This window comes from Canis lupus, unplaced genomic scaffold (genome assembly GCF_048164855.1).
Source record: "Canis lupus baileyi unplaced genomic scaffold, mCanLup2.hap1 Scaffold_102, whole genome shotgun sequence".
NCBI lineage: Eukaryota > Metazoa > Chordata > Mammalia > Carnivora > Canidae > Canis > Canis lupus.
Genome location: NW_027326479.1, coordinates 4,150 through 146,397, shown reverse-complemented (window position 1 = coordinate 146,397; position 142,248 = coordinate 4,150). Strand labels below are relative to the sequence as shown.

The window sequence follows — 142,248 nt, the reverse complement described above, 5'->3', positions numbered from 1 at the left end:
TGGTGGCCTGGTCTGCCCCGGGGTCTCCTGGGTTCCAGCTTCTATCTCAGGCCCTCTACTCCTGCCAGCCAGCCCTGCCCAGGAGCTGGCACAGCCCCTTCCTTGAGGGTAGCGTCCAGGAGAAGAGAAGAAGCAGGACATGTTTAAGCTGCCATGTTTCCAGAATTCCTAGAGCCAGAGCTGCGTCATAAAGGAGAGAAATTACTACCAGGGGTAGGGGAGAGCTGGAAGGGCCTGTCTTTCTGGATAAGAAACAGTGAACACCTTGGAGTAGTAACACTGAGAATCCAGAAGAGTAAACAAGTTTAAGGGAGGTTTTCTCCCCTTTTTATTATGAAAAATTTTTTAAAGATTTTATAATTTATTCATGAGAGACACACAGAGAGAGGCAGAGGGAGAAGCAAGCTCCCTATAGGGAGCCTGATGCGGGACTCGATCCCAGGACCCCAGGATCATGACCTGAGCCAAAGGCAGGTACTCAACCACTGAACCACCCAGGTGTCCCTATTATGAAGATTTTCAAACATGCAAAGAAGTGAAAAGAATATTATAATTAATATAATTATACCTATTACTTAGATTTAACAATTCTTGTCAAGTTAGTTCTCTCTCTTTTTTCTTTTTGCTGAGAAATAATAAATTCCAGAATTTATCCTATCTCATCCCTTAAAAACTCAGCCTGTATGTCTTTTTTTAACAAGATTTTTATTTATTTATTTATTATTTATTTATTTATTTGAGAGATGTTGAGTGAGTGAGAGAGAGAACATGAGCAAGGGGAAAGAGACAGAAGGAGAAGTAGGCTCCCTGCTGAGCAGGGAGCCCTATGCGCCCCAGGGATTCCAGGATCATGACCTGGGCCAAAGGCAGACGCTTAACCAACTGAGCTTCTGAGGTGCCCCAGCCTGTTATGTCTTAAAAATGTTTTTTTCCATAACCTCAATACTATACCCATTATTATATCTAACAAAATTAATATTAGTTCCTTCATATCAGCTAAGATCCAGGCCATAGTCAAATGTCCCTCATTGTCCTAAAACAAATCTCTCACAGTCAGTTTGTTTGAACCAGAATCAGCTCAAGGATCATGCATCTCATTTGTCTCTTAAATCTCTCTTGCTGTTTCCCTCCCTCTTCTCCTGCCTGGACAGGGACCAGAGTGGTTGCCCCATAGGACATCTATTCTAGATTTGAATTTCTGCTTCCTTGTGGTGGGGTTCCCATGTTCCCCTAGCCCCTGTGTTACCTGGAGACTGATATGTCCGAAAGGCTTAGGCTGGTCCCCAGCCTCGGGGACTCTAGATCTCTGCTTGAACAACCAAGATGGGGCACCTGGGTGGTTCAGTGGTTGAGCGGCTGCCTTTTGCTTGGGTCATGATCCCAGGGTCCTGGGATCAAGTCCCACATTGGGCTCCCTGCAGGGAGCCTGCTTCTCCCTCTGTCTGTGTCTCTGCCTCTCTCTCTGTCTCTCGTGAATAAATAAAATCTTAAAAAAAAAAAGAAGAAAACAAAAACAAGATGATGCCAAGATGGGAAGGAGGAGGGGAGGAAGGTGAACTTGGTTTCTGGGATATGCAGCTTGTAGGGTGTACCAAGGACCCCCAGGACTCCACTCAGGTTTTTGCTCCTGGAGATGGTCTTGCAGGTAGTTAAGCTAACAGATCCGGCTGGGCTTCCCCGGGACAGGAGAGTGAGAAGCAAATGGGAGACCCAGTATCAAGGAGTTAAGTGGAGGAAGAGGAGCATGGCTCACAGCCCAGGAGGCACCAGAGGGTGAGGAGGGAGAGGCCTGTAAGGACTAAGTCCTGAGGAGAGTCAGACCCTCCAAGGACCGCTGCTGTCATCAAAGGAGTTGTAGGACCCCCGGGCAGTGGGCTGGACGTCAGAAGCAGGACGGCAGACACACACACACACACACCTTCAACAGGTGGGCTCCGGAAAGGAGGCAGGATGAGCTGGGTCCAGGAGCACACATTTTCTTTTTAAGATGGAGAGACCTGGAATTTGTTGCCACGCCAAAGGGCCTGCAGCCATCAAGTGGGAGGGTTAGTGAGAGGTTTGTGGAGAGGCAGCTTCTGAGCAAGAGGCAGTGGGATCCTCAGGGGCCCATATTCGGGAGGCCCTCTTGGACGGGGGAACCTGGTCCCTCCAGTGGGGAAGTGAGGAGGTGCGGTGGGTACAGGTGCAGACACATTTGGAGGGACAGGCCCCTGTCACATCTCTCTCCCTCGGTTGGCTCACGATGACAGCCTTTGCCAGCCAGCAGTTTCCTTGACAGACGGTTTCTGATTCCTCCTGGGCGTCAGCCAGCCTTGTCCAGAGCACAGAGCATGTGAGTGGCAAAGGGGCTCCACCCCCCACCCCACCTACCCTGAGGAGCAGGCCGAGCACACAGTCCCATGAGGTCACCAAGAGGCTGAGGGCAGAGTCCAGAGCCGAGGGCACTCAATCGAAACCCAGAACCAAAAAAACGGAAGTGTCACCCCGCTTTCTTTCCCACGTCCCTGAGTGTAGAGTGTAGGGTGTAGGATCCCGGGGGCGGCTTGACGCCTCCACAGAGGCCAGCCCTGGGAGCGGGGAGAGCATGACAGCACCATTCTATGCATAAAGAAACAGAGGCGCAGAGATTCAAGGGGCTGCCCGGGGAGAAGCTAGGGCACCAGCGACACAAGAAGCCATTTCTCTGAATCCTGCGTCATTCTCCCCGCCCCCCTTTAATCAAATGATGATGCCTCTGCTCTAAGCCCCACAGAGGAACCTGACCTCGGGCTACTGTGTTCGTCTTCGCAGGCTACAGGCCGAGCAGTAAGGTTACACTGAGCCTCACCTGGGCTTTAGTACAAAACGAGGGGTCTGAGCCCCGGCCCAAACCTGTTACACCAGACTCTGGGGACAGCTCCAGGCGTGGTTCCCTCCGTTCTGAGGGGACCCCCAGTTCCCCCACTGCACATCAGTGGACTTGTGGCTCAGGGCTGGGGGTGGGTACAGTGAGGCCCGGACTCCGTCCTGGAGATGGCGTGCTCAGGGAAGGGAAGGACGCCAGCTCTGGGCACCCTGCAAGGCTCCCTGAGGCAAAGATCACAACCCACCCTCCACTCTCCCTCCGCTCAGCTCTGGAGGCACTGAAGTCAGCAAAGGAGGTCCCGACCCCGCGGCAGCCCCCCTGAGCCAGTGTCTGGGCTCCAGTCACTGGTTTGCAGGCATTTCTTTTGCCTCTGGCTTCAGAGAGCTGATAGGATTTTTCTGGTTGCCACAAGCCTCCTGTGAGGGTTTTGGGGAGAAGGGGTGAGGACAGAGCAGCCGGCTTGTTCTGTCCCCTCCTCCACCGTGTGCCTCTAGAGGGCCAGGCCAGGCGTGAAGATGCGGTTGAGGGAGGAGGACACCACTGGGGAGCTGCTGTGGTCACGCCTCCTCTTGCTGAGGGGAAGCCTAGACTGGAAGCCTGAGGAACCAAGCTCCTTGACCAAGAAGAGCAGGCCAGAGCTGTGTGGGTTTGGCTCAGCCCCTGGGGTGGGGGGCCAGAGCCCCCTGGGAAGACCCCAGGCCTGGGGGGCCCAGCTTCTTACAGAGGAGGAACAGCACGTGGGCTGCCTTTTCGGTGGTCCCAGTCTCCTGTCCTGTCACTCTTGGTTCCTGCCACAGGAAGACCCTGCTCCCTAGTTCTCCAGCGGGGCAGTGCTGAGGGCTCAGGTCCCCACACCCATGTCCTCTCTCTCCTTCCCCAGCTCCTGCCTGCTGCCAGCTCAGAGTTTCCGGCCTTTCCCATCTTCTGGGCCTGGCTCCATCTCTCCTGGTGACCTATTTTGCGTGTGGCCCATGTCCCCCAGGGCGGGGGCAGTGGGATGTGTCATGTGTGTGACAAGTGGGAGGACCCCAGGCCTCTCTGCCCTCAGTGTTCCAGGCTTCTGAGTCCCACCTGGGATGGGAGGGGAGCAATACAGGAGCTTGGAGGGCAGAGTAGGGCATGAATCCCTGGCTTGTTCTGGATGCGGTCTGCCCAAAGGGCCCACACTCCAAATCTACACCACGCCTGGCTCTCCTTGGGTGTCCCTGTCCTGGGCCCACAGTGGGTGCAGGGAAGGAGTGGTCTGGGGGGGCATGGGCAGGGGAGGAAGTAAGACCAGGGCTGGGGACAGGAGGGTTACTGGAATGGAAGAGCAGGAGACAATGGGTCTGGGATCCCGGTGGAAGGTGGGGTCAGAGCCTGAAACAGGAGAGAGACCAGGCCCAGGGGAAGCTCTTGGTTGTGGGGTTGTGGAGAGGCTAGTCCCTGTCCCCTTCTCCGGGTCCTTAGAGAGTGGGGACGCAGGCATACTTGTGCACGTATTAGACACCCAGGCGAGGGTGCATGCGTGCATCTTGGAGAGCGAACCGGGAGGGGACAGGCTCAGGCAGTCAGGCGAGTGGACTGTGGTGTGGTCAGAATCCCTCCTGTCCTCTGTGAGGCTGCAGAACTCCAGACACTGACTCCGTCTGATGCCACAGCTGCCCAGACCCCTTCCTCTTTGACACGTTGCCCCCCCGCCCCGGCACCCCACACACTAGCTTCCTCTTCCCCATCGCCCTGGGCACTGGGGGAGTTGAGGGCCACTCCGTGTCCTGTCTACGCCAGCCTGGGGCCCCAGCACCCAACTGCCCCCTCTGCCCTCTCCCAGCTGTCTGGCCTCCCCTCCCCCAACCTCGGTTTGGCACCATCCTGCTCCCTGGCTGTATCTGCCCTGGGATTCAGACCTTGCCGGTGACCAGAGTATGGAGTAGGAAGGCCGGCGCTTCCCTGGACACATAGAAACACCCCCGACCTAAGACCCCCCCCACTTCACCCCCCCCACCCCCCCCCCACAGCAGGCAGCCTCTGTCTCAGGCAGCACTTCCACAGCCCTGACAGGAAATGGGCTGGAGGCTCAGCCTCCCGCCACCTCAAAGCCACTTCTTGTTTCCTTGTTGCCTTGTGCCAGCCCTGGGGTTGTGCCCCTTGGCTCCACCCCTAAAGCCTGCCCAGGGCTTCGTCCCAGCAGCTCTGAGGGGACAGGATGGTGGACATGATTGCCAGGCTGACCAGGAGGCGGAGTCAGGCCCTGCGGGGACAGGTAGGGGGCCGTGGCATTTGGGGGCAAGCTCAGCCTCTGGTGGGGACGGCCGAGGGCCTCGGGATCAAGGTGCCACTAGTGGGCCTCTGTTCTCTGGCCCTCTCAGGAGTGGCTGAGCGGAGCTTCGGAGCAGGACATCTCTCAGACTTCGGGGACTCCTCCCTGCTTTCCTCTTCCCTTTGCCAAGGCCTTCGCCTGCCTGGGAGGGGCTGCAGGGGGACCCTGAGAGATGGTGATCAGCGCAGGGGCAGAGGCAGGCCTGCCACCTGCTTGTGGGCAAGGGGAGGGCTGCGGGGCTGGGCAGCTGGGCGTGGTGAGAGCCAGAGCCCCTCTTGCCGCTGAGGTAGGAGACCACTTCCCCTTTCCTACTGTTGTCCCCCGTGTCTCTGTTGTGATTGGGATCTGGGCCCCGAGAGCTGTTGGTGCCTAGTCAGGGCCCCACTGATGGGCTGTCACTGGGTGTTGCCTGGACCTCCAGGAGTCGTGGGCAGGGTGGCAGACCCTGCTCTAACCTGCACGAGCTTCCCCTTGAAGGCCAGAGGGCACAGGGGGACTGGCCCTGCCTGGCTTCCAGTCTGATCCTGGCTTTATCCTAGCACTGGAGGGGCTCTACAGGGAGAAAGTTCTAGAGTTTGAAGGGGCCTCAGGGCCGCTGCGTGTGGTCCAGCTCCCACCACAGGGCTGTAGCATCACTGACAGGGGGTTGGACTTTGCCTGCTCCCGTCCAGTGAAAGCCCCTTCCTACCTCCTGAAGCAGCCTGTGTCTCTGGGGCAGCCCCTCCCAGGGGCCCTGCCCTGCCCCCATTTGGCCTCTGGTCTGCAGCCTGGAGCCCCACAGTGCGATTCTGCATCTTCTCTTCCTCTGACAGCCCCCTCATGCTGAGAGCCTAAACATCCAGCTCCTAGGTCTCACCTCTGTACCCACTAGGGCTACTTCGTGTGAGATCCCCATCACCCTGGCCAGCCTGGGACTCCCCATGGACTCACAGCCAAGACTAGCAGCCTGCAGGTGGAAATCCCCGCTCCATAGAGCCTGGCTCCTTCCTCAGCTCATCTATGCCCCACATGACCTCCCAGCCCCTGTCCCAAGGAGGGGAAGGCGCCTGCCTCAGCAGGTCCAGCTGGGGCAGGTGGGAGATGTGTCTGGTCACCCACCTTCCTCTGTCCACTGCCTCCATCCTGGTCTCCCAAAGAGACTCCTGTGCTGAACCCCCACTCCCAGGAAGTCCTTGTCCAAAGCTAACTTGAGTCTCCTGTGGTGTCAGGTGTGTTTGTTTGTTGTTTGCTGCTGAAATGTGGCTTGGAATTGGCTTTTGTACTCAAGCAATAAGTACTTTTGGTGGATTGGATGTGTGCTTCAGGGCATTGGGCCAGCAGCTAGAGGGCAACTGGGGTCAAGTACATCATCCTGGGTCCCCTGCTCAAAAACAAAACCCCGCCTTTGGGGTCAGAGGAGGTAGGCAGATGAGTGGACAACCCAAGGCGGAATGCTGCCGGCCCGAACAGAGGGATGAACAGCATGTCCGTGCGCCAGACGTCTCTCCTGAGGGAGAAGGCCTCTCCCGGAGGCTTGGAGCAGAGCACCAGCAGAGGAGCAGGATCTGGGTAGGCAGGTATGAGAGCAGAGAGTTCCAGGCTGAAGGACCCACTGGAGCAAAGGTGCAGAGATAGGAGGTGGCTTTGTGTTTGCGGGAGGGTCCATGGGCCGGTGTGGCTGGAATATGGGATGGCTGCGGTGGACAGAGAGAAAGGAGAAGTGGGGTGGGGGGTTCTGTCTCAGCCACACAAGCGCTTGCAGGGTGAGGGAGAGGAGTGAGGATCTGGTGTATCCAGCTCCTCCTGTTCCCTCCATGCCTGGGACCTGCCCCTGATGATCTAAAACTCTACCACTGCTTTTCTGACACTTTGTCTCCTGCTAGCAGTAACTACCACGGACAACGTGCTGTGCTGTGCATTTCACTTCTCACCCTGCTCATCTCCCTCCCTGCTCCCTGACCATTTACACAGGCTGCCCAGTAGGGATGTGGGTCCCTTTGTTCACTGCTGCGTTCCCCAGTGCCTAGAACAGTGCGTGCACCGGACAGGTGAATCTTTGTGGGACAAACGAGTGTGTTTTTAGGCGCCTTCCTAAGGCCCAGGGAGATGCCACCTTGACATGACCGGCTTCCCCTCTTGGGAAGTTTACAGCTTAGTGAAGGCATCACAGGCAGTTCTGTGATTAAAAAAGGCGGGGCGGGGGGGAGGGTGATTGTACAAAATTTTGAGAAAAGTTTAAAGAATAAATAAATAAATAAATACCCCATCCCTATAACTATACTGCCCAGAGGAGATAACTATCTCTGTTAGCATTTTGGAGGGTTTCTAAAAACACAGATTTGAAACTATATACTTGCTCCCCATGTCGAAGTCTGCATTTCCCCCGTAGCATTAGATCGTCCTAGAAACAGTCTTAATCTTCTGGTGCTCTTCTGCTGCCTGGGGTTTAAGAGTGTCCTTATCTATCCCTCTGGCCAGCTGAGGGTGCTAGGCGATGGTGGGCACACCAGAGGAATCTCAAGAAAGGTCTTGAACCTGACACCTGAGCTGAGTCCTGAAGAAGGAATTGGAGTGGGCCAGGTGAAAAAAAGGGTGGGGATGGGCCTAGGCACTCTGAAGGATCCAGGCCCATAAAAGATATACAGCAGGGAGGGTGGAGCCTCCAGCAGCCCCAGGCTACTAGAGCATAAAGTTCAAGGCAGGGGGCCAGGAATGGCAGGAAATAAAGTAGACAGAGAGGCGACAGGCCCCTCCGGTGCCCTGTTAAAGGCGTAGACTTTGCCCCGCAGGCCGCAAGGAGCAGTGGGGTGTTGAGCATGACCAGAGGTATGTTGTGTGTGGCCGGACCCTCCAGCCCACCTCGCTTTCCTTTGGAGGGCACGAGGGGCTCCTCTTTCCTAGCTCCTCCTTCCTTCCTCCCATCTGGCTTGCCTCTCTCCCTTCTCTGCAGTTGATCCTGAGGTCTGCAAAAACCACATTCAGGAAGTTTCAGTCCCAGATCAGAGGTGGTACGGATTCCAGTCCCAGAGATTTCAGGGACAGGAAGGAAGGAGGGGTGGGGGCTGTAGAGTGCAGCAGGGCCCTGCCCCTCTGTGACCTGAATGGGGAGGAAAAGGAATGGGGCCCAGGCCATTTCTCTATTCCTGCCCAACCTCTGATTGGCCCCCTGGAGTGCACAGTGAGTGCGCAGCTGGGAGAACTCAAGATATCGATATTTTATTATTGTTAATAAATAATGTAAGTGCCCTACGCATCTGGGACATTTCATATTTGACAATGCCCCTTCACGAATATTTCCTCATTCTCTCTTCACTACAATTTCCGGAGCGGGCAGGGCAGACATTGTGCAGCGGCGGGACTGAAGCAGGGGGTACTCCAACTTGCCCAAGGTCGCCCAGGTGGGAAGTGGCTGGGTCGGGACTGGGTGACCCCGGAGCTGCCCTGACGGTCACGCCTCCTTCCTGCTCCCACAGGTGGACGACCCCCCGGAGCCCGTGTACGAGAACGTCGAGAGGCAGCCCCTGCCCACGTCACCCGGCACCGCCTCGGTCCCCCGCCCCCCCGCATGGGAGACGCACAGGGACGCGGGCAGCGGGCGCCGCTACTACTACAACCCAGACACGGGCGTGACCACCTGGGAGTCGCCCTTCGAGGCCTCTGAGGGCGCCGCCAGCCCAGCCACCTCTCCGGCCTCGGTGGGCAGCCGCGAGAGCCTCGAGACAGACTGGGGCCAGTATTGGGATGAGGAGAGCCGCAGGGTGTTCTTCTACAACCCGCTGACGGGCGAGGCCGTCTGGGAGGACGAGCCGGAGGACGAGCTGGAGGACGAGCCCGAGGACGAGCCCGAGGACGAGCCCGAGGACGCGCTGGAGGACATGCAGCCAGGCCTGAGCCCACTGGACCCCGGGGAGCGCAGGGTGAGGGGGCGGGGCCTGGCCCGGGTGGGCGGAGTGACTGAGGCTTCAGGCCCCGCCTCCTGCCCCGCCCCGGGAATGAGGGTGAGGGGCGGGGCCTGGCCGGGGGGGGCGGGGTGACTGAGGCCTCGGACCCCGCCTCCTGCCCCCGCCCCCCGGGAATGAGGTTCAGGCGCGGGGCGGGGGGAGGGGGGGAAGGGGTGCGGGGGGGTGCGGGGTGACTCAGGCCTCAGGCCCCGCCTCCTGCACCCCGCAGTCCCCTGGACTGCTATAGAGGGGCGTGGCCTGGTATGAAAGGGCGGGGCCCAGGGTCCCTACTGGCTCGGAGAGCGTCTGACTCTGTCTCCTGCTCCTTGCAGCCCCCTACCCCTGAAACGGACTACCCCGAGTCGCTGACCAGTTACCCCGAGGAGGACTACTCCCCCGTGGGCTCTTTGAGTGAGCCTCTGCCCTCCCTGACCCACTTGTGTTCTGTGCACCGGCTGTTCATATTAACTGTGTCCCTCACACTGGCTACGAGACATGCACCATTTCCACACGCAGTCACATTTGACAAGTGAAGAGGGTGTGGCAGCGGCAAAGTGACTTGTTCGGGGTCCTGTGGGCCACCTGACTGCCTCACAGGCTCCTCTCACAGCACAGCACAGCCTCGGGAGGGCCACCTCAGCTCTTTCAGCTACCCCCCCCCCCCCGCACCCCTCCACACCCCATCATGTGCTCACAGGCAGAGCAAAAGAAACTAAGGCAAATGGGTTCTGTCGGGGCCTGGGGAGATGCTGGAGGCAGACAGGAAACCTGCCCAGCTCTTCTGCTCTGCCGGGTGGGCAAGTAGCAGGAGCCCCCAGCTCTCAGCATCTCTGCTGTCAGGCTACCTGCCCGGTGCCCACCTTACCCTCGGGAGCTGGGAGAGGCCTACAGGGCTGGAAGAAGGAAGGAGCAGCTATGCCTTTTCTCTCCTCAGGCACAAACCCCTTCAGTTTCTGGGTTTTGGCCCACCTGCCCCACAAACTGTTGGTCTGTTCAACAAACAATAATAGCTAATATTTATTGACATTTGCACCCTGCCAAGCATTTCACTTGGATCATCTCATTTGTTTCTCACAGCCAATATTTATTATCTGCTCTTCTGTGCCAGGCTCAGTGCTCTGGGGTAGGGGTACTGCGAGTGCAGCCTCACTGGTAGAGCCTACGGTTGGTGGTAGGCCCAAGCCCACCGCAAATGCCAGCAGGGCCGGGACAAGAGTACAAATGGAAGCCTCACACCATGCATTGCAATACTGTAAAGTTACAAATCAAGTTATAACTGTTAAATAAAATATGTTCTATTCTCCTACTCTGACAAATATACTTTCATAATGACCTAGAAGACTAAACTTCTTTGATTCTTCTGAATCCTATATGTGGGTAGGTTGGCATAAGATCTGGCTCTGCTGTCAGCCTGCCCCCTGTGGCTGGCCACCCTCAGAGCTATCCTGGCCCAAGGGAGGTCCACATGCACATATGTGGACAGTCCCGTCCACTAGCACAAACTGCCACACCCCCTGCCACTTGCTGCCCCGTGGCCACCCCACATGATCCATCCTTAAGGGAAGGGGCCTGGGGCCATTGGAGCAGGGAATTCTGGGGTCTTGCATGTTACGGGTATGGTCCAAAGGGAAGGGCCCAGGCTCCAAGGAGCCTGTGGGGAGAGGCAGACAGAGAAGGTCAAGAGTAGAGCCTTCTAAAGCGGGGACTCACAGCAGGGCAAGGAGCCCTCACACCCTCCAAACGCTACGAAAAAGCACAGGGTGCTCTGAAGGTATGCCACTCGGAGGTCACTGTTCCTCAGGAACCTGAGATGCTTCTGCGGAAGCCCCATTTGAGCCCAGCACTAAAGAATGAAGAGGAGTCCTCAAGGTGAGGAACTAAGAGAAGGGTATCTAGTCAGAGGGAACAGCATGTTCAAAGGCTCTGCGGCAGGAAGGCTCGAGGAGAGAACAAAATCTGAAAAGAACCCACACAAGCAGTGAGCGTGGGTGTGAGGTGAGGCCAGAGAGGCTGGCAGGGGACAGGGTGTGCGGGGCCTTGTGGGCCACGGTGAATGGGGACCTGTGGCAGGACAGCTGGCAGGAGGACCCTTGGGAAGGGAGGTCTTGGGAAGTGTCAGCTCCCCCGTCTGATCCTCGCCCCACCCCAGGCTTCTGACCCTGCCAACGCCTCGGTCAGCAAACAATGCAGCAGCAGCCAAAGAAGTCCCAGAATCATCATGATTTGTCACCAGTTTCAGAAATCAGCCACTGCCAATGAGGAAACACTGCAAGAGATGATGTCATAACTCACCGGAAGTCACAGGGCAGATGGGTGGCAGAGCATGCCCAGAGCTTCATTTGCAGTCAGGGCCACCGGAAGTGTGGGCTCAGCCATAGATCAAGACCGAGCGCAGTGCTCAAGGAGCGCCGTTGGTGCTCACTGACTATGTTCGGAACAAATTGGCTTTTGTGTGGAAACACAAAGATGTAAAAATAGCATCTGCCCTCGTGAAGCACCAGCTGGTTGGGGAATAGACCTAAAAATAAATGCCGCAGCTGATAAGGGCTGTCGCAGAGGGCCCTGTCCCCAAGCCTGCCCCCTCTCAGCAGATGCTCCAGACCCTCCTGCAGCCTGGCATCTGCCCCTAAAGCCACCGTAGCAAAGGTCACCAGTGCCCGCCTGGTCGTGAAGTCTGGCGGACATTCCCAAACCTCACGCAAGTGGACACGTGACTCTTGTCCTGCCGTGACACGCTCTTCCTTTGCCTGTAGCATCATGGGTCTTCGCCCACCCTGTAAATGGTGATGCCCTCTGGGTGGCGGCCTCAGCCTGTTGCCCTTTCCCCTCCACCCTCCCTAAGGGCCCTCACCCATTCCATCCTGGGGACCCAGGCATCAGGACTACGCATGGGTCACCTAAATCTCTTACCAGCCAGGACCACTCTCCTGAGTTCCAGGTGCAAGTGGCCTCCAGCTTACAGGACATCTCTGCCTGGATGGCTGCCAGACACCCTGAGTGCAACCTGCCCACAATACCCTGAAACCAGCCTATCTCCCTGTTCCCAGGCACAGAGGTTTACCAGAGTCTCCTTCCCCCTCCCCCATAGCCAGGCAGCCACCATCCTTTCCTAACTATTCCCTGATCTGCCTCCCATCCCCCTCAGTCTCTCACCTGGGTGACACGGTGGCCTCTGAATGGGCTCCTCTCTTTCCCTTTTCATCCTCCACCCAGCAGCCATCTGACTGTAGCTTCCAAGGCCATTCCAGCCCGTCTCCCACCTCTCTGCACACCAGCTGTGCCCCTGCCTATAGCTCCCAGCCACGCTGTCCCCGCCTCAATGCCCAGGGCTGCCATTCACCCTGCCTTCCTCCCTTTCACCTGCTGACTTCTCCTCCCCCTCTTCCCCCACCCTCCTGCTCCCCCTCTTCCTCCTCCTCCCCCCACTCCTCCTCCTCCTCCTCCTCCTCCTCCTCCTCCTCCTCCTCCTCGCTGCTCTCAGCTCACCACCACCCCCCCAGCTCTCAGCACACTGGCCTCCCCGCACTATAAGTGTGCTTCTACCTCCAGCTCTTCCTCACAAGGCTGTAGGCCAGCACATCTTCACCGTTCTCTTTACAGCCAAGTAAACCCCATCGTATGGAGACACACATTTCTCTCTTCATTCATTCATTGATGAACATTTGGCTTATTCCTATTTTTTTACTATTATGCATAATGTTGCTGTGACTATTTATGTACGAGGTTTTATGTGGACACACTGTCCCAGCTTCCAACACAAAATGCCATAGACTGGGCACCCTAAACAACAGAAGTCATTTCTCACAGTCCTGGGGCTGGAAGTCCCAGATCAGGCCACCAGCGTGGTGGGGCTCTGGTGCAGGCTGTCTTCCTGGCCTGCAGACAGGCTGCCTTCTGGCTGAAAGAGAGAGCTCATCTCTTCCTCTTCTTTTTTTTTTTTTTTTTTTAAGACTTATTTATTTTAGAAAGAGCGTGCATTGAGCGAGGGGGGAGGAGCAGAGGGAGACTCTCCAGCAGACTCCCCGCTGAGCAGGGAGCCCATCTCAGACCACCATCCCAGGACCCTGAGCCGAAACCAAGACTCTGACGCCTGACTGTCTCTTCTATAAGGACAGGAATCCCATCCTTGTGGGCCCTACCTCCCAGGGTCACCACATTGGAGTTAGGGCTTCAACATATGAATCTGGGAGACCACAAACATTCAGCCCATCCACATATGTTTTAATCCCCTGGGGTACATTCCTGCTAGTGGAATTGCTGGGTCAGACGGTCACTCTGTGCTTAAATTCGTGATGAACTGCCGAACTAGAGTCTTCTATGGTGGCCACACCATTTTACATTCTCATCAGCCACGCGTGTTTCTGTTCTCTCCCGTTTTCCGCAACCACTGTTTCAGGGATTCATTCTCCTCAAACCTCCGGCCCTGCCTGCCTCTCCCTCTCCCTCTCCCACTCCCTCTTATCCTCCTGATGACCTCACCTCTACCTCACAGAAATAATGGAAACCCTCAGCATCCCACCAGCCAAGATCGCAGCTCCCCCACCACATCCTCCCTTGCTTCCCTGCCCCTGGTACCTCAGAGCAGACATCTCTGCTAATCTTTTCCCATTTCTGGAAAGTATCTGCCACCATGGCCACCTTTCTCTCCTCCTCACTGAACTGCTGTCTCAGGCAGAACTCCCCAGGAAGTAGAGAGAAGCATGTGGGAAGTTCATGGAGGGAGTGCTCTCAGGACCACACCTGGTGTGGCAGTGGGGGGGTGGGGGGCGCAGGATCCAGCTGAGGGGAACTGACCCAAATGCAGGCCCATCTCAGGCCTCTACTGAGCCCACGGGTAGCTCTAGAGCTGGGCTAGCCTCAGCGTTGTCCCACACTGTGGCTAGGGGGGCAGACCTTTAAACTGCCTTTATCATCCAGAGACCTCCTTGGAGGGCTAGGGGAGAGCCCTTGAATTTGGGCAAAAAGACTCTCTTCAGCCCAAGGCATGTCCTAGAGAGCCCCTCAGATGGGACCTGTTAGGGAAAATAAGTGCCCAGGGCACCCACTACAGCATCCAGCGAGCTCTGTCCTCTCCTTATTCCTTGACCCACACACACCATCAGACTCCTGAATTTCCCTCAAAACTCACCCATGACCCCACATCGATAACTGCTGGACATATTAGTTGTCCCCTCAGGAGCACCCCATCTGACCACCCCCTCCTTGGAAACATCCTCTTCCTCTTGGCTTGCGCACCACCACGTTCTCCTGGTGGTCCTCCCACTCCAGCCACAGCTTCTCATTCTCTTCCTCCCAGCTGGAAAGGTCAGTGTCCTTGGGCCCAGCCACCCCTCGCTCTCTGTACTCCCTCCCTGGGTGATACTATCCACACCCAGGGCATCGGTGACTCACTCATGGGTAGCACCAGGCCTAGCTGCTCCTAGAAGCTTCAGGCCGCTGTGTCTGCCTGACAACCTGACACCTGCCTGGGATGGTCCTCAGGCTGGATTCATGATCTTCCCCGAACCTAGCCCTTCCTGTCCCAGGAAATGGCTGCGTTATCCTCCAAGCTGGGTAAGTCAGAAACCTGGGAGTAAGGCCCTCTCCCTCTCTGTCCCCCTCTCTCCACCCTCCACACTGGATCTATGCCTACATCCTGTCCATTCTACCTCTCACTTCCACCCACATCTCTCCAACTAGGGCCCACTCATCTCAGAGGCTCACATCTCCTGCCTGGACCCCTGCAGTACCTCCCAGCCCCTCCCCTCCCCACATCCTCTTTCCCCCCTCACCCCACCCACACTCATTTAAAAATACAAACCTTGGGCAGCCCCGGTGGCTCAGCGGTTTAGCACTGCCTTCAGCCCAGGGCGTGATTCTGGAGACCCAGGATTGAGTCCCACAGTCCCACAGTCCCACAGTCCCACAGTCCCACGTTGGGCTCCCTGCATGGAGCCTGCTTCTCCCTCTGCCTGTGTCTCTGCCTGTCTGCCTGTGTGTGTGTGTGTGTGTGTGTGCGCGTCTCATGAATAAATAAATAAAATCTTTAAAAAAATACAAATCTTAATAAATAAATAAATAAATAATTTTTAAATGAAAGGATAAATAAAAATACAAACCTGATTATATTATCACCTCGCTTAAAAAGCATTTGGCTCATCTTAGGAAAAGACCACGAGTTTTAACATGGCCTCCAGGCCTCTGCCTGTTTTGTCCCCTGTGTTCTTCTCAGCTTCCCCTTCATGGAGCCGTACTGCTTAGTGGTTAGCTCTGGAGCCAAACTATCTGGATTCAAATCTAAGTCCACAAAACCCCTGGTAGATGCTTCTGAATAATTGACTTATTCCTCTGTGTCCCTGTCTTCTCATCTGGAAAACGGGGATGCCGGCAGCAGTAACAACCTCATAGCACAATTGTAAAGATTACAGGAGGGACTACTTTTGAGGTTCTGAGAATGAGTCTCCCAGAATAAACACTCAGTAAACACTTGCTTTGCCTGCGTCTTACTTGCTTTCCTGGTTTCTGCACTGCAACTACACTAACCTCCCATTAGTTTCTGAAGTGTTTCATGATCCCTCCTGCCCCAGGACCTTTGCATGTGCTGTACCCACTCTGCAGTTCTCTTCTTCCCTTTGCTTTAGTCATCTTATTGCATTTTGCTCAGGTAACCTTTCCTCAGACATCTCTTCTGAATACCCAGTTAGGTCAGCTTCCTGTGTTATACATTGAGACCCACATGCTTCTCTTATCTTAGCTTATCATTTTACAACCACAGACCCTGATTATGTATTGCTGTCTGCCCTCTGTGATACTATAAACCTCAGTTTCATTTTTCTATGCTCACCTTTGTAAGCCTAGCAGCTGACAAAGTGCCCAGTACCAGACAAGTGTTCAATAAATAATTGTTGATGAGGCACTATGTAAAAAGGCAGACAGTCAGAGTTCAAACCCTAGCTCTGCCATTTTCTATCAAGTGATCTTGGGCAAGTTGTTCGTCTCAGTGGACTTATCTGTAAAGTTAAGGCATTCATGGCTTACCTCAGAGACTTCTTATGATTATAAAATGAGATGTGTGCAATAAACATAGCCCAGAAGCCGGTACAGGAAACACTTGTGAAGTACTGCTAGTCTTCATTCCTCAGGCCTGAGGGTGGTCCTGGGTCCTGGGGTAAGCCAGCCTCGGTGGTGAGGCCAGTGGAAGCCATAAGCAGAAGTGTTCTGAGTGCCTCCAGGTGCAGCCAGAAGACCTGGTAGGCAGGACAGCACATGGCACTGGGCCCCTTTTGTTTCCCAGAGGTCCAGAGCAGTGTTTCTTCATGACTTCAGCCTGAGTCTCAGCAGAGCCAAGGGAAGGGTCCTTTGTCCATTTTGGGGCCGCAGCATCAGAAGGAGGAGGAGGAGGAGCTGGAGGAAGAGGAGGAAGAAGAAGAAGAAAGAAGAAGGAGAAGGAGAAGGAGAAAGAAAGAGAAGGAGAAGAAGGAGGAGGAGGAGGAGGAGGAAGAGGTGGAGGAGGAGGAGACAGCGCCCCCCCTCTGGCCAGTACAGGAGGGGACCCACTGGGACAAGTGCAGCCCTACCCGGTAGAATTAGAATCCTGGCTCTAAGGCCCAGCCTCAGTATCTTCTAAGACGGGACATTCTTCTGTCGCCAGCCTCAGAGGAAGGCTTGGTTCATTCAAAGAGTTGACAGATTTCCTTTCAGGGACTTTATCCTCCACGGGTCACTGGCTGCCCCTGAGTAAATGAGCCAGGTGGATGATAAGGCCAGGAACTCTTCTTCTTCTTCTCATAAACTTTTTATTTTGAAAGAATTACTGACTCACAAGAAGTTACACAAATAGCACAGACAGGTCTCTTGTGCCCATCGCCTCGCTTCCCCCAGTGGTGGCAACTCAGTAACTGTAGCCTATGGAAACCAGGAAAGTGATTAGCACCGAACGATTAATCATGGGATTAGCACCATAAGATTTCATCATTTCTTATGTGCACTCCTTTTGTTGTATGTCTTTGTGTATAACTCCAGACATCTTATCACATGTGAAGATTCATATAACCACCACCACAAGATCTCAAATTGCTCCATCACCTTAAAAGATATCCCTCACACTGCCCCTTCTGAGCCACACCCCTCCCTCCCCTTCCCTAATGCCTGACAGCCCTGTCAGCTCTCAATCTCTATAATTATGTCATTTCAAGAACGCTATATAGATGGAATCATAAATTATGCAATCTTTCGAGATTGGCTTTTTGGGCTTGGTGTAATGCCTTTGAGATCCATTCAAGTCCTCCTGGGTATCAATAGTTCATGGCTTGTTATTGCTAAGTAGTATATTTAAAGAGGTCTCCCAGCTGCCGGTGGAAGACGGAGGGAGGAAGACCAGTTAGGAAGCTGCTGGAGTCCAGGTAAATATCGCAAGTCAGACTTCCATCCCTGCGGGGCTCCCCGCCTCTGGAACTAGCCCTAGATGTGTCCGAGCCGGATTGGGGAGGCATTGGGGTTGTTGGAGCGCAATTGACAATAGGGGGCGCCAGAGGTCTTCTGTCCAAAGGGTGATTCTCCGCAGGGACCGCCAGGGAGGGTTGCCGGGCACTTTGGGCCGCTTGCTGTGCGTGCTAACCACAGAACTCTGGAGTCTTGCTCCCCTCCGGACCCCAGCCCCAAGCTTCAGGGCTGCCCTGAGCTCCAAGACTGGGGGAAGAGGCCGATGAGGTGCAGTGAAGGAGCTGCCGAGGGAGAGTCTCTGGCCCTCAGCCTGCCCAAGGCTGCCCATCACAGCGTGGCTCTGAGCTCAGGGCACTGGGCTGGGCCTTGGGCACCCCCGTCCTAACCACCTTTCCCCACCCAGGACAATTGCTCTGTCCTCCCAGAGAACTCTCCCAGAACCCCGGAACAGGTGCTAATCCCCCTGTCCCCATACTCTGTCTCTCTCTTGCATACGGCCCTGCCAGCTGCCTCCCGCCATTCGCCATTCCCTGGCCCCCCAACACCAAGCTGATCCAGGGCTGGGCTGCACAAAGCCCGCTTTGTGAAACACAGAATGGGCAGTTACTGTGTGTGGCACCTGCTGGCCCGGGGCCCCGGGAAGAGAAACAGCACTCCCAGGGACTCTGGCCCCGATGGCAGAACAGTGCCGAGGTGCAGGCACAGTCTTCAAAACCTGCACTGGCCCACTGCCTTCTGAATTCTACCCACTTTTCATGATCTGAGCCCGGTCCCAGGCTCCTTGTCCTCTGGCTGCTCCATCCCTCACGTGCTGGCGGATGCCTGGATGCCCGGACACCCCACAGCTCCCCACCTCTGCGCCCTTGCTCAAGACAGTCCCTGCTCCTGCCCGGCTCTGTGTCGGTTCTCCACCTCTGTGCCCACTCCTCCAGGAAGTCTTCCCGGTGTCTAATAGCCAGTAGGTTCCAAAAGTGTGAATTCCCAGCCTCTGGGTGCCCACAACCCATGTCATGCGTACTTCGGTGACAGAATCTTCCGCGAGCAGCCTTGCCTAATAATTCATCCTTAACACACCTGTGTCCCCCAGAGACTTCTCGTTCATCTCTGAATCCTGTGAGCCTGGCACTCAGAAGCCAAGTCAAGTCTGATTGAATAAATGAGTGAATGTATCAGTTGATAGATCTTTGAAACCCTCTCTTTATGATCTGCTTCCAATCTTTTCTTCCTCTAATCGCTCCTGGGCCGCTGTTTTTGTGAGTGTTCTTTCCTCCCTGAATCTAAATGGGTGGCATTCCACTCTCTCCCCTGCCACTCTATTCCTCTCCCTAGGCAAACTCACCATGTCCCCGACAGGCCCCAAGGCCACCCTGTGGCCCAAAGCCCCACGCCCCTTGCATAACTTGCTTGTCCTTATCTGTCTTCCCCACTGTCTTTCCCAGGAAAGATAAGCTCCATCAGAGTAGGAATCTTGTCTGATTGATGGCTATGACCTCTGACAACTGTGCATGCTCAGTATTTGTGGAATGAATGAATGGGAAACTCTCTGAGGTCCTGGAACCCTTCTTTTCTTTCTTTCTTTCTTTCTTTCTTTCTTTCTTTCTTTCTTTCTTTCTTTCTTTCTTTCTTTCTTTCTTTCTTTCTTTCTTTTCTTTTCTTTTTTTTAATGTTTTATTTTTAAGATTTTATTTATTTATTCATGAGAGACACAGAGAGAGAGAGGCAGAGACACAGGGAGAAGCAGGCCCAAAACAGAAAGCCTGATGTGGGACTCCATCCCTGCACTCCAGGACCATGCCCTAGGCCGAAGGCAGGTGCTAAACCGCTGAGCCACCGAGGCATCCTTTTTTTTCTTTTTTATAAGATTTTTTAAATTTTTTTTTAAAAAGGTTTTATTTATTTATTCATGAGAGACACAGGTAGAGAGAGAAGCAGGCTCCATGCAGGGAGCCCAATGTGGGACTCAATCCCGGGACTCCAGGATCACACCCGGAGCCAAAGGCAGATGCTCAACCACTGAGCCACCCAGGCATCTCACTAGGACCCTTCAAATGCAACATATCTCAGATTGGTTTCAACTCCTCCCATCCCACAATTTGTTTCTCCAGTCTTTGTTACCTTTTTCCTCCCAATCCTCCAACTTAGAAATCCGAGTCACACAGACATCTTTTCCTCTCTTAACACATCCATCAGACACTATGTTGCTCAGATTCTCTCTCCTGTCTTTCCAATCCTCACACCCACCCCAGTGCTTAGTACTTACACCTGGACCTCCTCAACTGCTCCTAACTTGGGCTCTTACCTCTACTTTTACTTTTATATGCGTTGCCACCTGAACAATTTTTCTAACACATCCATCTCACTATGTCAACCCTTACTGAAGGTCCTTTTTGCATTCTTATCCCCTACTGTTGTGTTTCCCAAAGTGTAGACCTCACACAATAGGTGGCAGATGGCATAACTACAGAAGGTTCAAGGACAAAAGGTACTGAAGGGTGATCATTAATATGGAGTTGCAGAATGAGGTAGCTATTTCTTTTTGTTTTTTTTTTTTGTTTTTTTTTTTTTTTTTGCTATTTCTTTTTTAATTCTTTCTGACCTTAGTGTCTTTAACACTTCTTTTTTGACTTGCTAATCACTTACCAGGGATCAGGACTCTAGCCATGCTGCTAGCAGATATTAATGACATTGTCTTATTTTTATTTTACATATTTTATAGTCGCCTACTATCTATGACATGTAGTTCTGGTTTTTTTTTAGTTATGCTAATATTGGTCCATAAAATACTTTATTTGGGAAAATATATTGCAAACCATATGTCCATCAAAAGGCTAACATCCAGAATATATAAAGAACTCTTCCTTAGCAAAAAGAAAAAATAGGGCACCTGGGAGGTTCAGTTGGTTAAGCGTCTGACTCTTGATTTTTGGCTCAGGTCATGATCTCAGCTCAGGTCATGATCTCAGGGTCTTGAGACCGAGTCCATGCCAGGCAGGAAGCCTGCTGAAGATTCTCTCTCTCCTTCTCCCTCTATCCTCCTTCTCTAAAAAAAGAAAAGCAAAGAAAAGAAAAGAAAAGAAAAATCAGTAGAAATTAAAAATCAAATAAAAAAATGAGCAAAGGGGGCACCTGGGTGGCTCTGTGGTTGAGCATCTGCCTTTGGCTCAGGTAGTGACTCTGGGGTCCTGGCACTGAGTCCCACATCAGGCTCCCCACAAGAAGCCTGCTTCTCCCTCTGTTATGTCTCTGCCTCTCTCTCTCAGTCTCCCATGAATAAATAAATAAAATCTTTAAAAAAAAAGAGAGAAAAATGAGCAAAGACTTAAATACTTCATAAAAAGAGGATTTATAAGTGGCTAATAAACAGATGAAAAGCTCAACCACATTAGTCATGAGAAAAATGTGAATTAAAACTACAATTTGATATCCCCATTCAACCACTAGGACTCAAATGAAAAAGACTTCCAGTATCAAATGTTGGCAAGGATGTGGAAGAATTGGAACTCTGATTCACTGGTAGTAGGCTGTAAACTGTAAGTACTTTGGGACGCTGGCCAGATCTATTGAAGCAGAGCATACCCATACTACTCTCTGACCCAAGAGCTCAACCCTTGAGTTATAATTCCATTAGAAATGAGTGCAAACGTTCACCAAGAGTCATGTACAAGAATCTTCATAGCAGTTCTATTCATAACAGTCCCCAAGCTGAAAACAATCTATATGTCAGCAGCAGAGTGGATTAATACATTCTGGTACATGCAAATAATGGCACACTGTATAGAAGTGAGAATGAATAAATTAAACTATACAAATGTTGAGCCACACACACAAAAAAAGAACAGTATTTATGGTTTCATTTATATGAAGTTCAAAAGTAAACAAAACTAATCTCTGCCATTACAACCGGGAGAGTGGTTGTCAGTGGGTTTGTGTCTGGGAGGAGGCATGAGGCTGGCTGCTAAGGGCCTCGGAATATTCTGGTTTTGACTTGGGTGAAAAATTACTGATTTTAACAAGAGTGAAAATTAATGGATCTGTGTACTTCCTCATAGGTATTTTATATATCAAGAAAAATCATTTAAATTTTTTAAAATTAAAACGTTTAAAGGCAAGCATTAACAAAGTAAAAACCATGATAGTTCTCTTGGAGATGGAGTGCAAATGGCAAGCATTTGGGAGGCTCTGCCTTCTAGAATCAAGTCCAGCTGGCCACCCTTGGCTCCTCAGATCCTATATCATGTTATGGGGCAGTTCCATATGGTGGTTAGGAGCACATATTTGGGGATCTGATGAATCTGAGTTTGAACCTGAGCTCTGCTGCTGTCTTTGGGATTTGAAACAAGTTATGTAACCTCTCTAAGCACCAGCACCTTCATCTACAAAAATCACCTTAGAGGGTGATGGGCTTGATCAATGGAATGAAGTGGTCCAGCACTGGGCACACAAGGAGGACTTGATAAATGGAACCACATCCAACTGTCCACTGCACCCCTGAACAAGCCCTGCTCTTTCATACCAAGTGTCTGTGCATGCTCTTCCCTCTTCTAGAATGCCCTTCCACCTCATGATCACACTGTCCATCCTTTGATGCCCAGCTTAAACACCTCCTCCTTTGTGATACTCCGCTCCACATGAGATTAACCCTGCCCCCTCTTCACCATCCCACTCATGAGCACATATAGTTTATATGGTTTGCTATTTCTGGCAACTGGCTATACAAGAGGGTGTAGATACATACTTGTTACATGAAAAAATGAACAGCTCTTGGGGCACCTGGGTGGCTCAGTTGGTTAAGCATCTGCCTTTGGCACAGGTCATGATCCCAGGGTCCTGGAATCAAGCCCCACGTCGGGCTCCCTGTTCAGCAGGGAGTCTGCTTCTCCCACTCTCCTGCTTATGCTTGCTCTCTCTCTCTCTTTTTCTCTTTCTCTCCAATAAATAAATAAAATCTTTTAGAAAAATAAATTTTAAAAAATGAACAGCTCTTGAAATGGTTCTAATTTCTATTCTGGTTCCTTTTGCATGCTCACAAGAGTATCAACCATGTAGCCCTGCATTAGGGACCTCAACCACCTCTATGGAGAACTGGCACCACGAGATGTGTTGTGGGTGAGTGGTTATCACCATGACGTCAGCCTCAAAGGTTAGGGATGTCCCCAAATCATCCCAGTTCCCTTTACCACCCTATATGGATAGGTCACTCATGACATTGCCTCTAACTGCTACTTAACCTCTTGGTGGCCTAACAGGTTCCCCACGCCAGGCACTTGCCGTGTGAGATAGTCACACTTAGTTTTAAACTATTATAAGTTTTTAGCCAGGTAGTTGGGAAAGTGGGACAACTTGGTCAGACGTGGCCTCAGATGTGACCAAGGCCGTGGTTCCTTGGTGGTTTAGTAAATCGGGACATATCCCTTAGTAAGACAAGTCCTACAGAACCCCATTTGAAACCTATACAGCCGTCTAAGATGTGGCACCAACTCACATGCCTCTTCACCCCACCGTCCTGCCCTCCACAGTCTCCTAAGCACACAGGCACTCATGCGACAAGGCGGCTCTGCCTCATTATGGCCCTCAGCAGGGACACCTCAACTTTTCAGCCCCTGGAATGCAACCCAAAAGTACAATTACAACTAAGAGCCATGCCAGTCAGGCTAATAGATGGAAAAGACATGAATCTAGGTCCTCCTGTCTTGTAAGTAGAGACAGATCCCCAGGGAAATTCACAGTATATGGTGGGGCCTATAGTGGGGGAAGGGCACTGGAGGAGGGACACAGGGGGAGGGGCACAGGGTGGTCAGAGAAGAGGCACCAGATTTGGGGAGGAGAGATTAGAGAAGGCCTTCTGGAAGAAAGTGAATGTTTTGATTACTGATCTGTGTAAGCTTCAGGAAGGCAGAGACATCATGCTTGTCCTCAGCTGTTCCCATGGTCTGAATGTCTGTGAAAGTATCAGGTAATTGCTGAACACCTCTGTGAGGGATCAGTGGAAGCTGGCCCTTCGGGAGGTATCCTACCCTACCTAGGAAGGAGGTGCTTTGTGACCCAAGGGCTGGAGGCAGACCAGCAGGACTTGGGAGGGAATGTGATACATCTGGGGTTGAGCCAGAGAGGAACTGGTGAGGGGCAAAGTGGGCAGGGCAGGCAGGGCAGCAAAGCCTTCCCCCTGCTTCTCTAATGAGCAATACCCACTCCTGGCACTTTGTCGGCACTTCTTTCACACCCTAAATCCTGCCTCGTGGCATATGAGTTCATTTATTAGCACTTACTAGGCACCTACTACATGCCGAGAGTGGTGCTGGAGTGGAACACCTACCATGTGCAGCGCAGGCCAGTTTCCAGAGTGATTTTCCTACCACATATCACGAGTCATCTTCACATATTGAGCACTTAGTATGTGCCAGGGGCTGGAACATAAAGCAGGCAGGACCCACGAGACCCCCCTCTCAGGGTGTGTGGAAGGATAAACTCAAATCCACAAGGTGGCCTTAGATTATGATAAATTCTGTGAAAGAGATGACCAACACGGGGATGGACAGGGAGTGACATGGAGTGACTTGGTGGGGCTGCCCTGGATGTGTGGTCAAGGAAGGCCCTCCAAGAAGGTGACATCTGGGAAGTCACCAGCCATGGAAAGAGCATGGCAAGCTGTGAGCACAACAGGTACAAAGGTACTAGGGTGGGACAGTGCCTGGGGCATTGGGAAGCAGAAGAAGGTGCTCTGGATAGCTAGACGACTGGAAAGCTCCATGGGGGTAAAACAGGGAGTGGAAAGGATGGAGGGAGAAGAGGAAGCCAGCAGCCAGATTATGAAAAAGGCTTGTAGACATTTGGATTCATTCTACAATGAGATGTGAACGCATTCAAAGGGTTTGGGGAAGCGAGCTGATGCATTCTGATGGAGGGCTTTTTTTTTTAAGATATTATTTATTCATTAATGAGAGACAGAGAGAGAGAGAGAGAGGCAGAGACACAGGCAGAGAGAGAAGCAGGCTCCATGCAGAGAGCCTGACATGGGCCTCAATCCCAGGTCTCCAGGATCAGGCCCTGGGCCGCTGAGCCACCCTGGGTGCCCCCGATGGAGGTTTTCAATGAAATCACAGGCCGAGCTGGAGGCAGCAATGGTGGAAGACCTTCACTGGCTTAAGATCTACATGGGAGGGGCTCCTGGGCAACTCAATGGTTGAGCATTTGCCATTGGCTCAGGTCATGATCCTGGGGTCCTGGGATCAATTCCCACATCAGGCTCCCCTCCGGAAGCCTGCTTCTCCCTCTGCCTATGTCTCCGCCTCTTTCTGTGTCTCTCATGAATAAATAAATAAAATCTTAAAAAAAAAAAAAAGATCTACAAGGGAGGCAAGACTGTCAGAACCATCTGCAAAAAGCCTTGGTTTCTCTTCCAAACCTGTTTCAGCCCATCTTTCCCATCTCAGAAAACAAACGGGCACCACCACACACCCTCCTGTTCCAGCCAAAAATCTCTAAGTCCACCTTATCCTTTCTCTACCCCACCAACACCCAACCAGTTCTGTCCCTGTCTGCACCAGGAAAATGGAGCAGTTTCCAGGCGCGGCAGAGGGCCCATCCGAGGGAAGGTGTGCCCAGGCAGACTGTTGGGGGGGGTCTCAGGCACCTCCCTTGTCTCCGTGCAGGTGGGGAGAAAGCAGAGAGCTGGCTTCCGCCACCGTTAGGCTCTGTCAGGCAAAAATGACAAGGGAGGGGCAGGGAACAAGAGTCAGGTTTTTTGCAATAATCAAAGTGGTAGACCTTGGACCTCAAGGCAAGGGCAGGGTGATGGCCGCTGAGTGAATGGGAGAGTCCCTGGGTGGGGGGTTATAGAAGGAGCCTACTGAGAGGAGGTGAGCTGGAAGGATAAGAGGCGTGGGCAGGGTGGAAATCCAGGGATGGTACTGTTAGCACCGAGGACAGGTCTAGGCTGTGACTGTGGGAGTGGGCAGCTGGGCAGAATGGAGAAAGTCGTTTCTGGAGGTGAGGAGGTTGGGGTACTGACGGGGCATGGTGTGAGTGCTAGAGTCACAGGGGAGGAGGCTGGGGTGGAAGGCAGGCAGTGAGCACCCCCAGAATGCAGGGGAGTGGGGGGGAGGTGGTGGATGCTGGCACCTGCCGGCAGGGGCCTGGGAGATTGCCGGTTCATCGTGCATATTCAAATGATCCAGGGGCTTGAGGGAGGAAGGGGGACAAGGAATGGTTTCTAAGACAGATAGGAAAACCAGAAGGATGCCCACCTCTACCTCCCAGCCCGGAGCTGCCTCCTCTTGGGGGATGCTGGGAAGTCTTCCCCAGGGCCAGGAAGTGGAGGGGATACCCTGGAACCCCAGGGTCCCCAGAAAGGGCTGCAAAGCGCTCGAGAGAGAGGCCTGGACAGGGAGGTGGGCCAAGCTGACATTTGGCACACCTCTCAACTAACAGAGGTAGAAGAAAGAGCCAGCTGGGCAGCAAGGTGACAGGAAGAGAAGGATGTGGAAACCGTGCATTGCGGTAGCAGAGGGCACTGTGGAGGGAGGAAGGGTCCCCAGCAGGGCAGAAGTTAACTAGCTTGGAACAGGGGTTAAAACGAGCTTTTCTAGAACTGCAGAACAATCTCCCCAAGCCCCCTCCCTCCTTACCCCACTCTTGGGGGAGGGAGTCCCCTCCCAGCCAGGCCGGAGGCTGCACAGACTCAGATGCAAGTACCTGAAGGGCCCAGAGAGGGCAGGCCCCCTGTCTCCCCACCCCTGCTCCTTTACAGATAACCTCTGTGGGCAGCAGAGGGGCACTGCCTAACAGCGCAGGTGCAGAAATGCTCCTCAACCACGAGGAGGGTCGGTGGGGAGCCTGGGTCACTAGATTAGCCATCAGGCACCCCTGCAGTCTCCCCGCTGTGTTTGCTGGGGAGAAAGCAGGTGCCTCCCAGAGGGCCATGACTACCTTATCCCTGTGTGCAGGTGGGACCTGGTTAACAGTACTGCCACCTTCCTCCCGACACGCTCCCATGGAGCTCCAGCTTGGGGAGGAAACAGAGAAGATACTGGCCTTGTGGCCCACCATTTTGGTTGTTACAGAACAGTAATCCTTACAGTGTCACAGATTGAAGCTCTGGTGTTTCCAGTCAAAATCTGAAGAATGGGAAGGTATAGGACAATCTCAGGGGAAGCTCTGACCAACTCAATCCCCTCACTGTCCGTTCCCCAGCGCTCACTGGGCAGGAGTGGGGCTAGACCCTGGGATACAAGGGGCGAGGCCCGGTCCTCAAACTGTGGGATTTCCCAGACTGACAAGTGATCAGTGTGCCAGAGCCAGTGTTGGGGAACACAAGGTGGGAGGGGGGTGGCTATGGGAACTCCAAGGAGGTGCCCCTTCTGCTTGGAGGCCCAGAAGCCCAAATATGCTCATAGGCTGGGAATCTTCATGGAGCCTGGGCCAAGGGCCAGCAGGAAGCCTGGATTTATCTTCCTGGTCTGAAGAGACTCAACCTGTGACAGCCAATAATGCTGACAATCCCCATAATCCCCACTTGAGCTTCAGCAACATACTCGGCATGAGCGCTACTCCACCCTCTCTAGTCACCACCAATGCCTCTGATGGATAGGCCTCATCCATGGGGCATTTCACAGAGAAGCAAGCAGTGCTTAGTCTACAGTTGGTCTGATCTCACAGTAACAGACACACAATCCATCCATTTACTTCCCTCGTGAGTGTTTACTGAGCACCTACTATGTGCCAGACACTGTTGTAAGTACTGGAGATGTAGTAGAATTCAACACAGATAAACCCCTATAAGCTCCTGCCTTCATGAAGTTCCTACTCTACTGGAAGCTAAGTAACAAAGAAATAAAGGAAACATAGATTAGAGAGTGGGTGTGCTTTAACAGGCCAGATCATTGGTTCCTTCTAACCCGATGACCCTGAGAACACTCTGCCCACGCTGGAGCCCATAGGAAGGGAGGGTGCTGACTCAAGAGGTGGGGGCAGCCCCCAGAGCCAAAGCCTCTCATTATTATGAGCTCAGATTTTGGGGGGGGGGCCTCTGGCCCTCCAAACCCATCCATCTCCGAAGATCATAATAACATTGAGTTTCTGGGCCTGCAAGCCACATAGGGCCAGTCAAGCTTCCACTCCTCAGCGGGCCCTGATTGAGGAGCTTCCAGCATCCTGGCAGGCACCCCCGGCTCATCCCTTTCTAAGTGCAGCTCCCCCCACTGTCTATAGCTGATGCTCATTGGCAGCACAGACCTTGGCCGGGACTGTTGGCACCTACGTGCAGCCTTCCTTACAATATGGTAGACTTTGTACCATTCACATGGCAGCTCAGAGCTCCAATGATGAATGTCCCTGGAGAACTTGAAGGAAGCTGAAGTGTCCACCCGACCTCGCCTGGGAAGCCCTATCACAGCACTTCTATCTTGCCCTACTGTCACCATACTCTCTCTAAGGCTGGCTCAGCTTCAAAAAGAGAAGACACAGACCCCAGTTCTCAATGGGTGCAGTGCCAAAGAATTTGTGGACGTGTTTTTTTTTTTTAAGATTTTATTTATTTATGCATGAGAGACAGAGAGAGGGAGGCAGAGACACAGGTAGAGGGAAGAGAAATAGGCTCTATGCCTAGAGCCCAACACAAGACCCGATCCCGGGACTCTGAGATCACGCCCAGCTCCAAAGGCAGACGCTCAACCGCTGAGCCACCCAGGCATCCCTGTGGACATGTTTTAGAACTGCCACACATGGCTAGGAGTGGTGGCACCAGGTGAACTTGGGCTGTCTGATGGCAGTCTCCACATTAGGCCACAGGACTTCATGTGATCCCAGACCACTGGGAAAGAGAAGCAAGGGTCCTCACTAAGGCAGTGGATGTGGGCATAGAGAGGAGACAAAGGGGACACTATCCAGGTGGAAACTCTGTCCTGTCTGTCATGGACATCTCTAGTGTGGACACACAGAGGACTGGGGACCACTGGGCTGGATGGGGGTGTGTATGTTCACAGAGCCACTTCTGGGTGGCAGAGGTGGGGGTGGGGGGCTGAATCGGTGCCTAGCACCGGGGAGAAGGGAGGAGGGCCCTGCCCTCGGTGAGCCTGGACAGGTCACCAGCCAAACTTCTCAGAGTTTTCAAGAGGAGCTGGTGAGAGCGCATTAGAGATATCAGATCCCTGCCCAGAGTGTAGCCACCACGGTGAGATTTGGGAAGTGAAACTTTTTCAAGGCCAAATTTCTCGTTTGTTGTTTGAGGTTGGCTTTCAGCGGCCACCCTGCTCCGAGCTGCTGACAGAGGCCTGGAGCCTGAACTGCCCAGAAACTTGCCTGGGGGATGTGGGAGAAGGGCAGACCGTTGGCTCCCAGGTGACCCCTCCTTGGGGATTCCCAGTGGGGAGAAGGTTGGTGAACGCCATGGGGGCTGCGGCCCAGAGGGGGCAGGGCAGGGACTCTGGCCTGGGAGTCAGCCTGGGTATTGGTGGCAGCTCCACCAGGAAAGAGCTGTGTGACATTCAGAAGGCACTTTCCTCTCAAGAGCTTAGTTTCCTCATCCACCAAATGTCAAGACAGTTGATCTTTAAAGGTGCTCCCCTCCACTGACATCACGAGTTCACATGCCCTCTCCAGAGACACCAGTTCACCCCAAACCCCTTCTCTTAGCCCCCACCCAGAGCCTGCTAACTGGACAAACACACAGGAGATGTTCCTAAAGATGAGGTCTTGGATTCAGCCTAGATCCACCTCGATCTCAGGCAGAGTTTCTCCCAAGCTGGACCTGACCCCCTCCTACCTCACCCCATTCCCAGGGAGGATGAGGAGAGTGTGGATGGCCTGGGGGCGGGGATCAGCACTGCTGTAGAAAGCACTGTGCACATTGACTCTCCTTCCCAGGGATCAGGAGCACCTGTCCCAGCATCTCTCCGTGTCCCCTAGCACGTGTCCAGCCACCCACCAGGCAGGAAACAGGGCAGGAGTGGGAGGGGAAAGATGGAAAAGTCTCAGGCTTGGGTGCCCACCCAGCTTGTCCTTAGAGCTCAGATGTCTCCTAGGGGCTTGTCACAATGCTTATTAATCACATGGGGTAATTCATGCTTAATATGCATTCTCCTTGTCACACTGGAAGCTCCATGAGGTAGGGACTCGTTCTGATTCACTGCTTTATCCCCAAAGCTTGGAACTATGATTTGCATGTAGGAGATGCCCAATAAATAACTGTTAAGTTATTTAAGTGAATGAATGAATGAATGAATGAATGAATGAATACTTTCAAAGTGCTTTTAATCTACTGTGGAAAGACGAGGCACATACAAATACTATGATAAAAAGCTTTTTTTGTCATTCAACATTTATTATTAGTATACCAGCTAACCACGGTGCCTGGGTGGCTCAGTTAAGCGGACAACTCTTAGTTTCGGCTCAGGTCACGATCTCAAGATCCTGGGAATCAAGCCCCAGGTCAGGCTCTGTGCTCAGCGTGGAGGGAGTGTGCTTCAGATTCTCTCTACCTCTTCCTCCAGCTCATGCATGCACATTCTCTCTCTCTCTCTCTCAAATAAATAAATCTTTTTTTAAAATACCAGCTAACAAAAAAATAAAAATAAAAAAAAAAAACCAGCTAACATACACCAGGGACTAACTAACTCTGTGCCAGACTAAAGTTGCCAGATTTGGCAAATAATTTAAATATAAGACACCCAGTTAAATTAGAATTTCAAGTAAATAAATAATTTTTCTTAGCATAGGTAAGTCCCATGTAATCTGGGTGTCTTGCATTTTATCCAAACCAGGTCACATTCTCTAATTCTCACACCAACCCTGCGGGACATTATTACTAACATGCCCCTTTACAGATGAGGAAACAGGCACAAGAGGGATAAGTAACCTGTCAGAGCTCACACTGCTGCCAAGTGGCCAAGTCAAGGCTAGATCCTGAGCACCTGGAGCTTCGGGTCAGTCTGCTAATCACCACCTTCTCTTGTATCCCAACAAATGTCCATAAGTGGTAGGCATGGGTCTGGGCTCTGAGACCCCAGAGGGAAAGATCAGCTCTGGCTGGCGGGGGGGGGGGGGGGGGGGGGGCGGGGGGGGGGGGAAGATCCAGAAAAGCTTCCCAGAGGAGGGACAGGAAAGGAGGCGGGACACAAAGTGGACAGAGTCCTGGGGGAGGCAAGTCAGAGAAGAGAGAGCAACTCAGACTCCAACTGCCAGCCCATTCTCAGCTGTGCCCCAGCTCTCTGAGCCTTGACTCTGGTGCTCCATAAAATGGGCACAGCACAGACCCACAGTGTCTCATCTAAACTCCTGGAAGTTGGGACGCCTGGGTGGCTCAGCAGTTGAGCATCTGCCTTAGGCTCAGAGCCTGATCCTGGAGTCCCAGAATCGAGTCCCACATAGGGCTCCCTGCATGGAGCTGCTTCTCCCTCTGCTTCTCTCTGTGTGTGTATGTGTGTGTCTCATGAATAAATAAAATAAAATAAAATAAAATCTTTTTTAGGGGTCCCTGGGTGGCTCAGCAGTTTAGTGCCTGCCTTTGGCCCAGGGCGTGATCCTGGAGTCCTGGGATTGAATCCCACATCAGGCTTCCTGTATGGGGCTTGCTTCTCCCTCTGCTTCTCTGTGTGTGTGTGTGTGTCTCTCATGAATAAATAAATAAAAATCCTTTAAAAAAATAAATAAAATAAAATCTTTTTTTAAAAATTAAAAAAATAAACATAAACTTCTGGAAGTCCAATGGGTTTTGGAATCTGGATTTTTTCTGGTTTTATTTTTAATATTTTATTTATTTATTCATGAGAGACACAGAGAGGCAGGGGGAGAAGAAGTAGGCTCCCCACGGGGAACCCGATGTGGGGACTCGATTCCAGGACCCCGGGATCACGACCTGAGCCAAAGGCAGATAGATGCTCAACCACTGAGCCACCCAGGTGCCCCATTCTCTGGTTTTAGAAAGGAAAATCAGTGCATCGATTGTATATTATGTAGCTCCTCCAGGGGACCTGGGACAGCATCTTGTACTCAGGTGCATTTCCGCAGTAAAATCTGTAAGCACCACGTTCTGTGGGATAAATAAGGACTGCAACCTAGTCACATGTCCTTTCGGGTCAGGTTTTGCCATCCTGTAAATCTGGCTTTCAGGCATTTCGGGATTCTTGAACTGGGGACAAGGGAGAAGAAGGCACCCATCCTCTCCAGGGCCGGTGGGTCGTCCCCCTCCCCTCCCGCCACCCCACCCCCACCGCCCTGCAGAAAGGGCGCTGGTCCCCAGGCTTCCCCTGCGCTCCTTCCCGAGCCGCCTACGAGGGGCCGGGAGGAGCCCGGCGCTGGCTGGTGCGCGCGGAGGCGGCTCCAGAGTTTCCAAATAGGAAAAGCGGCTGCGGGCCCGGGACGCGGCGGGGCGTTCCCCGGCTGCCTGCGCCCTGAGTCACCCGGTAGGCAGCAGGCGGCGCAGGAATGCGGCGGGGGCCCGGCGCCCCGGGGGCGGGGGGTTGCGCGGCGAGGGCACAGCAGCGCTCAGCCTCCGGGGACTAAGCGACACCCGCCCTGCGGACCCCTGGGGTACGCGCGCTGCCCTGCGCTGCAGAGAGGACGCGCCCCCACCCGCCCCGCTCGGCCCTCCCCGCCAGCGCTCCTCCTCGAAGGGCGCCCTTGCTCTCTGGGCCTCCGAAGGAGATGTGGGGAGAAATAGTACAACTTCCTAGTCTCTTTCTTTGTATTTCATCCTTTAAAAATTTTCTTTCAAACATGTAGTATATTCACATATTCTAGGTATTCACATATTCTAAGTATCTTTCTCACCTGAGAAAGGTAGATACCAGGGTCTCCAAGAAAGATTTGTACACCCATCTGGGTAGAAGCATTATTCTCAGTATCCAAAAGGTGAAAGCACAGGGGTCCATGGAGAAATGAAAGAATAAACAAAATGTGGTATATATAAAATGCGGTGGAATATTATTCAACCTTAAAAAGGAAGAAAATTAAAAAAAAAAAAAAGGAAGCAAATTCTGACACCTGCTGCAGGATGGATGAACCTCGAGGACATTATGCTCAGTGAGAGTATTCGGTGACATAGAGGCAGATGTTGGAGGATTCCACTTCTAGAAAGTGACTAGAGTGGGGACACTGGTGTTTAGTGGGCACAGAGCTCTGGCTTGGAAAGGTGGGTGACTCCTAGAGGGGGAGAGCGGGAGGACTACACAGCAGTGTGAATGTGCAGGATGTCGCTGAGCGGGATACCTCAGAAGGGTTAAGATGGTAAACTTCAAGCTATATGTGTTTTACTACAAATTTTTTTCAGAAAAGAAGAAGAATGTAAAGGTGCAAAAGTCAGTCCTCTACCTCCTGTCCAGCAGCCATGCAGTTCCTTACCCCAAGCCCCCTAATGTCACCATCAGTTTTGTGTATCCTTCCAGAGAGAAGCTATACATATACAAGCAAGTCCATCTGACATGCATCCTATAAATGTGTAAGTATAAACATGAATACAACATATCTATGCACACTTTTTCTTTTTTAAAAAGTGTAGACAGCAGCATACTCACACTTTACCTTTTCCACTTTCTATACAGATGAACTTCCTCATTTTGCTTTTTTTTTTTTTTTAATGGCTAAAAAAAAAAAATTGGCTATGGGGTGCCTGGGTGGTTAAGCCTTGAAGTCTGCTTGGGATTCTCTCCCTCTGCCTCTCTCCGCTGCACACACACTCTCTAACTACATACATACATACATACATACATACAATCTTTTTATTTTTTTAAAGACTGTATGTATTTATTTGAGAGAGAGAGAATGAGCAGTAGAGGGGCAGAGTGAGAACAGGCTCCCCACTGAGCAGGGAGACAGATGTGGGAATTGATTCCAGGACTCCAGGATCATGACCTGAGCCAAAGGCAGATGCTTAACCAACTGAGCCATCCAGGTGCCCCAAAGACAATCTTTTTTTAAAAAATGGCTTCACTGTGCTCACTTTAGGAGCACATATACTAAAAACAGCTTTGCCGATAGAATTTGCACAAAACTCACCCACTGTAAGTATACTGTACAATGATTTTTAGTAAACTTACAGAATTGTGCAGTTTTGAGTATAATCGATTTTCAAATACTTCCATCATCCCTAAAGTTCCTTTGGGTCCTTTAAAGTTTAATCCTCACCCCCACCCCTCACCCCACTAACCATCGAGCTGCTTCCTCTCACTATGGCTTGCCTTCTCTGGAAATTTCATATGGTCATTTGTGTCTGGTTTCTTTTACTAAACATCACGTCTTTGAGATTTATCCATGTGGTAGCATGTTTAATGAGTTTACTCCTGAGTAGTATTCCATTGTATGGGTATTTCACATTTTGTTTATCCACTCACAAACTGATGGATATTAGGATGTTCACAGGTTTTTTGTTGTTGTTTTTTTTTTTAAGGATTTTATTTATCTATTCATGAGAGACACACAGAGAGAGGCAGAGACCAAGCAGGGGGAGAAGCAGCCTCCATGCAGGGAGCCTGACGTAGGACTCGATTCCAGGACTCCAGGATCACACTCTGGGCTGAAGGCAGGGGCTAAACTGTGAGGCCACCTAGGGATCCCCTGTTCACAGGTTTTTATAATGTGAATGATGCTGCTATGAGCACTCGCAGACAAGTCTTTGTGGTGCCCATGTTTTAATTCCTCTTGGGTGGATAGATACCTAGAAGCATTGCTGCGACACGTGATCAGTTTTTGTTTAACTTTTTAAAAAACTATGAAACTGCTTTCCAAAGCAGTGGCACCTATTTACATTCTCCCCAGTGGTGGATGACCATTCTAAATTGCCCACATCCTCGACAGCACTTGTTATGATCTTTTTGATTCTAGAGGGTGTGAAGGGGTATCGCATGTGGTTTTAATTTGCATTTCCCTGATAAAAATGAAACGGAGCATATTTGTGTGCTTATTGACCATTTGTATATCTTCTCCAATAAAATGTCTACTCAATCTTTTGTCCATTTTTTAAAAAAGATTTATTTATTTATTTATTTATTCGAGAGAGAGAGAAAAACGCATAGACACAGGCAGAGGAAGAAGCAGGCTCCATGCTGGGAGCCTGACACGGGACTCGATCCCAGGACTCCAGGATCACATCCTGGGCCAAAGGCAGGCGCTGAACCGCTGAGCCACCCAGGGACCCCTCTTTTGTCCATTTTTAACTTCAGTTGTCCTCTTATTGTTGAGTTACAAGACTTCATTCCTTTTTTAAAAAAGATTATTTATCTATTTATTCATGAGAGACAGAGATAGAGAGACAGAGATATAGGCAGAGGGAGAAGCAGGCTCCCTGCGTGGAGCCCAATGTGGGACTCTACCCCAGGACTCCAGGATCATGCCCTGAGCCAAAGGCAGGCACTCAACCACTGAGCCACCCAGGTGTCCCAGATTTTATTCTTTTTTATTTTTATTTTATTAGTTTTTAATTTTTTTTAAAATTTATGATAGTCACACAGAGGAGAGAGAGAGAGAGAGAGAGGCAGAGACACAGGCAGAGGGAGAAGCAGGCCCCATGCACTGGGAGCCTGACATGGGATTCGATCCCAGGTCTCCAGGATCGCGCCCTGGGCCAAAGGCAGGCGCTAAACCACTACGCCACCCAGGGATCCCAGATTTTATTCTTTTTTATAGCTCAGTTGTGTTCCGTTGTATGGATGAGGCATAATTCGTTTGTTTCTTATTGAAATCTCTTTAAAATTGTCATTTTATGTGTAATTTTATAAAAATATATATAATTTCACAGTGAGCATACTATATTAGTGTAATAGTATATGTTCCTGACATAAATAAGTAAATAAATACATTTGGGGGGATATAGCCTAAAATTATTTTCCTGAAAGGGTATCAGTAAAGTTTGGAGAGCCCTGGCCTGAGCCTTGATCCTCCTGCCGGCTGGCCTCACCTCATCCTTCAGGCCTGTTCCAGCCATCCTGAGCTTGCTTTGGATGCCCTCGGCCCCTGCACCCTGTCCTGGCCTCCCTTGGCCTGCGTCTGCCCAGCGACATGGCTTCACGCGCAGTCTAAGCTCAGTTGCTCCGAGGGACCAGACTCTGCTGGTCATTTCCTCTCCCCCTGGTTGGTTGGTTGGTTGGTTGGTTCCTTCATCTTCTTCATTTTGACCATCATCATCGCCACCATTTATTGCAGATGTACCTTATGCCCGGATCAAACATTTCATCCTCCGACCAAGCTCGTGAGGTGGAGCTTCTTTGTGGCATCTTGCTGAAGAGGAAGCAGAGGCTCAGGTGGGCTACATGTCTTGTCCTTAAGGGTTGGCAATGGAATTCAAGCACAGGTTGACTAACTCCAAAGCTCATACCTGTGGCTGGTCCATGACCCTACCCTGGAGGGATTTCCTCTGATTCTTGGCAGACATCTCGGAGTTATCTCTGATGAGGGCAGTGTCAGGGGAGGACCTGAGAAATGAGAACTGAGGGTAACCTGCTCATCCCAGGCCAGGGCAGCTGCGGAGCAGGTACTATTTGGGGCAGGACAGGGGTAAGGTAGGAGAGCCTGAGGTCCCCAGAGCGTGGGCACCTCTGCCCTCTTCCCACCCCAGCCTCAGGCTCAGCTCACAGGGTGGGAGAGAGGAGGTGAAGCCCAGAGTATGGGGGATGTAAGAGGTACTCGGGCTTTCTGAACTTTGTGAGGAAAAAGCTAAGCTCTATAATCACACTTGGTGCTTTCACTTTCCCTGTTTCTCAGTGAGCTTTTCTTTTTTTTTTTTTTTTAAGGTTTTATTTATTTATTCATGAGAGACAGAGAGAGAGAGAGAGAGAGGCAGAGACACAGGCAGAGGGAGAAGCAGGCCCCATGCAGGGAGCCCGAGGTGGGACACGATCCCAGGACTCCAAGGATCATGCCCTGGGTCAAAGGCAGGCGCCAAACTGCTGAGCCACCCAGGGATCCCCTCAGTGAGCTTTTCTATTGGAAAACTCTAGCCTTGTCTGAGCTGAACCAAAGGAGAAGGGATCTGTGGGCACCCAAGGGGATGGGGAAGGACAAGGGGTCAGGCCCCCTCTGACAAACAGTATCAGCTCTCAGGAGCTCACATCTGATGACTCCATCATTGGTTCCAGAAACATGCATGAATGCCTCCCTGGTGTTCAATCCATACCCCTTGACCTGGCATTCAAGCCTTTCCCTCTTTCAGCTTCAGCCTTTGCTCCTCTCTATGCTAACCCTCTGCCCAGAATCTTCTTTCTTCTCCAACTCCCCAGATCTAACATTCAAATGGCAGTCATCCTTCAAGGCCCAACCCAGATGCATCCTCTTCCATGAAGCCTTCCTTGATCCCCTTAACTAAAAATGATATCTCCAGGACACTTGGGTGGCTCAGTGATTGAGCATCTGCCTTCGGCTCAGGGTGTGATCCGGGAATCTGGAGATCATATCCCATATCAGGCTCCCTGCGGGGAGCCTGCTTCTCCATCTACCTGTCTCTGCCTCTCTCTGTGTGTCTCTCATGAATAAATAAATAAAATCTTTAAAAAAATAAAAATAAAAGAGACATCTCCTTCCTCTGAACTCCCACAGCCCCTGGTTCATACCTTTCAGAGGGCACATTTCATTGTTCTGTCAACAGTAGGCACTGTTACCCCACTCCTCATTCATCTTCCTTCAGATCATAGCACCCCAATCTTCCCCTAGATTTGGCATGTGATCCAGAAGAAGCTGACTGCACCCAAGTATCCAGAGAGGGGCCTATGACCCAGGCCTAGCAGCCAAAGCATCACATGTTCTCTTCAACACCCCCATCCCCATCCCCAACAGAGATTGGTTCAGGATCAGGCCTGGGACCCAGAGTCAGTTAAATCAGGGTTTTCCTGGTATGACCAGGAGATGGACCCATCTTTTCAGGTGAGACTGACAAACACAGAATATAGTCCTAGGAGAATGAAGCCAAAACAAAGAAAAGCAGAGCCAGGCAGATTGCATACAAGGCCTTGGAGTCAGCCGAGTCTGAAGCTGGATTTTTTTTTAGACATGGGGACAAAATACTCTTTTTTTGAGTTGGTTCAGTTTGATTAACTCAAAGCATGGACTTAAGGTAACAGAGAAGTTAGGGGGCTAACAAAAAGATAAAGATGTCAGCTTTGATAAACTTACTTTGAATTCTGCAATCAGAACATCTAAAGAGTCCATGTTAATTTTGGCACACACACACATCACACACATTATTTCAAAAAATAGTGTTTAAAAAGAAGATAGTATTTCAGGGGCACCTGGGTGGCTCAGTGGGTTGAACATCTGACTCTTGGTTTTGGCTCAGGTCCTGATCTCATGGGTCGTGTGATCAAGCCCTATATCAGGCTCCACGCTGAGCAGGAATCTTCTTGGGAAATTCTCTCCCTTTGCCCCTCCTCCTGCTTGCTCACTCTCGCTCTCTCCAAAATAAATAAATCTTTTATATTTTTTTAATTTTTTTAAAGATTTTTTTTAAGTTCTTTTTTTTTTTAAGATTTTATTTATTTATTCATGAGAGAGAGAGAGAGAGAGAGAGAAGAGACAGACACAGGCCAGAGGGAGAAGCAGGCTCCATGCAGGGAGCCTGACGTGGGACTCCATCCTGGGTCTTCAAGATCAGGTCCCGGGCTGAAGGCGGCGCTAAACCGCTGAGCCACTAGGACTGCCCCATAAATAAATCTTTTAAAAAATTAGCATTCCAGAAAATTACATTTGAATCTGAATCACTTTCAGAAGTGAGAAGCACACAACCTTTTCTATCTAGACATCCAGTTACTTATAACTAAAAAATCCCTGACTGTTATACTCCCCTGTGTTGTGATTTTTCCATAGCTAATGTCCTATTTGAGCCTATGGGATAGAAGTTCCTGGAAGGCAGGGCCACAGCCTCTTGGCTTTGTGCTCCCCCAGCACCCATACAGGGTCCTCCCCACAGAGACACTCGGAGATGAGCGTTTGAGAACTGTCTGGATGAGGAGTGAACACTCTCACTGTCCTGGCCCAGGCAGGAGCCAGCCCAGGGTCCTGAGACCCCCTCCTTCTCCCCAGGCCTGACCTGATAATGGGCAGCCCTACCCTGGGCTTCCTGCCTGCCACTCCCAGCCCATGGCTCCAGAGTCAGTGGGGGCCAGAAAGTGGTGATTGCCCAGATTGCAAGAGCTCTGCATCCACAGGGATACATCTAAAAGACAATATGAGGCTCAGAGACTTCCAGGCACTCTGGCCAGCATCTGGAGAGGAGCCAGTGGCATCTGGGCCTTAGTGTTTGGAAGCTTTGGGAGGGTGCGGTGTGTGGACACAGAGAAGCTGTGCCAAAAATGAGCAGCTTGGGAAAGAAGCAATAGGGAAAAGCCTAATGCCGTGTGGAAGAGGAAGCAGAGCAGGAGGCCAGACCCCAGGGGTCTCTGCTATGTGGGGGCTCAGAGAGACCTTCAGTACTCTCCCATCTGTTTCTGGTGGCTTGTCTTGGGGCAGTCCCCTCAGCCCCATGCTTACTCTGGGACTCTCATAACAACATGTCTGGTGTTCTCTGTTCTCAGTAGCCAAGTGGGTACAACAGTGATGTGTCTGGAATTCTGTTCTGGTATATTAGTCAGAAACAGCCATAGTGAGCTGCAGTAAAAAATTAATCTCTCAAAAAAAATTAATCTCTCAATCTCAGGGCTCTAGCACAACAGAGATGTGTCTCACTCACACAAGTCAGACAACTCTCCAGGTCAGCTGTCCTTTGTACAATGGCCTGCTGATCCAAGCTGCATCCTTCTAGGGGCTCCTCCCTTTCAAGCCATGGCCCCTATATTCACCACTAACAGGAAAAGAACAGGAGGGTCCAACATTTAAATGCTTTGGTCCAGAAATGACATATGTCCCTTCCATTCACAACCCACCGATCAGAGTTAGTCACATGACCACAAGGAAGGCAAGGAAGTGTGGAGGAGCACATGGCTAATCAGTGAGTACTGGGTGCCTCTGCCACACCGGGTGTCCCAGGGAATAGGGATACAGAGGCACAAGGAATTAGCCAACTTTGAAGTTGAATAATTAGGTTCAAACCCAGCCTCCATCAATAGTTAGCTCTGTGACCTTGGGAAAGTTCATTTCTCTGAGACTTACTTTTCTCATCTGTAGAACAGGGATCAAATAAAAGTCCCTACCTCATTAGACTGTTAAGAAGATTAATCAGATAGTGCTCATAAAAAGTGCTTAGCAATCCCTGGTACGTGGTAAGCACTAACAAATACAGGCTATTTAATTAGCCTCAATTTGCTTAGAAAAAGCTGAAGATGCTCAATATATGATTGAGGAGACTAGCTAAGACACCAGCAAAGCAGGGGACATCTGGTCCAAAACTGGCCATGCCCTAAGCCCAGAGCACCCTTGTCTCCTTCCCTCCCTTCTAGAAGGATCTATATGGACCTGCAGTGTGCGAGAGTTCTGTCCTCTTTCCCAAGGCACCTGTGTCTGAAGCCTTGGTGTTAGTTGTGAGGAGAAAGCCTTGGTCCTCAGTTGAGAGAATTTCAAACATTGTGAGCAGATGAGGAAGGGGGAGATCTGCTCCCAAATGTTGCTCCTGCTCCTGTTTTATGGCAAAAAGGGTGCTCAGAGAATGGAAGACCTCAGTGTGGATACTAAGATCCCTGAAAAGCTTCTTGGAAGCTGATTTAGCTTCTTGGAGTCAGATTTAGGCAAAGTGTCTAGAAGGAGGTGCAGGGGGTGGCTGAGTGAGGTGGAAAGCAACTTCTGAGACAGAGGAAAATCATGAGACATCCACACTTGGGAAGGGGTTTGTCAAATCCAAACAGCCCTCTACAGTTTATAGAACAAGCTCTCAAGGCTGGTTAAAACTCAGCAGGGCTCAGTGGCAGGGGCAGCAAAATCCAAATTCTTCTTTCCAGTGTCAAGTTGTCCCTGGGAAAGAGCTGCGGAGCCAGGAGCCACATTTTTCCAGGCTCCCTGTGTCGAACTGTGGCCCCACAATAGGTCCTTGCCAATGGAAAGTGAGCAAAAGTAAATAAAGGGTGTCACCTCTGTGCCAAGGCTTTCGCCAAGTGGTTATGCCTTCTGCAGGGTTTCCTTCCCCTCCTCCTAGATGGGTGCCAAGGATGACAGCTAGACCAGGGGATGGTAGGGCTTCAAAAATGCAAAAAGCCCGGTCTCTAAATTGTCTCTAAATCACTGCATTGGAGGAAAGCCACCCACAATCCCAGAACTACTGCTCAGAACTGGTATATTAGTAAGACGGAAGCAATGTATTTGGGGGTTTCATTGTTACAGAACTGACATTGTCTCAAAGCACGGTGGGTACACCTTTCCTGGAAGGGGCTTGAGGGGCATTGTGGAGAATACAGAGGGGTGACAGCCCCCTTTGGCACTGCCACTGCCCCCCAACATTCCTTTTGCCTAGCAACAGGGCTATCCCTGTGACTTCCTCCCCTCCCTCCTCTCACCCACCCTTCCTAATGGATGGGGGACAGAACCCAGGATGGGTGGAGCTTTGGTTTGTTCAGTTTCTGCTTCTTGAGAATCTTTCCTTAGAGCATGACGTGGAAGTTTTGGCCTTTGTGAGAGGTGTGGGCAGTTGCCTCTGTAACTGGGTGGGGTGACATGAAGAAATGGGGCTGGAGAAACCTTGAGGGTGGCAGTAGGTAGGGGAGAGCAGACAGCCAGCCCAGGAGTGTGGTGGTGATAGTTTGAGCCCAGTAAATCCTAGGTGCTTCTGCTTCCATGTCTTCCCTACAGGCTGAGCCAGCTGAGGACCAGAGGCCACCACAGCCTCTCATACAGAGGACAGAATGTACCACAGAGGGCCATGCTCCTCCCAGGCCAGGGTGGCAGCAGCGCCCCCTAGAGGGCTGGTTGGATTGAGGCAGCTCAGAAAGTTGGGGAAGGGAGAACAAGAACACTTTCCCAAGACCCCAGTTTTGGCACTGGCCTGCCCTTCCTCTCCTAAGAGGAAGTTGAGGAAGGCCTTCCCTTCTTGGGAACAGGAGAGGGAAAGGAAGCTGGCCTTCCATGCTTTATCGTGCATCTGACCTCCCTCCGGTCACATCAACGTGTTTGTCACTCCCTCAGCCCTTCTGCAGTTGCCTGCAAACAATGGCACCTCCCCCATCTCCATGTCCCAACATCTAGGACCTCCTGAAAGTCTGTCCTTCCTGTTACTGTTCTGGCTTCCAGCTCTGTTGCAATACTAGAAAATGAAATTTGAAAAATTTCATTTAACAACAGCATGAAAAAAAAAACAAAAAACAAACATGAAATACTTGGGAATAAGTTTCACAAAAGATGCATAAGACCTGTGCACTACAGGGTGGGGGGATGGGGTAACTGGTGACAGGCCTTAAGGAGAGCACGTGATGAGATGAGCACTGGATGTTATACTATATATAAGTTGGCAAATTGAATTTAAATAAAATATATTTTTAAAAACTGACATAAACTGGGAAAATAAAAAAATTTTAAAAAACCTATGCACTACAAAATATTGCTGAAAGAAATTTGAAATTCAAGAAGACCTAAGGAAATGGAGAAATATGTTCATGGATTGGCAAAACTCAGTATCAAGTATCAATATTGAGATGTCTATTCTCTCCAAAATGATCTACAGATGCAACCCAATTTCAATTATAATTCCAGCAGAGCAGATTCTTTTGTAGAAATTCACATGTTGACTCAAAAATTTTTATGGAAATGCAGAGGATCTGGAATATTCAAAGCTTCTTGAAAAAGAAGAAAATTAGAGAATTTACCCTACCTGACTTCATGATTTATTATAATGCTATAGTAATCGAGGCATTGTGGTATTATCACAATGACAAACAAATGGATCAATGGAATAGAAGAGAGAACCCAGAAATAGACCAACAATTAAACTAGTCATTTGATTTTTTTATACAATCACCAAAGCTTTTCAATGGAAAGGGGAAAGTTTTTTCAACAAATAGTGGTAGAACCAGCTATCCACATGGAAAAAAAAAAAACTTCGGGACACCTGGGTGGCTCAGAGGTTTGGCGCCTGTCTTCTGCCCAGGGCATGATCCTGGAGTCCCAGGATCAAGTCCCACATCAGGCTCCCTGCATGGAGCCTGCTTCTTCCTCTGCCTGTGTCTCTGCCTCTCTCTGTATGTCTCTCATGAATAAATGAAATCTAAGAAAGAAAGAAAGAAAGAAAGAAAGAAAGAAAGAAAGAAAGAAAGAAAGAAAGAAACATCAACTTCTCCTTCACATCATTCACAAAATAATGATAGACCTCAACCAAAAACTAAAATCATAAAGCTTTTGAAAGAAGATATAGGAGAATATCTTTAAGACTTAGCAGTAAACAAAGATATCTTAAAATAGACTACAAAAAATAACTATATTTAAAAGATTGATACATTTTTCTTCATCAAAATAGAAAAACCTTCTGCTCAGGACTCCTGGGTGGCTCTGCGGTTGAGCATCTGCCTTTGGCTCAGGGTGTGATCCCAGGATCCATGATCGAGTCCCAGATTGGGCTTCCTGCAAGAAGCCTGCTTCTCCCTCTGCCTATGTCTCTGCCTCTCCCTCTCTGTGTCTCTCATGAATAAATATATAAATATTTTTTAAAAAGAAAATAAAAACCTTCTGCTCATCAAAATACACCATTAAGAAAATTATAGCAAGCCTCAGGCTAGAAGAAAATATTTGCAAAATATATCTGACAAAGGACGTGTATACAGAATATATAAAGAACCCCTACAACTCTGTAATAAAAAGATAGAGAACCCAATTCTTAAAATAGACAAAAGATTTGAATAAGACTTCACAAAGGAAATATACAGATGACCAAGAAGCACAGGAAAAAGTGCTTAACATTATTAGTCATTAGGAAAATGAAGAATAAAATCACAATGAGACACCAACATACACCTACCAAAATAGCAAAAATTAAAGACTGACAGCATCAAATGTTGGCACTGGAGTAATCAGAGCTCTCACACATTCCTGGAAGGAATGTAAAATGGTTCAACCACCTTGGATAAAGATCTGGTAGTTTCTTAAAACACAAACCATCTCAACAATTCTACTTCTAGGTATTCACCTAAAAGAAATGAAAGCATGTCCAAAAATATATATATATATATATGACCACAAGAATGTTCATTGCTAGAAACAGTTCTGATGACTATAAAATAAGAATAAATACTTTATTTTGGTATAATCATATAAGGGGATTTACTTAGCAATGAGAAGAATGAACTACCTATACATGCAATATTATGAATGAATCTCCCATTGGGCTAAAAGAACCTAGACACACAAGAGTACATATAATGCAATTTGACTTATACAAAGTCCTAGAATAGGCAAAACTAATCTCTGGTGAAAAAAATGAGAATAATGGTTACCTGGGTAGGGAGAGGAAGAGATTGGGAAGAAGCATAGGGGATTTTCTGGGGTGATGATGACATACTGTGCCTTGATAGGGATTGGAGTTACTACACAGCTGTGGGCATTTGTCCAAATTCACTCATCCTTGAGATTCGGGTATAATTAAGACCTGTGCATTTCTTGGATATAAATTTTACCTAAAAAGAGATAAACAAATACTGAACTCTCATTAATTATGTTCATCCTAAAGTGTTTCTGGGTAAAAGATACTGATGTCCACAACTTTCTTTGAAATGATTCAAAAAAGTTAAAGGATGGAAGGGTGGGTGGGTGGGTAGGTGGAGAGAGATGTATGGATACAAGATTCAGCAAACAGAGCAAAGTGTTAAACGTAGAATCTAATTGGTATATGAGCACGCACATAAAAATCTTTCAAATCTTCTGTATGTTTAACATTTTTCTTAATAAAATGTTTTTGGAGAAAAGAGCAAAACAAATTGTTTCCTGCTGTATCCTCAGGACCTAGAACAGTGTCAGAGCATGCAGTAGGTGCTCAATAAATGCTTATAGAAAGAAAGAAGAAAAGGCGAGGAGATAATGTCAAATAGGATACAAGAGCAATTCCTCAGGAGTACCCTCACTTTCCCACTTCCCCTTTTGTACCAAGTTCTCTTTTTCTTTATGACAGTTGGAAGAGTGTCACTATTCCTCTCCAAGACCATTGGCTCCATATGCTCCAGGTACCATCTCCTCCCAACTTATCAAGAACTGGACTCCTGAGAAATCCTACCCTTTCTACCACCAGCAATTCGTCCTCTGAATCAGGTCATTTGAAACTCCTCCTTGACTCCATGTGCACATCCAACTTCTGTGCCATTTTTTTGGTCCAGTGGTTCTGTTGATATGCTGTATTACGTTCATTGATTTTTGGATGGTAAACCAACCTCACATGTCTGGGATAAATCCCACTTGATCATGGTATCTAATCCTTCTGATATGTTGCTGGGTTTGATTTGCTAGTGTGTTGTGGAGGATTTTTATATCTCTAGTCATTATTTTTATTGATCTCTATTTTTTTCTTCTTGTACTGAATTTTGCTTGGTTTTGTTATCAGGGTAACAATGGCCCCATAGAACGAGTTGGGAAGTGTGTAGTTTCTTTCTGACTAATCTTTTGCTCAAGTTTATCTCTTGATCTTTACAACACTCTGAGAAAAAGCCAAGGCCAAGGAAGGTTTAGCTGGGGTTCTCGACTTGAGCACACAACACAATTAACTGGGAACTTGTTCAAAGCAGATTCTTGGGTTTGGGCTCCAGAGATTCTGACTCAGAAAGTCTGCAGCAAGGCTGGGGATTCTGTATTGGCAACAAGCACCCCCGAGAGATTCTGGGATGAGTGCCCTCTCGTTTCATTTTAAGAAACATTGACACAGCTAAGTAGCCACAGAGGATGGGCTAGAAAAGTAATGTTTCTTCATCCAGGAGTCTCAGAGCCTTCAGTGTGTTCCAGGGCTAAGGGGGAAGCTAGCTAGAGTATGAACTATCCCACAAACTTTTTTTTTTTTTTAAGATTTTATTTATTTGAGAGAGAGAGCATGAGCAGGGAGAGGGGTGGAGTAAAAGGGAGAAGCAGACTCCTCACTGAGCAGGGAGCCCAATACAACATGGAACTTGATCCTAGGATCTCAGGATCATGACCTGAGCAAAGGGCAGACGCTTAACTGACTGAACCACCCAGGTGTCCCTCCCAAACTTATTTGTCCACAAAATCTTTTTGTTTTAGAGGAGCACCTCACAGGATTTGGGAAACACTGCTCCCAACATTATTCAAATGTCCCTCTGAGCTCTCCTGGGGCCTTGTTCTAAGCACTCACTTTAGCCTGCTCTTTGGCTTGTATTTGCATAGCCATCAGTCAGAGGTCTGTTCAGGCAGGCCTCCATTAGGGTTACATGAGTTAGGGATTTGCCTCAATAACAATGTTTCAGGAGGTACCAACAAACTCAATCATCAAGATGTGTTACTATTTGGCAGCTAGGTCAACCAGCTGGCCCATCAGGCAGCCAGTGGATTACTAGAGGGTATAATAATAGTGCAGCAAGGGTAGAGTGACCACTGCAAGTGGGTCAGGATTCAGGGTCTGCCCAGGTGGGGTCCAGCCCTAGGGCAGCAGGACAGTCAAGCCAGACCCATTGTCTGTCTCCCCATGGACTGTGAACACCCCCCCCCCCAGTAGAGGGAAGTCTTCCTCACCTCTGAACCCCCAGTCTGAATCCACAGTGCCCAGAACACAGAAGTGTTCAACTCCCTCACACAGAGAACACAGGGTTAATGCCAAGTTCAATTACCTTCCAACCCCTACTTGAGTGTCTAACTCAGCACTAGGCACAAGGAGACGCAGCCAAAGCGTACTTTGAGGTGATTGAGTGGATTGCATCTAGAAAGCTTCCCTAGTATCTGAGCAGCCTTTGTGGTGATGCCTTGCTTTGGGGGGATGAGAGGGCTGGATGCCAGAGAATTTCTGGAAAAAGTCTGTCTTTTCCCAAATACCCTTCCTCTCTGTGTCCAACAGAGCTTGACCTCAAATGTGCAAGTTCTACTATTCAGAAAAAGTTGGGCTCGGGCCTGACTGGGCTGGTACTAGATGTTTGTGATTTGTGTAATCATTGTGGCCTGGTTGGGCTCTGTAGCTGAGAGGCCCTCAGACCTGAGCTTGGGAAAAAAAAAATCTGAATGCCAAAAGCAGTTGCCCTGGGACACTTTGCTGGGCCCGCCCTTCAGGCTGGTTCCAGGACGTTCCCCTGGCTCAACTTTACTCATTCCTATGTGTCATTAGAAGGGCTTTCTACATCTCCCGTCTCTTCCTTAGAATTTCTATTTCTTTCTTCCAAGAACTATAAACTCTCATCAATTAATTTGATGACGACAGGAACAATAATAGGGTTCTGTTTAAAAAGACTGGTGTAGAAAAGTTCCACATTGCCCTGCTCAAGAGAGGAAACATTTTCACTCTTAGGCAACATCCAGCTGCAGATAAGCCTCCAGCTGATTATAGAAGATGCTCTTCTATGCAATAAAAAGCTGATCCCCCCATGACCTCTACTTGTCAACACCTCATAAGTTCACTTTGAGTTGCTTCATAGCCTCAAAATTACAATGTCTTCTGGGAATTAAGCTTTATCATAATGCGATTGTGCTAAACAAACTTCAGCAAGCGGGGCAATTTGGAGGCCGGGTAATCTGCATAGACACACAGGTTTTAGGATGCCAGGAAAGCTGGTTCTTAGGGATTGTGGAATTGGCCCTAGGTCTAGGCTGCCGGCTCTCAAATGAATGTCATTTCACGGAGCAGGGAACTGGACTTTAGGTCCATATTTACACAGTAGCAAAGCTTAGGATGTTGGTCTCCAAATACCAGATCCTATCTCCCTTTTCCTTCCCACTCCCAGGACCCAACACGTCTGCTCTAATCCCCTCCCTGCTAGGAAGGCAGAAAAGAATCTGACAGTTGATAGCAGAACCCCAGCGAGTAGGAAAGAGATTCAGTCTGATTTCCCTCCTTAATTAGTCATCTGCATTTTAAGCCATTTATCCCATTTGTGCTGTGGAAGTTTCTGTGCCCTGTCAAATGAATTTCAGGCACATAGGAAGGTAGTGGTAGGAAGTGGACAGAGGACCGTGAAGTCACACCTTGGGCAGGGCCAAAGTTCTCACCCTTGGCCACATGGTGGAATCACTTGCGGTCATTTTTTTTTTCTTTTAAGATTTTATTTATTTGAGAGAGAGAGGGAAAGAGAGAGAGCACATGCACAAACGGGGGGGAGGGGCAGAGGGAGAAGGCAAGCAGACCCCGCACTGGGCAGTGAGCCCAAAGCAGCTGGACCATGAGGGGCTCCTTCCTGGGATCCTGGAGGCAGACATTTAACCAACACTCCACCTGGGGTCATTTTATAAGTCCTAATGTCTGGGACACCAGGGTGGCTCAGCGCTTGGGCATCTGCCTTCGGCTCAGGGCGCAATCCTGGGCTCCCTGCATGGAGCTGCTTCTCCCTCTGCCTGTGTCTCTGCCTCTCTGTGCATGTGTGTTTCTCATGAATAAATAAATAAAATCTTTAAAAAGTAAAAAGTCCTAATGTCCAGGTCACACTCCAAATCAATTACCTTAGACTCTCCAAGACTGAGCTCCAGCATCAGGATTTTTTTTTAACTCCCCTTTGATTCCAACGTACAGCCAAGTGTGTGAACCAAAGCAGTATAAACCATTCTAAATCAGATGATGCCAATGTAAGGGGGGAACAGCTGCAGTTGTGATGAATGTCCATCCTTAATGGAAACAAAGCAGTATGATCTTGTACAGGGGGTCCAGGGCCCTCACCTTTTCCCATCCCTGTCACCACAGTGAATCTTTATCTCTGCAGCTTGCTTCTGCCTGGCCAGGTATTCTACAGCGTGCTTTCTGGGCATGGCCTCATCTCCCCACAGCTGCCCAGCAAGCCAGGTGCAATTATTGTGTACACTTTAAAGATGACAAAGCTGAGACTTGCTCTGATGGAAAAGGAATGCAGATCTGTGTGACTCCAAAGCCTCTCTTCCAGGAAATATTTTTGAAGTCATTATTGTATGGATTAATACTGTATGCTTAAATATAATAAAGGCTTCAACAAATATTTCCTGGGTGTCTCTTGTGGGCTGGGGGTAGAGTGGGGAGCAGGACAGGGTGAGGCCCGGCCCTCAGAGAATTTGCAACCCAGTGGGCCAGATGGACTCTATTTGAAGACTCCACTCCAACAGTCACACTTGGAAACAGGTCATTTCCAGAGACAGAGTGAAGGAAGCCAACAGGCAGCTGGCGTTGGGAGCAACAGAGGAGGGGCTGCTTCCCCTAGGGGCCAGAGTTGCGGGAAGTAAGGAAGTGGGTCCTGAGAAGGAGCCAGGCTGGTTCCAGTGGGCAAGGGGCAGGGGCCTCCCCCATCTCCTGGGAGACCCAGAGGAAGTCCCTTGAGGGTTTCAGGCAGAACAGTGACAGGATTAGCTTTGGATCATTAAGAGACAACCACCAAGGAAGTGGGCACATTCTGCTTCTCAGTACCTATTAGCTGGATGCCCCATCCTCCCTCACCACCCCACCCACCCGGCAAAGGAGGGCCCACAGAGCCCACGGGTAACGGGCTGAGGAGCACATTTGTCAGTTAGCCTCAGCTCAGATTCTCAGGAAATACCGAAATAACAAGAGACCAGAGTGACCTAACTCAGCCAGAGAAGCTGGGAGGTTTTAATCAGAAACATCAGAGAAATTAGAACCTTAACATGAACAATCCTCGCCAGCTGGAAGTTCAGTTCAGTTCTTGCCTTCAAGGTCTTTGAAAAAGAATTCTCTGTACACAATACACTGGTCAGTTTTTGTGCTTAAATAATATTCGTGGGCTGGGACTCCAACCAGGGCTGAAATCTTTACTGAAATTACACACGAACACCAGCTGATTTTCACCACACTTCTATTTGGGACATTTTGGGTATTTAAAGATAGTAAATTGTTTTCCAATAAAAAGTTAAAAATTAAAGATGAGCCTACACTCTGATATAAAATAGTAGGTGTTCCCTTAAGCCACATTCTTGCCTGGATTCTGTACCCAGTAGGTGCATAATCCATGTTGCCTAAACAGTGGGGCCCCCTTGGGGCAACCCCTGGGCCAGACACTTCTCATAAGATCACCTCATAAGAGCATCCAGAGGCAGATGTCCCAATTTTCCCATTCTACAGAGGGGGAAACAGGTTCTATTTCCAGGCTGAGCCAGGTATTCCCATCTGATTGCTGAGCAATCATCCCAGTGCTTTAGGGCCATGTTGGGGGAGATATGGTTTCTCCAGGACAGGAAAGTGCTAGGAGCTTCCCCTTTATCCTTTAGACCTAGGGTCCATAATACTTTTAGGGGCCCAGGAAAATGTTTTTGTTGTAATTTCTTTTTATTTATTTATTTATTTATTATTTATTTATTTATTTTATTTATTTATTTTATTTTTTTTAAGATTTTATTTATTTATTCATGATAGTCACACAGAGAGAGAGACAGAGAGGCAGAGAGAGAAGCAGGCTCCATGCAGGGAGCCCGACGTGGGATTTGATCCCGGGTCTCCAGGATCGCGCCCCGGGCCAAAGGCAGGCGCCAAACCGCTGCGCCACCCAGGGATCCCTGTAATTTCTTTTAAAACTACAAGACAAATGATTAAAATGATCATGAAAACTTAATCGTGAATCCAAGCCTGAGTCATATTCATCTTTATACAATATAGTTGTAGAATGTTTTTTATAGAAGAGGGGGCCCATGAAGGCAAAAGTCACATGTGACCCCAGTGCCCCGTAGTTCTGTCCCCACATGGGAGAAGAGGGCCAAGAGCTCCTTCTCCTGGCTCCCTACCTCCCCATGTCCTGTTGGCCCCTGGGGAACTCAGCAAGGCCTGGCCAGAGCCCAGCCTATCTGTAGAGGCCCTGCGCCACACTGGCTTGGCCTGCAGAGCCCCTACCCCACACCCTGTCCTGTGACCAGCCTCCAGAGCCCCCCAGCGTCCTCGTGGCCCAGGGCTGAGGAAGGGTGTGTTCTGATTCCTGGCAGAGCCCAGCTTCCTGTTTTTCTCCAAGTGAACGAGGTCAGGCTGCTGCTGGACAGGGACGTGGGGACTAGTTATAGGCCAATAGATCCCAACCGCGTTGATGGGCTCGGTGGGTGAGGGAGGCGGGGGACAGCAGGCCCGTCCCACTGGGCGCTCAGACGGCCTCTCTTTTTGACACCTCTGCAGACCCCCAGAGATCTCCACAAGGCTTCCTTATCTTCTCTGATCTCCTGGGCTTCAATCTGCTCATCTATGAAACAGACAGGGAGGTTACGCAGTGCCTGCCCACCCACTAAGAGGATCCAAGTCAGGCTGACATGGGAGCGGAAATAGCTTTGTCAACTGCCAAGAGCTCATCAGCCATCAGCGCAGTAGGGCTGGTGAGGAGGTGCCACCTTCACAGCATCCATTTATCACTCACTCCCTTGTCCTGTGAGGGGCTCTACCCCCATATAACTTCATCTTCACCTTGACATGGAGGATGGACCCACATTCCTATTTTATGACTGAGGAAAATGAGGCTAACTTCCTCCCCTCTAGTCCCAGGGGTGGGAAGTGACCCATGTCAAGCTGTGCCCACACCACAGCCCTCTCCCTCCTTGAAGCTGGTGTGGGCGACTCCAACTCAGAACTGGGGAATCCAGCTTCCCTCTGGTTGGTGGAGGGTATGGCCTTGACCAAGGGGACTGAGGAATTACTGGGTGGGGAAGATAAGATGCTTCAGTAGCCGGTGCCCCACAGACACCAGACAGATGCCAGGGGTTTATGTAAAGAGCCTGCCCGCAGCCTCCCAGCACCACCATCCATTCGACACTGTTCACTGAGTGTTGGCTTGCTGCCGGTACATGCCCTTCTCCAGTGCCCTTGTAGGACTCCTGCACCTTCCCCCGTCTAGGGGGTGGAGCCAGCTCTCCCACCTCTGCCATAGGCTTTGGGAGGGTTTTATAACCTGTGTTTGCCCCAGTTCCCTCTCCTGGAAAATGGGACTGATCATAGTACTGACTTCACAGGGCTATTGTTCAGATTGAAGCACTCATGCATTAATTCATAGCAATTGTCATGATCAGCACCCTCTCACACTTCTTTCTTTTCAACCCCTCTTGCTTCCCAGACCTCACTTCTCTCTTCCACTTGCCCTGCCCACTACCCTCTTGGCTTCATCCCTCCCTCATCCTTACCAGGCCCTTTCCTGACTTTGGGAAAGGCATCCAGGAAAAGGAGACACTGCCAGGAGGAGTCCACAAAACTACGGCCAAGGTAGGATCTAAGTGGAGAATCCAGCCACGTGAGAGAGCAGGGTTCTAAGCTGCCAAGGGCCTCCTCTCCCACCAAGGCTTCTTGGGTCCAGGAGGAAGGGCCATTCATGGGGTCAGCCAAGGGGGCATTCATGATGCACACTCTCCGCCAGCACCTAAAGGTCCAGAAGTCCAAAACAGAGGACAAGAGGCAGCTGAGTCGCAACAGAAGCTGGCTTTTCATTTGCGTGACTTTGAGCATGAATAAGAAATGGCAGGGGACAGGGAGTCTCATCTAGGCAAAAGCAAGCCCAGGGCAGCCTGCCCATTAGCTCAAATACTTGTGGGATGCAGAAGAATAAAATAAGAGGTTAGTGCCTGATGCATGGGTAGCAACTTATGAAATATTTGCCAAACGGATAAATGACTCCATGTGGGAGTGGAGGCAAGGTGTGTTGGAGAAAGGAGTCAAAGGGAGGTGGAGCCCGGAAACGGCACCAAAGGCCACATCCACCATGCTGAATGCAGACCAAGATGGCAGCTCACAGGTAACACCAACAGCTACCCCAGAGGAGCACTTCATGTGTGCCCCAACAGTTCCGTTGTCATTACCATTGTTTTACAGACAAGGAAACTGAAACATAGAGAAATCAAGACACTGGCCTGAGGTTTATAAACCCAGACACTCCGGCCTCAGGGAGGCCTCCTCAGGCAGGCCTCTCCTGCCTCTCAGTTTATTCTTAAGAGGAATATCCTCAACTTTCAGGTCATATGTTGATTCTTCAAATCAAATGTCATGTTTTGGGCTTCTCTAAGGTTTTTTTGAGTTCATGTGCTCTGTTGAGGCTCCCTCAGTGGTCTTCTGACTCATTTTCTTCGCATTGCCACCTGTTTCTCCAGCAGCTCCATGCTGTTGGACATCTTGGTTCAAAATCAAAACAACATCAGCAATTAGGAGAGAGGATGTGGTGGTTTGCACTAGGGTGGAGGTGGTGAAGATGGAGAAAGTGAACAGTTGGCTCTGTTTGGGAGACAACTTCCAATAGTTTGGATGTGGGAGTGAGAACAATAATTATACTCACCTCATCGCAAATTAAATGATATGATGATCCTGCAGGGAGTGACATAATGCACGTGAAATGATATAATGCACACCAAAGGCACCAACTGTCCTCTAAAGCAGAGGAAACGGGTGAGGGAAGGGAAGAGAGCTGATGATAAAGAGGTTGCAGACTGAACAAGCCCTCAGCTTCATGCCACCCTGCACTGATACAGGGTTCCAGCTGAAGGCCCCAGTAGATGCTCCCACCATGGGCACCCCAGACAGCCTATTGCCTGGACATGTTTGTCATCAGTGCCCCTGTGGCAGGTGCTGTGAGGCACCATCCAAATCCCAAGTTGTTGGGAAAGCTGCCAGATGATGCCTTCAGCTGTCAGCCCTCTTTAGGGACCGCCTTGCCCAAGGCCACACCTCCTTCCAGAGGCAGGAGGTATAAAAGCCAGACCACATACCCTAACTGGAGCTGATGCTGAAGGGGCCATCTGAGGTCTGAACCCCCTGTGGAGTTGGCCAAAGTCTTCACTGATAATATGGTACTTCTCCCTCTGCCTAGTCTGACTTGGGTACCTTCCTTTCCATAGGTGTTGACCCCAAAGCACCTCTAATAAACTTTCTGCACTTGAATCTGTATCTCAGAATCTGTCTCCCAAAGAATTCAACCTGTAACAATCATCTTTACTCTCAACGGTGTTCCAGTTGGGATACTAAATTATACAATCACTCTAGCTCTGTGAGACCTATCAGGTCCCAGCACTTGTCACAGCTCATTGTCAATATTTATTTAGTGACACTGGGCAGTCTTCCTGAGATGGGTCATGTGTGGGTCTTATTCATTCCCAGTCATGCAGCTCAGGGCTTGTCATGGCAGGTGTTCAGTAGATATTTGATGAATGGATGAATGGACCACACTATATGAGCATTTAGAGAGCAATGCAGCCAGTGGGGTCATGGGAGGGGAGGGTTCTCTAAATCTTTGAAGGAAAAGTAGCAGCAAGACATGTGTACCCCTCCCACCCTCACCCATCCCAACCAACTGCTTTTGCATTTAGCTCCTCCCAATGACATTTCATCCTGACTATGGTTTTCAGGATTTTTGTGTTTGTGGTTTCACTCATCCCTTCACTCCCTCCTTCATTCATTCGTTTAATACCTAAGTACCTACTGAGCAATCCCTGTGTGTCAGGCCCAGTTCAGAGCACTGGAATACAGAGGTGAGTATAACCCCACCCTCCGTCCTCTGGAAGCTCACAAGTTAGAGCGAGGAACAGTTATGTAAACAACCGTGATGTAGTGTGAGGATGCATTGCACACCAAGGCTACCCTCAATTTTTATTTTAGCGAGACTTCACTTGCACTAATGTTGGGTGGAGGGAGGAAATGGATCCTTGGGTTTGTCTGCACCCTCAGAGGTGGCTCTGATCCCAATTGTACCTTTTCCTAAGAACCCACACCCACACTCCAACCTCACTGCTGCTCCCACTCCCTCCTCCTCCCTCTCCAACCAAAATCCATCTGTCCTGTGGCTCAGGCCAGGCTCACAGTGCCTTTCAAGATGACAAGTACTGAATCATAAACGTGGCGGTGGAGTCAGCTATTCCTTCCTGGATAAGGGTCGGTTTTAAAGCAAGCCTTCTAGAGATAACAGCCTGTTGGTTGCCTGCTCCAGACCAGGTGGGCAGAGAGCTTGTCCTGGGTGGAAAGGGAACCCAAGCTGTAGACTTGCTTGGCGTCTTGCACAGCAGACAGGAAGCCACCCACCTTCATGGGTGAAGTTCTCAGGAGCCCCAGGTGGGCCTCTGGAGGAAACCTGGAGCCAGTCTGCGGAGTTGGCAGTGCCCAGGAGAGCTGTCAGGCCACGCTACCTCCCCACCCACCCTCTAGCTTCCCATTCCCATCTCCTGTTAGTCAGAGGGGCCGCGGGAAGCTCACACACAAAGCAGAATTCCAGGAACACCAGGCTAGGCAGACTCCTGGCTGTTTTCTCAGTTCCTTTTTGCTTCTTAAAGGTCTCCCCTGTGGGAGCTCGGCCGCATGACCTTCCAGGCAGAATCCTGGTTGATTGCCTCTGCGCTGCGTCCCCCTCCCCCCACAATTACACTTCTCAGCGGCTTCTGAGAATCCTAGAAGGTCACTGCTGGAAAGGACCGTTATAGATAGTGAAAGAGGAAGCTGAATGGCTCCAGCCCAGAGAGATGGCCTCCATCTAACTGTCCCACCTGCCAGACTGCATCTCCTCAGGGTCCCCAGCCTCCGGAAGTGCAGCCATTAACCAGGCGCCAGTGGTGCGGGGCATGGGAACCAGACAATCTCACTCTTGGGTGACTGACCCTTCTCAGAGGTGATGAAATAAAAAGGTTTAACTGTTCTAGAAAAGGGTATGTGTGTGTGCTGGGGTGCTGACAACATACAAAACCCAGGCTATGATCAGAAAAGGTAGAGAGCTCTTCCAACTCACCCCCAGCGTCACAGTGGGAGGGGGAGAGATGCTGAATTTTCTAGAAGGATGAAGACCACCTGGAGGGACTGCTCAACTGAGTGTCTATGAGTGCCAAGTGATGGGAAGATTGAGTAAGAAGTGACTCCAGGCATGTTGTTGTTTCTCATTTTCCAAGTTCCCAGATGCATTTTCATTGCCTCTAGTTCTGCTTCCCCCCACACCTCTCTTCATTAACCCTGTCCTTTCTTATCTCCCCCACAGAGGTTCCCTGCCACAGGGCCTTGAGGTACAGCCCACCCTCAGACCACAGCTGACAACCACTGGTAGAGAGTTACTACCACCTACTTGGCATCAAGGGCACATTTGTGAAATGCGCCATTGTTTACATTTGCAACCACGGAGCTAATGAACTAATTGCATCTTGAGCTAACAAGCTTGTGGGTGATTGCAGACCCACTAGTGGTTGTGGAATTGTTCAGAAGGTTCTGGCTTTGAAAGCTCTTCAAAGGCCGACCTGGGGGGAAAAAAGCTTCCTTGGGTTTGGTTACTTCATCATAGTATATTTTAAGAGATTTATTGAGCAAGTCTTAACCAGATTATGAATATCTAAGTGTAGGGCATGAGCACCCCTGGCAGAGTCGTCTCCAAATACCTCCGGAGCCAGCAATGACAAAGAAGCCTTGGGCATCTGGGGAATTCAAATGAAAGAGATTTTCTGAGGGAATGCAAATTCCTAACAGTTCATTAAAACACGTGCATGCGCACGCACAAACATGCACACACGGACAACCATAGGCAAACCTTTGTGCCCAGGAATTCAGTGAAATCAAAGCAAATAATAAATGATAAATAAAGTGCCTAGGAAGAAATATGGAAGCAAGACCATTTTGATACCAAAGATGATGAGGATACAAAAATAAACATCAACTACAGTATAAAGAGCCTCATCTTGGAGCACCTAGGTGGCTCAATGGTTGAGCATCTGCCTTTGACTCAAGTTATGATCCTGGAATCCTGGGATGGAGTCCCACCCCCCACCTTGGGCTCCCAGCAGGGAGCCTGCTTTTCCCTCTGCCTATGTCTTGCCTCTCTCTCTGTATCTCTCATGAATAAATAAATAAATCTTAAAAAAAAAAAAAAGAGCCTCAGCTCTCTGTGTTTTGTTTACATTAGTGATTTATTCACATGGGTCATTTGAATATCACCTTCATGGGCTTTCTTTTTCCCACCTCCGAATTCCACCTCTGTTATTATTCATTTAACATTCTTCTCTAAACTGACTCATTTTCCTTTTTAAGCTTAGATTATTTTGAAAGTAGCATGATTATCCTTGATACTTTGAAAGGAACCTTCATCTTTGACTGTAGATGAAAAATCAGTATCATTTGCTATGTAAAATAAATCCAATAAAAACCAAATACTTGAAATGCCTGGGTGGCTGGGATCAAGTCCCACATCATGCTCTGTGCAGGGAGCCTGCGTCTCCCTCTGCCTGTCTCTACCTCTCTCTGTATCTCTCATAAATAAATAAAATCTTTAAACAAACAAACAACAAACAAAAAATACTGTTAATAAGCTCTACCTAGGTCTGTGGCCTGCCAAAAACTCTAATCCTTAGACCAATACTCTGTCTCGAAAAGATGAGCCAGTGTTAGAAAAAGGTGTTAAAGACACATTGGCACCAAAGGAGACTTTCTTCTTGACTTAATTAGAAGGATTGACAGAAAGTATGACGCACTACTTCAGACTTAATCCTCTGTCTATTCTCCACTATAGGATGGCAGCTCCATGATGCAAGGACTGGGGTCTTTGTGTTCACTGATCTACCCTGCCTGGTGCCTAGAGCTGGCCTGGTATAGAGTGTGTGGTTAGTAAATATTCGTTCAACGCATGGATTAATTAATACACAAAATGACATAGGTACAAGGCAACAATTCTTGTCACATGGAATGGTTGGAAACAGGTAAGTCCATCAACAGGGGACCAAGTAAATTACATACTAGCCAATTGTATGTGTAGCCATACTACACAATGGTATAGGATGCGGTCTTTAAAAAGAACTAGGCAGCTCTTTATGTCTTACGTGGAACTCCCTGAAATGTAAAGTGAAATAAGCAAGGAACAGAGCAGTCATGTATAGCATGCTTCCATTAATTTATTTAAAAGAGGGCAGCCTGGGTGGCTCAGCGGTTTGGCGCTGCCTTCAGCCCAGGGTGTGATCCTGGAGACCCAGGATCGAGTCCCACGTCAGGCTCCCTGTATGGAGCCTGTTTCTCCCTCTCCTTGTGTCTCTGCCTCTCTCTCTCTCTCTGTGTCTCTCATGAATAAATACATAAAATCTTAAAAAAAAAAAGTTACTTAACCTATTTAAAAAAAATTTTTTTTAAAGAGGCTACATGGGGGCACCCAGGTGGCTCAGTCCAGTTGAACATCCAACTCTTGATTTTGGCTCGGATCATGACCTCAGGGTCGTGGGATTGAGCCCCACATCGGGCTCCCAGCTCAGGGCAGTGTCTGCTTCTCCCTCTCCCTCTACTCCTCCCCCTGGTTGCTCTCTCTTTCAAATAAATGAAATCTGTTAAAAAATAAAATAAAAAAGGCTATATGAATCTATGTGTTTGTAGATGCACAAAACATGTCTGGGAAAATGCACAAGAAACTGGTTGTTTCAAAAAAGGAAGACTTGTAGCCAGAGATGAGAGAAGCATACTCTTCTGAAATTGGGACAAAGCGCACACATCCACATCAACTATTCAAGGAATAGACTAAAAAAAAAAAAAAGGAAAAAAAAAGAAGAATTGGAAAGAAAACAACTTTCTCAGCATGACATCAGTGTTACTTAGGGCTCTGGCCCACCACGCAGGGTCCAGTGCACCACTGGCAGACGGAGTGCCTCACTTGGGGAAGCCATGGATTATAGGACAGCTCCATTAGGATGGCACAGATTTGTGAAAGCGCTCTCATCTCCACAGCTGACATCTGCTCTAATCTCTGAATCTTAACTCTGGGCTTTCCCTCCACCTCATCTGAGCATCTTTTATCTTAATGGAGTAAAATATGATTGGCCCATTAGCAGCAGAATCACATAGTCCTTGACTGAGATTTCTGGCATTCTCTCTGTCTCTAGCCCATTAAATTACTTATCTCCTCCCATAGCTTTTACCAGGAGAGGTTCCCTTTCTCAGAAAATAGGAGTGGCACTCTCGACTAACCTGGATTACAGACCCATCTTCTGTACCATTTCCATGTGTTACACAATCCCTCATAAGCACAAGCTGATTACATATGAAGGTTTATGACACTGTGATTTCATTCTCGGGCCATTTTTCATGATTGGAAACTCTCAAGATGGTGACATTTTACAAATCTCAGCATACAAGTCAGTATTGCATGTAATAGAAACTCAATTGCAGTGGCTTCACCAGGTAACAGGCAGCCGGAGGACAGCAGTCCTAGGAGGTGGGCAGTCCCTGGTTGTACCATGGTTCCATGAGGCCATCAGGGACTCAGCCCATCTCCCTTTCCACTCTGCCAACCAAGAATGAAGTTTTCATTTTTATGGTCAAGCACCGGCTGCTAGATCTACTGATAGTGGGTCCACATTCCAAACAGAAGAAGTATAATGAGCCGAAAGACAAAAGGGCATGTGCCAGCTGGATTGGCCCTTGTTAGCAAGTTTTCCCAGAAGCCCTACCCAGAGACTTGTGTGCACATCTTACTGGCCAGAATTGTGTCACATGGTCACCCTAGCTGCAAGGGAGCCTTTAAAACTGAGCAGGTCTATTACTATGGGCAAAAATAGAATTCCAATCTTCTTCTTTTTTTTTTTTTTTTTTAAGATTTCGTGTATTTATTTCTTTAGAGACAGACAGACCATGCACACAAGCTACGGAGAGGGACAGAGGGAGAGGGAAAGAAAGAATCTCAGACTCTGCACTCAGCACAAAGCTGGGTGTGGAGCTCAATCCCAGGACAGAGCTCGCTGGATGCTGTAGTGGGTGCCCTGGGCACTTATTTTCCCTAACAGGTCCCATCTGAGGGGCTCTCTAGGACATGCCTTGGGCTGAAGAGAGTCTTTTTGCCCAAATTCAAGGGCTCTCCCCTAGCCCTCCAAGGAGGTCTCTGGATGATAAAGGCAGTTTAAAGGTCTGCCCCCCTAGCCACAGTGTGGGACAACGCTGAGGCTAGCCCAGCTCTAGAGCTACCCGTGGGCTCAGTAGAGGCCTGAGATGGGCCTGCATTTGGGTCAGTTCCCCTCAGCTGGATCCTGCGCCCCCCACCCCCCCACTGCCACACCAGGTGTGGTCCTGAGAGCACTCCCTCCATGAACTTCCCACATGCTTCTCTCTACTTCCTGGGGAGTTCTGCCTGAGACAGCAGTTCAGTGAGGAGGAGAGAAAGGTGGCCATGGTGGCAGATACTTTCCAGAAATGGGAAAAGATTAGCAGAGATGTCTGCTCTGAGGTACCAGGGGCAGGGAAGCAAGGGAGGATGTGGTGGGGGAGCTGCGATCTTGGCTGGTGGGATGCTGAGGGTTTCCATTATTTCTGTGAGGTAGAGGTGAGGTCATCAGGAGGATAAGAGGGAGTGGGAGAGGGAGAGGGAGAGGCAGGCAGGGCCGGAGGTTTGAGGAGAATGAATCCCTGAAACAGTGGTTGCGGAAAACGGGAGAGAACAGAAACACGCGTGGCTGATGAGAATGTAAAATGGTGTGGCCACCATAGAAGACTCTAGTTCGGCAGTTCATCACGAATTTAAGCACAGAGTGACCGTCTGACCCAGCAATTCCACTAGCAGGAATGTACCCCAGGGGATTAAAACATATGTGGATGGGCTGAATGTTTGTGGTCTCCCAGATTCATATGTTGAAGCCCTAACTCCAATGTGGTGACCCTGGGAGGTAGGGCCCACAAGGATGGGATTCCTGTCCTTATAGAAGAGACAGTCAGGCGTCAGAGTCTTGGTTTCGGCTCAGGGTCCTGGGATGGTGGTCTGAGATGGGCTCCCTGCTCAGCGGGGAGTCTGCTGGAGAGTCTCCCTCTGCTCCTCCCCCCTCGCTCAATGCACGCTCTTTCTAAAATAAATAAGTCTTAAAAAAAAAAAAAAAAAAAGAAGAGGAAGAGATGAGCTCTCTCTTTCAGCCAGAAGGCAGCCTGTCTGCAGGCCAGGAAGACAGCCTGCACCAGAGCCCCACCACGCTGGTGGCCTGATCTGGGACTTCCAGCCCCAGGACTGTGAGAAATGACTTCTGTTGTTTAGGGTGCCCAGTCTATGGCATTTTGTGTTGGAAGCTGGGACAGTGTGTCCACATAAAACCTCGTACATAAATAGTCACAGCAACATTATGCATAATAGTAAAAAAATAGGAATAAGCCAAATGTTCATCAATGAATGAATGAAGAGAGAAATGTGTGTCTCCATACGATGGGGTTTACTTGGCTGTAAAGAGAACGGTGAAGATGTGCTGGCCTACAGCCTTGTGAGGAAGAGCTGGAGGTAGAAGCACACTTATAGTGCGGGGAGGCCAGTGTGCTGAGAGCTGGGGGGGTGGTGGTGAGCTGAGAGCAGCGAGGAGGAGGAGGAGGAGGAGGAGGAGGAGGAGGAGGAGGAGGAGTGGGGGGAGGAGGAGGAAGAGGGGGAGCAGGAGGGTGGGGGAAGAGGGGGAGGAGAAGTCAGCAGGTGAAAGGGAGGAAGGCAGGGTGAATGGCAGCCCTGGGCATTGAGGCGGGGACAGCGTGGCTGGGAGCTATAGGCAGGGGCACAGCTGGTGTGCAGAGAGGTGGGAGACGGGCTGGAATGGCCTTGGAAGCTACAGTCAGATGGCTGCTGGGTGGAGGATGAAAAGGGAAAGAGAGGAGCCCATTCAGAGGCCACCGTGTCACCCAGGTGAGAGACTGAGGGGGATGGGAGGCAGATCAGGGAATAGTTAGGAAAGGATGGTGGCTGCCTGGCTATGGGGGAGGGGGAAGGAGACTCTGGTAAACCTCTGTGCCTGGGAACAGGGAGATAGGCTGGTTTCAGGGTATTGTGGGCAGGTTGCACTCAGGGTGTCTGGCAGCCATCCAGGCAGAGATGTCCTGTAAGCTGGAGGCCACTTGCACCTGGAACTCAGGAGAGTGGTCCTGGCTGGTAAGAGATTTAGGTGACCCATGCGTAGTCCTGATGCCTGGGTCCCCAGGATGGAATGGGTGAGGGCCCTTAGGGAGGGTGGAGGGGAAAGGGCAACAGGCTGAGGCCGCCACCCAGAGGGCATCACCATTTACAGGGTGGGCGAAGACCCATGATGCTACAGGCAAAGGAAGAGCGTGTCACGGCAGGACAAGAGTCACGTGTCCACTTGCGTGAGGTTTGGGAATGTCCGCCAGACTTCACGACCAGGCGGGCACTGGTGACCTTTGCTACGGTGGCTTTAGGGGCAGATGCCAGGCTGCAGGAGGGTCTGGAGCATCTGCTGAGAGGGGGCAGGCTTGGGGACAGGGCCCTCTGCGACAGCCCTTATCAGCTGCGGCATTTATTTTTAGGTCTATTCCCCAACCAGCTGGTGCTTCACGAGGGCAGATGCTATTTTTACATCTTTGTGTTTCCACACAAAAGCCAATTTGTTCCGAACATAGTCAGTGAGCACCAACGGCGCTCCTTGAGCACTGCGCTCGGTCTTGATCTATGGCTGAGCCCACACTTCCGGTGGCCCTGACTGCAAATGAAGCTCTGGGCATGCTCTGCCACCCATCTGCCCTGTGACTTCCGGTGAGTTATGACATCATCTCTTGCAGTGTTTCCTCATTGGCAGTGGCTGATTTCTGAAACTGGTGACAAATCATGATGATTCTGGGACTTCTTTGGCTGCTGCTGCATTGTTTGCTGACCGAGGCGTTGGCAGGGTCAGAAGCCTGGGGTGGGGCGAGGATCAGACGGGGGAGCTGACACTTCCCAAGACCTCCCTTCCCAAGGGTCCTCCTGCCAGCTGTCCTGCCACAGGTCCCCATTCACCGTGGCCCACAAGGCCCCGCACACCCTGTCCCCTGCCAGCCTCTCTGGCCTCACCTCACACCCACGCTCACTGCTTGTGTGGGTTCTTTTCAGATTTTGTTCTCTCCTCGAGCCTTCCTGCCGCAGAGCCTTTGAACATGCTGTTCCCTCTGACTAGATACCCTTCTCTTAGTTCCTCACCTTGAGGACTCCTCTTCATTCTTTAGTGCTGGGCTCAAATGGGGCTTCCGCAGAAGCATCTCAGGTTCCTGAGGAACAGTGACCTCCGAGTGGCATACCTTCAGAGCACCCTGTGCTTTTTCGTAGCGTTTGGAGGGTGTGAGGGCTCCTTGCCCTGCTGTGAGTCCCCGCTTTAGAAGGCTCTACTCTTGACCTTCTCTGTCTGCCTCTCCCCACAGGCTCCTTGGAGCCTGGGCCCTTCCCTTTGGACCATACCCGTAACATGCAAGACCCCAGAATTCCCTGCTCCAATGGCCCCAGGCCCCTTCCCTTAAGGATGGATCATGTGGGGTGGCCACGGGGCAGCAAGTGGCAGGGGGTGTGGCAGTTTGTGCTAGTGGACGGGACTGTCCACATATGTGCATGTGGACCTCCCTTGGGCCAGGATAGCTCTGAGGGTGGCCAGCCACAGGGGGCAGGCTGACAGCAGAGCCAGATCTTATGCCAACCTACCCACATATAGGATTCAGAAGAATCAAAGAAGTTTAGTCTTCTAGGTCATTATGAAAGTATATTTGTCAGAGTAGGAGAATAGAACATATTTTATTTAACAGTTATAACTTGATTTGTAACTTTACAGTATTGCAATGCATGGTGTGAGGCTTCCATTTGTACTCTTGTCCCGGCCCTGCTGGCATTTGCGGTGGGCTTGGGCCTACCACCAACCGTAGGCTCTACCAGTGAGGCTGCACTCGCAGTACCCCTACCCCAGAGCACTGAGCCTGGCACAGAAGAGCAGATAATAAATATTGGCTGTGAGAAACAAATGAGATGATCCAAGTGAAATGCTTGGCAGGGTGCAAATGTCAATAAATATTAGCTATTATTGTTTGTTGAACAGACCAACAGTTTGTGGGGCAGGTGGGCCAAAACCCAGAAACTGAAGGGGTTTGTGCCTGAGGAGAGAAAAGGCATAGCTGCTCCTTCCTTCTTCCAGCCCTGTAGGCCTCTCCCAGCTCCCGAGGGTAAGGTGGGCACCGGGCAGGTAGCCTGACAGCAGAGATGCTGAGAGCTGGGGGCTCCTGCTACTTGCCCACCCGGCAGAGCAGAAGAGCTGGGCAGGTTTCCTGTCTGCCTCCAGCATCTCCCCAGGCCCCGACAGAACCCATTTGCCTTAGTTTCTTTTGCTCTGCCTGTGAGCACATGATGGGGTGTGGAGGGGTGCGGGGGGGGGGGGGTAGCTGAAAGAGCTGAGGTGGCCCTCCCGAGGCTGTGCTGTGCTGTGAGAGGAGCCTGTGAGGCAGTCAGGTGGCCCACAGGACCCCGAACAAGTCACTTTGCCGCTGCCACACCCTCTTCACTTGTCAAATGTGACTGCGTGTGGAAATGGTGCATGTCTCGTAGCCAGTGTGAGGGACACAGTTAATATGAACAGCCGGTGCACAGAACACAAGTGGGTCAGGGAGGGCAGAGGCTCACTCAAAGAGCCCACGGGGGAGTAGTCCTCCTCGGGGTAACTGGTCAGCGACTCGGGGTAGTCCGTTTCAGGGGTAGGGGGCTGCAAGGAGCAGGAGACAGAGTCAGACGCTCTCCGAGCCAGTAGGGACCCTGGGCCCCGCCCTTTCATACCAGGCCACGCCCCTCTATAGCAGTCCAGGGGACTGCGGGGTGCAGGAGGCGGGGCCTGAGGCCTGAGTCACCCCGCACCCCCCCGCACCCCTTCCCCCCCTCCCCCCGCCCCGCGCCTGAACCTCATTCCCGGGGGGCGGGGGCAGGAGGCGGGGTCCGAGGCCTCAGTCACCCCGCCCCCCCCGGCCAGGCCCCGCCCCTCACCCTCATTCCCGGGGCGGGGCAGGAGGCGGGGCCTGAAGCCTCAGTCACTCCGCCCACCCGGGCCAGGCCCCGCCCCCTCACCCTGCGCTCCCCGGGGTCCAGTGGGCTCAGGCCTGGCTGCATGTCCTCCAGCGCGTCCTCGGGCTCGTCCTCGGGCTCGTCCTCGGGCTCGTCCTCCAGCTCGTCCTCCGGCTCGTCCTCCCAGACGGCCTCGCCCGTCAGCGGGTTGTAGAAGAACACCCTGCGGCTCTCCTCATCCCAATACTGGCCCCAGTCTGTCTCGAGGCTCTCGCGGCTGCCCACCGAGGCCGGAGAGGTGGCTGGGCTGGCGGCGCCCTCAGAGGCCTCGAAGGGCGACTCCCAGGTGGTCACGCCCGTGTCTGGGTTGTAGTAGTAGCGGCGCCCGCTGCCCGCGTCCCTGTGCGTCTCCCATGCGGGGGGGCGGGGGACCGAGGCGGTGCCGGGTGACGTGGGCAGGGGCTGCCTCTCGACGTTCTCGTACACGGGCTCCGGGGGGTCGTCCACCTGTGGGAGCAGGAAGGAGGCGTGACCGTCAGGGCAGCTCCGGGGTCACCCAGTCCCGACCCAGCCACTTCCCACCTGGGCGACCTTGGGCAAGTTGGAGTACCCCCTGCTTCAGTCCCGCCGCTGCACAATGTCTGCCCTGCCCGCTCCGGAAATTGTAGTGAAGAGAGAATGAGGAAATATTCGTGAAGGGGCATTGTCAAATATGAAATGTCCCAGATGCGTAGGGCACTTACATTATTTATTAACAATAATAAAATATCGATATCTTGAGTTCTCCCAGCTGCGCACTCACTGTGCACTCCAGGGGGCCAATCAGAGGTTGGGCAGGAATAGAGAAATGGCCTGGGCCCCATTCCTTTTCCTCCCCATTCAGGTCACAGAGGGGCAGGGCCCTGCTGCACTCTACAGCCCCCACCCCTCCTTCCTTCCTGTCCCTGAAATCTCTGGGACTGGAATCCGTACCACCTCTGATCTGGGACTGAAACTTCCTGAATGTGGTTTTTGCAGACCTCAGGATCAACTGCAGAGAAGGGAGAGAGGCAAGCCAGATGGGAGGAAGGAAGGAGGAGCTAGGAAAGAGGAGCCCCTCGTGCCCTCCAAAGGAAAGCGAGGTGGGCTGGAGGGTCCGGCCACACACAACATACCTCTGGTCATGCTCAACACCCCACTGCTCCTTGCGGCCTGCGGGGCAAAGTCTACGCCTTTAACAGGGCACCGGAGGGGCCTGTCGCCTCTCTGTCTACTTTATTTCCTGCCATTCCTGGCCCCCTGCCTTGAACTTTATGCTCTAGTAGCCTGGGGCTGCTGGAGGCTCCACCCTCCCTGCTGTATATCTTTTATGGGCCTGGATCCTTCAGAGTGCCTAGGCCCATCCCCACCCTTTTTTTCACCTGGCCCACTCCAATTCCTTCTTCAGGACTCAGCTCAGGTGTCAGGTTCAAGACCTTTCTTGAGATTCCTCTGGTGTGCCCACCATCGCCTAGCACCCTCAGCTGGCCAGAGGGATAGATAAGGACACTCTTAAACCCCAGGCAGCAGAAGAGCACCAGAAGATTAAGACTGTTTCTAGGACGATCTAATGCTACGGGGGAAATGCAGACTTCGACATGGGGAGCAAGTATATAGTTTCAAATCTGTGTTTTTAGAAACCCTCCAAAATGCTAACAGAGATAGTTATCTCCTCTGGGCAGTATAGTTATAGGGATGGGGTATTTATTTATTTATTTATTCTTTAAACTTTTCTCAAAATTTTGTACAATCACCCTCCCCCCCGCCCCGCCTTTTTTAATCACAGAACTGCCTGTGATGCCTTCACTAAGCTGTAAACTTCCCAAGAGGGGAAGCCGGTCATGTCAAGGTGGCATCTCCCTGGGCCTTAGGAAGGCGCCTAAAAACACACTCGTTTGTCCCACAAAGATTCACCTGTCCGGTGCACGCACTGTTCTAGGCACTGGGGAACGCAGCAGTGAACAAAGGGACCCACATCCCTACTGGGCAGCCTGTGTAAATGGTCAGGGAGCAGGGAGGGAGATGAGCAGGGTGAGAAGTGAAATGCACAGCACAGCACGTTGTCCGTGGTAGTTACTGCTAGCAGGAGACAAAGTGTCAGAAAAGCAGTGGTAGAGTTTTAGATCATCAGGGGCAGGTCCCAGGCATGGAGGGAACAGGAGGAGCTGGATACACCAGATCCTCACTCCTCTCCCTCACCCTGCAAGCGCTTGTGTGGCTGAGACAGAACCCCCCACCCCACTTCTCCTTTCTCTCTGTCCACCGCAGCCATCCCATATTCCAGCCACACCGGCCCATGGACCCTCCCGCAAACACAAAGCCACCTCCTATCTCTGCACCTTTGCTCCAGTGGGTCCTTCAGCCTGGAACTCTCTGCTCTCATACCTGCCTACCCAGATCCTGCTCCTCTGCTGGTGCTCTGCTCCAAGCCTCCGGGAGAGGCCTTCTCCCTCAGGAGAGACGTCTGGCGCACGGACATGCTGTTCATCCCTCTGTTCGGGCCGGCAGCATTCCGCCTTGGGTTGTCCACTCATCTGCCTACCTCCTCTGACCCCAAAGGCGGGGTTTTGTTTTTGAGCAGGGGACCCAGGATGATGTACTTGACCCCAGTTGCCCTCTAGCTGCTGGCCCAATGCCCTGAAGCACACATCCAATCCACCAAAAGTACTTATTGCTTGAGTACAAAAGCCAATTCCAAGCCACATTTCAGCAGCAAACAACAAACAAACACACCTGACACCACAGGAGACTCAAGTTAGCTTTGGACAAGGACTTCCTGGGAGTGGGGGTTCAGCACAGGAGTCTCTTTGGGAGACCAGGATGGAGGCAGTGGACAGAGGAAGGTGGGTGACCAGACACATCTCCCACCTGCCCCAGCTGGACCTGCTGAGGCAGGCGCCTTCCCCTCCTTGGGACAGGGGCTGGGAGGTCATGTGGGGCATAGATGAGCTGAGGAAGGAGCCAGGCTCTATGGAGCGGGGATTTCCACCTGCAGGCTGCTAGTCTTGGCTGTGAGTCCATGGGGAGTCCCAGGCTGGCCAGGGTGATGGGGATCTCACACGAAGTAGCCCTAGTGGGTACAGAGGTGAGACCTAGGAGCTGGATGTTTAGGCTCTCAGCATGAGGGGGCTGTCAGAGGAAGAGAAGATGCAGAATCGCACTGTGGGGCTCCAGGCTGCAGACCAGAGGCCAAATGGGGGCAGGGCAGGGCCCCTGGGAGGGGCTGCCCCAGAGACACAGGCTGCTTCAGGAGGTAGGAAGGGGCTTTCACTGGACGGGAGCAGGCAAAGTCCAACCCCCTGTCAGTGATGCTACAGCCCTGTGGTGGGAGCTGGACCACACGCAGCGGCCCTGAGGCCCCTTCAAACTCTAGAACTTTCTCCCTGTAGAGCCCCTCCAGTGCTAGGATAAAGCCAGGATCAGACTGGAAGCCAGGCAGGGCCAGTCCCCCTGTGCCCTCTGGCCTTCAAGGGGAAGCTCGTGCAGGTTAGAGCAGGGTCTGCCACCCTGCCCACGACTCCTGGAGGTCCAGGCAACACCCAGTGACAGCCCATCAGTGGGGCCCTGACTAGGCACCAACAGCTCTCGGGGCCCAGATCCCAATCACAACAGAGACACGGGGGACAACAGTAGGAAAGGGGAAGTGGTCTCCTACCTCAGCGGCAAGAGGGGCTCTGGCTCTCACCACGCCCAGCTGCCCAGCCCCGCAGCCCTCCCCTTGCCCACAAGCAGGTGGCAGGCCTGCCTCTGCCCCTGCGCTGATCACCATCTCTCAGGGTCCCCCTGCAGCCCCTCCCAGGCAGGCGAAGGCCTTGGCAAAGGGAAGAGGAAAGCAGGGAGGAGTCCCCGAAGTCTGAGAGATGTCCTGCTCCGAAGCTCCGCTCAGCCACTCCTGAGAGGGCCAGAGAACAGAGGCCCACTAGTGGCACCTTGATCCCGAGGCCCTCGGCCGTCCCCACCAGAGGCTGAGCTTGCCCCCAAATGCCACGGCCCCCTACCTGTCCCCGCAGGGCCTGACTCCGCCTCCTGGTCAGCCTGGCAATCATGTCCACCATCCTGTCCCCTCAGAGCTGCTGGGACGAAGCCCTGGGCAGGCTTTAGGGGTGGAGCCAAGGGGCACAACCCCAGGGCTGGCACAAGGCAACAAGGAAACAAGAAGTGGCTTTGAGGTGGCGGGAGGCTGAGCCTCCAGCCCATTTCCTGTCAGGGCTGTGGAAGTGCTGCCTGAGACAGAGGCTGCCTGCTGTGGGGGGGGGGTGGGGGGGGTGAAGTGGGGGGGGTCTTAGGTCGGGGGTGTTTCTATGTGTCCAGGGAAGCGCCGGCCTTCCTACTCCATACTCTGGTCACCGGCAAGGTCTGAATCCCAGGGCAGATACAGCCAGGGAGCAGGATGGTGCCAAACCGAGGTTGGGGGAGGGGAGGCCAGACAGCTGGGAGAGGGCAGAGGGGGCAGTTGGGTGCTGGGGCCCCAGGCTGGCGTAGACAGGACACGGAGTGGCCCTCAACTCCCCCAGTGCCCAGGGCGATGGGGAAGAGGAAGCTAGTGTGTGGGGTGCCGGGGCGGGGGGGCAACGTGTCAAAGAGGAAGGGGTCTGGGCAGCTGTGGCATCAGACGGAGTCAGTGTCTGGAGTTCTGCAGCCTCACAGAGGACAGGAGGGATTCTGACCACACCACAGTCCACTCGCCTGACTGCCTGAGCCTGTCCCCTCCCGGTTCGCTCTCCAAGATGCACGCATGCACCCTCGCCTGGGTGTCTAATACGTGCACAAGTATGCCTGCGTCCCCACTCTCTAAGGACCCGGAGAAGGGGACAGGGACTAGCCTCTCCACAACCCCACAACCAAGAGCTTCCCCTGGGCCTGGTCTCTCTCCTGTTTCAGGCTCTGACCCCACCTTCCACCGGGATCCCAGACCCATTGTCTCCTGCTCTTCCATTCCAGTAACCCTCCTGTCCCCAGCCCTGGTCTTACTTCCTCCCCTGCCCATGCCCCCCCAGACCACTCCTTCCCTGCACCCACTGTGGGCCCAGGACAGGGACACCCAAGGAGAGCCAGGCGTGGTGTAGATTTGGAGTGTGGGCCCTTTGGGCAGACCGCATCCAGAACAAGCCAGGGATTCATGCCCTACTCTGCCCTCCAAGCTCCTGTATTGCTCCCCTCCCATCCCAGGTGGGACTCAGAAGCCTGGAACACTGAGGGCAGAGAGGCCTGGGGTCCTCCCACTTGTCACACACATGACACATCCCACTGCCCCCGCCCTGGGGGACATGGGCCACACGCAAAATAGGTCACCAGGAGAGATGGAGCCAGGCCCAGAAGATGGGAAAGGCCGGAAACTCTGAGCTGGCAGCAGGCAGGAGCTGGGGAAGGAGAGAGAGGACATGGGTGTGGGGACCTGAGCCCTCAGCACTGCCCCGCTGGAGAACTAGGGAGCAGGGTCTTCCTGTGGCAGGAACCAAGAGTGACAGGACAGGAGACTGGGACCACCGAAAAGGCAGCCCACGTGCTGTTCCTCCTCTGTAAGAAGCTGGGCCCCCCAGGCCTGGGGTCTTCCCAGGGGGCTCTGGCCCCCCACCCCAGGGGCTGAGCCAAACCCACACAGCTCTGGCCTGCTCTTCTTGGTCAAGGAGCTTGGTTCCTCAGGCTTCCAGTCTAGGCTTCCCCTCAGCAAGAGGAGGCGTGACCACAGCAGCTCCCCAGTGGTGTCCTCCTCCCTCAACCGCATCTTCACGCCTGGCCTGGCCCTCTAGAGGCACACGGTGGAGGAGGGGACAGAACAAGCCGGCTGCTCTGTCCTCACCCCTTCTCCCCAAAACCCTCACAGGAGGCTTGTGGCAACCAGAAAAATCCTATCAGCTCTCTGAAGCCAGAGGCAAAAGAAATGCCTGCAAACCAGTGACTGGAGCCCAGACACTGGCTCAGGGGGGCTGCCGCGGGGTCGGGACCTCCTTTGCTGACTTCAGTGCCTCCAGAGCTGAGCGGAGGGAGAGTGGAGGGTGGGTTGTGATCTTTGCCTCAGGGAGCCTTGCAGGGTGCCCAGAGCTGGCGTCCTTCCCTTCCCTGAGCACGCCATCTCCAGGACGGAGTCCGGGCCTCACTGTACCCACCCCCAGCCCTGAGCCACAAGTCCACTGATGTGCAGTGGGGGAACTGGGGGTCCCCTCAGAACGGAGGGAACCACGCCTGGAGCTGTCCCCAGAGTCTGGTGTAACAGGTTTGGGCCGGGGCTCAGACCCCTCGTTTTGTACTAAAGCCCAGGTGAGGCTCAGTGTAACCTTACTGCTCGGCCTGTAGCCTGCGAAGACGAACACAGTAGCCCGAGGTCAGGTTCCTCTGTGGGGCTTAGAGCAGAGGCATCATCATTTGATTAAAGGGGGGCGGGGAGAATGACGCAGGATTCAGAGAAATGGCTTCTTGTGTCGCTGGTGCCCTAGCTTCTCCCCGGGCAGCCCCTTGAATCTCTGCGCCTCTGTTTCTTTATGCATAGAATGGTGCTGTCATGCTCTCCCCGCTCCCAGGGCTGGCCTCTGTGGAGGCGTCAAGCCGCCCCCGGGATCCTACACCCTACACTCTACACTCAGGGACGTGGGAAAGAAAGCGGGGTGACACTTCCGTTTTTTTGGTTCTGGGTTTCGATTGAGTGCCCTCGGCTCTGGACTCTGCCCTCAGCCTCTTGGTGACCTCATGGGACTGTGTGCTCGGCCTGCTCCTCAGGGTAGGTGGGGTGGGGGGTGGAGCCCCTTTGCCACTCACATGCTCTGTGCTCTGGACAAGGCTGGCTGACGCCCAGGAGGAATCAGAAACCGTCTGTCAAGGAAACTGCTGGCTGGCAAAGGCTGTCATCGTGAGCCAACCGAGGGAGAGAGATGTGACAGGGGCCTGTCCCTCCAAATGTGTCTGCACCTGTACCCACCGCACCTCCTCACTTCCCCACTGGAGGGACCAGGTTCCCCCGTCCAAGAGGGCCTCCCGAATATGGGCCCCTGAGGATCCCACTGCCTCTTGCTCAGAAGCTGCCTCTCCACAAACCTCTCACTAACCCTCCCACTTGATGGCTGCAGGCCCTTTGGCGTGGCAACAAATTCCAGGTCTCTCCATCTTAAAAAGAAAATGTGTGCTCCTGGACCCAGCTCATCCTGCCTCCTTTCCGGAGCCCACCTGTTGAAGGTGTGTGTGTGTGTGTGTCTGCCGTCCTGCTTCTGACGTCCAGCCCACTGCCCGGGGGTCCTACAACTCCTTTGATGACAGCAGCGGTCCTTGGAGGGTCTGACTCTCCTCAGGACTTAGTCCTTACAGGCCTCTCCCTCCTCACCCTCTGGTGCCTCCTGGGCTGTGAGCCATGCTCCTCTTCCTCCACTTAACTCCTTGATACTGGGTCTCCCATTTGCTTCTCACTCTCCTGTCCCGGGGAAGCCCAGCCGGATCTGTTAGCTTAACTACCTGCAAGACCATCTCCAGGAGCAAAAACCTGAGTGGAGTCCTGGGGGTCCTTGGTACACCCTACAAGCTGCATATCCCAGAAACCAAGTTCACCTTCCTCCCCTCCTCCTTCCCATCTTGGCATCATCTTGTTTTTGTTTTCTTCTTTTTTTTTTTAAGATTTTATTTATTCACGAGAGACAGAGAGAGAGGCAGAGACACAGACAGAGGGAGAAGCAGGCTCCCTGCAGGGAGCCCAATGTGGGACTTGATCCCAGGACCCTGGGATCATGACCCAAGCAAAAGGCAGCCGCTCAACCACTGAACCACCCAGGTGCCCCATCTTGGTTGTTCAAGCAGAGATCTAGAGTCCCCGAGGCTGGGGACCAGCCTAAGCCTTTCGGACATATCAGTCTCCAGGTAACACAGGGGCTAGGGGAACATGGGAACCCCACCACAAGGAAGCAGAAATTCAAATCTAGAATAGATGTCCTATGGGGCAACCACTCTGGTCCCTGTCCAGGCAGGAGAAGAGGGAGGGAAACAGCAAGAGAGATTTAAGAGACAAATGAGATGCATGATCCTTGAGCTGATTCTGGTTCAAACAAACTGACTGTGAGAGATTTGTTTTAGGACAATGAGGGACATTTGACTATGGCCTGGATCTTAGCTGATATGAAGGAACTAATATTAATTTTGTTAGATATAATAATGGGTATAGTATTGAGGTTATGGAAAAAAACATTTTTAAGACATAACAGGCTGGGGCACCTCAGAAGCTCAGTTGGTTAAGCGTCTGCCTTTGGCCCAGGTCATGATCCTGGAATCCCTGGGGCGCATAGGGCTCCCTGCTCAGCAGGGAGCCTACTTCTCCTTCTGTCTCTTTCCCCTTGCTCATGTTCTCTCTCTCACTCACTCAACATCTCTCAAATAAATAAATAAATAATAAATAAATAAATAAAAATCTTGTTAAAAAAAGACATACAGGCTGAGTTTTTAAGGGATGAGATAGGATAAATTCTGGAATTTATTATTTCTCAGCAAAAAGAAAAAAGAGAGAGAACTAACTTGACAAGAATTGTTAAATCTAAGTAATAGGTATAATTATATTAATTATAATATTCTTTTCACTTCTTTGCATGTTTGAAAATCTTCATAATAGGGACACCTGGGTGGTTCAGTGGTTGAGTACCTGCCTTTGGCTCAGGTCATGATCCTGGGGTCCTGGGATCGAGTCCCGCATCAGGCTCCCTATAGGGAGCTTGCTTCTCCCTCTGCCTCTCTCTGTGTGTCTCTCATGAATAAATTATAAAATCTTTAAAAAATTTTTCATAATAAAAAGGGGAGAAAACCTCCCTTAAACTTGTTTACTCTTCTGGATTCTCAGTGTTACTACTCCAAGGTGTTCACTGTTTCTTATCCAGAAAGACAGGCCCTTCCAGCTCTCCCCTACCCCTGGTAGTAATTTCTCTCCTTTATGACGCAGCTCTGGCTCTAGGAATTCTGGAAACATGGCAGCTTAAACATGTCCTGCTTCTTCTCTTCTCCTGGACGCTACCCTCAAGGAAGGGGCTGTGCCAGCTCCTGGGCAGGGCTGGCTGGCAGGAGTAGAGGGCCTGAGATAGAAGCTGGAACCCAGGAGACCCCGGGGCAGACCAGGCCACCATAGGACCCTAGGGGGAAAGCAGGGTGACCCCGAGGAGCTGACAGGGAGTCAAACAGGTGGGCTCAGCACTCTCTGCCCAACAGGCTGGGGATGCCGAGGAGGCAGCAGGCAGGGAGAATTCTTGATGGTGTCTTAGAAGAGGCTGCCCAGCCCGGCTGGCCCGCTGGCAGAGACCACCATTCCTCTGCTCTAGGGCCGCGCCTAGTGGGGACACTTCAACAGCTCATCCCAGCCCCAGTGAGAAAAGACACATAAACCCCACTCCTCTGACAGGACAGTGGCTGGAGAGAGGTGGAGCAAAGAGAACAACCAAATCTACCCGGGCTGCAAGACCCTAATACAGCAGGGTCAGGACGTGCTAAAGACCAATCACCAATCCGGGTAGGAAGAGGAGTTTGTCAGTAAAAGGTGGCAGGATAGGTGGATGGCCATCCAGAAAAATAATTAAAGGTGGGTTGACATCCTACTCTGTCCACTCGGATATACCCCCAAATAGATCAAAGATTCAGACATAAAAAGCGAAACCATAAAAATACTTAAAGAGAAAAACATAAGCAAAATTGTATATTAAAAATAAAAAAGGCAGAAGGGCACCTGGGTGGCTCAGTGGTTGCGCATCTGCCTTTGGCTCAGGCAGTGATCCCGGGGTCCTGGGACTGAGTCCTGTATTGGGCTCTCCCTGCAGGGAGCCTGCTTCTCCCTCTGCCTGTCTTTGGCTCTCTCTGTGTGTTTCTCATGAATAAATAAATAAAATCTTCAAACCAAACCAAACAAACAAAAAAGCAGAGACTCAAACTCTAAAAGCCATACATTTGACCACGTAAGTGCATCTTAAGTCATTTGCGTGGCCAGAAAATAACATTAGCAAAGTCAGAAGAGAAACTTACATGACAACTCCTGTAAGAGATAGAGGGCTGTTTTCCTTCGTATGGCAAAACCTCCTAATAACCAATAAGTAAAAGACCAATAAGTCAATGGAAAAATGAGCACTGGCTCTGAACAGGTTGTTAACAGAAAAAGGAAAACAAACAGTCCTTAAATCTATGAGAAGATGCTCACTCTCACTGAAAAGAGAAATGCAAATTCAAGCTATCCTAAGATCATATATTTTACTATTGGATCAGCAGGAAACGACATCTTGTTGGCACCTGGTTGGCAAGGCTGTGGGGGATCAGACACTCACATTTGTGTTGGTGGGAATGTAAATTGGTATAAGCCCCCAGGAAAGGGACAGCAATTTGGCAAAAATTAACAAATATCCATCGTTTATCCTTCCACCCAGCAATCCTACTTCTGGGATTTATCCTTGATTTATCTGCACGTGGGGTGAAAGATTATCTATTACAGGACTGTGCATAATAGCAAGAGATGGGAAACGATTCAAGGGCCCATCACCAGCGGACCGGTTGAAGAATTTCTGATACATCCGTACAGTGAAAACCATGTAGCTCTAAGGAAGGAGACTGATACTCTCTCTGCACAGACTCCAAGATATATTGTTAAATCAAAAAGGCAAAGAAGAAGCAAGATGCGGTGTTGTGTGTACTGCATGTCACCTTTACGGAAGAGAGACAGAAAAGCAAGTAATCAAATGTGTTTTCATACAGGTTTGTGTTTGCATAAAGAAACTCTGGCAGAATCGAGAAAGAATTAATGAAAGTGGTGACTTATGAGTTGATGGAGAGAACAGGGCACAGAAGCAGGTGTGTGGGGGGGAATTTTTACTATATACTTTTTAATATTGCTTTTATTTTTATTTTATGTTTTAAAGATTTCAGGGCAGCCCGGGTGGCTCAGCGATTTAGCGCCGCCTTCAGCCCAGGGTGTGATCCTGGAGACCCAAGATCGAGTCTCACTTCGAGCTCCCTGCATGGAGTCTGCTTCTCCCTCTGCCTGTGTCTCTGCCTCTCTTTCTGTGTGTCTCTCATGAATACATAAATAAAATCTTAAAAAAAGATGTCATTTATGTATTCATGAGAGACACACACAGAGAGGAAGAGACACAGGCAGAGGGAGAAGCAGGCTTCCTTCGAGGAGCCTGATGTGGGACTGTATCCCAGGATCCCAGGATCACTACCTGAGCCAAAGGCAGGCGCTCAACCACTGAGCCACCCAGGCATCCTATTGCTTTGATTTTTAAAAACCGTGAAAGTACATTATCTAATTTTTAAAAAAATCTTGCTATTAGCAAGATAGAAGGGCTGGAAAACACAGTGACTACTGGAACAACAACAAAAGGGAAATCTTCAGGAGATTCAAGTAAGACACTAAAGAAAAAAAAAAAAAGACTACTACTTTAGAATTTAAAATATATCATGTACTACTCATTGAAGGTGAGGACAGTCCCTTTCCAGACTCAAATTTGTGGCCTGGAAGAGAAAGCAGGAGAAATATCTCAGAACTGATGTACGCAGAGGCAAGACATAGAGGGGGCAAAGCTACAAAGCTGGAGACGCCAGTCAAGAGAGCTAACATGCAAATGAAAGAAAAAGGCAAAGACCCCAATACTCATGCAACAAAGAGATTTCTCTAAGCTGAAAAAAGACCCACGGCTATCCAGAGACTGACGGGGTTTTATGAGTTCCAGGAGGAGGAGTGTTGAGAAAAAGCATCCCTCCCTTCTGCACATCCTAGAGGGGATGTTTGATCAGGAGCCGCAGGGAAAAGCAGAAGCCACGAATGAAATGCAAGGGGTAGCAGGACAGCAGAGGAACAGGACAATCAGGAGCAACCTGATAGAAGGGGGAAAAGGAAACCCGTTAAAGATTCTGAAAAGAGTGCATTATCCCAACAAAAAGACAGTCAGTTTGGGTTTCCAAATTCAGTGGTAGGAGATATATATATGAAATAGACGTAAAAACATGATAATGTTGAATATAGAAGGATACTGAGAGATACCAGCAAGTGCAAAAAATAAAACCCAATAAAATAGAAAGAGTGGCCCTGCTTGTAACAGCAAGATGGTGATTCAGGTTGAAACCACCCACCGGGTAAAGAGGGACACCAGGGGATGATACAAAGGCACACTCTGTGATGCCAGGACAGTCAAAATCTGTGTGCACTGCCAACAAACTTGTAGTTAAATATAAAAAGCAAAACCTGAGATGCCTGGGTGGCTCAGTGGTTGAGCATCTGCCTTGGCTCAGGGTGTGATCCCGTGATGTGATCCCGGGGTCCTGGGATTGAGGGATTGAGTCCTCCCCGCAGGGAGCCTGCTTCTCCCTCTGCCTGTGTCTCTGCCTCTCTCTGAGTCTCTCATGAACAAAAAATAAAACCTTAAAAAAAAAAAAAAGCAAAACCTGCTAAAAGTACAAGATCTTTACAAAGAAAATCTGAGCGAGAGATGTAATAAACCTCTATTGGAACTGGAGTAAAAGACAAAAACAAAAGGAAGTCTACAAAGGAAACACAGGTTTCAATAACGTAATCGATCAGCTTGGCTTGATATATACCAGACCTTATGTCCCTTAGATGGAAAATATACGATTTTTCCACTATGAAAAACTTAGAAAAACCATTTATTTCTTCGGTCACGAAGGAATCCATAGAGAAATTTAAAAATGGAGATTTTGCAAATCTAGGAAAAATGAATACTTTCCTAGGAAAAAGGCAAAATGGCCAAAGTGAACAAGAAGGAGTGGAAAACGTGAAAAGACCAAACTACCGTTGATGAGAAAAAAAGTCTGCCCCTAACAAAGCACCAGGTAGGTCCAGAGGGTTTCAGGGAGGAGGCTGAATGGTAGGAACCTCTCGGATTCAGCCGCTGTCCCCCTTCCTTGGCCAGGAGGCAATCCTAAGTTTCTCTCTAGCGACTGGCGGGATTCTGGGGACTCCGGGGACAGCTCCTCCAGCGCACTCCCACGGCATCCTGCAGGCACCCCTGCCACACCAGATCCTACCTGTGGGTCTGCTAGCCCATCTCTCTTCTGGGACAGAAAACTACCTGATGGCAGGGACCATGCCTTGTTTCTCAGTGGCACCTGCCATGTACTGAATCCATGACACAGTAGGTGAAAAATCGCAGTGCCATTGTCAGTGTACCGGGATGCCCCGGGGTCTGTAAAAACTCTCCCACACAGAGTAAAGCAGAATGGATGAAAAGAAGCCAAAATGCTAATAGTCATTATTATTTTAAAAAAGATTTTATTTATTTATTCATGATAGACCAAGAGAGAGAGAGAGAGAGAGAGAGGCAGAGACACAGGCAGAGGGAGAAGCAGGCTCCATGCAGGGAGCCTGACCTGGGACTTGATCCCAGGACTCCAGGATCACGCCCTAGGCGGAAGGCAGGCGCTAAAGCGCTGAGCCACCCAGGGATTCCCTCTAATAGTCATTAGAGTGAGATTGCCCATATTCGCCAAATATTTGCAATGGCGTTAAGCTATTTAAAAAAAAAAAAAAAGATTTTATTTATTTATTTGAGACAGAGAGATAGAGCACGAGTGGGGATAGGGGCAGAGGTAGAGTTCTCTATGCGGGGCTTGATCCCAGGACACTAGGATCCTGATCTGAGCCAAAGGCAGATGCTTAACCTAGGGAGCCTCCCCAGAGCCCCTCCTTAAGCTATTTTTATGGGGGGGGGGGGATAGTAATTTACAAGTTGAGAAGATTCCAGGAGCACTCCAGTTGCGTGCAGCAGAGGCAGGAAGGCCCCCCTCTGGCACCTTTCTTGGTTCCTCTGGCTTCCTCTCCTAGGCCAAGTTGGCTCAGCCCCCAGGACAGACATGGAAGCCCTGAGAGGGCCCCCTGCCCTGCTCACCCAATGCCTCACGGTGGACCTCCACTCGGAGGACCCATAGGAGCCCAGAGCCTGGGCTAGGCAGAAGGGTCCTGCAGGCTCTGCTGTGCCTAAGCAGCTGCTCTGGAAGTCCCCTCAACACCACAATCCTTCCTCAATTTGGCAAGAGAGCCTCCTGCACTTGAGCAAGGACCCCTATGTCCCTCAGACCCAGTCCCTGGCAGCACCATTTCCCTCAACGCCAATCAACCTCAACTGTCCCCTGACCTTCTAGTCTGGAACCCTGACCATGTTTGCATCAGCTGGGCCTGGCCCTCCCCACTACTGGACACAGACAGCTCCAGGAAAGGCAGAGACAACAGATTGAGTGAGAAGCCGGCCCCTGGCGCTCAGGAAGGAAGTGGGGAGGCAGGTGGACCCGTCTCAGGGGGGCTGGGGACTGAGAGGTGAATCATAAGGCTCAGGTTCAGGGGAGATCACCCAGGGGACTCCACAGAGCCATGGGGGCTGCCAGGGGCCTGGGAGGTTGCTCCTTTCTGCCCTGGGAGCTGTGGGTGGGGAGGACAACTGGTGGCCAGGAATGTGGGCTGGGTTGGGAGGGGGCTACCCAAGAAGCTGCTCTTTCATGGGTCAGGCCTTAGGCTGGGCAGTGGGGCTCTAGGGTCAGCCTGGGGCTGCAGGTGAGTCATGGGGAGGGAAAGGTCAAGCCAGGTGTGAAGAAACCAGCCAGGCCAGCCCAGGGCTGCTGTTCTCCAAGGGTGGGTGGGGGGGAGGTAAGACAGTTGCTGGGAGGAGGGCATACAGACAAGGGCGCTCACTGCCCCCCCTCCTTGGCCTCAGCTCCCCTGCTCCTCCTAGAGGGCCCCCTGGCTGGTCCCAAAGGGGGATCCAGGTGGAGGGATCCCTAAGGCCAGTTCCTTTGCCTTAATCACCGCTGCCTGGGGCGGCTCTTGGAGTCTGTCCCAAGGGGTGGGTGCCAGGCCTGGGATCCAGAGAGGAGGGTGAGGTGCCTGCCCGCCAGGCACCTGGCAGGGGAGTTTCAGCATGAGTGCAGGAAAAGACCAGGTGGAGGTCAGGGAAGGAGGAGAGAGGGTGGGAGAGCTGCCAGGGCACGACCCCGCCTTCCCCGGGCCCCATTGGGAGTTGAGGGGTCACTCACAGTTCTCAGCACAGGACAGGGAACCAGGGCCCCGGAGGCTCCTTCTAGTCCGGCTGCCTACTCAGGTGAGTAGGGCTGGGCTGGCTGCATAGGAAGCTGCCGAGGCCTCTGGCTGCACCTCTTTCCTTCCTGTGGCCAATGTCTGGGCAGCAGGGGCGGGCTCCCGTCCAGAGGGCCGGCCTGGGCCTTTCCACCTCAGAGGCCCTGGGGTGGGGATGGTGACCACACCCTGAGATCCCCAAGTCAGCAGGTCCCCCTCCCCCACTCCACCGCAACCACGGGGGAGGAGTCTCAGAGGCCCCTCCTCCTCCCTTAGAGGGGGTGGGGGCAGAGTGCTCCAGAAGGTGTGCCTCTGCCCTCTCCTGGGACAGCTTCTCCCACTGCGCCCTGGGTAGCTGGGTGCTGGCTGGTGGACGAGGGCTGGGAATTCCTGCCTCCTTCCCTGTGGCCGGTGCCCACCGCTGGGGACACGCAGGGTGCTTGGAAAGTGAATACTTGTTTGCCTTCCGATTGTCCTGTCCCTGCTGAGGGGAACAGGCTGGCCAAGGCTGTGGCCACCCAGCTGAGACTGCCTTCCGAGCTGCTGCGGGGATGAACCTTTGAGTGAAAGCCCATGGGACCACGAGCCCCTTTGGGACAGGATCGTGTCAGGTGTAACATGCTTTGCGTCCCCAGGGTCCAGCACTTTGACCAGCACACAGCAGGTGCTCATTACATGTCAGTTGAGTGGAAGGTGAATGACGAGGCTATAAAATGCCACACAGTGCAGAGGCTTCTCTCCTCTGGGGTGGGTCCCTGCCTCTGCTGATTCCTCTCCCCATGCCACCCTCTCCCCTTGTCCACTGGTCGACTATCCCCAATGACCCAACCCTGATCCTATGTCTCCTCCACCCTCAGATCATTGCCCCTCGCCTCAGAGGAAATGGGTCCCTCCCTCTCTGCCCGGGGCACCCCACCCCCACCCTGTTGGCCTCTCTCCCTGCGTCCCGTCGTCTCCCCAACCACCTCTTCACCATCCTCAGCCTCCCACTCTTCTGGCTCCTGACCGTTCGCTTAGATTTGGGGAGCCTCCCCCCTTGACCTCCACCTGCCTCTGGCCACAAAGCATCTCTCCCTTCCCTGCCAAGCTCCTGAGTTGTCTACGCTCAGCCGGTGTCCTTACCTCATCCCTCTGGCCCCTGCCTTGAGCCCTCAGTAACCCCTTGACCAGCTCCTGATAAGGTGGCTGCTGACCTCGCAGTCACCGTTTCTGATACATGTTTAATGGCCTTTATCTCACTTCTCCTTTCTTCTGGACGTTTCTCGGTGTCTGGACAGGCACTCTCCTGTTCTTCCTCCTTGTTGCCTATTCCTTCCTCTGGGGCTTCTCTTCCCTCCCTTTGTCTGTTACCCGAATGTGGTGGGGCCTGACTGTCTCAGGTGTTCCCGGCCCCACGTCCACGCACTCTGCCCGCCCCCGGTCCACATGCTGCAGGCCACACGCTGCAGGCCTTCTGCTGGGCAGCAGGCCCCCTCTCCAGCTGCTGTCTGGACCTGGCGCCACCGAATAAACAGACCACTGTCTGCGGGGTGTGCGACTGGGAGACTGCGACTCATTCCGACTTCTCTCCCACCTTCCTCAGCCCGTCGGCCACTAGATTCCAGGGAATCGACTTCCCAAATCTCCTGTCATCACTGTGTGCCTGGGAGACCATGGAGGTCTGTCCTCTGCTATTCTCAAAGTCCCAGCCACGGGGGTCTTTTCTGAACCCCCTCTCTTCTCTGCTGAGAATCTTCCAGCAGCTGCAGGATTAAGTCCACATTGCTGGTGAGAGTCCACGAGGTCCTGCCTGGCCAGGCACTGCCCATTCCCCACAAGAGCCCCAGCAGTACAGGATGGGAGTGGAGCTGCAAGGCCTCAAGGGTGCCACATCTCACACCTGCACCCATGCCTCGGCACCACGGCACGCTGGGTGTCCTTCTATCCCAGATGGCCTGTGCCACGCTGGTCTGAGGCATCTGCCCTCTTGCCAGGCTCCTGACTCAGATGGTAGCTCTCCAGGGCTGGCGCTGTGCCTCATCAGATGCTTGGCAGGCAGGTGGGAGGCCAGTTCATGCTTAGTCAAGGAGTGAATGAAGGGGAAGGGTAGGTGCTGCCTCTCCTGCCTCCTCTAAGAAGGAAACAGGGAGGCTCACCTTTCAGGAAATTCCCTTCTCTAAATTCTGCCTTCGGGTCCCCTGGGTGGCTCAGCGGTTGAGCACCTGCCTTCTGCCCAGGTCATGATCCTGGAGTTCCTGGATCCAGTCCTGCATCGGGCTCCCTGCCTGGAGCCTGCTTCTCCCTCTGCCTGGGTCTCTGCCTCTCTCTCTGTCTCTCGTGAATAAATAAATAAATAAATAAATAAATAAATAAATAAATAAATAATCAATCTTAAAAAAAAAAGAAGGCTGCCTTCAATAACTAAGAGCAGACTGGGGATCCTTCCCAGGAGAGAACCAACTCCCCACCCCTGGAGTTTGTAGGGGACAGGGGGTCAGGGAGACCCACACGCGACACTGGAATAAAGCAGGGTCACAGGGGAAACAGGAACAGAGATACCAAGCCTCTTGTTGAGATCGCACGGGGAATTAGGGCCAGAAGGGGGAGCAGGCTGAGCGTCTCGACCAATACCCAGGTCTCTCCGCGGACGCCCGGGTTCCTCCCGGCGCGAGCACCACCCCGCCATCACGTGTGTCCCCACCCCCTCACTCCCCGGTAACTGCTGCTGAAGAAGGAGAAAGAGAATATGGAAAGGCCCCGGAATGCGCCTCCGACGGCCTGCCTGGGAACGGAGGGGCGCCGGGGTAAGGAGCGCTGGCATCCAGCCATCTGCCCCGGAGAAGCTGGCCACCTGGCCCCCAGGGACGCCGGGCGCAAGATCCCCCTGGCCCCCGCCCCCGTTCCTTCCGGGCGGAATCTGGGTCCGCGTCCTCACCCGCAGAATGCTGTTCCCCGCCATGGCCACAGGGGGGCGGGCTGCTCCTTGCAGAAATCAAAGCGAAGGCGGCGCCGAAGGGGATGCTAAATGCGACCCGGGTCTGCCTCCGTGCGGCGCCTGCTACGTGCCAAGCGCTTCCACGCCTCACCTCGTCGAAGGCTCACAACGCTAATCCTTTACACAGGAGGACACTGGGGCTGGGGCAAATAAGGGATTCCTCAGCAGCTGGCAGGTCACCCAGCAGGGTCAAATTCGAGTCTCTCTAGCTTCAAATCCTGAGCTCTTTGCACTGTAACCAGACCTGGTGGTGGGAAGACCCAGGAAGTCCCCGAGCGGGACGGTGCCTCCTTCCGCGGGGCATCCCACACTCAGTCCTGGCATGTGCCAGGCAACCACGCTGACATCAAGTACATCAAGGACAAAGAAAGAAACCAGAGACACAAGGTTGGGGGGTCATCCATTCACCCTTTCCACCCGTCTTTGGGCCAAGGGACAAACTGAGACCCTGAGAGAGGAAGTGAATCTCCCATAATTACCCAGCTGGTGGCAGATGTCAAAAAGATGTTTGTGCATCCTCCCTCCACGTCTCCACACCCCCCTTCCCCTGCCGCAAGTTCCTAAAGCTCAAGATGTCAGGGCCATGGAAAGGATTCTGGGGATGTAAGAGCGTTTTAAAACCGTGCTCTATTTTCGGTTGCCCAAATCAACACAACCGGATTCGAAACGAAACGAAAGAAAACAAAACAAAACAAACAACAACAACAACAAAAAACCCTCGCTGTAACCAGACCTCTTCCTGAAACAAAAAATTGGTGTGCGTGCGTGTGCGTGCGTGCGTGTGTGTGTTTAGAGGGGAACTGAAATGACTGAAATGTTGGAAGAAGCCAAAACGGGAAGCAGATCCCTGACTTTCACATCCATTATCTCATCTGATCCCCAAGCGTCTATGAGACAGGGGAGGCGGAGAGATCCTGCAGGCCCAGGATCCCGACGCCTCTCGGAATGGTGCGGCTGTCAGGCAGGTGAGGTGGCGCGCACCTGCCAGCACGGGGTGGGCGGCACACCGTACTCCAGGTCATCTGCATTTCTGCAGGAAAACGAAGTGTAATAAATAAATAAAGACCACCAACGGCTTCACCCGGGCTCAAGTCCAACTTTGCCACCAACTGAGTTACGGAAAACACTCGCGCTTCGGGGAGCTTTGGCATTTCGGAATTGCAGATGTGACTGGGAGCCTGCACCCCTCTCGTTTCGTGGTTGAGGAACGTGGGGCTCCGCGTGAGGCAGCCCGTGCAGAGCCGGCGGACGCTAAGCGGAGCGGGGCTCCTGGAGCGCGGGCGCAGCCCCCCGCCCGCCTCCTCGCTCCCGGGCGCCCCATACCTGCTGCGGGCGCTCGTCCCGCGCCGGGCCGCGCTCGTCCAGGATGGCCTCGTAGACGTTCCCCGAGTCGCTGCGCGCCAGGGGGCGCGGGCACACCCAGGAGCCCGCCACGCTGCAGGCCTTGAAGCTGCCCGCGCTTCCCAGGAGGCCGGCAGGGGGCGCGACGGCGGCGCGCGCCAGGTCGTCCAGGGACTGCGAGGGCCGCACGGGCGCCGCGGGCCGCGTGTACAGGCAGGTGGGCAGGCCGGGCCCGGGGCTGCCGTGCTGGGTCGAGGCGCCGCGCCGCGCGGGGCCGCACAGGGAGCTCACGCGGCCCCGGGGCTTGGCGGCCGTGCCGTCGGGGCCCGCGGGCGCCGGCGCGCTCACGAAGCGGTAGTCGTAGGCGAGCGGTTCGGGGGCTGCGGGGCCCGGGCGGAGCGCGGGCGGCGGCGAGGAGGCGGCGGGGTCCCCGAGCGCCGGCAGCTCGCGCACGTACTGCGCCGGCAGGTAGAAGGGGCGGCCGCCGGGCTCGCGCCGGACGTGCCCCCAGTGCTCCGTGCTCCGGCGCAGCAGCCGGTAGCGCTCGTTGGGCTGGATGGCGACGCGCCGCCCGTCCTTGCCGGTGTACTCGAAGGGATGCTCCACCAGCACGTACACGTCCCCCTCGACGTCCGCCGCCATCGCCATCGCGGCCGCGGAGTCTCCCTGTGGGCACGAGGAGGAGGGGCGCGGAGGTCAGGGCCACCCAGCCGGGAGGCGCGCCGCGCTAGGGGGACAAGAGACTTGGTTGAGTCCCGAAGCCGCGTTCCTCCTGGGCCTTAGGGCCTTGGTATCTCCAAAACGGGGCACTCGGATAAAATAATCTCGAAGGTTCCCATGCCCACAGTCGCTGATGTAATTATGCCAACGCTGATTCTGTGGCATTGCTGATAAGATTTGAGCCTGCATTCAATCCCCCGGTGGGGAGGTTGTGGGTAATACTGGTCCAACTTTGCAGCCAAGGAAGCCTTGACTCAGAGAGATGGGGTTGACTGGCGGCGGTAAGTCGACACCACACTTGCCAAAAAGTTGCCTGAACCTCAGTTTCCCCGTCTGTGAAGTGGGAAAAAGAGCTCATTCCTTCCGTGCCCGCCCGCCCCCGCCCCCGCCCCGACGCCACCAGCCCTCAGGAAATCCGGGTCCACAGAGCCTCTTCCCTCCAGGATCCTGCGCCCCCGGCCCGGGCCCTCGGGGTAAGAGTTGAGGCGCGGGGCTCTAGGAGCTGCCCCGGCGCCGCTCTACCCCGGGAGTGTCCCCGCTTCGCGTAGACCAAGGGCCTTGGCATGAGGCACCAGGACTGCCAAGGCCGGGGAACCGGTTCTCTTGGTTTCTCTTTTCTTCCCCAGCGGCTCTGCGGGGAACGTGAACCCGGAGCCTGGCCCGCCCAGAGCGGCCCGCACCGCCCCCGACTGCAGATCCCACCTCCAACCTCCCAACCTCCCGAGAGAGGCTGGAGGGCCTGCCCACCTGCCCTGTGATCTCCACGTTGCCCCACGAGAGCAGAGCGGCCCCTAGAGAATGCACTACCCAGGCGGTGTCCTCCCCAAAGCTGTCCTGGAGTGATGGCCCCAACCCACCCCTCTGCATGCCAGCTTAGCTTGGCTCTGGGTGGGGCAGCCTTGGTCAGAGCCTAACTGTAAAGCTGCCCGGGTCTCACCATCAACAAGATGAATGAGTGACTTCTTGCGTGGCTGCTCCCTCCCGATCTTTACACTGACCACATCTCCTGCCCAACTGGGTCTCCCCGGGGGCAGCAGGTAGGAGCCCCTGTGGCTTGCTGAGGCTGAGGAACCCAAGGAACAGGGTCTGGCCGGCAGGGGTCCGGGTAGGGGCTCCTAGTGCCCCTTCCCCACTTTCTTAAGCTCTCCTCGATGGGGAAAGGGGTGCACAGTGGGCCCTGGAGGCGCAGTCAGTAAGCTGCCTGGAGCAAAGGCAACAAACCCTGGGAGGATACCCCTTCTCGTCACCTTCTCCTGGACCCCTGGCACTCGCTCACCTTGGCAGGGCAGGTCTCTGCGGGCCCATGGTGAAGGGCTAGATAGACCTTCCAGCCAGCAAACGATGCAGGTTAGGCCCCCATCTCGTTGGGCGGGGCTTCTGAGGGCTGGGTCGGGAAACCTCGGGGAGCAGGAGCTGCCAAGGGGAGCAAAGAGGCAGAGGGAGGCTCCGGAGGGCTGCCCCCAATTCTGGGAGGGGCGAGGAGGAGCCTGAAGGAGTGTCTGGGCCAGTGGAGACATTGGGAGCGGGCCCAGGGCAAGAGAAGGCAGGAGGGAGGGGCGGCAGCTGGCAGGGCTGCGACTGAAGGTGTGGTGTGCTGCCTGCTGGCAAGCAGAGCCCAAGGTGGGTAGACTCCCACCCTGCGCCCTCCACCAACGCCCCCCCCCCCGCGGGATTTGTTGGCCTCCAGCCTCTGTGTCCCCTGGGTGCGCTGCTCCGGGGCTGCTCCACCCCGGATCGTCGTCTCCAGGCGTCCCCTTACGGGTGAGGCCATTTGCACCCTGAATCACCAACTGCCAACCGCGAGCCCTCTCCAGCCCGATTGCTGGCACTACTCGCTTCGGGCCCACCTCCGCCCTCCCCAGGCCCTTTCCCCGCACAGCTTGGCCGGGCCTGGAAAGACTCAGGGCGGGGGTCCCAAGGCAGGGATGCCCACCAGAGCGGGGGTCTCGGGCTGGGTGGGGAGGGGACCCGGACTCGGCTCCTTCCCCAACTCGGGGGAGCGCGGAGGTTCCCTGAAACTCCAGGACTGATCCGTCCCCAGGAGCTGCTTTGGGTCCACTGGCCTGGGGACGAGAGTCACAGCGGCGCCAACGCCTGGGTCGGCGCGGGGGGCCTGCACCTGGGCCCGTCCTGTCCCCGGACGGAGGGCAGCCCTTTTCATCTCCGCTCCTCGCGGGGGGATCCGAGCCGCGCGGCCCTGCTCGCGGGTCCCGCAGCTCCGGCCCCAGCGCCCCGGGAAGGGGAGCCGGCGAGAGAGAACCCGCCACCTGCAGCACCGCACCCCCACCGGCCCCCGGCTCAGCGCCCCCCGCCCGGCCCGGCCCCGGCCCCTCGGGGTGTCCGCTCACTGGCTTCGCCTCCACTCGTCCCCGCAGGGCGCGTGGTTTCGGCGTCCGCGCTCCCTCCTCCACCGCCCAGCTCCCGCGCAGCCCGCTTTCCTGCTCAACAATACAGCGAGGGAGGCACCAGCGGAGAGCGCCGGGCAGAACTTCCTCCCGGGCCGAGGCTGGGCTGTGGCTGCTAGAGACAATCCCCGGTGTCCCGCTTCCTGTCCCCTCTGGGCCCAGGGAGCGCAGACGCCACCGCTCCCCCCCCCCCCCCCCCCCGCCCTTCCTGGGCCACACCTGGCTGTCTCCCGGAGGTGTAAGCAGGAGGGCGAGGATGGTGGTGTGAGGTGGGGGCGTGGGGGGGGGGGCGTGGGGGGGCAGCCTCCTCGACTACTTCTGGCCAGATTTCCCTCCCACTGTTTGATTCCGTCCCCCTGCTGCCTAGATCCTCCTCTGGAAGAGGGCCACCCTCCAGTCTGTAGGGTAAGCCCAGAGCAGCCTGCTGGAGCTGGACTCCTAGCACTTGAAATTTTCTCTCCTGTAAACTGGGGACAGTGACACCTACCTCCCAGGGTAGTTGGCGAGATTGAATGAGATGCACTAAGCACAGTATAGTATCACATTATTATAGGAGCACACATTTGTTATTATGAACATTATTTTTATTAGAAGATGAGCTGTCTTCTCTGGTGTTGGGTTGTCTCCAACCCCCCATTCTCCTTCAGGCAGGAGGGGGAAGGGAGAAAGGAATGTCCTCAGAGGCACCTTGCTGAGGATGAGGCACCCAGGTCGCCTGGCCCTGGCCTCCCTGTCCCTAGGCCTCAAACCCAGTTCCTTTTGTCTTCTCAGAGCCCACTTCCTACTGACCTGGAGAGACTTGAGGCCCCTGAGGGAAGCTGGGGCTCAGGGGATGTGCAGAAGGTGCTCCCCCAGGGCCAAAAGGCATCTTCAAGGACAAGGAACTGCAGACAGAGCAGAGTGTTTCAATCACATTTTTCCACAATCTGCCTTCCCTGGAACTAGTCTGTTTCCTTCTTCTGGCCTCACCACGGGCAGTGGTGGGCTTCTCCTGGCACTTAGAGGAAGGTAGTGGCCAAGTCTAGGCCACTGGGATCCCTGATTCTGGTGCTGCTCAGCCTTTTCTAAGCCCCCCCTCTTGCCTTGGAAAACCCAGTAGGAAATAGTCCCAACATTCTTCATGTTCCAGTGTCAGGGCTCTGTGCTTTGACAGGCACAGGGAAGGTGCCACTCTGGTGGGATTTCAGGCAGCAGCTTCATCTGTTATGCATGAGTGTACGTGAGGAGACCTCCAGCAAGGCCCCGAAATCTCCCCCTGGCTCCCTGGCCAGGACTCCTAGTGGCACCTCTTCTCCCCTGCGTGCCCGCGCCCCTTGCTTGCAAATGTTTACTACCAACCCTCCCTCTCCAGGCCTCCCCAGCTAATGAGGGGGGGGGCATCCAACCACAGGATGGCTGGTGGCCTCCCCCAGCCAGTGGCAGCATCAGGATTCAGAAGCAAGATCACAGGTGAAAAAGATCAGGTCTTTACTGCAAAATCACCCAAAATGCACACGGTAGCAGTTCCTTCCATACATTGCAAAGCGCTGTTCAGGGCCAGCGCCCCCCCGCTAGAAACAGTTTATTGCATAAAATGGCATTTTAAAAATAGTGTGGGCACCACTGAGGTTCACATCAGCTTTCCATTGGAGGTGAGAGGGTAAAAGTCAACTCATTTGATTAGCAGCTTTCTGGTGCTGGGGAGAGGGTCAGTTCTAATGCTACTAGTCCCTGGGAGGGCGGCGGCGGCGGGGTGGATACCCAACCTAAGCAAGCTCCCTAGGGCCTCACTCCTGCTGCCTCCTAGGGCACCTTCTGGTGCACATAACATACTCACGGGCCTGAGGAGCCAGGGCTGGGCCTGGGCAGCACTGCCCACCCCAGGCCAGCCCCTGTCCACTTGGGGACCTGGGGCACCTGCAGCTCTGCTTAGGCTGGGTCTGTGGGGGAGCATTAATGCTGGCTATGGGGGTGCAGGATGGGGATAAGGACCCACTTTCCCATTTAGGAGGCTTTGGCATGCTGGGCCTAGGTGTGCACCATCTTCCGTGCCAGGGACAGAGAAGTTGTGGGGCAGCCCCATGTTACAGGCACCCCCACCCCCCACCACCTCCTCTGTTCTATTGCACAATTTATCCAGCTTCACAGGGCTGGGCAGGTGACTCAGCAGCCGAATCACCCCCAGGGAGAGGTGGGAGTAGATTCAGCTCTTTACAGTGACAGGCAATCTCCACCTGAGGCCCCCAATTCAAGCTGAGAGCAGAGAGGATGGCCAGAGGACCCAGGGCTGCGGGGTGGGGGTGGGGGCTGTGGGTCCAGGAAAGATGGGATAAGGCAGCAGAGAAATCAACTCCCAAACCCCAGGGTCTAAAGGTCACTTTGAAAACAATGGCAGGCTCCTGCTCTACCCCAAGACCCCCTTGAAAAGGCAATCATGCTCCAATGACGTTTTCCGGTCTCTGGTAGGGCCCCTCCTGGGCCAGTCCAGCAAAGCTTTGTGAATTCATGGCTTTGTAAACTGAGGCTCAGTGTCCTTCCAACAGGTGGCTGCTCCCACGTGTCCCTGTGCGTCTCTGCAGCAGGGCCGGCACTCTTTGTGGAAGGATGGGGTCACCACTCCACAGTGCGGGGCCTGGCAGTCCCGATGCCCGAGGCTGGCCGCTGGCCTGGGCTTGTTGCCCTCTCTGTGGGCCCAGCCTGCCTCTGTTCCCAGAGGGCTCAGTCATGCGGTGGGGGAACAGGGCGAGAGTATGTCTGCAGCCGCCCCCGGCCCATCTGGCTGCGGGTCTGTGGTAGGATGGGACGGCGAGGGGCTGAGGGGTAGGCAAGATGACCACCCTGCCCTGAGCCAAGAAAGGCTCAAAGTGCTGACAGTGCGGGTTCCAAGTCCCTCCCTTCTCCCTCAGGGACCAAGATCCCTAGCTGCACGAGAGCTGGGGGGCTCTGACATGGAGAAAGGGGATGGGGCTTCCAGGTGAGGTGGACAGGGCAGGGCAAACAGAGGGAGAGGGAGAGGACGGTCATCGAGACCCATCCCACCAGCCCCCGGGCAGTTTGGCACGTCGTACTTGAGCCGTGGGCAGTGAGCGCCCGGTGTAGGAGAAGGAAAGGCACCCAGTCCAGCTGGCAGGCTCTGGCCCAGCAGTGGCCTGCCTGTCCAGCCACCCGCCTGCCTGCGGGCCAAGTGTTCCCACACATTTGCTCAGCATGAGAAGGCCTGGATTTCTTGGGTGACTTGTGTAGGGTCAAGAATAAAAAAATATTTTCCGTTGAAATATGAAGGGGAAAAAAAAACCTGCCTTAAAAAACTAGACCTTTTAATCAGGAATGTGGAATTGAGAATGCGCCCAAGTCTTGTTTCCACAGTGTTTGAACAGCCCTGATGGATGTGCCATGTCTGTGAGGTGAGCTGGGGCCTGATTAGTGCAAAGTTCCCCCTCCCTGCATCCCCTGGAATGGGGGCATCTGATGATGTCCCCATGTCCGGGAGCAGACAGGTGGTAGAGGGACTGGGTGACATCATCGAGGGCTTCCTCTGGTAGGCTCGTGCTCTGGTCACATCGGAGTCTTCGTGACAGGGGAGACAGCTGTGACACCTTGAGAGGATCCGGACTGACGCCAAACCCAGCTGAGATGGGTGAGCCGAGCCGCCACCCCGCAGCCTTGGTGGGGACAGCTCGCTGACTTAGGTGAGAGTGCTCTGTTCTTGGTACTTGCGCCGGCGGGCACAGCGGGGGCAGCCCTTCTTCACCACGGCCTGGCAGCTCTGGTGGAAGACGGTCTAGCACTCGCCACACCTGGGGGATAGCAGCAAGCACCGCCTGTGCCATGGGCCGGGGGGCTGGCCAGCCTTCCTGACCAGAACCCGCGGGGAGGCTGAGCGGCACCTGCCACCCAAGGCACCTGTGCGCTGCCCCTGCATGGTCAAATAAAACCTCGCGACAATGCTTACCCTCCTTCACACCACAGGCACTGCTGACACTCTCTGTTCAAATTCACTTTTTAAGATGCTGCTTGAGACTCATGACATGACTTCTTGCCTATGTTGAAAACCCTCTGCTGTTTAAAAAACTCAGCCTAGGGGCTGAATCTAGGCCATGAGACACCTACTGAACATGAATGAATGCTCCCGCCTGCTCAGTTTTCCCCTCCCACACGGGCTGGAATGGAGGTTTGGTGGATGAATTTTTCCATTTAGAGGCTTCTGATAATGAGTGATAATCGGGTAAGATCCATCATTACTGCAGGAGAGAGGCAGGCAGGTACCACCCACAGGGTGCCCACTTTGTGCCTGGCCTGTGCCAATGCTCCGGGGCAGTAACTCATTCAGTCCCTCCTCACCCTGTTTGTAGATGACAAAACTGAGGCCCCCGCTCAAAGAGGCAGCAAGCCACCTCCTCTCTAGGGAGACAGACAGCTTCCTTGATCTAGGCAGGGGCCTTGGAGGGCTCTCTGAGCTGGACCGGAGCCTCCGTGACTGCTCAGGGCATCGGTACCGGCACAGACAGGGTGTCTCTGTATTTCTGCACAATGGCACTGGGCCTGCCTCCCTGGATAGCTGGGGCCAGCTGTGGATAGGGGTGGGGTGGCAGGCTGGGTGTCCCACATACCTGACTGTGGCGTCAAACTCGAAGGGGAAGATGATGTCGTGGTGATGGCAGATCTGGCAGATGAAGCCACGCTGGGTGCACAGGTCACAGTGGTAGACGTGCTGGGAGGCAAATCCAATCAGGGTGTTGAGGAACCCTTCATACACTCCATCCACGATCTGTGGAGGGCAAGTGCAGGCCGACAGGCCTTTCGGGTAGCTGTGCTGAGGCTGAGGCCATCTATAAAATGTGGCTCCACCTTGCCTCAAGAACTCCTATTCCCAAAGAGTATCTTCCCACTTGGGCAAGAACCACCCCCCCCACCCCCCCACCCCGGTCCAGGCTGAACAATGCAGGTGTACAGCTCCCCCACATGGAGGTCACTGGGGGTAACCGGCTTAAGGATGAGACCCAAATCCACAGTGCCCTCCCTGAAGGAAGGAATGTCCTCAACTTTCAGGCCTGGGGCCTCTCCTCCTGCTGCCCTCTAGCTGGGGACGAGGCCAGAGGCAGGGAAGGGGCCAAGGCGCTCCTGTTCCCCAGGCTTTGCTGGACTGCCTGCTAACTGCAGGGGGCTGGCGCTCAGTCACCGCCCAGGAATCCTGGGACAGCCAGACACATAGTCTGAGGTGCTGAAAAGCTGCAGCCACCCCTCCCGTCTGATGTCTCCAGGAATGAGGCCCCTCTGGGGGTAGAGAAAGGCAGTCTCACCTGCTGGAGGTCGGCAACACTGTACTTGTGGGGAGACTCCAAGAGGTAATTCCTGTGGTTGAGCCTTCAAACAAAACAGAAGAGGCCCCTTATAAGGGTTTCCCGATCCGGGCCAACCTGTGTTTGTTTTCATTCCTTCAGCTGCTCACCGGGTATGAACGCCTGGCCAGGGCGGTGCCTAAGAGCGCGGTCGGGCGCCCGGGTTGGGGATCTGGTCTTCCAGGTGACCCAGGGCAAATTACTCAACATCTCTACAACTCAAGCTTCCTCACCTGAGAAATAGAGCTCTTTGAGGATTAAATAATTTATTTAAAGCATTTGGCATAGTGCCCAGCACACAGTAAACAACGAATGATTATCAGCTAGAGTTGATAACACTGTATCGTATAACTGAAATTTGCTGAGAGTAGAACTTAAATGCTCTCACCAAAAATCTACACCTAAGTAGTGAGGTGATGGATGTGTGAATAAACCAGATGGGAGGAACCGTCTCACAATGTATATACATACACCAAATTACCATGATATCCACTTTCAACATGTTATAATTTTATCAGTTATGCCTCAATAGAGCTGAAGAATATTCCAAAAAAATTTAAAGGTTATAAAACATAGAACGTCTTTAAAAAAATTATAATGAGGAGGAGGATGACCAGAGCCAACATTTATATTGGGAACTGGGCTTAGAGGTTTATATCCATTAACTCATTGCACTGTCCTGTGAGGTTGGTACTCTTATAATCCCCACCTCGACAGGAGAGCTGGAGACCAGAAGTCAGCCTCTGGAGCCTGCACCCTTATCCATCCCAGTGAATGCCTGAAGGTGTTAGCTGTTGTCATTACTGCCACCATTCCATACTAGGGACAGTGGGACAGAAATGCATAGGAGGCAGCCTCTGCCCCCCTATAGCCCCTGGGCAAGCGGAGGGACACAGTCAAGCATCCAGTTTCAGTGCTATGTGAGAGTCATGGCGATGTGGTCTAAGGAAGGCAGATCCCATTTCACAGTGGGGTGGGGCATGGGGGAGACACGATGAGGGTGGCTCTACTTTCAACCTCAGTAGTGGCAGAGATCTGAGGGGTTCCATCCTCAGGGATAGAGAGTAAATGGCTGCAGAAATCCCCTATACCTAACAGCTGCAGAGTATACATTTTTATCAAACACACGTGGTATCTCATTGGTTTGATTTCCACAACTAATGAACACACTTTTATATATTTATTGGCTACTGGGCTATTCCAGATGCCATGAGGGCTCTGCCTTTAGGGAACTCTATCTAGGATAGTTGTTACCAGGACTGAGAGTTAGAAGCATAGAGTCTGACAGGCTGTAGTAGTGCAAAGGTTAAGATTTCTTACCCATGGTGAATGAGATGTGATAAAGAAGTGTACCAGCTTGTGTAATTTATCTGGCATTTCAGAGCAATGAAGAAATTACTAGGACTGTGGAACTGGGTGGTTATGGCTGAACACCAGTGATTTACCAAAAAAAAAAAAAAAAAAAAAAAAAAAAAAAGAATGACAGACTTAGGTCAGTTAAGTACCAATTTAAAGTAAAGAATACAAATCAAAGGGCAAACGTGACTTAAGATTAGCAATGCAACTTAATTATAAGGGTTGCAGAGCTAAAGAGAAGGCTGATTTCTCACCCAGTCAAGTCTTCTATGCCAATGTCAGGGCCCTATTGGAGAGGTAGGACTCTGAGCCCTGATGTGGGGATATTAAGACTGATGCAGTTGAGAATTTTGAGCACTCAGACTATCTTCAACCCTTTGGGCCCAAGAAAGAGAACCACTTCCACTTGTTAGGGGATAGGGACTCTATCTTATTTGATGACCACACAGGTTTCAAATGAAGCAGGTGCTTTATAATGCTTTTATTTTTCAGAACCTGACTTCATTTCACTTCCTGGGCACCAGAGGAATGAGTGTCAAATCTCAGAATGGCCCCACTGGAGAAATCTTGGGCTTGCTGAGGGAGGAGAGAGATTTATTGCCAAAAGAGAGTAGATGCACCTGGCTAATATGCAGTGTAGGAACTGTCAGAATATGCCTGGAATCTTGAGGGTGCTGGACCAGAGAATTGGAATATAAATTGCTTAATGGGGGATCTTTTCCATGACTCAGATTTAATGCCCTGACAAGGATTCTTGGAGTCAGTTTTTAATACACTGATGGGGTGGTTCTTGGAAAAGTGAAAGAATGATGGCCCATTTTAGAGATTTGATAAATGGTGTAATAAACTATTCAGAAAGCAGTAAAAACCTCAGAGAAATGGGTATGCTGGAGTGGACATTATACATAAAATACAGCTTATACTATGTTCCCTGGAAGGATTTGGAAGCAAGTTTCAAATAGCAACCAGAGGGTGCCTGATCCACAGGGGTTTATGGACATATCTCATAGAACATATTACTAGAGGCAAGATAAAACACTAGAGGTATTTCATAACACATATTCAAAAAAAGATCAAGATTGAATGAACAGAGAGATAAAAGTTGGCCACTTCAATGGAAAGTCATAATCCCTTGCTATTTCCAGACCAGAGACAGTTCTCAGATCCAGAATCCATTGATTGAAAGAGAAGCTAAGGTCTAATTGTCACTAAAGAAAGCAAAAGAATACAGTAGTGGCTGACTTCATCTTTCTAGGGTCTATAAACAATGAAATATACTACCTTATGTTAATATATATATATTCCAACTTTCATTTGATTAGTGTTAATATGGTATATCTATTCCCATCCTTTAACTTCTAAACCATTTGAATATTTATATTTAAGTCGTTTTTATTGTAGGTAGCATATATTTGGGTCTTGCTGTTTTCTACATAATCTAGCAATCTCTGTCCTTTAATTAGTGTAGTTAGGCCATTTACATTTAATGTGATTACTGAAGATGACATTTAAGTCTATTATCTTGCTATATGTTTGGAATCGAGCATTTTTTGAGAACTCCATTCTCTTTTGTTGCTTATTAACTATAGCTATTTTTAAATTAAGAAAGTTTATAGTATACAACTTTATCAGTCTAACTTCGAATGATATTATACCACTTTGTATACAGTATAAGAACTTTATAATAATTCTTTCATTTTTCCATTTTATTCAATAGCTTTTGTGCTACTCTTATCATGGATTTCGCTTTTTGTGTTATAAAAACAGTACATTGCTATTATTTTTGTTTCAAATAATCAATTACCTTTAAACATATTTAATAATTTTTTAAAAATTTAATATAATTGCCATTTTCAAGGCTTTTCATTATGTGGTATAATTTTCCATTTGTCTGAAGTTTCCTTTAACAGTTTTTGTTGTGCAGGTCTGCTAATGATAAATTCTTTCAGTTTTTGTACATCTGAAAAAGTCTGTATTTCATCTTTGAAATGTACTTTTTCTGTTTATAGAATTTCAGTTTAACTTTATTTTTTCTTTCAATACTCTAAAGAGGGGAGGAGCAAGATGGCGAAAGAGTAGGGTCTCCAAATCACCTGTCTCCACCAAATTACCTAGAAAACCTTCCAATCATCCTGAAAATCTATGAATTCGGCCTGAGAATTAAAGAGAGACCAGCTGGAATGCTACAGTGAGAAGAGTTCGCGCTTCTATCATGGTAGGAAGACGGGGAAAAAGAAGTAAAGAAACAAAGGCCTCCGAGGGGGAGGGGCCGGGAGGAGCCGGGCTGAGGCCGGGGCGAGTGTCCCCAGGACAGGAGAGCCCCGTCCCGGAGGAGCAGGAGCTGCACCGACCTTCCCCGGGCGGAAAGGGGCTCGCGGGGAGGTGGAGCAGGACCCAGGAGGGCGAGGATGCCCTCGGGTTCCCTGGGGCAGTAACAGCAACTGCGCCCCAGGAGAGTGCGCCGAGCTCCCTAAGGGCTGCAGCGCGCACGGGGGACCCGGAGCAGCTGGAGGGGCTCGGGCGGCGGCTCCGCGGAGGGGGCTGCGCGGCCCCGGGAGCAGCTCGGAGGGGCTCGGGCAGAGGAAGAGGCTCCGTGCGGAGGGGGCTGCGCGGTTCCAGGAGCAGCTCGGAGGGGCTCGGGCGGCGGCTCCGCGGAGGGGGCTGCGCGGCCCGGGAGCGCGAATCCACCAGCGCAGGCCCCGGAGCACAGGGCGCCGGGACACAGCCCAGGATCCCGCCTCCCCCGGGACAGGCAGAGGCTGGGAGGGACCAGGACAGCAAGGAAGCTCCTGCCCCAGCTGAGCAGATCAGCGGCCCCGCCCCGGAGCCTCCAGGCCCTGCAGACGGAGTTCCTGCCGGAGCTGAATCCAGGTTTCCAGAGCTGCCCCGCCACTGGGGCTATTCCTCCTGCGGCCTCACGGAGTAAACAACCCCCACTGAGCCCTGCACCAGGCAGGGGCACAGCAGCTCCCCCAAGTGCTAACACCTGAAAACCAGCACAACAGGCCCCTCCCCCAGAACACCAGCTAGACGGACAACTTCCAGGAGAAGCCAAGGGACTTAAAAGTACACAGAATCAGAAGATACTGCCCCGTGGTTCTTTTTGTTTGTTTGTTTGTTTGTTTTGTTTTGCTTTTTGATTTGTTTCCTTCCTCCACCCCCTTTTTTTCTCCTTTCTTTTTCTTTCTCTTTTTCTTCTTTTTTTTTTTTTTGTTTTTTTTCTTCCCTTTTTTTTCTCTTTCTCTTTTCTTTCCTTCTTTCTCTCCTCTCTTTTTCTCTTTTTCCCAATACAACTTGCTTTTGGCCACTCTGCACTGAGCAAAATGTCTAGAAGGAAAACCTCACCTCAAAAGAAAGAATCAGAAACAGTCCTCTCTCCCACAGAGTTACAAAATCTGGATTACAATTCAATGTCAGAAAGCCAATTCTGAAGCACTATTATACAGCTACTGGTGGCTCTAGAAAAAAGTATAAAGGACTCAAGAGACTTCATGACTGCAGAATTTAGAGCTAATCAGGCAGAAATTAAAAATCAATTGAATGAGATGCAATCCAAACTAGAAGTCCTAACGACGAGGGTTAACGAGGTGGAAGAACGAGTGAGTGACATAGAAGACAAGTTGATAGCAAAGAGGGAAACTGAGGAAAAAAGAGACAGACAATTAAAAGACCATGAGGATAGATTAAGGGAAATAAACGACAGCCTGAGAAAGAAAAACCTACGTTTAATTGGTGTTCCCGAGGGCGCCGGAAGGGACAGAGGGCCAGAATATGTATTTGAACAAATTCTAGCTGAAAACTTTCCTAATCTGGGAAGGGAAACAGGCATTCAGATCCAGGAAATAGAGAGATCCCCCCCTAAAATCAATAAAAACCGTTCAACACCTCGACATTTAATAGTGAAGCTTGCAAATTCCAAAGATAAAGAGAAGATCCTTAAAGCAGCAAGAGACAAGAAATCCCTGACTTTTATGGGGAGGAGTATTAGGGTAACAGCAGACCTCTCCACAGAGACCTGGCAGGCCAGAAAGGGCTGGCAGGATATATTCAGGGTCCTAAATGAGAAGAACATGCAACCAAGAATACTTTATCCACCAAGGCTCTCATTCAAAATGGAAGGAGAGATAAAGAGCTTCCAAGACAGGCAGCAACTAAAAGAATATGTGACCTCCAAACCAGCTCTGCAAGAAATTTTAAGGGGGACTCTTAAAATTCCCCTTTAAGAAGAAGTTCAGGGGAACAGTCCACAAAAACAAGGACTGAATAGATATCATGATGACACTAAACTCATATCTCTCAATAGTAACTCTGAATGTGAACGGGCTTAATGACCCCATCAAAAGGCGCAGGGTTTCAGACTGGATAAAAAAGCAGGACCCATCTATTTGCTGTCTACAAGGGACTCATTTTAGACAGAAGGACACCTACAGCCTGAAAATAAAAGGTTGGAGAACCATTTACCATTCGAATGGTCCTCAAAAGAAAGCAGGGGTAGCCATCCTTATATCAGATAAACTAAAATTTACCCCAAAGACTGTAGTGAGAGATGAAGAGGGACACTATCTCATACTTAAAGGATCTATTCAACAAGAGGACTTAACAATCCTCAATATATATGCCCCGAATGTGGGAGCTGCCAAATATATCAATCAATTATTAACCAAAGTGAAGAAATACTTAGATAATAATACACTTATACTTGGTGACTTCAATCTAGCTCTTTCTATACTCGATAGGTCTTCTAAGCACAACATCTCCAAAGAAACGAGAGCTTTAAATGATACACTGGACCAGATGGATTTCACAGATATCTACAGAACTTTACATCCAAACTCAACTGAATACACATTCTTCTCAAGCACACATGGAACTTTCTCCAGAATAGACCACATATTGGGTCACAAATCGGGTCTGAACCGATACCAAAAGATTGGGATTGTCCCCTGCATATTCTCAGACCATAATGCCTTGAAATTAGAACTAAATCACAACAAGAAGTTTGGAAGGACCTCAAACACGTGGAGGTTAAGGACCATCCTGCTAAAAGATAAAAGAGTCAACCAGGAAATTAAGGAAGAATTAAAAAGATTCATGGAAACTAATGAGAATGAAGATACAACCGTTCAAAATCTTTGGGATGCAGCAAAAGCAGTCCTAAGGGGGAAATACATCGCAATACAAGCATCCATTCAAAAACTGGAAAGAACTCAAATACAAAAGCTAACCTTACACATAAAGGAGCTAGAGAAAAAACAGCAAATAGATCCTACACCCAAGAGAAGAAGGGAGTTAATAAAGATTCGAGCAGAACTCAATGAAATCGAGACCAGAAGAACTGTGGAACAGATCAACAAAACCAGGAGTTTGTTCTTTGAAAGAATTAACAAGATAGATAAACCATTAGCCAGCCTTATTAAAAAGAAGAGAGAGAAGACTCAAATTAATAAAATCATGAATGAGAAAGGAGAGATCACTACCAACACCAAGGAAATACAAACGATTTTAAAAACATATTATGAACAGCTATACGCCAATAAATTAGGCAATCTAGAAGAAATGGACGCATTCCTGGAAAGCCACAAACTACCAAAACTGGAACAGGAAGAAATAGAAAACCTGAACAGGCCAATAACCAGGGAGGAAATTGAAGCAGTCATCAAAAACCTCCCAAGACACAAGAGTCCAGGGCCAGATGGCTTCCCAGGGGAATTCTATCAAACGTTTAAAGAAGAAACCATACCTATTCTCCTAAAGCTGTTTGGAAAGATAGAAAGAGATGGAGTACTTCCAAATTCGTGTTATGAGGCCAGCATCACCTTAATTCCAAAACCAGACAAAGACCCCACCAAAAAGGAGAATTACAGACCAATATCCCTGATGAACATGGATGCAAAAATTCTCAACAAGATACTGGCCAATAGGATCCAACAATACATTAAAAAAATTATTCACCATGACCAAGTAGGATTTATCCCTGGGACACAAGGCTGGTTCAACACCCGTAAAACAATCAATGTGATTCATCATATCAGCAAGAGAAAAACCAAGAACCATATGATCCTCTCATTGGATGCAGAGAAAGCATTTGACAAAATACAGCATCCATTCCTGATCAAAACTCTTCAGAGTGTAGGGATAGAGGGAACATTCCTCGACATCTTAAAAGCCATCTATGAAAAGCCCACAGCAAATATCATTCTCAATGGGGAAGCACTGGGAGCCTTTCCCCTAAGATCAGGAACAAGACAGGGATGTCCACTCTCACCACTGCTGTTCAACATAGTACTGGAAGTCCTAGCCTCAGCAATCAGACAACAAAAAGACATTAAAGGCATTCAAATTGGCAAAGAAGAAGTCAAACTCTCCCTCTTCGCCGATGACATGATACTCTACATAGAAAACCCAAAAGTCTCCACCCCAAGGTTGCTAGAACTCATACAGCAATTCGGTAGCGTGGCAGGATACAAAATCAATGCCCAGAAGTCGGTGGCATTTCTATACACTAACAATGAGACTGAAGAAAGAGAAATTAAGGAGTCAATCCCATTTACAATTGCACCCAAAAGCATAAGATACCTAGGAATAAACCTAACCAAAGATGTAAAGGATCTATACCCTCAAAACTATAGAACACTTCTGAAAGAAATTGAGGAAGACACAAAGAGATGGAAAAATATTCCATGCTCATGGATTGGCAGAATTAATATTGTGAAAATGTCAATGTTACCCAGGGCAATATACACGTTTAATGCAATCCCTATCAAAATACCATGGACTTTCTTCAGAGAGTTAGAACAAATTATTTTAAGATTTGTGTGGAATCAGAAAAGACCCCGAATAGCCAGGGGAATTTTAAAAAAGAAAACCATATCTGGGGGCATCACAATGCCAGATTTCAGGTTGTACTACAAAGCTGTGGTCATCAAGACAGTGTGGTACTGGCACAAAAACAGACACATAGATCAGTGGAACAGAATAGAGAATCCAGAAGTGGACCCTGAACTTTATGGGCAACTAATATTCGATAAAGGAGGAAAGACTATCCATTGGAAGAAAGACAGTCTCTTCAATAAATGGTGCTGGGAAAATTGGACATCCACATGCAGAAGAATGAAACTAGACCACTCTCTTTCACCATACACAAAGATAAACTCAAAATGGATAAAAGATCTAAATGTGAGACAAGATTCCATCAAAATCCAAGAGAAGAACACAGGCAACACCCTTTTTGAACTCGGCCATAGTAACTTCTTGCAAGATACATCCACGAAGGCAAAAGAAACAAAAGCAAAAATGAACTATTGGGACTTCATCAAGATAAGAAGCTTTTGCACAGCAAAGGATACAGTCAACAAAACTCAAAGACAACCTACAGAATGGGAGAAGATATTTGCAAATGACATATCAGATAAAGGGCTAGTTTCCAAGATCTATAAAGAACTTATTAAACTCAACACCAAAGAAACAAACAATCCAATCATGAAATGGGCAAAAGACATGAACAGAAATCTCACAGAGGAAGACATAGACATGGCCAACATGCACATGAGAAAATGCTCTGCATCACTTGCCATCAGGGAAATACAAATCAAAACCACAATGAGATACCACCTCACACCAGTGAGAATGGGGAAAATTAACAAGGCAGGAAACAACAAATGTTGGAGAGGATGCGGAGAAAAGGGAACCCTCATACACTGTTGGTGGGAATGTGAACTGGTGCAGCCACTCTGGAAAACTGTGTGGAGGTTCCTCAAAGAGTTAAAAATAGACCTGCCCTACGACCCAGCAATTGCACTGTTGGGGATTTACCCCAAAGATACAGATGCAGTGAAACGCCGGGACACCTGCACCCCGATGTTTATAGCAGCAATGGCCACGATAGCCAAACTGTGGAAGGAGCCTCGGTGTCCAACGAAAGATGAATGGATAAAGAAGCTGTGGTTTATGTATACAATGGAATATTACTCAGCTATTCGAAATGACAAATACCCACCATTTGCTTCAACGTGGATGGAACTGGAGGGTATCATGCTGAGTGAAGTAAGCCAGTCGGAGAAGGACAAACATTATATGTTCTCATTCATTTGGGGAATATAAATAATAGTGAAAGGGAATATAAGGGAAGGGGGAAGAAATGTGTGGGAAATATCAGAAAGGGAGACAGAACGTAAAGACTGCTAACTCTGGGAAACGAACTAGGGGTGTTGGAAGAGGAGGAGGGCGGGGGGTGGGAGTGAATGGGTGACGGGCACTGGGGGTTATTCTGTATGTTAGTAAATTGAACACCAAAAAAAAAAAACTGGAAAGAACTCAAATACAAAAGCTAACCTTGCAGGAACTGGAGAAAAAAAAACAAATAGATCCTACACCCAGTAGAAGAAGAGAGTTAATAAAGATTCGAGCAGAACTCAATGAAATAGAGACGAGAATAACTGTGGAACAGATCAACAAAACCAGGAGTTGGTTCTTTGAAAGATTAATAAGTTAGATAAACCATTAGCCATCCTTAATAAAAAGAAGAGAGAAAAACTCAAATTAATAAAATCATGAATGAGAAAGGAGAGATCACCACCAATACCAAGGAAGTGAAGTGTCAAAAGAAGTTAACAGCCTTGCCCAAAGTCAACCAGTTTTTAAGTGACATTGTCAGAACTTGAAATTGAGCCTTTGGATTTTAAGTTCAGGGCTCTGTAAATATTTCACTGCCCTATGACAGATGGGTGCATTGACACACACACACACTCACACACCTCACCAAGAAGCTGTCATTTACCTCTGTCTTACCTAGTATTGTCTAGGAAACAGCTGGGCTTCATCTTGGAGTGGTATAGAAATGGGGACTTTATATATTCAGTTGTCTCTGATCAGGAAAGTTCCTAGGACTGTGCAAGCAAAAAGAACTGCCCATCTCTATGGAGGAGAACTTGGCACGAATTGGATGATCCTGAAGTGGGAGTAGATGCCCAGATAGAACAACACAGAAAACAATCACACCCCTCTATGGACAGACAGTTGGAAAAATAAACTATATGAAGTCATTCCAGTTCTTGTGGGATGGTATATGATGTGAATGAACAAATAAAGTGAAATGGAGGATTCTCAAAAAAAAAAAAAAAATACTCTAAAGATGTTTCTCCACTGTCTTCTGGCTTGCATTGATTCCAAAGAGAAATCTGCTGTCATTTTTATCTTTGTTTCTCTATACATAATGTGTCTTCTTTTCTTTAGATGCTTTTAAATTGTTCTACTTCATACTGATTTTAAGCAATTTGAGTATGATGTGCTTTAGTGTAGTTTTCTTTTCTTTTCTTTTCTTTCTTGTGCATGGATCTTGTTGAGACAGTTGGACCTGTTGGGTTTATAATTTTCACCAAATTTGGAAAAATTTCAACTATTTCTTGGATTTTTTTTTGTACTCCTGAATTTATCCTTCACAGGATTCCAAAAATTACACAAAAATTAGGCCACACAAAGTTACCCCACAACTCATAGAAGCTTTGGTAATTATTTTTTTGTTATTTTTCTTTCCATGTGTCATTTTGGATAGTTTCTTTTTATAAGTCTTGAAGTTGACTCATCTTTTCTTCTGAAATATCTAATCTGTAAATCACTTCCTGACATGATATTCTTCATCCCAGACATGGTAGTTTTAGGTTTTTAGTTTTAGGTTTAGGTAGTTTTAGGTAGTTGAGTTTTTAGTTTTTGTTTTAGGTAGTTTTAGGTAGTTTAGTTTTATAGGTTCAAGTAGAGTATTTTTTATCTTTAATGTGCCTATTTAATATATTCCTGATTTCTAACTTTGTGAATATATGAAATCCACTTATGACAGCTGTCTTCATCTACTAATTCTATCTTCTGTATCATTTTGGTTTGGTTTAGATTCATTTTTTCCTTATTCTGGGTCTAAATATTTTGTTCAAGTCTGTAGCTTATTGTTTCACTCGTTTAACAATGTTATTCAAATAGCAGAAATTGTCAACTTTCCTGAAGTCCAACTTATCTTTTTCATTTATGGTTCAGGTTTCTTTCCCTCATATATAAAATCTTTTACTAAGCCTCAGGTCAGAAAGATTTTATATTTTCTTCAAGAACTTGTAGAGTGTTAGATTTTTATTTTATTAGCAGTTTAAAATTAGTATTTGTATATAGTAAAATATAGATAAAGGTATTTATTTACTTGTTTCTGGCATTATGTATTAAAAAGAGTATTCTCTTTCCATTGGATTGTCTTTGACCCTTTGTCAAAAATTTTTGTCTATTTTTGGGCTTTCTATTTTGTTCCATTAATCTTTCAGTCTAACCTACCATCACTATCACACTGTTTTAATACTGTGGCTTTCCCTCCTCATCAAATACATTGAATTGATGATTTAAAAAAATATAGTGATATGGTGAATCATACTGATTTTAGAATGTTGAACCAACCTTTTATTCTTGGAATAAACCTGATTTGGTCATGATGTATCATTCTGTTTACATATTATTCAACTCAATTTGTTAATATTTTATTATGGATTTTTTTGTGTTTATAAGAGTTACTGGTCTGTAGTTCTCTGCTCTTACAATGCCACTGATTTTGGTATCAACAAAATGCTGACCTCATAAAATGTGTGGGAAAGTATTCCTTCATTTTCTATTTCCTAAAAGAAATTGTTTAGGACTGGCATGATTTCTTCCTTAAATGTTGGTCGAACATGCCAGTGATGCCATCTGTGCTGAGTGTTTTAAAGAAAAGGAAGGTATTTTAACTACACATCAACTTCTTTAATAGACATAAAACCATGCAGGCTGGGGTGCCTGGGTGGCTCAGTGGTTGAGCATCTGCTTTTAGCTCAGTTCGTGATCCTGGAGTCTGGGGATTGAGTCTTGCATCAGGCTCCCCGGGAGACTGCTTCTCCCTCTGCCTATGTCTTTGTCTCTCTGCGTCTCTCATGAATAAATAAATACACTCTTAAAAAATATAAAAATAAATAAAATAAAACTATGCCAGTTATTTCATCTTCACTGAATTTTTGTAGTTGTTCAATGAACTTTTCCATTTCATTTAGGTTATCATCTTTATTGACAAAGTTATTTACTTATCTCTTATTATTCATATAGTATCTGTCAGATCTTTAGTACTGTTCTTTCTTAGTTGTGATAATTTGTGTCTTCTCACTTTTTTTCTTGTTCAGTCTGCCTAGATGTTTATCAATTTTAGTATGCTTTGCAAAGAACCAACTTTTTGGCATAGTGATTTTCCCCACGGTTTTCAGTTTCATTGGTTTATGCTTTTATCTTTATTATTTTCTTACTTTCTTCTGTTTTGACTTTGTTTTCTTAAGACATTATTGATTCAAAACTTTTGGTTTCTAAAATAAGGCATTAAATCTGATTTCTCTGTAGGTACTTCTTTAGCTTTATCTTACATAGTGCATTTTCATTGTCATTTAATTCAAAATATTTTCTAATTTCACTGTGACTGCTTAACTTCCCACATTCTTGTTATTGATGTTTAGTTCAGTTTGTAGTCAGATAATATATTTTGTCTTACCTCAATACTTTAATTTTTTTAAGGCCAGAAAGTAATCTATTTTTGTGAATCTTCCAAGTATTTTCGAAAAGAATCTGTATTTTACTCTTGGAAGGTGGAACATTCCTCTTAGTTTTATTTTCCTGAATGGCCATTAACTTTTTGAAAATAAAACTTCACAAAGAGAAAGAATAGGTCACATAGATTGGATTCAGAAATCTGATGGTTTGGGATGCCTAGGTGGCTCAGTGGTTGAGCGTTTGCCTTTGGCTTAGGGTGTGATCCCGGAGTCCCGGGATCAAGTCCCACATCGGGCTTCCTGTGTGGAGTCTGCTTCTCTCTCTGCCTATGTCTCTGCCTCTCTCTCTCTCTCTGTGGCTCTCATGAATAAATAAAATATTAAAAAAAAAAGAAATCTGATGGTTCAATACATGAATCTGAAAAATAAAAAAGTATTTTATAAAAGTTATGGTAGTAAGTACTTTTCAATATGAACACAACAAAGTACATGTATATACACTTAATAATGACAGAAGAGACCATGTACCAGCAAATAAATGCAGATAATGAATGTTATTTCTCCATATGCTTACCTTCTAATCTGCTCCTAGTATGATTCAATGACCCACTGTCTATACTCTGGCCACAGAGGTTTTTAGTTCTTCCAAGCAGCCAAATTTCTTGTTGTCTTAAAGTTTACTGAATATATTTCTCTACATGGAAAATATTTTCTCCCTCTTTTTGTCTAATTTCTCTTCAATTTTCAGCATTCACCTTGAAGTCACTTTCTTCAGGAAGCCTTTTCTGACATGATCAGTTCCTCCTGGTTTACATTTTCATGGCACCCTGTATGTTTCTTTCACAGAATTTACTATGATTGAAATGAAAAATATAAGGGCAGTTTAGGGCAGATTATCAAAAATGTTAAGGTTTCTTAAAGGGCTCAAAATCATTGACTCAAAAAAGTTACCAAATTAAGACAAGGATCAGCCAAGTAAGTTGACTTAGTGAACTTAAACCTAGTTAATAAATGGCATTTCTCTTTTGAAGACATCTCTGAAAGCAGAATTATATACCTCCAGAGGAATTTTAAAAGCATCTGACTTCCATATTAAATATCTTACACATCCAAGAAAATATAATGTATAAAATGTTGCACATAGCAGGGCACACAAAACCAACCAAAATGAGAAATCCCATTTTATTGTCTTCAAATATCCAGACAAATAGATAAGGTGTCTGCTTCTCTAAGACATACCTTGCTTTAGAAAGGAAAATCCATACACAAATAGCAAGTTGGGTTCAAACTTTTTTTTCCAATTGAATACAAAAATTAATACTTTAGAGTCTTTTAGTTTCTTGTAAATTTTTAGGCAAAGAATTTGGGTGAAGAGACTGAGAGGAAAAGCTTTGTCTTTCATGAATATTTGGAACCTTAATTTCTTTTAAATAGCACTTGACAATATTACCAGGGAGCACTTATAGGAAAATATACAGAGCTTCCTTGGCAGTGGGGTCGGAAGAGCTGCTTTCCCCATGTCTTTCAGACTCACTTTGTAAATTATGTGAAACACTTTTAGACAGACACTGGCACTCATAAATTATACAGCTCATTTGCATATTCCAGTCATGAGACATTATGCAAAGTGACATGATTTGCATAATGGATTCCTCTTGTCGCTTCACTTGCTGCATGCTTTTAAAAAACAAAATGAAATAAAATGAAAGCATGAAAAGGTGAAAGCATCGTTTCCAGCTTCGCCTGTCTCCTTCCCAACTACAGTATCAACTGCTTTCATTTTCTACAGGGGAAGGGGTGAAGGGGACAGAAAGCAAAAATCTACAAACATACAAACAAAAAGAGCTTTCACATGAATTTTGTTCTTAACTACAATGTACCTACTTTCCTGGTGAAATCTTCCATCATAAATAACTCATCTGAGTCAAGAGGAATGAGAACAAATTAAAACACTAAATACAGAGTAAGAAACTTTATGGAACTTTTTCCTTAAAAAATTTTTTTTCTTTAGGGGTGATATTTAGGGAAAGGGTAGCCTTCCTCCTTGTAAGTGAAAAGAGGCTTCAAGGATTTTCTTCTTATTGGAAAAAAAGCATATTAAGGATGAGATAAATGGGCTAGGGGAGGGATTCCCCCCACCCCCCCAAGAACTTCTGAAAGGTTTTCCTGTTTTGAAAGATGGAGGGAGAAGAAAGACAGGGTGTGCTTTGATTATTTAACAAAATATAGAATGTCTATATATACTGTAAGGATGAGGCAGTACCATGTCGACTTCTATCGGCTCTACTCCAATAAGCAGGCAACGTTCCCTCAGCAGTTGCCAGTTTTGCTGCGGGCTTTCCCTGCCCCCCTGCACCAGTGCGAAAGGCAGAGTGTGCCAAGCGGCTGGCGTCTGTACCCTGTGGGAAAAGTTAACTGTAATTCTTCGGCTTTTAAAATCAATTAACCCGTGTGTTCATTAACGTCAAGTCGACGGGAGGAGGAGGAGAAGAAGGGGAGGGAGGGAGGAAAGAAAAAAGCTGCAAGGGCGGATGGCAGAAGAGTTGGCACAGTGCCATCCATTCAGGGGCAACGCCACAGTTTCGTGCGATAGCAGCAGCGGGTATATGTTACGAGGGCCCTGTATGCGGGCCAGGCAGTGCGGTAAAGCCAAGGGAGATTATCCAGACCCCCAGGAGCGAACAGAAAGCAGCAACCGAAGGCGCAAGTGCCAGGATTACAGCCTAGGCTGCTCCAACTATGAGCCCTTCCTCGGACCCAGGGCCTCGGCTACTTGGGGTTTGGGGGTCTTCCACACCAAAGAGGCACAAAGCTGACTTTAATCACTTTCTTCCTTTAAACTTGATTCTGCCGCAGTGGAGCCAGCACAGCGGATGCTTTCACACCCAGCAAGACAAAGGCCGTCGTCTCCGCCATGACACTGTTCCGTTCCAAGCAGAGGCCAGGATCTTGGACTCCTTGAAAAATCAAAAGGAAACAAGGAAAACAAACAACAAATACAGCAACAAACAGAAAAAATTAACAACCACCAAAATCGGGTGCCCATTTGCCCATGCCAGGGGTGATCTGGGCATCTGTTGCAGCAGAAGGCGCTTGTGTGGGGCTATTTCTTTTTCTTTTCTTTTCTTTTTTTTCTTTTTGGGCAAGCTGTTGGTTTGTTTGCTATTCAACTTCGTTTATAATTAACTTAAAAAAAAAAAACTCACCATTCAGCCTAGTCAACAACAAACAAAGAGAAAAAGCAGACATCGGAAGAGAAATGCCATAGGAAGCGGCATGAATACATGCCACAGCCGGTGCCACTTGCCATTCGGAAAACCTCAGGGAAAGATGCCAATTCTACAGCTCGGAAGAAGGCAGAGAAGGGAGCATAAAGATCTACAAATAGAAATCATAAGGAAAGAATACTGCTTATACAATCCTGGATTGCAATTGCACACAGCATCTGCTGGGAGAAGAGAGGGAATATTTAAATGGAGACATAGATGGGTATAAATTGAAAGATAGGCACCTATCGATTGGATATAGACACACTTGTAAGGCTGTATGTGTATATAAATACACATTATTTTCAGACAAATTAAACATTTAGATATGTATATATTTTTGTGTTATAGGTATGGGTATGTATACAGGTGTGTATGTTTATGCATATATACACATACTGTGGGATGTATGCATGTGTGAGGAAAAGGAGAGGAGGACAGAGAAGGAGAGAGAGGGAAATGTGTGTATGTGCATGTATGTGTGTGCATACAATCCCACTTTTTGACCCAGGTATACACAGAAGACAAAATAAAAATCATACTCCAGCAGCAAGCAGGCAGTCAGAGATTTATCTACATTCACTGCTATCACCAGGGAGATGAATGGGGCCGATCTGAAGCCCTTTTACAAGATCCACTATGGGAGTGAAGGAGGAGAAGGGATGCCACACAGACATGCACAAACTTGAAGGCAGAGGGATTTGGAAGGTGCTACTTAGGAAACCCTGGTGGCATAATGCAGGGGAGAAGAAGGGGAAAGAAGGGGGAAGAGGCTTGTCTCTATGTTTTAGGTGGTCGTTTAAAAAAAAAATCTGAAAAGGGGTTACAGGAAACGGCTGGTACTTACGTTGTCTGCGTTGCTGTGGATCCTGAAAGGTGTTCTGTTGGCACCAGGCACTGAGCCAGGGGCAGGCGCTGGAAACAAAAGAGAGAGACAAAAAAATAATAATAATAATAATAAAGTCATTCTATGGGAGTATTAATTGCTGCTCTTGTGGATTTTACAAAACACACAAACTGTTTTCTTTTTCTTTCTTTCTTTTTTTTTTTTTTTAAATGTGGATTGGAGCGTGTCCCTTTCGCATGGAATATACAAGTAGTATGGGATTTACAGCCCAGTACGGGACTCAGGATTAACCGCGCTGGCATCTTTTGGGCATATTCTTCCTTTTAATGAATGAGCTTTCGCTGTTAATGAGGAATAATCGTTTGGCTAATGAGCTTTGAAACATTAAGAGAAAAGAGTTTTTTTTTTTTTTTCCCCGTTAATCGCTCTGGTGTGACTGCATGGATGGATTACAAAAGACAGCAATAGGAACGCAGTACAAAGGGGGGGAACCTCTCCTGGAGTGGGAGAAGCATCGAGATGGGTGATGTGTCCCTGCACCTTTCCTTCCTTCTTGCTCTTTCACTCTCTCTGCCAACTGCTATGGGTTTCCATAACTCCGCAATCAAAGTGGATGGTCGGGAAAGATTATTACAAAGAGTGAAGCCTCCGCTGTTAATGTCTCCAGTGTTTAATCATCATACAGTAGAATGGTTTTATGCATATTTCATTTGCATATCATTAAACTGTGTTAGCGAGGGGCATTCAGAGCCAGGAGAAGTACAAAGTTGGGGAGAGAGGGAAGAAAAAAGGTCCCTATGATGCTTCTCTTCAAACAGGGACTTGTTCCATGATCTATCTTCTACTTTTGCTAAAATCATTATGACTTGGAAACCTTTGAAGTTGGATACAACCTTGGATTCTTCTAATTCCTGCAGAGCGGTATATTTTTAAAAACAGCAGAAATGTTCCTGCACTAGACAATTAAAGGAATATAAACTCCAGTGGGTTGAAACTAGTAGCTCTTTGGGGAATGCAGTGGCAGAGGCTTCTACAAATACCAACAGTTAAAAAAAAAATAAAGAGCATCATATTAAAACAAAAGAAAACGAAGACAAGAAATATTAACACGTGGATTATAGTTTCTTTTGGGGGGTAATGAACTAAAGAGAATGAAGAAGCCATCGGTAATTTATCCCTTCATTAATGAACAGTCACCTTTTTGTATGTTTGTTTTTGTCCTTTCTTTTAAGGGGGATGTTGTCACTTTCGGAGCGATTAGTCAATTATTTTGTAGCTCTGATCTTTTTCTCCTGCACCCGACAGGAAAGAAAGGTGGTGGTTAGGGAATATGTGTGTATTGGGGGGATTTGTGGGGAGAGAGGAATACAGTGAGTTCTTTGTAGATGTAATACATGCACAACATATTAATTGGGAGATTTTAAAGCTCCCTCAATAGGCTATTTCATTCCTGGTACAACAGCAGCTGGTTAGCCACTGTTGGTGACTCTTCAAATATCACTTTAAGTATTTTTATTCTGTCACTGTTGTTGTTGTCTTGTTTTGTTTTTCCTTGGTCAAGAATGAGAATATAATGTCATCTCTTCTTTATCAAGTGTCTTCTCTTTTCCATCTTCTTCACTTCCAATTTCCAAACTGCAAAACAATGTTGGTTTAATATTGAATCCTAGTGCAGAGTCTAACTGGCACAACTTGATTTGGAAATGAGATGCTGTTTTATATTTAAATTATCCCCACTCCTCCCTTATCCTCCAAAGCTTTGTCTCTGTTATGAATATTCAGATGAGGCATGATGTGATTACACTGTACAATTACTCCTATCCATAGTGGTGGCAGGGGCTGCTGGGGAGAGAGAGAGCCAGACAGCCTCCAAGCCAATACGGAGTTTGTTTTCAGTATTTTTCCTATCTCCTTGGCGCTGCGGCACATGCAGATGTCGCTGTTGTTCTTTATAAAGCCCTAATGATATGCAAAAGCATAATGACTCGGTTTGGATGCAAAGCATCAGCGAAATATTATGAATGTCTTTAAGAAAAGAGGAGAGAAAATCCTGACTGAAGGAATGTCCACATAAATTATTTTTATTTAAATGAATTCAAAGGATGGGGTGAGGGCAAGTCAGAAGGAGTCACATGGAAAACATGCATAATATTAATATGCATAAAGAGTTCTCACCGAGGAGAAGAAGCTCCTCAGTACAGCTCATGGGACAAACTGGTTCATTAGGAAATAGCTCAGAGCGACTACAGCATTTTGCTATTTCAATTTTTTTCCTTATTTTAAATGAAGAGTCAGACAGATGTGTTTTCTTTGCATGGCAGCATCGAGATGGATCCAATCTGTGAAATTTGCTGCCCAGATAGCATTTCTAATGGAAACTGGAACTAAACAAGGGCATGGATATGGAAGGGAGAGGAGAAGAGAGAATACACGAAGAGGAGTATGTTCAGAGCCACAGCATAATGTTCTGTAGTGCAGGAGGTTTTCAGAAACCATCTTTCCTTCATTAGTCTCAGATGGGGGCTCCTGTTGCAGGGAGCTATCAGGGTTTACAAGATGAGCACCGAGACAGGCCCTTCTAGGTCTGAGGCTGAGGAAAGCAGCGGCAACTTGGTGCCTGTCCCCCACCAAGCTGTCTACAGCTCGGAAGCCAAAAGCACAGCTACTCCTAATTTGGGGATGCAGTAGAGTGCTCCTGGTCCAGGTATTCGTGACAGAGGGAATTCTTGGTGCTATCCTAGTATACATTGCTAAAGAGCAGATGGAATCAACTGAGTGCTTACGCAGGCCTGATAATGTCATTGCCGCTTCATTCTCAGGGTATAATATATAATGTCATTTATATGGTTTTCTGACATTTTCGGAATGTTGAAATTACCAGTGTGGATTAGTGCATGTTTATGATGAATAGAGATGAATAAGTAGTGAATGAGTCTATTGGTTGGATTCAAAACTGATAAAATATTTGGAATAATACGAATAGCCTCAAAAGATTAACAAAGAAAACTGAAGCAAGAAGCAGCAGTCGGAAAAAAAAAAAAAGAAAGAGAGAGAGAATTCATTACTTCCTTGGTCAGGTAGACATAGTTTAAATTATTTTAATAATTCAGGGTAAAACAATTTTATACTGTTTAAATTACCTTAAGACAAAGACAGTTTTGCTCTGATCTATGTTCTTGTACAAATGTCTACTTGAACTGGACTCTATTTATACATGAGCATGTAAGCATAATCTAAATTCTGCTGTTCTTCACCCATTAATCTTCAATATTTCCATTTATGAGTTTCCCTTATAACACACACACACACACACACATATTCTCAACTGCTACATGATTCTCAACCGGTAAAGTGTACCAAACTACAGAGTACAATGAATGATTAATTGGAGAATGGCTATTTAATCTGAATCTGAATCAAACCTTTAACCTCTTATCTTTTCCATCTTTGTTGACAGAATTATGGCTGTTAAATATTGAAACAATGCATGCAAAGAATTTAGTATAGTATTGCATGTAAACACTAAATAACATTATATTTTATTGTTGCTATATTATTACTTTAGTGTGTTGCTTAGTATTTGAGAAAAATAAGGAGAAGGAAATAACATTCAATCTTTTCTAAATAGTGATGCATGGAAAGGTTTAATGAGAAACCATTAAATAGGTTTCCATGTTGGATAAAATGTGAATGATCAATAATCAAGTCAAACTATAGCTTATATGAATACAGTTCATAAAAGACCCTTGAAAAGTTTCCTTTAAAAATATATGTGTAATTCTGAAATGATGATCATGCTGCATGAAATCTACAGACTGATAAGAGAGTTCTATCATGGTTGGTGTAGACAACTATGGTAACTCAGAGATGCTCATTATTTACCACATTGACAGGTCAATGCCGATTTTCAGAACCTTTTTTAAAAAAAAGATTTTTGAATAGGTAAAATATTATTTTTAAATATTAATAATTTAAATAACATAGAAAGCAAAAAGTCTCTCTCTAGTCCCCCATTCTAGCTATGAGTTTTTAACCTCACTTCCAAGTTGGTAATCACTGTGCTGGTCTCTCGTTTATCCTTCCAGACATAATATGTTATACACAAATATTAATATGATATTAATACATTTTCCCTCCCATTTTTTGGTACACAAATGGTAGTTTTAAAAAAGGTAATTTAGAATTTTTTACAAATGCAGTAATCTCATCTGTGAATAGCCTGCTTAATGTCTTCATTTGCAGTAATCATGTCCATTAAATTTTGTCTTTAAATTATCTTATTTTATTGGTGAGGACGTCTAGTACCATGTTGAATAGAAGTGGTGTGTGATGAGAATGAACATTTTTGCCTTGCTTTCAATCTTAGGGGACATCATTGCCTTGTTTCTGAACTTAGGGGAGAAAAAAATTCAGTCTTTCATCATTAAGAAAAACACCTTTATCAAGTAGAAGAGGTTGCTAAGTTGCCAAGAATTTTTAAAAATCACGAATGGTTAAATTTTGTCAAATGCCTTTTCTGCCTCTACTGAAACAAATGACAGCTTAAAGTTGTTGCCATGGTGAAATTCAGTGACTGATTTTCATGTTAAACCAACCTTGCTGTCCTGGGACAAATGCTACTTGGTCATGATTGACTGATCTATCAATCATGTATAAATGGATTGCAATATTTGACCTGTTAATATTTTTTGTTAAGGATTTTGGAATCCATCCTATTATCCATGAGAAATATTGGTCTCTAATTTTCTTTTCTTAAAATGACTTTGTTTGGTATTGTTAACAGGGTCTTGCTGACTTTATGAAATGAGTCAGAAAGTGTCCTCCTTCTCTATATGCTGAAAAAGTTTGTGTAAGATTGTTATTTTTTTGTCCTTAAATGTTGGATAGAATATACCAGTGAAGCTATGGGGCCTACAAATTGTGGGCAATTTTCCAATCATAAATTGGATTTTTAAGAAAGTGATCTAGAACTTCAGATTTTCAGTTTCTTGTGTCAATTTTTTTGCAACCTGTTTTTCAAGGAATTTTTCCATCTCATCTTAGTTACCTTGATTGGAACAAAGTTGTTCAAATATCCTGTTATTATCCTACTTCTTTCCTGTCAAAACTTCAGTAATGTCCCTCTTTTTTTTGTGATATTGGTGACTTCTATTTTCTTTCCTTTTTTTTTTTTTTTTTGGTCAGTTTTAAAAAATCAATTTTATTAGTCTTTTCAAGGAATCAACTTCTGTCTGTTAATTTTTCTTTGATTTTTACTCTTAATGTTATAATTTCCTTTCTTAAATTTTGGGTTTAATTTGCTTCTCTTTTTCTAGATTCACAATGTTGAATCTTAGATAATCTTACACTTTTCTAATATAGATGTGTAGAGCTATATGTCTCCAAGAATTGCTTTAGTTGCAACCACATACTTTCATAGAATGTGTGTTTGTTATCGTTTATTAGAGATGTAAAACAATTTCTCTTGTGATTTCTAATCTTGCACACCTATGTTTAGACATATGTTGCTTATTTCCAAATATTTGGTTATTTTCTAGGCATCTTATTACTATGGATTTCTAACTTAACGCTACTGTATTCAGGGGATGTATTCTGCAACTCAAGACTTTTTATGGCCTGATAAATGGTCTATCTTTTTGAAATTCCATGGGTACTTGAGAAGATATTCTACTGATTTCCTGTATTATACAGTTGATTTCTAGTATCTTCTGTTCTTACCTTCTTCCTTCTACCTTCTTTGGGTTTCCTTTCTATTCTATTTCTGATTTCCTGAGAAAGTAATCCTATCATTGATTTTCAGCCTATTTTTCTTTTTAAACATTTGTTTAAAGGCTCTACTTTTCCCTCTATGCATAGCTTGAGATGTAATTCCTAGGTTTTCATATGTCATATTTTCATCATCATTTGGTTTAAAATATTTCCCAATTTACATCATAATTTCCTCTTAGGCCTATAGGTTATTCAGAAGTGTATGGCTTAAGTTCCACACCTTTGAGCATTCACAAAATTTTTAGTTATCTTACTATTATTGATTTTCAGTTTCTTATTCTTGATTTCCAGATTTCTGTCATCAGAGCCTACTTTGAGTGATTTAAATCTTTGCTTTTCAGACTTGTCTTATGGTCAATTTTAGTAAATATCTACTTGAAAAAAAGAATCTTGCCATTGTTGGATACAGTGTTCTACATATAACTAAGTTATGTTGGATAATTTTTAGTTCACCCATATTCTAACTGATTTTTTTGTCTGCTGATGTATTTGTTTTATTGGTTACCACAAGAAGTGCTAAAGTCTTATACTAAGATGCAAATCTGTGTATGTATTTTTTAGTTTTGTCAATTTTTGCTGCATATATTTTGTGACTATGTTATTAACTTGCAAACAAATTAAGAATGGTCTACTGATCCTTTAATAATATCTCCTGCCTTAAACTCTACTTTGTCTAATGTTAATATAGTTACTCTAGTTATATTTTGGCATAGCTGGATTTTAAAAATCTTGTTACTTTCAATTTTTGGATTTTATTTTTTTAGTTGAATTTTATCTTTTTTTTTTTACATTCTCTTAAATTTTTTTTTTGAGTTTAGTTCACATATAATGTTAATTTCAGGTGTACAACATAGTGATTCAACTTCTCTTTGTGTCAAGCTATTATCTTTTATTCAATCTAACAATTTTGTCTTTTAACAGAATTGAGTCCACTTATATTTAATGTAATTATGGATATACCTTAAATTATATACATATCAACTTATTATGTTTCCTGTTTGTTCCACCTGACTCATGTTCTTTCACTCCTCTTTTGTGTTCCTTTGGATTAATAAAATATTTTTTTCTTATTCCGTTTGTCTTTTAGATAATTAGTAATACATTAGTCTCATTTTTTAACCCTCTTCACCTTTTATGTTTATGTTAACATGTGTTTTAATTGCTCATGTATTTTAAATCTCACATATTTTAATTTTTTTATTATGTAGTCAAAATTCATTTAGACTTACCAACATATATACCTTGGGCATTGTTCTTTGTTCATTCCTACCTGTCCATGTTCCCTTCTGGGACTGCTTTTCTTCTAGCTAAAGAACTCCCTCTGGTTTTGGGGAGCAGGTCTGCTGCTCATAAGTTCTCTCCATTCTTGTTTGTCTGTAAAGTTAATTCATCTTCAGTTTTGAAGGATATTTTAATTGAATATAGAATTCTAGATTGGCAGATCTTTCAGCATTTAAAAGATGTCATTCCATAGGTTTTGGGTCTCCATCATTTCTGTTGAGAAGTCAGCCGTCAGTCTTATTGTTGCATCTATAAAATAATATGTCTTTCTTTATCTTCTTTTATTTTCAGTTTTATTGGTGTGCCTTGGTGTGCTTTTCTTTGTATTTATCATGCTTGGACTACCTGTGGCTTGATATCTTTTCTCCCTTCTGGAAATTGTTGGTTCTTATCGGTGTAAACATTGCTTTTACTACAATCTCTCTTTTCTTTGTAGGATTCCAATTACACATTAGACTTTTTTAGTATCTTTCATATGTATCTTATACTGTTTATTTTTCATTTTTAAAACTCTCTTTACACTTTGGCTTGAATATTTTTTTACTGCTCTATCATACAACAGTCTTCTCTTCATCTGTTTCCTATCTGGTATTAAATCTAATTATTGGTGCCTTAATTTCAGTTACTGTGTTTTTTTTCAGTTCTAGAATATGTTTGATTCTTTTTTGTGAGTTGCAGTTCTTTTGTTCTCTAAAATGTTATCATTATGGAGGTAAATAGCTATTTCTGATAACTCCAATATCTGGTTTTCTGTGAGTCTGTTTTTATTGTCTGCTTTCTTCCTCCCACTTCTTTTGGTTCTAATTCTTGATATACATTCCTGGACAGTATTAAATTGATGCCAGATATTGTGTGTGAAAATTTTACAGGCTCTGGGTGATGATATCCTCTTCTGAAGAAAATGGCAGAACAAGGGGAGATCATCTCAATCTAGTTAAGTGAATAGGTTGATTTAAAGCTCGATTGTAGTCTTTGTAAAGCTCAGATTATATCTGGTTCACCTCATCTCCTAGGTCCCATTTCCTTGACAGCTCTTGAACTCCAATTTTTGTCTTCCTAGCACTGTAAGAATGATGAAAACTCTATTTAGCTTTCAGTAGCTTTCTGATCTACTTCTTAGCATCTTATCTTAAATAAGGAAAACTGAAAGTTTGAGATATACTCTGATTATAGAATTCTTTTGAAATAATGCCATCAGAAAAGGAAGTGAGGATATTTGTTCTTTGTGAACTTGTGTTCATTCCTAGTAATCAAAAGTCCCTTTTTTAAGCATTTACAAAAAAAATAACTTACATACCTGATTTCACAATTAAAATGTAATACTTTTAAACATTGGGAATGACTTTTTTCCTCTTATTCAGGCTTTTGGCACATCTCCCAATCTGTATATTTTCTTAAAAAACGTGTGATTCCTCAAGGCAACTGCAGACGTAGTTTCATAAGCTTACTGCAAAATATCATAGTACCTTTGAAAGTAATATATCTGGGATAGGACACTTGAATTCCAACAGTTAGTTGTTTCCTTTTAATCTCTGCCCAATCTTGGGCTAAAAACCCTTACCAACAAATCTTATTCTTGTCTTTTTTTATTTGAAGCTCATTCTTATTGATAGAGGAAAAAAAAAAGAAGAATAATTCATTCTTTCTCTCCCTCAGTCCCTCCTATTCTTTTAGTAATTTCTTAACAGAACATCAAAATTCTGCAGCAAGTCTATCTTTTACTTTTCCCTAAAAACAGCTCAAAAATTCTCTCTTCTATGTTCTTCTTTATATCTTCTATATTCATTTATATCTAAAATTGATCAAATAGATCCTTAGAAATTGCATTGTTCTTCTTCACCTTATCCTCCTTGCCCTTTCTCTGCCAGATTTTAATTTTATTTATCAGTTACTAAGTTCCCAGTAATGTACTTAATATGTCTCAAACTCAGTGAAACAGAAAGACACAGTTGTGCCTTAAAGATTGGTATGTAATATACAATAAGTCAATTACAATATAATGTGATATGTGTTAGATGCAATTTTAGTGTTATTTTGAAGGTCCTCCTATTTTTCTTGGGTTATCTTTTTTTTTTTTTTTTTTTTTTTAATGGACCTGGAGCTCAGGTTCAGGCGTCTTTTTTTTTTTAAGTTTTTTATTTATGATAGTCACAGAGAGAGAGAGAGAGGCAGAGACACAGGCAGAGGGAGAAGCAGGCTCCATGCACTGGGAGCCCGATGTGGGATTCGATCCTGGGTCTCCAGGATCGCGCCCTGGGCCAAAGGCAGGCGCCAAACCACTGCGCCACCCAGGGATCCCTCTTGGGTTATCGTTTTAGAGATGATGTCCCTGAGGTTATATTTACCCTTAATATTATATTTAAAAATCTGTCTTTCTGAAGTCCAGGATAACATTGTCCAAAAGAACTTTCTGCAGTGATGGAAATGTGATGTCTAATAGGGTAGACACTAGCTAGTACAAATGAAAAACTGAATAAAATATTTAATTTTATTTAATTTTAATTAAAGGGTCTAACTTATTAGACAGGTAGCTGTAAGGCATCTGATTATGTCCAATATTCCTCATTTCTGGATATTTTAAGCTCTAAGATTAAATGACTACTTTCTTCCACGGTTCTTTTTTTTTTTTTTTTTTAATACCTCTCTGAGAAGTTCTCACTTGTTGATCAAAATTAGGCTCATATAATCAGTCTCCTTATCATTTTTTCCTAAACTACAAACTAAATTGACTCAACTCCTTAATAATGATAGTTCTTAATCTACAGGGGGGTGATGGCTTTGATGTCTACCCCTTCTCTAGAAGTAGCAAATCTTTGTTTGAATGCTAAGTAAGAGTTTCTTGTTTACCCCAGTGGCTTCAGATTTTTGCTTTGTATGAAAAAAGTGTCCAGGAAGTAAGTAGAATTTCATGTCTGAATGTAACCAAAAGAAGCTTTCTCCCACCTACTGATCTGCCCTCTAACTTTTTCATGTAGTAGAAGTCTATGGAAAAGAGCTTGCAAGTGAGTGCAGAAACCCTGGAACTCTCAGGAATTCTAAAATGTCATATTTACCCACACTGGGCCTTTAAGAAGTTGGCATAATTTGTTTTATTTGTATATACTCTAATGGAGGCCATGTATTCTTTACTATACATGAAACAACTGTGCCCCATTTCTTTGGATAAGCTTGTTATTCTTTGGAATTCACTTTACCTGGTTGCTTCACAAATTCAACTCTCTGATTATTCAAGAAAGATATGATTTTGTAGGTTATCTGGCTTTTGCTCATTGTTAAAATGGGGTGATGTCTCTTTGACATCCTGCATTGTCCTCTAAGTTATTAAGCACTTTGTGACACCTTTTCCTTATGAATATTTTGTCTTCTGACTTTTCTTTCACAGTTTTATAGTATAAAATAGTATCTCTCAAACTTCAGCCTGCATTTTACTCATTATCTTTGAGGGAAGGAAGGAAAGAATATATATTCATACATATATGCATATACACATCCAAATATATATATGTAAAATTATGTGTATGTGTAAAATTATTTTGGAATGCACAAAGGTATAGGGCAATTGAAGAATACATAATAAATAAGTTATTAGCTACTAAAGCTATTTGGACATAGAGTAATTGCAATAACTCCTAATGGTTCATTAAATAGAAATTATGGAAACGGAACTGCTTAGTTGATAGGTTGTGGCTGCTTACTCAAGAGACTGGCCCTGCCTTTCATTTCTATCAGTATGATCTAGTCAAAGCTTTTTCTAAGATAAAATTTCTATTAGAGGAAGGTATATCTCAGTATGTTGTTTCCTAATCTATAAAGCAAAAATATATAATTACATGCTTTCTAAGGTTTCTTTATATCTGAAGATTTAGAATATTGCCATTTTTAAATCATGTGATTACTTTCCTTCTCTCATGTGACAATATTTATTAGGTTCTAGACATTTTTGTAGGCACAGGTGACTCAACTGAGAGCAAAACTAGACATAGATTCCACTCACATAGTTTATAGACTCTAATCAAATAATAATATAAGTATAATAAAAATTATATAAGTGGTATAAAAAATATCACAGGGATCTATGAAAGCCTAGAAGAGAGGGAAATAATTCAGTTTGGTGGGGAAGGAATGACAGTATGGGAAGATTTGAGGAATTCAGTGCTAAACTGGGATCTGAAGAATGATTAGGAGTTACTTAGGGAAAATGGAGATGGGAGAAAAAGCTCATTCTAAACAGAAAGATTTAGGCAAAGATCCTATTTAATGGGTATGTGATTGAAATAGGAAGTAAAGGGAAGAATGTAATATAATAAAGGTGGAGAGTGAGACAAAGTCCAGATCATGCTCAGCTTGGAATACCACGTTTGTGATGTTAAGTCTTCATTTTAGGAGAAATGCAAAGTCTTTGAAAAGTTTCATGAACAGAAGGGAATAATCAGATCTGTGTCTTTTAAAAAGATGACCTTGGTTGTGATATGGAGAAGTGATTGTTAGAAGCAAAAGTGGATATGGGAAAAAGGTGGCTCCTGTGGTGGACCAGGTAAAAGATGACAGTAACTTGGCTTGGGATGGTAGCAGGGGATATGGACAGAAGTGGTTGAATTTAAGATATTTGTAAAGTAAAATTAATGGAACTTGATGAACTGGACATGGGAAGGGAGGTAAAAAAAGGATTGTTATGTTTCTACAATTAGATAGTGAAGTCATTTATAGAAGGTAAGGATTGAAAGACAAAAGAACAGATTTTTATTTTTATTTTTCAAGGTAGGGATTTGAAGATCATGAATGCAGTTCTGGACATGGTGATTTTGGGCTATGTTTAGAGATGTCAATCTGGACAAAAGATAGAAATTTAAGAATCAAAACTAAAATTACAAAAAAAAGCATTAAAGGTAGATAATTTGAAGTCTAGGTATGGATGGGATCTCTTAAAAGAATATTCTCCAATTATTTAAAATAAAAATTTAAAGCCAAGTTATTTTAGTATTTTTGGAGAAAAGAACACATTTACTGTACCAAATTCTCATAAGCCTTCCCATATCAAATAATAATCAGCACTTTATTGTTTTACCTTAACTTTTTATAATCACTTTATGAGATAGGTGTTATCATTGTTTTTCATGTTACACATGAACAAACTAAGACTATGAGAAGTAATTTAACTCATTTAGGAGCCAGAGTTCAAATGTAGGGCTGCACTCATAACTATTCTATTAGATTATTTTCTTAGTACATCTCACACTAAACATCCCTCTTAGAAACAGTAACAACTATAGCAGTCAAAATCTTTTGAAGACTTATTGTGTAGAGAGTAAACATTGCATATTTATAGTAATAATGTAGGAACAAATGATGACAGCTTTACTATGATACAAACTATGAGGAGAAGAAAGATTTTAGGAATACCAAATGAGTTTACTGGTTTGTTCAGATGACACAGAAATTAGTCTCCTGCTCAGTTACCAAAATTGCTTTGTGTTATATAACTATGAAAAATATCATCTATAGCAAAATGTCATCCAACAGTAACACTCTTTAGGAACAGGTTTCAGTTTTGACTTTCAGGAAAGAATACTTCTTCAAAAGTCATTCGTTTTCTTGGGCTATAAGGAAAATCTAACTCAGTTTATTAGACTCAAAAAGAATCACAGCCAAAGAAGAAAAGCTTACTAAGTGACAGGAAAGGATTCTGAGTAGGGTTCTAGCAGGAAAGGGCTCTAAGTAGATAGCCTTGGATATTATGATTTAATCAAGAAATCTTGTTTTATGCCTGTAGTCTTTTTCAGATATAGACTTTTATATTTACAAATGTTGATATACTGATATCACCAGGATGTATGAAAATGGGATCAAATAAGGCAAATACATGAATTTCAACAAGTTATATTTAAAATGAAAGTGCTGAAGACAATAGTGTTTCCACTATTAGTATAACAAATGCTTTGGAACTGAGTGTAATGTGGAAGACACAATGTCTCTGATGAGCAGCAATGTTGTTTCTTTGATCACATATAAATTATTAGTCTGGTAAGAAAACACGAGAAGATATTCTTCCCTTACAGGTGTGTATCTCTCAATGATGACCAAAACAAACACTAGCACTGTCACTTTACTAAATTGCAATGCAGCTATTTACAGTCTAAACCTGCATGTAACTTTAGTTTCTGGATATAACACTAGTGATTCTTATTTTACTTTAGTCATTTTTCAACTGAAATGACTTGTGTCAATAAGAATGATTGGTAACCTTACTAGAATGCTTTAAAACATGCTGTGTTAAAGATAAATTTAATTCCCCAAAGGATTTAATGGCTAAAGTTGGATTTTTTTTGGTCATATATGCCTGACATAAATAAAAACAGTTATTATATCATATTTAGTATTCAAGATATTTAGGCATTTTATTACTTTGAGTTAAAAACCCATCAGAATTACAAAGATACTTTGAATCTTCAAGTCAGTCCAGAGATTGGAAGGTCTTGCATACATAAGGTTCCTTAAACTTTTCTATGCCCAAGTCCTGCATATACACCGAACCACATGCAAATTATCTTTTTTATAAGTACTGATTCCATGAACTTACAGCAAAAGTCAAAGTGAAAATTTATCAGGGCCAGGCTAGAGAGAGGCAAGAAAGATATTTAAGGCACAAAAATCAAGGAGGTGCTCAGTCTCAGCATTATGCAAGCACAGCGTTGGCACCTAAGGGCAAGTTCCTCCTTAAATTTTGCAACATAGTCACCTTGATATTGACACTCTGGCCCTTGTTTTTATTCTCTTATTTTATTTTATTTTTTTTATTGGAGTTCAATTTGCCAACATATAGCATAATACCCAGTGCTCATCCCGCCAAGTGCCCCCCTCAGTGCCCATCACCCAGTCACCCCAACCCACCGCCCACCTTCCCTTCCACTACCCTTTGTTCATTTCCCAGAGTTAGGTGTCTCTCTGTTTTGTCACCCTCACTGATATTTTCACTCATTTTCTCTCCTTTCCTTTTATTCCCTTTCACTCCTGGTTTTTATTTTTTTTTATTTTTTATTTTTTTTAATTTTTGTTTATTTATGATAGTCACACACAGAGAGAGAGAGAGAGGCAGAGACACAGGCAGAGGGAGAAGCAGGCTCCATGCACCGGTAGCCCGATGTGGGATTCGATCCCGGGTCTCCAGGATCACGCCCTGGGCCAAAGGCAGGCGCCAAACTGCTGCGCCACCCAGGGATCCCCTCACTCCTGGTTTTTATTCTCAAAGGTCTTTTAAGAATCAAACAAGGCAGTCTCTGGTTTCACTTTTGTTGTTGTTGTTGTTACTTAAAAAACAAGTAAATAATCTTAAGACTTTATAACAAACAGGTATTGCATAAAAATAGGGTCATATTAACAATTAGAGATCAGAGCTATATACAAATAATAATTAACTACAAATATTTTCTTAGTGTTTATTGTGTGTCTTAACTCCTTCAGTCTTAACTCTTGAAGTATTACTATTACTCCCCTTTTACAGATAGTGAAACTAAGGCATATAGATGTTAAATAATTTGCTCACACTCATAGCCAGTAGGAGCTCAAGTTGATCTAACTCCAAAGCCCAATCTCTTAATTGCCATGCTTTGCTGCCATGGCAGAACCCAACCATAACCATTTAACAATGGGAATCTGTTGACTGTGTTTCTACTGTATGCAGACATCTAAATGCAATTGTTGACAAAGATTTAGATTTAGATTCTTGTTGGAAAAGATAAGTTAATAACCTTCAGATACTACTCAAATTCCTGCAGCCTCATAGCATGGTATATTAAGAAAGAGAAAATGAAAATGTAAGAGGAAAAAAAGGGAAGGAAAAAAGAAAGAATTATAAGAGATTTAGAGAGCACATCTTGTTGTGGACTAGAATAAAGTGGTAGGAAAGGGGATCAGAATAGTATGCACAAGTTGCTTCAAAGCAAACTCTGAAGAAAAAAAATAAAGAGATTTCCAACTACAGTGGAGGAAAAGACAGGAAAAAGGTTTATCAGAGAGGATTAAAAATGTTACTTTGGGTTTAATTTCAGCTGTTTTAAATTAAGAGGAGAAAAAAATACATTTCTTTTATTAAGAAATGAAGTACCAATAGTTATTTTTTTTTCTATTCACCTACTGTAGAAAAAGAATACTGACATAAACAAAAACATGAGGGAACAACCTTACCATAGTTAATTTAAAAAAAAAAAGTCTCCTTTCTGCAGGAAAGGAGAGACACTTGGATATAATTGAGATTATGAATTTCTAAGAGATAAATGCTTCATGGAAAATTCTAAGAATATGTTTTAAGAAATATAGTATTGTATTATTGGCAATGATGGTGAGTTTCTAGTCTTTTGGGAAGAGTAGATCTTCTAAAAGGTTAAATGCTGTCCCTGTCCCCCTTCTTCAAAGCTCCTCAAACATCCATTACCAACTTAGGCTCTGATACCAGTAAGAAGGACCTTATCTTGCAACCTGCTGAAGAGCGCCCTCTAGTGCTGTCTTGCAAGTGAAATGTTGTCATACCAAATTTTTTTTTCATGATTTGTTCTGGTTATACTGGACCTTAGGTTTTCTTTGAAACCTTAGCCAAAAGAGAAAGATAAACGATGCTTTAGATCAGTTTTCTGGCTTGTAATGCTAGCCAAGTAAGACTCCTACAGTATATTAAAGAATGAGAGGGTTTTATTCTTTTTAACTTATAAGAAATGAGGTACATCTATTTTAAAAGTAATATGCTTTTTGCTGAAAGACTAGTTTTTAAAGAAAATCTGCAAAAATTTTAGTATGCTTCACAGTACCTATAAAACAGGAGTTTGTTCAATAAAAAAAAATAGTGACAATAATTGCTTCTCTCAAACTCTGGATCTCTGGAAATTTACCTACTTAGACTGGTGAGATGCTAAGAAAATTTTTTAGAAAATTGTTTGTATTAAACTTCAAATTTCTGGTGGGAGAACACAGAAAAACAAATTACCTGACTATAAGGCAAGTGTATTTTTAAATTCCAGGAAAAAGAAAACATGAGATATTCCAAAAGACAGCATTAAATAATGGCAATGTATTCCTTTGAACAGTTTTTGACTTTGGTACAAAGAAATTTAAAGGTGTGTTTCTGGAAACCAATATTTTCATTGAATTAATTATTTTTTAGAAGATTTTATTTATTTATTCATGAGAGACAGAGAGAGAGAGGGGGGCACAGACACAGGCAGAGGGAGAAGCAGGCTCCATTGCAGGGAGCCCGATATGGGACTCGTTCCTGGGACTCCAGGATCATGCCCTGGGCCAAAGGCAGGCGCTAAACCGCTGAGCCACACAGGCTTCCCAATATTTTCATTGTTTAATACACATCAATGAATTTGAACCACGAGACTAGTATAAATCCATAAAATACTACTTCACCCATGGCACAATTTTTTCCCTTTTAAAAGAGTCCATGTACAATGAATTAAAGCCAGAGTGTGAGAGTGTTAGGAAAAGCTGAGTACTCAAAAGGACTATTAATGTTAATGCATGTATATATGTGTGTGGTATGTCTGCATGTGTACATGTTTATGTATTGCTGTCATTCTGTTTAATAATTAAAGTGAGGATCAGTCAGACACTTGGCCCAGAACATATGTAAATATAAGATCTCTGAAATAGTGTTCTGACAAATGAGGAAAGTAAGAACACTGAAGGAAGAATTAGAATTCATAGATCTTTTAGTTTTGTTTCACTTTTTGTTTAGCTTGTTTGCAGGGAGTGTTATTCTGTTACTTTATTCTGCACTGTGCACATTAGTAAGGTTAAATGTGCACAATGCATGAAAAGCAATTAAAATGTTTTTTTTTAAACAAAATGCTAAATAATGCCAATCCCAAAATATAAGACGCACAAATAGAAGGTAACATGTCCTAAGGTTTCTAGAATATGACAACGTTTAGAGATGGAATGTTCTTCAAACATGGCCTTCAAGTACCTGTGTTATTTAAATCCTTGGTGTCCAAATAGAACAGGGACTCTAGCAAACTGATGGCAACAGTAGACAGAGAAGGGTATAAAAGGGCCATGGTATTTGAAGTAAAAAACTCTGGGTTCTATTTCTGTCTGACTCACCACTGACCTTGACAAAGTCAGTGTTCACTGTGATTCAGCTTCTCCATCAAACAGAGGCAGTAACTCTTGCCAGAAACCACACAGGAGTGTTGATAATGGGGAGGATTAGTGTGATAATGTATAGAGCTTATAGAAATTTTACTGTGCTGTAAACACTTGTTGAAAAGATCTTTGTCTTTTGCTACTCCACAAAAGCTTAAGAAGATAATAGACGTTTAAAACATTAGGTTAAATTCTGCTTAACATCTTTGTTTCCATTTATTCTGACAGTTTCTTCAATGCACTGTTTTTATTACCTGTTATTTGTTAATATTTTTATGTCCAGGAATTTCTAATTCTCCTTCCATCTTATTTGCCTTATTCTTAGTCTCCTATTTACAAAAAATAATGATTTATTCTTGCCTTGAGTTTCTCCTTTCCCTCATTCTATTTATATCTGTAAATACTTGGTTATTTTTCTCCTATGACTCTTATCCCTATGTTGTTCAATTATAATAAAAGCAATCATAACAATAATACTAGCACCTAATACATATGAAACACTCTGTAAACAAAATATAATCTCATTTCGTGTACTTATTTGAGTTAATCTTGATCAGAAAAGTTGTTGATATTTTATATATCTTACTTATAAGCCTCAAACAAGTCAAGTGCTCAATAGTAAGAAACTGTTCACCCTGTCAATTTGAAAAAAGAAATAATCACTGGACATATTATACAAAAAATAAACTTTATTGTAATTTTGCATAGATTTCCTAGCAAATGATAGCACAGATAATTCAGAAAATTTTTCAAGTTTTAAAATATATAATTGTCCCAATTTACAGAATGAGATATCTTATTTTTATATTTATAGAACCTTAGGGTAAGAAATATAAAATGTTTCATACTTCTATTTTCAACTCTATTGCTTTTGGTTAGATAACAGTAGAAATCACTTAACATATATAAAATATGGAAACGACTACCTCATTGTGCTCTTGGAATGATTAATTATGCTTTTACTTCAGAACAAAGGCTGTGTGAACATATGGTATTATTACTTTAATACATGTAATTCATTGTAGTATGAAACAGCCATATATAGACCAAACAATAATTACTTACTATATATGATAAATAAAACCCCCCACTGAAAAATGGAGAAATACCTCTTCCTATCCCTAATTAGTTTTTAATAAACGATACATAATAAATGGCAACATTCTAATTTATCACAGTTTAGGCATAGTCCTCAAATGGAAGATGGGAGTGTATGAACTCTGACAACTGTTTACATAGCCTGTGAAACGTTCTCTATTAAAGGGCATTGTTCTCAAAGTCTGAAAAGGTACAAGCTCTCATAAGCTCCTTTCAGGTAGGTGGTATGGCGAATAGGAGTAGTCCCTATGGAGCACAAGTTCTAACTGCAGATGAATTGTCTCTGTTCTTGGTCCACATCTCTATAAAACATCCATATCATTTACAATTGATTTTAAATCACACACATACACACACACACAGTTTTAGTGAAATTAATACCTAGAGTAGGACAGCCATTTTTTACTTCAAATGCAAGAAATATATATTAATAGTTCTGATTTTCTTTTCAAAGCTACTTTTTTTGGGTCTCTGACATTAAATTCTATAAACCAGGCCTATCTAATTTTTTCATGTATATTTCAACAGACTAGAAAACCTGGTGGTGCTTACGTTTGTCTTTAAGAATCCAGGTGGTATTTATTTTCCATACCTGGTTCCTGCTTAAGTTCAGTGGTGTACTTTATTTTTTAAAGATTTATTTATTTGTGAAAGAGAAAAAGAGAGAGCAAGTGTAGGGGGGAGGAGCAGAAGGAGAGGGACAAGCAGACTCTGAGCACAGAGCACAGGGACAAGCACAGAGCCCCATGTAGGGCTTCATCTCAGGACCCTGAGATCAACATCTGAGCTGAAACCAAGAGTCAGGAACTTACCTGATTGAGCCACCTGGGTACCCCTCAAAACATATTTTAGTATTTCTTATTCTTCCTCAAACAGTAAGGATAAAGGGATACATTATAACCACAAATATTTAACAAATATCTATGTGAAAATCTGTGCTCTTCTCACTAAAAGTCATCTTGACTTGCCTGAGAAATAAAACAGGTGGGAAAGTAGGTTTTATCCTGGCATACAATTTACAAAATGGTCTAATATGTTCCTTGAATGCATTCCTCCCTCATGCCCGCATCTGCCATATCCATTGCTTTAATATCACACTGCCTGCATGCATGCACGCACTTCTGCATGCAAGACAGGAACTCTAATGCCCTGCATCACCTTGGAATAAAAGAACCTGGAAGGAAAGCAATGGTTTCCTCTGAAAAAAGGAAAAACAAAATGTACTGAGACTGAAACCAACCATTTCCATGTAACCACAGCTAACTCATTCTAAAGAAAATTTTATGTAGATTTTCTACAGAGAAATCTTTTTTTTTTTCCCCTCCACTGGATCACCCTATATGTGAATGCCTTTGTTCTCAAACAGTATGCTTTCCCTATGCTGAAAATTTTGTGTAAAGCTCTGGTATGACCAATTAGATTTACAGGGTTTAATTTTCTTAATCATTAGCACAAGTATACCTGGTTGTGTGTGTCCTTTATGGAGTTAAACACACACACACACACACACATACACACGATATATCCTCTTCATAAAAAGGACATTCACATAAAGCTAGACCACCTTCTATCATATATGGAATGGAAACCATCATATCCTTACAAAAATATAGGTGTATCTTTATATAGCAAGTGTACCGATAGCATTATGCCTTGACACTCCTTCACTCTGCTCTTCATGTGTTCAGACACACACATGCACACACATGGACACATGCACAACTCCATTTCTATAAAGTCAAATTCATCTAACATTACATAGTTTGGTTGGTATTTCTATATCTTTTCCTTCTTTAAATGTGACTAGCTATTTACACCCTAACCATTCTGTACAGAGCTGATTTAGCATTTTTATTGGAATGTGAAAGCTCTTAAAAGAAGAAAAAATCTAATCAGGCAGAAGAGATAGAAAACTTGCTGAATTTTCTCTCCCCCCTCCAAGACCCCCCTGAATCCTATCAAAAGCACATCTTCCATTCATTGCTTCCCGGTGTCATTATGACAAGCGGCTACAAATCAATAGCAGAGGGAAAGGCAGGACCAACCCGCACTCACCAAGTGATAAAGATTCACTCTCAGCCCCGATTTGCTAATAGCCCATAATAGCAGCCATTGGCGCCCTGCATTAAATCATACATTTCACTCTGCATTTATTATGGGATTTTTAAAACTCCTCACCAAATTGGATTTTCTCGATGGTCTCTAATTTCCACATTTATCATTTAAAATTAAACTCCTCTGTGGAGAGAGGGAATAGAGAAGGAGGAGAAGGTAGAGAGAGGCCAAAGAGGAATGTATTTTTTCTTCTCACCCCCCTCTTTTTTATGAAAACCCATAAATAATACCAGGTATCATAGCCATAAGCAGCAGGGCTTTTTTTTTTTTTAAACTATAAAAAATTCTAGAAATCAGGGTGAATGGTTTGTATGTGCTGGTCTGCAAATGAAGACAATTCAAGAGGATAAAAATATATGTATATAAAGTAGGTTTCAAACAAAAGAAATTCAGTAAAAAAAATTCTCAGTAACATTACAAAGGTGAATTGCAAAAGCAATGGAAAATAAGTTAATGTTGCATTATGCAAATACTCCAAGGAACTGTAAAGGGAGTGTTTATCAAGTATATAGTATTCTAGCTTTAAAAACTGTATCTATTTTTATTGGTTTCTAATTATGTAACAGCTTCCATTTCCCTCTATACATTCTTAGTTTAAAAAATTATTTTAAAATTTCATGGAATTCTGTAGCTACAGCTGTCCCTTGGCTATTGCAGCAAACCCCAAGACAAGTTCTTAAATCTCCCACATGTACCAATGAAACAATGGAACCAACCCATGGGAACTTAAATCACTATAAGTTTAAATATATAGTATGTCTTTTTGGAAAAAATTCTTAGAATTCTTTGAGCATAAAAACTGAAAAGTAAATTTTGGATCTAGATCATAAAATGAAAAGGCTATATTTTCTCAAGCCTGCATGGCTGGGACTTTAGTATGACCTACTTATAACTGTAGTACTACCAGGATCCAAAGACATCAGAAGGGAACTAATCAGTCCATATTCGGAGATGCTTGAAAAGGCTAGAGATTTAATGAAATGTCAAATGATCCCCGGATTTTTTTACTTTTGGAGATTTCCTCAGCAATGAAGTCCATCTATATCATTTTCCTTAAGAAATAGAGAAATGACCTTTTAAAAGAGTGTTTGAAGAGGAGTTAAAAAAAAAGGAGTTAAAAAATTCAGCCATTTTATAATATTTCACTGCATGTTCACCAGCTCTCTTTTGTTTTGGAGTTTTGTCATTGATATAATTTTTTCAGTGATTTTTAAAAAAAACTGTGCCATTGATTGCTGTGCCTTTTCTTTTTCTTTTTCTTTTTCCTGGTAGAAAACTACTGTTGTATATACCTCTTTTCCCCCTCTCCAATTCCACATAAGCAATAGCCTCTTATTTTAATACTGCTTTTATTCAAGTAACATATATACTGAAAAGAGCTTAAATCAAAAGTGTAATCTATGAATTTTCACTTAGTGTACACACTTGTTTAACCAGCATCCAGACCAAGAAACAGAACACTTTACTAAGTCCCAGAAGCCCTTCTTATGTAGTCATTACCAACTACCCCAAGGGTAGTCTCTATCCTGGCTTTGAATGTCATAGATTAATTCTGCCTACCTCTGAGCTTCATATAAATGGAACCAACTGGTATGTACTATCTTGCATCCACATTTTTTACTCAGAATTATGTGGGATTAATTCACATTGTTGTATGTAGTTGTAGTTCATTCATTCTTGTTTTTGTAGAACAGGGTTTGGCAAACTATGGCCAGTGGACCAAATGTAGCCTTGTTCCAGGTTTTTGTATGGTCTGTGAGCTAAAGAAGATTTTTACATATTTAAGTGATTTTAAAAAAATTAAAAGAAAGATAATGTGCAACACATGTGAAAACTAAATGAAATTCAAATTTCAGTGTTCACAAATAAAGTATTGTATTTTTGTATTTAAAAAAATATGGTCATGATCTTTTGTTTAAGTATTGTGAATGGCTGCTTTCTTGCTGTAACAATAGAATTGAGTACTTGGGGTAGAAATTTGTACAGCATAAAAAATCTAAAATATTTACTATCTGTCTCTTTATATAAAAAGTCTATTGACCTCTGCTGTAAAGTGTTCCATTGTGTGATTATACCACATATTTATCCATTCTCCTGTTGAAGAACAATTGGGGTGTTTCTGGTATTAGACTATTAAAAATATATACTATAGGGATCCCTGGGTGGCGCAGCGGTTTAGCGCCTGCCTTTGGCCCAGGGAGTGATCCTGGAGACCCGGGATCGAATCCCACGTTGGGCTCTGGTGCATGGGGCCTGCTTCTCCCTCTGCCTGTGTCTCTGCCTCTCTCTCTCTCTGTGACTATTAGAAATAAATAAATATATATATATATATATATATATATATATATATATATATATATATATATTATAGACATTCTACAACATGCCTTTCATGAACATACCTGGAGTGGAAGTGTTAGGTATAGATAATGCTTATATTCAGTTTTGCAGTTTTTGCCATAGTATCTTTTATTAATTTATACTCCAACCAGCAGCATGTGAGAATTCCAGTCATTCTTTCTCACTGACTGTTGGTATTTTAGCTATTTTTATGTTTTTTTTAAATGGTGGTGTTTTTGTTTTTGTTTTTTTGAAGATTTATTTATTTATTCATGAGACACACAGACAGAGAGGCAGAGACACAGGCAGAGGGAGAAGCAGGCTCCCTGCAGGAAGCCTGATGTGGGACTCGATCCTGGATCCCGGGATCACTACCTGAGCTGAAGGCAGGTGCCCAACTGCTGAGCCACCTAGGAGACCCATATTTTTATGTTTTTTTCTAAGATTTTATTTATTTATTCATGACAGACACAGAGAGAGAGAGAGAGAGAGGCAGAGACACAAGCAGAGGGAGAAGCAAGCTCCATGCAGGGAGGCAATAGGCATATAGGCAATAAACCTATAAAAAACGCTCTTAATGTTATTAGACATAACAAAAATGTATATTAAAGCCATAAAAATGGGCAGACCCGGTGGCCAGTGGTGTAGCCTTTGGCCTGGGGTGTGATCCTGGAGACCCGGGATCAAGTCCCGCGTCGGGCTCCTTGCATGGAGCCTGCTTCTCCTCTACCTGTGTCTTTGTCTTTCTGTCTCTCTCTCTCCCTCTCTGTGCCTCTCATGAATAAATAAATAAAGTCTTTGAAAAAAAAAATATAGATACAAGTCTTTTGTCAGTTCACGTTTGCGGTTATCTTTTAGGTTGTGGTATGCCTTTTTGCTCTTTTAAAGGCTGTCTTTGATGAATAGAAATTCTTAATTTTAATGTAGTCCAATGAACTCATTTTTGCTTTGTAGTTAACACTGTGACCTGTTTAAGAAATATGGCCTATGGCCTATCCCAAAGATATGAGACTGTCAATTCATTTGGGTTTTTCATGTATATTAATGTCATTTGTGAATAATGACAATTTTCTTTTTTGATTTTAGTTTCTTGTCTTATTGTACAGTTATAATACAGTGTATTGTATAGTATAGTACAATGTTGAATAGGAGTGATGATAGTAGGCATCTTTGTCTTGTTTTGAATTCTAGTCTGATTTTTGTAGATCCTCTTAATTAGGTTAAGGAGGCTCCTTTCCAGTCTGTCTATTTAATTATTTAAAAGATTTTATTTATTTATTCATGAGAGACACAAAGAGAGAGAGGCAGAGACATAGGCAGAGATAGAAGCAGGCTCCATGCAAGATATGGGACTCGATCCCAGGACTCCGGGATCACGCCCTGGGCTAAAGGCAGGCTCTTAACTGCTGAGCAACCCTAGCATCCTATCTAGTCCCATTTTTTTATTATAAAGTTTATCAAAGATTAAAAAAATTTATGAGATGAACATGGGATTCTGTCTTTGTTAATATAGTGAATTACACTGGTTTTAAAATGTTAAAGCATCCACGGATTCCTGGAATTAATTCCACATGGCCTTTATTTCTAATAATTTCTACATATTGTTGAATGCAATTTGCCAGCATTTTGTTAAGGATTTTTCTATTTTCATGAGAAAGATCAGTTTGTAATTTTCTTTTTTTGTAGTAATTTTGTTTGGTTTTGATATCACCTTCCCTATATTTTTATAAAGTCTCTGGTGAACTCACAAGTTACTTTTGGCACACTGCAAATTTTGGAGGAAACTGAACCTGCTGTACTTTTATAATAACGGCATAGGCAGCTCTGGTACTTATGCGTTTTTCTTACTCTCCTCTAAGTTCCCTTATTTTCATGACTCATGATTCCTCAGTACTTGCTTCTCCTACATCAGCTTTTGAAGATTCTAAATTTTATTTTACTTCTCCCTCTGGTGAGTTCAACAGTCCCCAGGAAGGTTTTTGTTCGTTAATGATTACATATTAGACCACCACTATCTGTCGGAATAGATATCGTGGGAAGTTATAAGGAGACCATATATTCTCTGCCTTAGATATGAGTTTATAATGCAGTAAGTTAAGTCAGTACATTTTTTTAATTTTTATTTTTCTGAAGATTTATTTATTTATTTATGATAGACAAAGAGAGAAAGAGCGAGAGAGAGGCAGAGACACAGGAGGAGGGAGAAGCAGGCTCCACGCCGGGAGCCCGACGCAGGACTCGATCCCGGGACTCCAGGATCGAGCCCTGGGCCAAAGGCAGGCGCTAAACCGCTGAGCGACCCAGGGATCCCCTAAGTCAGTACATTTTAAAAATTATAAATCAATTGTGGAATCATCTGTAATTAATTTTTTTTCAAACTCATGAAGCTTTTAAAAGATGACTTTTATTATAATGAGAGGAAAAGTTAGCAAAAGAAACATCAGAAATCAAGAAAAGCAGAAAGGTGCAAGATCAGAGACACACCAACAAACACAATCATTACTAACTTTTAAATTTTTTTTGTAAATTAGAGAATCTCCAATGTGTTCGTTCTCCTATTTTATTTATAGCAGATTCCTCCATTGTTGGTATTTCCTATTTTTTTCATCTGGGTATACCTATCCATTTAATGTAGGATTCTCCAAAAATTGTCTGTAAAGATAAACTTAGAAAATAGCTTCTATAGTTTGTATCAATACAAAACAAGTATAGAGATTAGGAAAACTTTTGAAGGTGTGGAGTGAAACTCCCTTCTCTTTCTCAAATAATCAAATATAATAAGGCACCAAGGTTCCCAACTCAGAAAGCTTCTATTACATGTTTGGCAGGTTCTGCATCTTGGCACATTCCTATCTTTAGACTATCCTCATTTCTGATACACAACAAATTAAGACTTATGCAAAAAATACTTTTAAGGTTGCTGTATAGCATTAAAGTACAGGATTGCAATCTTAAGAGTTGATTTACCTTGTGGTTAATGGCGGAGACTCTCTAGTGCTAGACAGTCTGAGTTTGAAACCCGGTATCAACACTCAAAGATACATAGTCTTGATCAAGTTCCTTATCTCCTCCATGCCTCACTTAATCAACCATAAAATAGGAAGAATAATGATAAGGACCTCATATCATTGTTGTGAGGATTAAATAAATTGAGACAAGTAAAGTACTGCTGGGCACATAGTGGGTGCTCAGTGATTGTTGACTTTACATAGCCAAGCTAAAGGGCTGCTTAATTTAAATATATACAAGGAGCAGCTATACTTACTGTTTTCATATTGAGAGACCTCCTTCAATTTGCCCCCATCAACATCCCTCTTCTCTTTAATCCTGAAAATTGTGTCTTTTTAAACCACTTAGCTCATCTTCATTCTTACTGTCTCCTGTCTACTGTCATATTTTCTGTTTCATTCCTGAAACAATGAAAAAGTCCTCTGCTTTTAAAATTCATTTCTAAAAGCCTACTTCTATTATGAAGTCTCTATCTAAGCTAACACCACTCGATTTAAGTGGATAAAAGCTGGAATTGAAGAAATGAAGACAAGTGACACGTTAAAGCTGGAAGCATTGTCAGGGCTTTCCTAGTTTTCTCTTTGTTTGGCTAATCTAGAATTCAGAGTACAGCCTATATCTGTTCAATTAAAGGATCAATTAAAGATCTGGCAATTAAAGTTTAAGTCTGAGTTATGCAATTAAATGTGGAAGAAATTAAAATAAACTTAAAAAAATCAGGCCAAGGGCAAGAAAGAATTTTAATAAAAATACAAAACATAAATCCTAAACAGTTTTTTTGTGGTGGTGATGCTTTAAGGTCATCACAAGAGACTAGAGAGATTAGAATGAACTGGTTTTAGGGTTTTAAAATCTGGGCCTGGAGGTTTTCTTTAATCTTCAGGCAAGGCTGTTTAACACCATAGCAATAACAATTTATATACTACATAGTATGTGTTTATTTCTTTACTAAACTGCATTGTTATTTTGTAAAACATCAGTTTTGTAAAAATTCAGATATGGTCAAGATTATGGGTTCTCTCAGGATGTCTATGTAAAAGGAGTTATAATGGGATAAGGAAGCTTTAATTATGAGCTGGGTCCTTGCACTCTGAGTACCACCAGCTTTAGACAATCACTCTTTCTGTGGACTTCACATAGTGGCCTCACCTTTTTTCACTGTTTCAGAATCTGAAGCATCCTGTGGTTTATTGATTCTTGTAACCACACACTCTGCCACTAATGTTCATCACTTGTGTTTCTCCTGACTCTTGCCTCTTGAGGAGAATGAAAGGTGGAAAATGTGACACAATAGTCTCAAATTGGCTGACTCAGTTTAAAAACCAAACAGGAAAAAAGTATCTTAAACCACCACTAGAAACATTTTCATTTGAAATGGAACTGATCTTGAAAAACCAGTTAAATCCAGCACATCGGTAAAGAATTATTGAAGTAGGTACTTTCAGAACATATTGTGGCATATTAGAGGTTCATTCTTCTATGGGATGACAAAACTTCTATCTTTAGTTTTTTTGTGTGTGTTTGTTTGTGTCTGATACTTGCTGATCTTATTCAAATTTAATCTTATCCAGCAGCAATCAATTCTCACTCAGCCTAAATATTGCCACTTAGAATATAATCCTTCCCTGGTCTTTAAGTTAGCCTTTTAATTAAACATTTAGAGAAATGTTCTTCCTCCAATAAAAATTATCTCTACACAGTACACATATCCTTTACTAGCCATTTTCCCCCTCAAGTCAATGATCTACCACAAGCTCTATCTCTTGCCTTAAAAATTTACAGAATTTATAGATCGTAATAATCCTATTCTTTCCATTACTTCATTGGTATTATATACTGGGTGGATTATAACATTTTAAAGCTATATATACCCACACATTCTTCATAATACCACCATGAAGTACAAGAGGCAGTCTGGCGTCTTTGTTAATTAAGAGTGGAAGCAATGAAGTTTGACTGCCTGAGTTGGAATCCAAGCTCTGATACTTACTGGTTGTGTGGGTTTGGGTGATATACTGAACTTCTTTGTGTATCACTTTTCTCATTAGTAAAATGGGAGATAATTAGGATCCTACTTCATAGTGTTGTGGTAATTATTAAATAAAAGAATATTTGGAAAATATGGTATAATTACTATTTATTAGCACATAAATATTAACTTATTATTTCACTAAAATTCCCTAAATTATAAAGGAAGAATCTAATGGGCATCTTCCCTTCTGTACAGACAAAATGATCCCTTTAAAAACATAAATTATATCAGGTCATTCCTTTGATTAAAATCCTTTAGTAGCTTTTTATATCATTTAAAGTCAAAGCCAAAGTCCTTACCTTGACTTCCTAGGCCCTACTTGATTTGACCACCCTCTATCCCAACCCTCTGACCTCATGTGCTATTATTCTTCATTTCCTTCACTCACTCTATTCCAGCCTCCTTTGGTCTTGTTCCTGAATGTGTCAAGTATACTTTTAATTTCAGAGCCCTGTAACTGCTGCTCCCTCTAGCTGAAATATTCTTTCCCCAGAATCACATGCCTCCCTTTCTTACTTATTTCAGGTATCATCCCTGATCATCCATATAAAAGAGCAACCACTCCCAGCCCTTAGCACTCTCTATCTCCTTTACCTTAATTTATTTTTCTTTATAGCACTTATCACCACCTAACATAAATAACCTAGATTTGCCTATTGGTGATAACAGAATCTATAGGGCTTAACTAAATATGATTGCTAACTGAAAATTTGTTCTATTACCTTATTATGCTGGCTTAGAAAACCATGAAATATATTAACAAAGTCCTTCAATTTTTATGATGAATCAGATAGAATCCTCATAGAACCAGATTCTATGTAATACTTATATTAAATGGGTCTATACTTTCTTATAGGAATTAACAAAGGATTTTTTTGTGTGCATGTTTAAGACTTACATATTATCAAATTAGTAGCTCTTTTAATACATAACAAACACTTGACACACATACCTGTCCTGGTAGTGAAGTTCAACAAAGAGAGCTTTCTGTGTAAGGAAGGCTAGAGATAAAAGGGAAAAGAGAACTGGCTTCTACAGGAGGATCCTGAAAATGTTACCTCCCACTTTTTGAAAAAAACCTCTTTGAGGATTTTTATAGGCATAGAGACTTGGTTTAAGTCTCTCGTGTGTGTGCCCTTTGACTTAGAAAAGGAATCAATTGAAATAAAGACGTTTCCCGCTTCTCATCAACAGATGAAAGGACAAAACATTAGACTAGCATCACGTCTAGGAAAGAGGTAAGAAAAAGACATTGGAACATAGATAAAGAGAGAAACAGCAGAAGAGAAGAAATATTTGTAACGTGAAGCTCAGCCTGTGGACTCTGAAGGTACTCAGTACCTCAAACATAGAAGTTTAAATTGAACATTTAGTAGCCAGCTACACAGGTACAAATGGATTAACTTTACATACACTGGCTGTGTTACTCTCCTTCACAGTGGTTTTTGTTAATTTTTACTAACCCTTTTCCTTTGGGATTTTTTTTTAAAGATTTTTATTTATTTATTCATGAGAGAGAGAGAGAGAGAGGCAGGCAGAGACACAGGTTCCATGCAGGGAGCCCGATGTGGGACTCGATCCCGGGACTCCAGGATCACACACTGGGCCGGAAGGCAGACGCTCAACCACTGAGCCACCCAGGCATCCCTCCTTTGGGAATTTTATTCCTAAAATAAGATGTAGGTGGTGCCTGGGTCCTTTAGCAAAATATTTTAACTGTTTTTATTTTCCTTTAAAAAAAAAAAATTCCAAGCATATAAAGAAGTAAAAGGAATGATGTCATGGAATGTCTGTATAATCACTATTTAGTTTTGTCAAATTTAATATTTCCATTTTAATTAATTTAAAAAAAAAGATTTTATTTATTTATTCATGAGAGACAGAGAAAGGCAGAGAAACATAGGCAGAGTGAGAGGCAGGCTCCTTGTGGGGAGCCCATTGTGGGACTTGATCCTGGTACTTCAGGATCACGCCCTGAGCTACAGACAGACGCTCAACTGCTGAGCCACCCAGGCATTCCTGCTTATTGTTTTTTTAAGAAACATATTATAGTTACAACTTAAACCTTGTGGGTAATGCTTCTCCACCTCATTTCTCTCTCTTTCTTGCCTCCCTACATGTAACTCAATCTGAATTTGACATTGATAATTCCCATGCATGCTTCACATGTTTTAATGAGACAGGAAAGAAGAAAACTTCAGATCAACATTCCTTATTAACATAGATGCAAAAGTGCTCAACAAAAGATTAGTAAATACAATCCAACAACAAACAAAAAGGGTTATATACCAAAACCAAGTGAGGTTTATTACAGTATTAAAGGCTGGCTAAAATTAAAATTCAAGAGGGTATATCACATGATTATATCAAATGATACAAAAACAAAAACAAAAAATCCAGCACTTGACAAAATTTAATTTTAATTTAATTTTAATTTAAATTTAATTAAATTTTAAATTTAAAATTTAATTTTACCCATTCATGGTAAAATGCTCAGAATGATAGGAATAGAGGGATACTTCCTCAACTTGATAAAGAGCAAAAACCTGCAGCTAATATTATACTGAATGGTCAAGATGGAATGCATTCCTTCTATGAATGGGAGTAGGACAAGGAGTCTCCTTTCATTGTTCTTACTTAACATAGTGCTAGAAGGTCTATGCAATAAGACAAGAAAAGGAAATAAGTGGCATATACATTGGAAAGGAAGAAGTAAAACTGTCCTTATTTACATATGACATGACTAGCTATGTAGAATATCTAAAGGTATCTATAAAAAACTCCTAAAACTATTAAGTGAGCTCAGCAAGATATAAGATACACATACAAGAATCAATTGTACTTCTATATACAAGTAATGAACACATGGCACCCCCCCCAAAAAAAATCAATACCATTTACAATGAGTTCAAAAAGTTAAATATTGAGGAGTAAATCTAAGAAAATACATACAAGACTTGTATGCTGCAAACTGCACAATGATAAAAGAAATCAAAGAAGATAAAAATAAATATAGAAACATACTGTGCTCATGGATTGGAAGACTCAACACAGTAAAGCTTTAAGTTCTCACCAAATTAATATACAGTTTTACCTATAAAAATCCCACAAAGAATTTTTATATAGACAAGATTATTCCAAAATTCATAGGAAAGGCAAAGAATTAGACAAGGTAAAATACTTTTGAAAAAAAAAGAAGTGTGAGGAATCAGTCTGTTTTCAAGATATAACTTATAGTTACAGTATTCAGTTGTGCAGTATTCATGGGAGGATAAAGATATATGTCAATGGAAGAAAATAAAGAACACAGAAATAGATCCACACAAAAATGCCCAAATGATTTTTTTTATTGCCAAATGGAGGGAAGATAAACTTTCAACAAATGGTGCTAGAGCAACTAGACATCCATAGGCAAAAGAATGCAACTTGATCTAAAACTTGTCATACCTACATAAAAATTCAAAATACATCACAGATTTAAACATAAAATGTAAAATTACAAAAACCTTTTAGCAAAACACATAGGAGGAAAATCCTCCAGATCTAGGGCTAGGAAAAGAGTTCTTAGACTTGACACCCAAAAACAGGAATCATGAAAGGAAAAATTGCTCATATGAATCTCATCAAAATTAAAAACATTTGCTCTGCAAATGAAAATGGAAAAATGTGACAAAGGATTAATATCTAGACTAAGTAAATACTTCTTAAAATTCAACATTTTAGGGATCCTTGGGTGGCGCAGCGGTTTGGCGCCTGTCTTTGGCCCAGGGCGCGATCCTGGAGACCCAGGATCGAATCCCACGTCGGGCTCCCGGTGCATGGAGCCTGCTTCTCCCTCTGCCTATGTCTCTGCCTCTCTCGCTCTCTCTCTGTGACTATCATAAATAAATAAAAATTAAAAAAAAATAAAAAAATAAAAAATAAAAAATAAAAAAAAATTCAACATTTTAAAAAAGCAAACAATCCAATTAGGACACAGGCAACAGATATGAAGAGATATTTACCCAAAGAAGATATACAGATGGCTAATAAGCACACAAAAAGATGTTCAGCATCATTAGCCATTAGCCATTAAGGAAGTGGAAATTAAAATCACAATAAGACATCACCATACACCTACCAGGATAACTAAAATTTAAAGAAATAGCAACCCCATCAAATATTGCTCAGGACACAGAGAAACTGGATTGCTTATACAATGCTAGTGTGAATGTAAAATTGCAGAGTAACTATGGAAAATGGGCTGGTATTTTCTTAAAAAAAAAAAAAAAGAAAGAAAAAATAGTTAAACACGTAGTTATCATACAATCCAGCAATCACATTCCAGGTCATATGTCACAATGAAATGAAGATTTAATTGCCAACAAAAATAGACACATGAGTAGTGTAGTTTGGAAAAAGGGGTTTCATAGATATAATGAAAGATCCTTACATGAAGAGATCACTCTGGATTCAGGTGGGCCTTAGATCCAAACACAAGTGTCCTTATAGAAACACATAGGAGATAATTTGACAGAAGAGAGGAAGGCAATGCGAAGAGAGAGGCAGGGACTGGTTACAAGCTGAGGAAGCCAGTAAAGCTGGAAGAGGCAAGGAATCAGTTCTCCCAGAGCCCTCAGAGGGAGTGGGGTCCTCCCAAATTTCAGACTCCAAGCCTTAGAGAACTGTGAGAGAATAAATGTGTATGGTTTTAAGCCCTAGTTTGTGGTAATTTGTTGTGGTAGCCAGTGGAAACTAATACGTGCAGCTTTATTCATAAACAGGTCAAAATCAACGCAGATATTCTTCAAAGGGTAAACAGTTAAACTCTGGTACATCCGCACCACTGAAATATCACTCATCAAAAAAATGAAAAAAGCTATTGATACGTGCAAAAACAACCAAAAATCTCCAAGGAATTATGCTGAGTAGAAAAAAAAAAGCACCAATCCCAAAAGATTACATACTACCAGTTCCTTTTATATAACATTTTTTATATATCTTGCTTTTTTTTAAAAGATTTTATTTGATTATTCATGACACACAGACAGACACACACACACACACACACACACACACACACACACACAGAGAGAGAGAGAGGCAGAGACACAGGCAGAGGGAAAAGCAGGCTCCGTGCAGGGAGCCCAATGCGGGACTTGATCCTAGGCCTCCAGGATCACACCCCGGGCTGAAGGTGGCGCTAAACTGCTGAGCCACCCAGGCTGCCCTATATCTTGCTTTTTTCATTTAACACTGCCTCAATCATTTAACATTCAACAAATATTAATGGACTGTTGTAAATCAGAACTGCACTCATCTCTGAATATTATGAGCATTTTCTGTTGACATTAACTACTCTTCAAAAACATGATTTCTAAAAGCTACAGTGTTCAAAATTTACTTTTATATAACATAATTAAATCATTCTCCAGTTTTTGAATGTATATCGTTTGTTGTAATAGCTTTATTACAGTATAATAAACAACATATTTAAAGTGTAAAATTTGTAAGTTATAACCTATGAATGTACCTGTGAAACCATCATCATAATCAAGA

General features: G+C 46.7%; 3 protein-coding genes and 2 long non-coding RNA genes across 17 annotated transcripts; 2 read left to right on the top strand and 3 right to left on the bottom strand.

Annotated features, from left to right (window-relative positions):
- Positions 1-4,920: 4,920 nt before the first annotated feature.
- On the top strand, positions 4,921-10,370 carry LOC140629731 (rho GTPase-activating protein 27-like). 2 transcript variants are annotated; one of them, XM_072819319.1, is made up of 3 exons: positions 4,921-5,087; positions 8,597-9,040; positions 9,397-10,370. In XM_072819319.1, exons 1-3 carry the CDS (start codon positions 5,031-5,033, stop codon positions 9,595-9,597), a joined length of 702 nt encoding a protein of 233 aa, XP_072675420.1. In that variant the 5' UTR covers positions 4,921-5,030; the 3' UTR covers positions 9,598-10,370. The 2 variants fall into 2 exon arrangements, with proteins under 2 accessions (XP_072675420.1, XP_072675419.1); XM_072819318.1 differs by lacking the exon at positions 4,921-5,087 and adding an exon at positions 8,148-8,360.
- Positions 10,371-31,558: 21,188 nt separating this feature from the next.
- Positions 31,559-45,790, top strand: LOC140629727 (uncharacterized). Its single transcript, XR_012027533.1, has 4 exons — positions 31,559-31,650; positions 32,748-32,915; positions 35,615-35,712; positions 44,475-45,790. It is a non-coding gene; the product is annotated as an uncharacterized lncRNA (long non-coding RNA).
- Positions 45,791-49,261: 3,471 nt separating this feature from the next.
- Positions 49,262-59,446, bottom strand: LOC140629730 (uncharacterized). The gene is made up of 2 exons (XR_012027544.1): positions 51,572-59,446; positions 49,262-50,643 (listed from the first exon to the last, which is right to left on the bottom strand). It is a non-coding gene; the product is annotated as an uncharacterized lncRNA (long non-coding RNA).
- Positions 59,447-62,858: 3,412 nt separating this feature from the next.
- Positions 62,859-86,740, bottom strand: LOC140629728 (rho GTPase-activating protein 27-like). Of its 4 annotated transcripts, none has more exons than XM_072819313.1 (5): positions 86,549-86,687; positions 85,477-85,613; positions 83,463-84,533; positions 64,189-64,632; positions 62,859-63,832 (listed from the first exon to the last, which is right to left on the bottom strand). In XM_072819313.1, exons 3-5 carry the CDS (start codon positions 84,126-84,128, stop codon positions 63,632-63,634), a joined length of 1,311 nt encoding a protein of 436 aa, XP_072675414.1. In that variant the 5' UTR covers positions 84,129-84,533; positions 85,477-85,613; positions 86,549-86,687; the 3' UTR covers positions 62,859-63,631. The 4 variants fall into 4 exon arrangements, with proteins under 4 accessions (XP_072675414.1, XP_072675416.1, XP_072675417.1 ...); XM_072819315.1 differs by having other exon boundaries at positions 83,463-84,146; XM_072819316.1 differs by lacking the exon at positions 85,477-85,613 and having other exon boundaries at positions 83,463-84,146; positions 86,549-86,740.
- Positions 86,741-88,051: 1,311 nt separating this feature from the next.
- Positions 88,052-109,074, bottom strand: LOC140629729 (putative pleckstrin homology domain-containing family M member 1P). 9 transcript variants are annotated; one of them, XR_012027541.1, is made up of 9 exons: positions 108,927-109,074; positions 108,020-108,191; positions 107,077-107,770; positions 105,388-105,665; positions 102,067-105,231; positions 92,034-92,156; positions 91,885-91,948; positions 91,195-91,352; positions 88,052-90,381 (listed from the first exon to the last, which is right to left on the bottom strand). XR_012027541.1 is itself a non-coding variant. In XM_072819317.1 (7 exons), exons 4-7 carry the CDS (start codon positions 102,096-102,098, stop codon positions 90,366-90,368), a joined length of 270 nt encoding a protein of 89 aa, XP_072675418.1. In that variant the 5' UTR covers positions 102,099-105,231; positions 105,388-107,770; positions 108,020-108,191; positions 108,927-109,074; the 3' UTR covers positions 88,052-90,365. The 9 variants fall into 9 exon arrangements, 1 of the variants encoding a protein (XP_072675418.1); XR_012027535.1 differs by having other exon boundaries at positions 105,388-107,770; XR_012027539.1 differs by having other exon boundaries at positions 91,195-91,295; positions 105,388-107,770.
- Between the last annotated feature and the right edge of the window lie 33,174 nt (positions 109,075-142,248).

Bases quoted from the DNA above. Each gene is read 5' to 3' on its own strand.
- LOC140629731 (XM_072819318.1), top strand. From the start codon at position 8,241: ATGGGGCCCAGGCCATTTCTCTATTCCTGCCCAACCTCTGATTGGCCC. The intron at 8,361-8,596 runs GTAAGTGCCCTA...CTGCTCCCACAG, and splicing joins TATTATTGTTAATAAATAAT to GTGGACGACCCCCCGGAGCC. The intron at 9,041-9,396 runs GTGAGGGGGCGG...TGCTCCTTGCAG, and splicing joins TGGACCCCGGGGAGCGCAGG to CCCCCTACCCCTGAAACGGA.
- LOC140629728 (XM_072819316.1), bottom strand. From the start codon at position 84,128: ATGGCGATGGCGGCGGACGTCGAGGGGGACGTGTACGTGCTGGTGGAG. The intron at 64,633-83,462 runs GTATGGGGCGCC...CTGCTCCCACAG, and splicing joins GGGACGAGCGCCCGCAGCAG to GTGGACGACCCCCCGGAGCC. The intron at 63,833-64,188 runs GTGAGGGGGCGG...TGCTCCTTGCAG, and splicing joins TGGACCCCGGGGAGCGCAGG to CCCCCTACCCCTGAAACGGA.
- LOC140629729 (XM_072819317.1), bottom strand. From the start codon at position 102,098: ATGAAGCCCAGCTGTTTCCTAGACAATACTAG. The intron at 91,949-102,066 runs GTAAGACAGAGG...TTTTGTTTGAAG, and splicing joins TGTTTCCTAGACAATACTAG to GCTCAACCACAGGAATTACC. The intron at 91,353-91,884 runs GTGAGACTGCCT...TGCCCTCCACAG, and splicing joins GTGTTGCCGACCTCCAGCAG to ATCGTGGATGGAGTGTATGA.